Source organism: Hyperoodon ampullatus (assembly GCF_949752795.1).
Source record: "Hyperoodon ampullatus genome assembly, chromosome: 1".
NCBI lineage: Eukaryota > Metazoa > Chordata > Mammalia > Artiodactyla > Ziphiidae > Hyperoodon > Hyperoodon ampullatus.
In genome coordinates, this window is record NC_136914.1 from 218,824,122 (window position 1) to 218,968,300 (window position 144,179).

The following is a 144,179-nucleotide window of genomic DNA, read 5'->3' on the forward strand; positions in this document are numbered from 1 at the left end:
TTCCCCAACCAGGGATCAAACCCCGGGCCCATGGCAGTGAAAGCACTGAGTCTTAACCACTAGACTGCCAGGGAATTCCCTCTTTGTACTCTTAAAAAGATTGAAGACTGAAAAGAGCTTTTGTTTTTGTGGGTTTATATATCAATACTTATCATGTTAGAAGTTAAAACTGAGAAGTTTTTAAAATATTGATTGATTCATTCATTTCAAAACAATGATAAGCCCAAACAACAAAAATAAGCCCAATCCATATTAAGTAACATAATTTTTTATTTAAAACAACATAATCTCCAAAACAGAACCAAGGGGAATATGTGTATATACTATACTTATGAAATTTATTCCAGTCTATGTTCAAGTATTATTACAGCTCGGCACGATTACATGTAGTATCTCCCAGCCTTCATGCTATCGTAGTCATACATTTTATTTCTACCTATGTTATAATCTACATAATATCTTGTGATTATTTTTGCTGTAAACAGTTCATTTTACTTAAAGAAAAATTGAAAATAACAACCACAAAAAAGGCTTTTAAATGACTCACAGGTACACAACTCTGGGATCTGATGGCAAGCTTTGATTTCCAAAGCAACGTTTTCAGCTGCATGTGCGTGAGTTGTGACAGCTGTATCATGCAAGAACCTGCACAAAAACAACGTGCTAAATGGTGAAAGGCTTAGGAGAGCTTCTCTTGCTGGACCATATGCACTCTTCATGTCTTAGCTATTCTGATTTAGAGGAAGCAGAGAAGAAAGCCTTACTCTGCAGTGATTTCTTAATTTTCTTCCAATTGCTTCCTTGACCTGCCCTTCGAAATGTAGGTAAACAGGGGAAAGAGTTGCCCTGCTCTAACAGTGGGTCACAGCCACCACTTCCACAATGGCCACGGGACCCCTAGCTCCTCGGGACTTATTGCTATTATCCAAATTCTCTCCCTGCCCCGTGTCCTGCACTCCAAGCCTGGCCTAACCTACAAGGAGTTTGATGAGAGGAGAGATGAGACGGTCAAAAGAATCACAGAGGCGCCCTGCCACCACCCTCCCCAACATGTCCCTCCCCGGGACCGGGGGCTCTTCCAAACAGCCTGCCTTTCCTGGAGCCCTCTCCTCAATCATCAGAAAAATCAGTGGATCAGAGAGTCTCGGAGGGAAACACTAAGCTTTGTCTTCATCTTTTCTTCTTTCTCCTCTCTTCCCTTCCTTCCTTCTTTCCTTTAGCTCTCTCATGAACATACATTGATTACCATGGAAGATAGAATAGTGGTCCCCCGACGTGTCCATGTCCTAATACCTGGAACTGTGACTAGGTTACCTTCCATGGCAAAAGTGATTAAGGGCGAGCACAGCAAGAGTCAGAGTCAGAGAAGGAAGCGATGTGACAACAAAGCAGAGAGAGATTTGAAGATGCTGCCCTGCAGGCTTTGAAGATAGAGAAAGGGGCCGGGAGCCAAAGGATGTGAGGGACGCAGCTCTAGAAACTGGAGGAAGCGAGGAACCGGTCCTCCCCTAGAGCCTCTGGAGGGACTGCAGCCTTGTCAATACCTTTCAGTCCAAGGACACGAGTCTGAACTTCTGACTTCCCAGAACTTTAAGAGAATAAATTCGTGTTGTTTTAGACCACTAAGTTTGTGGTCATTTGTTACAGCAGCAATAGGAAATTAATTCAAGCACCCAGCGGTGTATCTGGTAAAAATCAAAGCTCAGAAGGAGGGCCTGGGCTCGAAAGGACCAGTGGTGCAGCCACGGCTACAAGGGATTGTCAAAGCCACAGGAGTGGACAGAGTGGATGACAGAGAGAGAGGGAGCTCCACACACCGCACCCTGATGCCCCGAACTGGGCTGAACCCTGGACAGCACCATGGGCTGTAGGCAGCAGATGCAAAAGAAAGACATGACTTGCAGCTAGAGAAGAGAGAGTGGGGTGTTGCTCCTTTTCAGAAGTCAAGAAGAAGTGTCATGAAAATGGTTTTCCATCTTTCATCCTGGGCCTTAATTTTTCCTTTTCTTGGCTGTTAATGGGTAGGTCTTTAACTGCAAAATATCCAAATCCATGGAGACAGAAAGTAAGTTAATGGCTGCCAGGGACTGGGGAGGGTAGCGCAGAGTGACTGCTAATGGGCACAGAGTTTCTTTTTTGGGTGATTAAAATGTACTGGAATTAGTGGGAGTAGTTGCACAGAACCCAAGAGGAACCTGATGCCTCCACGTTGTATGTGCTCCTTCTCACACGGAGGCTCTTGGCCATCCCTGCTCTTGGCTTTTCTCAGGTGTCCCTCTGTGACCCTCTCCCGCATGGAGGAGAGACAAGTGAAGGGTAGGCAGGGTGAGATGTGTCACCTGGAGAACTCTTAACATGGGGGAGGTGTTTCTTCCAGGTAAGGTGACAGATTGCCATGGGACACCAGCCAAATCCTTTGGGTTGACTTCCAACAGCAGGTGGTGGTTGCTAATCAGAAAGGAAGGCGTGCTGCAGTGACTCCAAAACTAAAGAACAGATGGCACATGGTGAACCCCTCTAAAGCCCAGGACCCACGGAAATTGTCCAATCAGACACCTCTTCCAACATGTGGAGTGGCATGTGGAGTCCCCAGAACTCTGAGGATCATTTCAGAGATGACTCTGCTTCTGGCTGGTTCTCTAATCATACTTCTATAAGGCACAAAGTACCTCAGTGTTTCCATCTGTAAAATAGGTTCTGGGTTGCCATGGAGCAATTCTGAAGATGTTTTAATTAAATTTAATTAAAACCAGGGAGATGCCGACTTCTAGGACTGGGTCATTAACAATATGGACAGTGGCATAAATTTCATAAATTTCTGGTAACGGAGGGAAACACTATTCTGGGCAAAATATTTGGAATCCCTAAAAATTTTGCTCTATACCTAATAGTTGCTCAATAATAGTATTATTGATAGACTATAAACAAGAAACTATGTTTCTCTAGTTAACTGTACCTCACTTGAGCTGTGACTTATTTCTGGTCTTATGAAAAGAGAATGATTATTTAACAAGAGCAGTTGCTGATTTGTCAAAATCATACCTTTTTCTGAAATTATTTGCCTGCCCAGGACACCCTTATAAATCCATAGTAGTGGCTTTCACAAAAGGGAGTTTATTTTGATTTCTCTATCAACTGGATCAGTAATCAGAAAAATTATTTTGAGGGGATTATTTCAAGATCATGTCAAATAACACACGGATCCTTTGGGAGGCCTTTGCATAAGCTTCCTAAAACCTAACTTGTAAACAGCAGCAACAGCTGACCACAGTGGGGACAGCGGGACCCTTCTCTTACCACCCAGCTTCCGCCCTCCTAAAATGGGTTTCCTCCTCAACATTTAATTCTCCCTGTCCTCACTGTAATCAGTCCTGGATGGAGACTTGCAAAACACATGTGTTCTAAGCATGATTAGAACCTTCCAAGAGGTGACCTTCATCATCTTCAATTTATGGGAGAATTAAAGAGTTGTTTGTTCCCTCTCTTCTGCAGTGGTAGCAACAAGAGAACATGGCAAAGATTAGAATCACTGGATGCTGGGCTTCCTGTGCATGATGGCTCACTCTCAACAGGTGAGGCAGGGGGCTCAGATGTAACGCTCCATAGGCCCTCCTCTCTGCACCCCAGCATCTCAGACAGACACCTCACCCACGCAGACTCTTCCTTTCCAAGAGTAATCTCTCCACCATACTCCAGCGTCCAACCCCTCCTTCCTCCTCTCACATTTGGCCCTTAGCCCAACCCTCTCCGCAACTCTCCTTCACATTTTATCAACACTTAGTGACTCTCTGCTATGTGTCAACAGTGAAAGAAGTGACAGTCACCCAAGGAATCTAGGAATACCCAAATTTATCTGCCAGTAGCCAGTCTTTTTTTGAGGTTCCCAAGAAATAGATACGGCGGGAAATGACCAAGTATTGGACACTTTTTGTTACTTCTTCGGGATTGTCTTCAAATAAGGTGACCACCTGTTCTGGTTTGCCTGGGACTGAGGAAGTTTCCAGGACATGGAACTTTAAAACCAGGACAACCTCAGGAAAAACTGAGGCAAGTTGCTCACTGTTATGGATTCAATGTGTCTCCCCCAAAATTCATATATCAAAGCTTTAACTCCTGGTACCTCAGAATGTGACCTTTTTTGGAAATAGGGTCATTGCAGTTGTAATTAATTAGTAATTAGATGAGGTGATCTTTGAGTAGGTTGGACCCCCCAGTCCAATATGGCTAGTGTCCTTATTAAAAGGGGATATTGAGAGACAGGAATGCATGCAGGGAGAGCACCGTGTGAAGTTGAAAGCCAAGACTGGGTGACTCAGCAGATGCCAAGAAAGCCAAAGCTAGCTAGCTAGCCACCAGAAGCTGGGAGAGAGGCCTGGAGCAGATTCTCCATCCCAGCCCTCAGAAGAAACCACCCCTGCCAACAGCTTGGTCTTTGACAAAAGTCTGGGCTCATTTTGCAAACATGGTGGATGGCTGCAGACAAAGGGAAGGGATAAGGCAGGCTTTGAGGAGTCAGGATGGTGAAGACGCAGACGGGGAGCGAGATCACTTAGAGCTTCCTTAGGCTCTGAGAGGGGCTGGGACTTTTGAGGACTGACTGGGTAGTAGGAACCCGAGGCCTGTTCCCAGGTGGCACATTGGGACTGGGGCTGTGGGTGGGGCTTAGGCAGGACTTCCCATGGGAATGAGTCAGGAGTGAGCCTCCCGGTCCCAGCAGAGATCTCCTGACAAGGAAGCTCTGGAGCCACCTGCCCTCAAGGGCACCTGGATGCATTCCTTAAATAAGGAATGTGACCCAAAGGCCAGAGGAGCCTTCGATGAATGTTCTGGACTCTGCCATACCTTCCAAGCCTGGGTACAATCCAGAGGAGGGGAAGGAGGACCCCTGTTCCATGAGCAAGGCTGAATTTCCTGCCAGTCAGGTTGGTGGGAGTGCAGAGCCAGTGAAAGCTGATTTAGGAGAATAACAGCACTGTGACATTTCTTATGTGCACAGATGTAGGGTAACATCCAAATCCACTGCGTTCATTGATTGAAACAAGATGTATCAATACTTTCAACTCTTGCACTCTTAAGGTCCAACAGGCCGATGTCCCCAGGCCCATTCTTCTCCCAGCTACCTTGCCTCAGCTGACCCCACAGGTCCTATGGAGAGAGACACTTCTTCCCATAAACCCCAAACAGAAGTTAGTTTAGGGGATTCCTGCAGTGTTACAGCTGTGCTCTAAATCACAGGGAGAGTGTAGCCTGGGGAGGCGGGGGGATGGGAGATGAAAAAAGATGGAGGAGCCCTAAAGAATCGGAGACAAGAAGAAGAAAGCTGATTTGTAAAGCTGCCTTCCAGAGCACTCCAGGGCCCTCCAGGGCCTCTCTAGTACTCCAGGAGGCCACCTCAACTCCATGGTTTGCCTTTCTGCCTACTATTTCTGGCTTCCACTCACAGGCCAGGGTGCCTATCAGGCTGGATTATAGCCCATAGCTCACTGCACTGTCACATTTGTCATCTACAAACAGAAGGGAGTGTATTTCAGCTGGGGACAGGGAGAACTCAGGATCCATGACAAGGAAAAATGGAAAGCAGTAGAGGAGAAAACTCCATTGCAAACTCTCTGAGGAGCTGGGATCATCCATCTTCCTCTTCTGGTCGTCAGTGAGCAACTCTCTGCCTACAGCTTCCAGCATCTCTCTAAAGGAGAAAGAAACACAGCACACTTATTTCCCTCTTTTAATTGCAGAATTAAAAGGCTGTGTGATAAAGCCCTACATGAACCTCCCAACCTAATATTTTACCTTTTCAACATCACGTCCTCCAGATTGGGTCGGGGGAGCTCATTTCTTTTCATAAGACCTCACCCCTAATTGTACCCTATTTACCTTCCATGACTATTTTCTAGCCACCAGCCCGTTTTTCCATGATTAGTCTTAACACAGGCAGACACTTTATGCCTCAAAATATCTACTGTTACCTTCCCAAAACCCACGAGCTTTAACCAGGGGATTTGATCTTGAGTTCAAAAGAGAAATCAAGAACAATTCTAAGATAAGAACTAAACTAATGACAGTGTTTTATTGCTTGCTACTTGTGTTCATTTCCCCAGAGACGGAGCACGGTGGAGGGGAGCCCCACGCTGGAGCACGGAGCCCAAAGCACCGGTGAGTCATGGCCAACAGCAAGATGGGTCACAGGCAATTACTGAGACACATTAAAGCTTGTGACCAAATCTTTTTTCTAATAAAACAGAATGCAGCCAAGGTATCCTTACAAGGAAATAACTTTCACTCACATTCTGATATGCCCTCCTGAGTGGAAGAGAAAAGGGGAGGCGCTGTCAAGGGCAAACAGCGCATCCCAAACCCTTCAACCACCTCGGCTCTTCCTTGGCTCAGGACACACCTTTACTGATGCCTGTTAACAATGATGGTAGTTAGATATGGGTGTAGTAAAAAAAATTTTCAAGTTTTTCTTGAAGTCTAGTTATACCCCTGGGGGTGTATTTATGTGATGCCATCTGTTTCCTGTCTTATGACAGAGTCACTGGGCTTGGACTCGCTTTGCTCCCCAGAGGCACCAGCCTCTCTGTGTCTCACTTTACACTTCTTAAAAGTGACAATATCACATGGCCTCCCTCACAGGGTGCTTGCCAAGATGAAATGAACTGTAGAAGATCCTTGATTGTCAAAGTTCAAGTGACGGGCTTTCAAAACTGGCTGCAGAGCAAAAGCTTTTCAGCTGTGTCTGAAAACCAACAGATGGTGCTAGATGTCGCTTGTGTGGATGACGGAGGGACCCAGAACAGCCTCTGGGAATCTAAAGTGTTTGGGAGTTCTTGGGAAAAGATGCACCTTTAAGTTGGTAGGGTCTGAAGTTATTGCCAAGACACACGAGGCAGCATTTCGTCTTTACGGCTGCACTGGCCTCTGCCACGAGCATGTTTTAACAGTGAACTCAATATAGGGGGCCATTTGTCCAGGTATATGCCCGGTGTCGTGAAGTAATTGTAAATAGCGTCTCCTTTCAGAGTCAGTGTCCTAATTTGCAGGATAACATATCTGGTCACCCTACCGAGTAGGACCCTTGAGAAGCCATTCATTTCAGAGTCAGTATCTGATGGCTGCTTCCAAAGTTGTACTTTGCTTCCTTGACAAATGACACACTGCATCAAGAGGGGCAAGATAGGATGATTTTTCTATTTTGACTTAGAATCCAAGTGCTAGTTTATGTAGTACAGGAGTTCTCAACCTCAGCACTGTTGACATTTGAGGCTGGATAAAAATTCTTTGCTGAGGGCGCTGTCTCGTGAGCTGTAGAGTGTTTAGGGGCATCCCTGGCCTCTTCCTGCTAGATGCCAGTAGCACCCTCTGCCCCTGTCCTGTTTGTGACAGCCCAAAATATCTCCAGACATTGTCAAGTGTCATTTGGGAGGTAAAATCATCCCTGTTGGAAAACCATGGACGTGAAACTTCTGACAATAGGATTTAGTGTGCACAACTGAGTAGCTTCAGCCTCGGACAGTCATGGTTCCTGAAAGAGCACTTGACTTCAGAGGATAAGAAACACTTTAAGGTTTGGAAGAATATACTGTTCGTCATAAGCCCCAGATTTAGAATCAGACAGATTTGGATTTGACGTGGCTCTACCACTTACTATGTAGCCTTGTACAAATTACTCAACCTTTTTTAAAAAAATTTTTATTTATTTATTTATTTGTTTGTTTATTTTTGGCTGTGTTGGGTCTTCGTTTCTATGCGAGGGCTTTCTCTAGTTGCGGCGAGCGAGGGCCACTCTTCATCGCGGTGCGCGGGCCTCTCACTGTCGCGGCCTCTCTTGTTGCAGAGCACAGGCTCCAGACGCGCAGGCTCAGTAGTTGTGGCTCACAGGCCTAGTTGCTCCGCGGCATGTGGGATCTTCCCAGACCAGGGCTCGTACGTGTCTGCTGCATTGGCAGGCAGATTCTCAACCACTGCACCACCAGGGAAGCCCTACTCGACCTTTTTGAGCCTCAGTTTTCTTATCTGTAAAATAGATTTGGGGACTTCCCTGATGGTCCAGTGGCTAAGACTCCGTGCTCCCAAGGCAGGGGGCCCAGGTTCAATCCCTGGTCAGGGAACAAGATCCCGCGTGTCACAACGAAGATCCTGCGGGACACAACTAAGACCTGGCACAGCCAAATAAATAAATAATTATTTTTTAAAAAATAGATTTAAAAAAATTTTCTATCTCCCAAGGTAGTTAGGAGGATTAAAAGAGACATGACATATAAAGTGTTTTAAGTGTTTCAGGAACACAATAAGCACCCAATAATATTGTAACCACGATGATGGTTGCTATTAGCTGTTATTGTTATTAGACATTGGGCAGACTCACATGATGGTTGAATGGGCTGCTATGTTCTGAAAGGTACTATGGGCAAGGCAAGTTTCTTAGGAACAGACCCTTTAAAAGAAAAATAATTATACATTAAATAATTGGACCTGTCATACTGTTCTACTGGAAACCTGCTTCCCAGGTGTCTGATTTGGTAAACAAGTGGCTACGTGTCTATTGTACTAAAGGATTCTTGAGAACCATGGTGTAAGAGTCTCAATATCACCTGGTCTCTATGGCACAACCCCACCTCTCCCAAAATCTAACCTAAGCCCCAACTGAGGAGGTAGTCACTGAGCCCCTGAGCCCAGGACTAAACTGTCAACCCTTTGTCACACACAGTGGCCCATGCTTCAGGTGACAGTCCTTTTGTGTCAAAGTGTACGCCCGACTGTGCTATGCCAAGAGGGCATGAGTCATTTGTGGTCCTAGGATAGTCCTTGAAACTCAGCTTATAGTAATGACCAATCCTGCACTTGGCCTCTATCCCTGGCTGTGCTCATAAATCTTTACTTAACTCTCTCTGAGCATCGACATCTTCACCTGTAAAATAAAGACAAATAATACCTACTCCTCAGGTGACTGTGAATATTAAATAAGCTCATTAGAGTGTTTGGCATGGCACCCGGACATAGTAAAGGCCTTACGCGTACTTGTTGTCTGACCGCCTCTCAGAAGTTCATGGTTATGAAATGAAGCAATGCTGGCACAGTGCCCGCCGTGGCCAATAGCTCATGGGTCCCCTTCCACCCCTTTCCTCACCCCTTGGTCCTTGTTCCTTTAACGCCCTCAGTGAGGAATTTGCTGGGCAACCCAAGGTGCCTGGACTGAGCTTCCTCGTCCTCTCCCCGCTGAGTGCAGGGGAGAAAAGGAAAAGGGGGCACAGGGTGAGATTCACCACAGCCTCAGCCTGAGCACCAAGAAGGCCACTCCGTGAGGGAGGCCTCAGAGGTAGAAGACTCTCTCTCCACTGAGTGAAAATCCCACCTCACTCCAATATAAAGCAGGACGGAGAACGTATTATCTTAATGGCAGGGCCAACTTAGCCAATAGGAATGGTAGGCTGGTGCCCAGGGCCCACGGAACTGTTTTTTTGGCTGTGTTGGGTCTTCATTTCTGTGCAAGGACTTTCTCCAGTTGCGGCAAGCGGGGGCCTCTTCATCACGGTGCGCGGGCCTCTCACTATCGCGGCCTCTCTTGTTGCGGAGCACAGGCTCCAGACGCGCAGGCTCAGTAGTTGTGGCTCACGGGCCTACTTGCTCCGCGGCATGTGGGATCCTCCCAGACCAGGGCTCGAACCTGTGTCCCCTGCATTGGCAGGCAGACTCTCAACCACTGCGCCACCAGGGAAGCCCCCATGGAACTTTTAAGGACCCATGAGCAAGTTTTAATTTCTCTTAAAATCAGAATTAAAAAAAAAATACAATCCAGCTAAAATTACATTTTTCTTATACCAACACAGTCATGAATATGATTTTATATATATATATATATATATATATATATATATATAAATATATATATAAAAATAAATATAGGTAGGTAGATAGATAGATGATAGATAGATAGATGAAAGAAGTGGCCCATGAAGGCAAAAATTCTTGAGGCCACTAACGTTGTAATGTGTCCCTGCCTCACAGCTAAGTGTTCAATTGGTCTTAGGAAGACCTTGATGTTTGGCTTGAAGGCTGGATGTTAATTTGGGAGTTATTTGTAGGGCTCCAAAATCACCTTGCTTATCTCCCCCTCAACTTATCATAATGTAAATTTTGTGCAAGTGGAGTTTAAGTGAAAAAGAAATCAAACAGGAGCCAAACTGACACAAGTGATGCAGCCAGCAGTACAACCTAAAGCAGCACCGGGGTGGCAGCCGGGGACCTGCTCCATCAGTGGTTTGCAGTAATGGTGGCAAAGGCTTTGAATCTGGGGTTTCAATGATAATCTTACCCAGAACGCAAGGGGCGGCAGGTTCCCACCCACCATCAGAGTCACGTGCTACAACCAACTCATCTCCTTACATCTCTTACTGTCACTTTCACAGTTGATTTTAATTCCTAATTTGTTTATATATGTTTAGATACAATGGAGAAGGCACCCCTGATGTGAATTATCCTCAGTGTATGTCCTCAACGATCCTCATGAGGACCAGCGCTGTCCTAGGGCAGGGATGGAAGCCAGGGAGAGGAAGACCTGAAGCTTGAGTGAGCAATGCTTCCACCTGAAACCTGTAGGGACTGGAGCGCTGGTCTGTGGTTGCAAATGGCTACTACGAACGGGAGATGGGGAGTGACTGCTAATAAGTTTCTTTTGGGAGTGATGAAGCTTTCTGGAGTTAGATAGTAGTGATGGTTGCACAATCTTGCAAATATAAAAGAAAAGAAAAGAAAAGAAAAAGGAAAACAGCTGAATAAAAAAAAAAAGTAAAAGTGGGGCAAGTCCAGTGCAGACTTTGGGAACAGCTGGATATGTGGCCTCCACAATATCCTCAGGCCCCGTCTCTTTCCATCTGCAGCTCTGCTCTGCTTTGGGTGGCTACACTCTCAGACTGACCGCTGTCTCCACTCGGGGGCTCCTGCAGCTCTAGGCTTACATCCTCCTGTCTCTGGAATTTAGACTTAGGAGAAGGGCTGGCCAGGATTATCACACCATCCTAGTAATCTTATAGCAATTACTGGGGCTGTTATGATTACTTCAGTTTTATGTAGAAATTGGCAAACTGCTTTTTATGTAGAAATTGGCAAACCGTCTCTGAGTGGAGCCCAGAGAGGAGTTCTCTGTTCTTAACATTGCAGAAATTGTTGTTTTCAGCTTGATTGTGCCCATGGCCTTGTCCCTGAATCAGACATCGTGGAGGTGGGATTTGCTGATTGGCTTAAGCCTGAGTCACATACCCACCCATCTCAGTCGCTGGGGGTGGGTTGGGGATGGGACAGAGGGAGGTGACAACCTCAAGCAAACCACAGGCAGTGAGAGTGGGGGATGGGTGGGTGGCTCCCAAAGGGTAAGTGGAGTGTTGTTACCAAAAGCAGGAATGGAGGTTAACTAGGCAAAAACAACGGAGATGGAGTAAGTAGCTGGGTGACCTTGAATTAGTCTCTATGCCTTAGTTTCCCCATCTGTAAAATGAGAATAATAGTAATACCTGCCTCCCCAGGTAGTGATAAGGATTACATGAGTTAAAGGATATATACCACTTAGATAGAACATATCAAGCACAATGCAGTGCTAACTAACATTATTTGTATCTGTAATATCATCTCTTCTTAAATTTCTATAATGAGCTCCAGTTATTTACTTCCTCACCAGAGTGGCTCTTTCTTTAGTTGTCAGCAATTTTTGAATGCTCTTTAGCAAGAGTCCGTCAGCTCTTGATTTTTGGTAGAAAATGACTAGAAAGCAGTTTGCCAATTTCTACATAAAACTGAAGTAATCATAACAGCCCCAGTAATTGCTATAAGATTACTAGGATGGTGTGATAATCCTGGCCAGCCTTTCTCCTAAGTCTAAATTCCAGGCATTCTTGGTTTTAAAGGGTTCCTACAACGAGAATCCAGAACCACACAGAAGGGAATGTTCTAGATCAGGAATCTATGTGCCTTGACAATGAGAATGCATAGTCTGACTATTCTTGCAGTTCCTTGGAGAGTCACAGTATCTCCAAGAGAAAAGCAGCCTTTTGTGATTTTCATTGCTACCAGAGCCTTTCTTTCCCCCACTGGCTGCTCAAGCCAGAGAAAAATGGCAGGACTCTGGGTCTCTACATGTCACACTGCATTAGTGCTTATTTCTAGAGACAAATGGCTCCATTAAAAACTGGGAAAGCCTTCTTATACCTGGACAGCCAGCTGAAAATATTTAAATTGAATTTCACTCTCATAGCAGAAATCCATCTTTATAATACAGTCCCCAAAACGACTTCAAATGATTTTGTGAATAGTTTCTGAGATGTGATGATAAGAAATGATTGCTTTGAGGGAGGGGGGCAATGGACGATTATTTCATTAGCTTTGTTAACCTTGGCACACCATGACATTATGAAAGGAATTAGCAGCCCGGTGGACTACTCAGGGTACAAATAAATATTTTAATATAATTTGGAAGGTGCTGCAATAAGGTCCAGCCTGGAAAATCCACTGCTTTCATTATGATGTGCTTATGGTTGAAAGTCAAATATCTGAAAATCAAAAATTAGTCCTACTCATTTTAGAGAAAAAATACAGTATATGACAACTTTCCAGACAAGGATTTATTTATTTTTTTTGCGGTACGCGGGCCTCTCACCGTTGTGGCTTCTCCCGTTGCGGAGCACAGGCTCCGGACGCGCAGGCTCAGCGGCCATGGCCCACGGGCCCAGCCACTCTGCGGCATGTGGGATCTTCCTGGACCAGGGCACGAACCCATGTCCCCTGCATCGGCAGGCGGACTCTCAACCACTGCGCCACCAGGGAAGCCCCCAAACAAGGATTTATACAGGTGCTGCTGACCTCAAGGCCCAGGCAACATGGCGGGCTTGGTTAGAGCCCTCTCAGGCAGATTCTGGGGGCTGGGGCTGAAGGTGGCTTCCAGCTACCTGGGCAACAAAGGGGGAAGCACAAGTATTTATCCTGCATCTAGACCTGCTGTATTACCTAGTGGGCCAGGGAGGATAGGGGGCAAGTAATTCCTAATCTGTAAATATCCCCCAGAGATTCATTAAGAATCCTTCACAAGGGTGTCAGAAAGAAGTATATTTTCACCATATCAGGGCTGAGCAGATTCTCAGCCAGCTGCCGACATCCCCACCCCTCCTACACAGGGCAGGTCCATGGAGACGGTCTTTAACCAGCTGCCTGCCACCAGCTCCAACCCTTATTTACTGGGAGAACTTAGGCAAGTTATCTTGTTACACTGAGCCTCAGTTTTCTTATCTGTAAAATGCTTACTCAGGATGTGCTGTGAGGATTAAATGAAATGAGGAACGTGAAACACTGAGCACAGCGTCTGCCCCGTGAGGGTTGTCCCCCACCCCTTTCCTCTTTTCTAACATAGAGGAAGGAAGGGATTCTCAATTCCTCTTTAAAAAGCAATAACAAACTATCATGGGCTACACATTCCTGTTTGTTGTGAGTTTATAAGAAGCTGAGAAGTATAATTCTTTTGAAGAGAATGACACTCAGTTTTTCTGACCTCTGATTTTCTGTGTGACCTTTGATGAGCCCCCTGGTCAGTCTGATTCCTGGTTACTTGGACCAGTTGGTCCCCATAGTGACTCCCAGCCCTGTCGTTTGCTGCCTTGATTCTCCCACATAGCTGAGGCTCTGCAGAGTGAACCTCTCAGGAACTGTTTGCAAGAACCTCTTTTTTTTCCAGAAGCATCTGGGCCATGCACACAACTATATGGGGGTCCTTTATGTTATTACACAGCCTGGCTTCCTCTGGCCAGAGGGGGTTCTTCCAGGCACCCAGCCTGAACAGGTGAATCCAAGTTCATCTCCATGAGTTGTTCCGGAATTGGGAAAGAGCTACGGGAAGCAGTGAAATCTAGCTCAAAGCTGCTGACAGCCACGTTGCCAGCAATTTGGTGGAGGACAGGCTGCAATGAGAGAGAAAAAAGCCAACACAGAGAGAGAAGCAGAGAGCAAAGGTGTAGAGAGAGTCCAGACTCTAGTTAGTACTTGACTTGTTAATTTTAATTCCTCCAGATGCCTGCTGCACCCCTCTCCTTCCTGCAGTTTAGATGTTTCCTTCCTTAGTTTCCACGAGCCAAATAATTCTCTTTTTGCCAAAGCTAGTTTGAGTTGGATTTCTGTCCCTTGCAACCAAAATTCCTGACTTGGAACACCATTTTTATTTGATGCAAACGTTCCTCATGTTTATTTGGGATGTCATGGTTGTTTGTTTGTTTGTTTGTGTGGGTTTTTTTACATTTTATTTTATTATGGTGGGGACATTTAATGTAATATCTAACTCTTAACAAATGTCTAAGTATACAATAGTGTTATTAACTACAGGTACATTTTTGTACAACAGATCTCTAGAACTCTTTCATCTTGCATAACTGAAACTTTATGCCCAATGATTGACAGCTCTACTGTTTTCCCAACTCCTGGTCCCTGGCAATCACTATTTCATTCTTTGATGCTATGAATTTGACTATTTTAGGTACCTCATATAAGTGGAATGATGCAGTATTTGTCCTTCTGTGAATTCAGTAAAGTTGCAGGATACAAAATCAACATACAAAAATCAGTTGTGTTTTTATACACTAACAACAAACTATCTGAAAAGAAAAGTAGGAAAACAATCCAATTTACAATAGCACCAAAAGTATAAAATATTCAGGAATAAATTTAACTAAGGAAGTGAAAGACATGTACACCACAAATGACAAAACATTGCTGAAAGAAATTAAAGAAGACACAAACAAATGGAAAGACATCTGTATTCATGGATTGGAAGAACTCATATTGTTTGAATGTCCATACTAGCCAAAGTGATCTACAGATACAATACAATTCCTATCAAAATCCCAATGGTACTTTTTACAGAAACAAAAAAAAATTTCTAAAATTCATATGGAATCACAAAGGACGCTGAATAGTCCAATCTGGAAAAAGAAAAACAAAGCTGGAGGCATCACACTTCCTTATTTCAAAATATATTACAAAGCTAGTAATCAAAACAATATAGTACTGACATAAAGACAGATATATATACCAGGGGAACAGAATAGAGAGGCCAGAAATAAGTGCAAAAATTTATGGTCAACTGATATTTGACAGGGGTGCCAAGAATACACAAGGGAGAAAGGATAGTCTCTTCAATAAATGATATTGGGAAAACTGGATATCTCTTTGCAAAAGAGTGAAATTGGGCCCTTATCTTACACCATACATAAAATGGAATTCAAAATGAATTAAAGAGTTAAACATAAGACCCAAAATTGTAAAACTCCTAGAAGAAAACATAGGGGAAAACTCCTTGAAATTGATCTGGACAATGATTTCTTGGATATAACACCAAAAACACAGATTAAAAAAAAAGCAAAAATAAAGTGGGACTACATCAAACTAAAAAGATTCTACACAGCAAAGGAAACAATCAATAGAGTGGAAAAGGCCACCTATGAAATGGGATAAAATAGTTGCAAACCAAATAAGGGCTTAATTTCTAAAATATATAAGGAAATCCTATAACTCAAGAAAAAAAAAGGCCCTAACAACTCTTTTTAAAATGGACAAAAGACTTGAATAGATATTTCTCCAAAGACATGCAAATGGGCAAGTATATGAAAAGATGGTCAAGATCACTATAATCATCATCAGGGAAGTGCAAATCAAAACCACAATGAGATATCATCTCACATCTATTAGGATGGCTATTGTTAAAAAAAAAAGACAGTAAATGTTGGCAAGGGTGTGGAGAAAGTGGAACACTTGTACACCTTGGTGGGATGGCACGGTTTTTAATATTTTATTAAACCTGCTAGCATGCTACCCTTGAAATTCAGCTTCTGTTGCAACATGCTATTACTTCAAGGGAAAACTGGGAGTTCCTCAGTGGTGTACAATCCTCCATCTCCAGGCCCAAAAGATATCTTTTCCATGAGGGTCTGATAAAGAAGAACATGCTACCACCAGCCCAGCAGGTAGAAGACAGAACAGTCTGGAGTCCCTCAGAATTTGTTATCTTCAGTTATGCCTATAAGTGTGGAGTTTATTACAGAGTAGATTTAACTTTCTGAGTAGGAAATACGAAGTGTTCCTCTAGCAGTTTGGACACACTCAGGCAGAGTAAAAAAGTCAACCATGACTTCAGGCTCTGGAGTTCTGCATTCTAGAAGAGTTGGTCAGTGTGACCTTGGTGGTTCAGTTCTTAGATGTAGTGTTTTGTGAAGCATCAAAGACCCTTGTTTTCAAAAGAAGACGGCTTTGATTTATTAATCCCACTCTCTTTTACTACTCTGTTTCTCTTTTGCCTTCATTCTATACCTCTATTTGTCAGGAGGAATTTAGGTCTCTTTTCTAACACCCTAAATAAAATGCTTAATTTGGTCACTTTTTTTGTAGCAATAAAAGCATTTAAGTGAATTAATCTGGTTGAGTTCAACAAATATGTATTGAAGGTCTACTCTGTGACAGGCATAGAACTAGGTAGAGGAAGGCACAGGACGACTGAGACATGAATATATGTCCCCAAGAGGCCTAGAGAAGGGAACAGGCATATTAAAAGATACCTTTTAAAATATATAAATGTCATGGTTATCTTCAGATGGGATTAATACTGACTTTTTCTCTGTACATTTTTAAAAAATCTCATTTCTTATAGTTTCTTTTATTTTGCCTTATTTTATTTATGTATTTATTTTTGGCCGCACCGCATGGCTTGTGGGATCTTAGTTCCCTGACCAGGGAGCGAATGTGTGCCCCCTGCATTGGAAGTGTGGAGTCTTAACCACTGGACTGCTAGGGAAGTCCCCTCTTTTGTATATTTTTGTATTTACCAATATTTCAGTGATCCTTTCTTTACTTTAGCAATATTTCATTCATGAACATATGCTACTTATATAATCACAAGAATACAGGAAATATTTTTTTTTAAAGAAAAGCTATTTTGGCATAAAAGCAATGATATTTAGCCTTGAATCTGGAGATTCTAGAAAGACCTGGCAGAGAAGAGGACACCAGATCTGAGTTTTAAAAGAGGAGGAAGAAACAATCAAAGAAAGACAAAGGTTTATTTCACGAAGAGGAATCGGCATAAACAAAGGCCCAGAGGCAGGAGAAGAGAGGCATCGCCCCAGGTGATGGTGAGGTCCCCAAAGCCTGCCTTGGGGTCTGCCTGTTTCACTGCTGTGTCCCCAGCAATCGAGGGTGGACAGATAGGCTCCAGCTGGGCCTGCAGCACTAGCTCTAACAGGCGCTCTGTGAACACGTGTGACGTGGAATGAGGATGGGTGGGTGGCAGCAGGAGGGGTGGGGCAGCAGTCAGGGGAGAACGCGGTTTCCCAGGAGGATAGACTTGATCCTGGGGGCTATTGGGAACCCCTGTGCAGTTTTCAGAGCATAAAGGAAATTTTTACTGCACTTGGCACACTCCATTTTACACATAGCTACTGTTCAGGGATGGATAATTTCTCCACAATTTAAAAATTGAAACTAAAAGCTGGTTCTTTGAGAAGATAAACAAAATAGACAAACCATTAGCCAGACTCATCAAGAAAAAAAGGGAGAAGACTCAAATCAATAGAATTAGAAATGAAAAAGGAGAAGTAACAACTGACACTGCAGAAATACAAAAGATCATGAGAGATTACTACAAGCAACTCTATGCCAATAAAATGGACAACCTGGAAGAAATGGACAAATTCTTAGAAATGCACAACCTGCCAAGACTGAATCAGGAAGAAATAGAAAATATGAATAGACCAATCACAAGCACTGAAATTGAAACCGTGATTAAAAATCTTCCACCAAACAAAAGCCCAGGACCAGATGGCTTCACAGGCGAATTCTATCAAACATTTAGAGAAGAGCTAACACCCATCCTTCTCAAACTCTTCCAAACAATTTCAGAGGAAGGAACACTCCCAAACTCATTCTATGAGGCCACCATCACCTTGATACCAAAACCAGGCAAGGATGTCACAAAGAAAGAAAACTACAGGCCAATATCACTGATGAACATAGATGCAAAAATCCTCAACAAAATACTAGCAAACAGAATCCAACAGCACATTAAAAGGATCATACACCATGATCAAGTGGGGTTTATTCCAGGAATGCAAGGATTCTTCAATATACGCCAATCAATCAATGTGATACACCATATTAACAAGTTGAAGGAGAAAAACCATATGATCATCTCAATAGATGCAGAGAAAGCTTTCGACAAAATTCAACACCCATTTATGATAAAAACCCTGCAGAAAGTAGGCATAGAGGGAACTTTCCTCAACATAATAAAGGCCATATATGACAAACCCACAGCCAACATTGTCCTCAATGGTGAAAAACTGAAACCATTTCCACTAAGATCAGGAACAAGACAAGGCTGCCCACTCTCACCACTCTTATTCAACCTAGTTTTGGAAGTTTTAGCCACAGCAATCAGAGAAGAAAAGGAAATAAAAGGAATCCAAATCGGAAAAGAAGAAGTAAAGCTGTCACTGTTTGCAGATGACATGATACTATACATAGAGAATCCTAAAGATGCTACCAGAAAACTACTAGAGCTAATCAATGAATCTGGTAAAGTAGCAGGATACAAAATTAATGCACAGAAATCTCTGGCATTCCTGTACACTAATGATGAAAAATCTGAAAATGAAATCAAGAAAACACTCCCATTTACCATTGCAACAAAAAGAATAAAATATCTAGGAATAAACCTACCTAAGGAGACAAAAGACCTGTATGCAGAAAATTATAAGACACTGATGAAAGAAATTAAAGATGATACAAATAGATGGAGAGATATACCATGCTCCTGGATTGGAAGAATCAACATTGTGAAAATGACTCTACTACCCAAAGCAATCTACAGATTCAATGCAATCCCTATCAAACTACCACTGGCATTTTTCACAGAACTAGAACAAAAAATTTCAAAAGTTGTTTGGAGAAACAAAAGACCCCGAATAGCCAAAGCAATCTTGAGAACAAAAAACGGAGCTGGAGGAATCAGGCTCCCTGACTTCAGACTATACTACAAAGCTACAGTAATCAAGACAGTGTGGTACTGGCACAAAAACAGAAAGATAGATCAATGGAACAGGATAGAAAGCCCAGAGATAAACCCACGCACATATGGTCAACTTATCTTTGATAAAGGAGGCAGGAATGTACAGTGGAGAAAGGACAGCCTCTTCAATAAGTGGTGCTGGGAAAACTGGACAGGGACATGTAAAAGTATGAGATTAGATCATTCCCTAACACCATACACAAAAATAAGCTCAAAATGGATTAAAGACCTAAATGTAAGGCCAGAAACTATCAAACTCTTAGAGGAAAACATAGGCAGAACACTCTATGACATAAATCACAGCAAGATCCTTTTGGACCCACCTCCTAGAGAAATGGAAATAAAAACAAAGATAAACAAATGGGACCTAATGAAACTTCAAAGCTTTTGCACAGCAAAGGAAACCATAAAGAAGACCAAAAGACAACCCTCAGAATGGGAGAAAATATTTGCAAATGAAGCAACTGACAAAGGATTAATCTCCAAAATTTATAAACAGCTCATGCAGCTCAATAGCAAAACAACAAACAACCCAATCCAAAAATGGGCAGAAGACTTAAATAGGCATTTCTCCAAAGAAGATATACAGACTGCCAACAAACACATGAAAGAATGCTCAACATCATTAATCATTAGAGAAATGCAAATCAAAACTACAATGAGATACCATCTCACACCAGTCAGAATGGCCATCATCAAGAAATCTAGAAACAATAAATGCTGGAGAGGGTGTGGAGAAAAGGGAACACTCTTGCACTGCTGGTGGGAATGTGAATTGGTACAGCCACTATGGAGAACAGTATGGAGGTTCCTTAAAAAACTAAAAATAGAACTACCATATGATCCAGCAATCCCACTACTAGGCATATACCCTGAAAAAACCATAATTCAAAAAGAGACATGTACCAAAATGTTCATTGCAGCTCTATTCACAATAGCCCGGAGCTGGAAACAACCTAAGTGTCCATCATCGGATGAATGGATAAAGAAGATGTGGCACATATATACAATGGAATATTACTCAGCCATAAAAAGAAACGAAACTGAGCTATTTGTAATGAGGTGGATAGACCTAGATTCTGTCATACAGAGTGAAGTAAGTCAGAAAGAGAAAGACAAATACCGTATGCTAACACATATATATGGAATTAAAAAAAAATGTCACGAAGAACCTAGGGGTAAAACGGGAATAAAGACACAGACCTACTTGAGAATGGACTTGAGGATATGGGGAGGGGGAAGGGTAAGCTGTGACAAAGCGAAAGAGAGGCATGGACATATATACACTACCAAACGTAAGGTAGATAGATAGTGGGAAGCAGCCGCAGAGCACAGGGAGATCAGCTCGGTGCTTTGTGACCGCCTGGAGGGGTGGGATAGGGAGGGTGGGAGGGAGGGAGATGCATGAGGGAAGGGATGTGGGAACAGATGTATATGTATGACTGATTCACTTTGTTATAAAGCAGAAACTAATTTAAAAAATAAAATAAAAAGAAGATTATGTAAAATGTTAAAAATTAAAAAAATAAAAATAAAAATTGATGTGTTATTATCACTTCCTTGAATCCCGAAAGTTCGTATTAAGGAACCTCCTACCTCCTGCTGTAGGTTAATTAGCCCTAATGCAAAGCCTGCAATACCAATATAGCCCTGACATGAATATATTACCATGTAAAGACTGTTCTTATGGGCTGAATAAAGCAGACAGCCAATGGATTCCTCAATCATAGACACCATAAATGTCTTCGAGAATGGCTGCTCTATTGGCCCTTTCTGTTCCGGCCTCAGCAGTAACTCATGTCCTCTACCTCCTGAGCCCCCAAGAGAGCACTCAGCTAGGAAAGGCAAGACTCAGAAGGAGAGCATTTTAATATCACTGCCACTTTAACAGATGCCAAGTTATGGTAGGAAAGAAAACATTTCTCATGTGTGTGTGTGTGTGTGTGTGTGTGTGTATAGTATTCGTATTTGTAATTATGCACATATACATAATCAGAAATACAAATTTTCTTTTACTGTACTGCACCTCAATAAGTAACACTGTTATTCAGTTCATCAGGATTTATAAAATGCCCCTTTATACAATTATGCAAGAATCCTAGTGGTTTTCCCCTTAAAATATATTAAGTGAAATTTAAGCCTGTATCCTACAGGGAATTAACTTTTACAACCACTACATTCTGCCACAAAGAAGATTAATGACTTTTCCTTGTCTACTTTCTGTTGAAACCCTTCATGCAAATGAGACAGATGTGAGAGACTTGGCACATAGCAAAGTCAGATATGACTTTCCTAATGAATTTGGCTGGAAACCCCTAGGCATTAACTTCACGCTCAAAACAGCATCCTTCAGAGGTAGGAGCTGAATTCTCAGTAATCGACTTGTTTGGCGACCACCTACTAGGTCTGTCTTGAGGCAGACGAGTGGGTCTGGACCAGCCTCCTAGGTGTTGAGCTCAACGACACACAAAGGACCAGGAAAGGCAAGGTGAGACTGGGAATCCTAGGCTCCCCACAGAGGCCATGTAGACAGTGAGTACAGATTCTGGGAGACAGTTCCTGCTGTACCCAATGTCCCCTTGGAAACATCAGGCCAGTGAGAGGAGCAGGATGAGCAGGAAGGAGGGATGACACCTCCCAGTCCTGGCACCTGGCTCAGCTCCAGATTTGGAATCACCTGGGGACTTCAGACAGGGCTCCTTTTCTTTGGCTTCTGACATCAGGCCTAGAGTCAGGTGTGTTATGACAAATACAGAACATCATGTTGTCAAATGGTAACCTGGCAGTCAAGCAATGTAAGACATGCCTTCATTGTATGAAAATGGCATACGATGGGCAGTGCATTTTATTCCATTAGAAAATGTTAAATTTCTGTATTTCCCCAAAAATCACAAAATAAAGGGCAGATTACATTAGGGAAATATTTGCAAATGATTACATCTGATTATTGAGTGGAAAAGAGGAGAGTAAAAATAGTTCTTATAGTATGACCTCAATTTTATAAAAAATAAAACATATATGCATTTTTTTAAAGAAGAAATATTTAGTCACTTAAAAGAAGCCAATATTACCAGGGGTCATATATTTTTTGTATTTATGCTCTTCTGAAGCTTCCATATTTTCTTCAATAAGTACTTATTTATCTTGTAATTTAGAAAAAATTTAATAATAAAAAAGAGACAGTTATACTCACTCCTGTGAATTATTTTAGGGAAATAACATAAAATTAAAACCAACTATAAGCATGAAGATATTTACTGTAGCTTTATCTTTGTGATTAAAAATGGAAATAACTTAAATATCAGGCAATAGTGGAACAGCTAAATAAGTTATTGTATATATATTCTGTGAAATATTGTGAAATCATTCAAATGATAATTATGATAACTATATAAGTATTACAATTATGATAGAAGTTTCAAAGAAAAAGATTAAGGGCTTCCTTTGTGGCGCAGTGGTTAGGAGTCCGCCTACCAGTGCAGGGGACACAGGTTTGAGCCCTGGTCCAGGAAGATCCCACATGCCGCAGAGCAACTAAGCCCGTGCGCCACAACTACTGAGCCTGCGCTCTAGAGCCTGCGTGTCACAACAATTGAGCCCATGTGCCACAACTACTGAAGCCCACATACTTAGAGCCTGTGCTCTGCAACAAAGAGAAGCCACCACAATGAGAAGCCACGCACCGCAATGAAGAGTAGCCCCTACTCGCTGCAACTACAGAAAGCCCGCGAGCAGCAATGAGGACCCAATGCAACCAAAAATAAATAAATAAATTTTAAAAAAAAGAAAAGAAAATGATTAATAAAATGTATGTGTATTATGAAATTGTGTAAAATATGTTTTCATTTGGACAAGATTGGGAGAAAAATATGTGAATATAAAAAATTACATTAGCAGATGATTGTGGATAAAGATTGTGGATACATTTTTCTCTTTTAAAAAAATTGTGATATTGTTCTTTATATTTCAAAGGAGTAAAACTAGATGCTCTTAGATAAACACTTTCAGTATATGTCAGGGGGCTACGAGTGCCCTGCTTTGTCTTATGGCTTCTAGGCCTCTTGATTTAGTCTCTCCACACTCAAGGCTTATTACAGGGAAGACTTTGAATTACAAGTCAGTCATCTACCCTGAGTAGAAGTACAAGTATGACACTTAGAGATTAGACGTATCAGTGGCGAGTTGGCATTTGTTTTTAATTGCAACAATCGGAGGATTCTATGAAAGACCAGACAATGTGAAAGCCTGTTAGAGTGTCTCACAATCTATTTCCACCAAGGTCCAAGCTCATTAAGAATGTGAAAATCAATAGAATCATTTCTTCCCAAGAAATCATGATTGCCAACCACATACAACCTCGTGGGCTTAATCTAATTTATGAAATGCTTTTCCATGAGCACAATATTAAGCCATTGTTTATTTGGACTAATAAAATTCTGATGAATAAACCAAATAAGGAAGTCCTCTAGTTTATTCTTCCCTTAAAAACAGCCAATAACTGGATAAACACACACTGACAGAACCTAAGTGGCCCCAGGAATGAGATTTGCTGGCAGGTCCATTATGGGGACCCTCCCTGGAAAGAGGGAAAGGGTGAGAACGGGTGCTGACCTGGCTTCTCGTCCTTAATACTCAGGACAGCTATCACACTGGAGAATCTTACACGCAATATTTTTAACCTCTAAATTTGTCCAAAGTCACAGAGCTAGGAGGCGGCGGGACCAGAGCAGGACTCCTGTCTGTGTGTCTGGCTGTCTGTCTAACCGCAAAGCCCTCGCTGTCTCCAGCAACTCCTAACTGCCTCTCCTTGTGTGCAGGATGTAAGAGAAACACATCCCTCACACAGCTTCCTCGGGAGAAATCCATTTCATCATGACTGCTTTTCTCAGAAACAGCCTTTAGTCTAATAAACCTCAATTACCATGTCATAAGGTGCAGCGACTGATTCATTACACTGTAATAATTATCCATATTATGTAGAGCTATAAAAAGAGATCAATAACGAGAGTAACCAGATAATAAAGCAGACTGATGATTATCCATGAGGAAGTAAGGAGTGGGCAGAAGGTGTTTAAGGAAAAACTCAAGGAAAGATAGGCAGATGCCAAGTCTAGGCTGTCAATCTAGTACCCCTCCCCTTCAGCCAATCCCCCGTTCAGCTGCCGACTGTGCCTCCCACGTTACTGGGTGCCTTTCCTTTAAAATGTACTGACTGCACAAAGTGTGCACTCCTGGTCCCCATTTCATCCCCTTTGACAATGTCACAACCACTCCTAAACCTCACATGAAAGCAGCTCTGTATCCTGGACTGAGTCCTAACCAGGTAGAGGTTCGCCTCTGTCACTGGCCAGAAATATGATCTTGGGTAAGTCCCTTCCCCTTTCTGAGGTTGAGTTTCTTTATCTAGAACATGGGGTTGGCGATAGCTACCGCTGATGAAACAAGGTTGGTTTGGAATTCAAATGCTTTCGTTTAAATAAGACAGGATTGACCAATTTAAAATACCAATGTCACAAGGAAAATACTCTAACAATGTTATAAGGAAAATACTCTAACAGATGCAGTAAATGTCTTGGCACAAAGTGATGCTAGAGTTAGCGGGAGGCTGAGTGACCAAGGGTCAAGAGAAGAGTCTCAGTAAAGACACAGCCTGAGAAGGGAGGCTCAGGGGACCCAAGCCTGGAAGAGAATGAGGCATTGTCATCCTGAAAGATACACAAGCTGCAGCCCCTCTCCTTTAAAAGCTAACCCCTGAGGCCACCGGCCCTGAGCTTCAGACAGCATTGTAAGCATGATGTGATTGCAGGGCGGTCAGCAGAGCACTGTTTGGGGCTTGCCCAGCAGCTCAAACAGCCTGTGTCTTTGGCTATGTGTGAGGACAGCCTGGTCTTTCAGAAAGAGCTGAGTTAGCCCCTTCAAGCCAACGTCATCATGGTCCATCCAGAACTTTGATTCCCCAAACCCTGTCTGATGTGTTCCCTTAAAACCCTGGTCTTAAAGCTGGTCACTGTGGTTTTGGTATCCTGGTGACTGACACAGCAAATTTAACTCCACTTTTACCCAAATCCTCATTACTTCTTCTCTTTGCAGGATGCACCTTAGAGAGGGAAGATCTTTCTTCAAATTCAAGGTGATAAAGCTTAGAGGGGTCAGTGCTATCAAAAAAAAAGGCCTAGATTTATATTCCAGCTCTGTCAGTAAATTATAAGGTACTTAGGAACCCAAGTGCTGTGTTAGGCTCTTTTAATGTATTATCTAATGTAATGCTTTTAATCATCCAAGGATAATTACCAACCCCCTCTAAAAAATAGAAGAAAAGGAGGCTTAATCAACTTAAGTAATTTGCCCAAAGTCACAATAAATGCCCTTCTATTACTGATGCTAGCCATCCATGACTCCCTAGGACCAGAAGAAGGAAATCCAGTATGAGGTTCAAAGAAAAGCCTTCGCTCACATGGAAAGTCCTTAGCTCACTGCCTGACACATGGTTAATTCCCAGCAAATGATACCTGGTATTAGTAATAGAACTGAATTAAAAGAACCTTTAAAGAATCACATACAGTACGTGGATTCCATGGACTTGTGCACATAGAAGCACGTGGTGTTAGAAGACATTTGGACAAGCGTGAAGGTCAGGAACTGAGCAGGACTACCAACAGTGTGACTGAAGTTGCTCATTATGTGCCATCTTAAGTGAGATAAGACAAAAACACAATTAAAAGCTACATAAATATTAAAATATGCAAATAAAAGGAAAAAATTTTAATTCCTCAATTTTCTCTTTGACTAATTTCATTATTCCTAGGCATGTGTACCCTGTCCTTATACACCATGTTTCAGCATCAGAATTATGTTCCTGTCCCTTTCCACAATCAGGCCACAACCAGGCCACCACTATCTTTCTTAGTTTTGGAAATAAGACCATGACTTCAGTCCTTGACCTTATGGGGTATATGTGCTCAGCCAAGCAGCTCAGCATTCATGTTGCTACCTATAGAATGGGAGAATTTTTTGGTAAATCTGATAAGGGATTTGTGTCTAAAGTAGGTAAGGAAACTTCATAACTCAATAGTGAAGAGACAAATAACCCAATTGAAAAATGAGCCAAAAATCGGAATAACATTTATCCAAAGAAGATATATAAATGGCCAATAAACACATGGAAAGATGCTCAACATCCTTAGCCATCAGGGAAATGCAAACCAAAACCACAATGAGAACCACTTCACTCTCACTAGGATAGCTACAAAAAGACAGAGAATAAAAAGTGCTGAGGAGAATGTGGAGAAAGTGCCATCCTCATACACTGCTGATGGGACTGTAAAATGGTGTAGCAGCCTCTTTGGAAAACAATCTTGTAGTTCCTTAAAAAGTTAAACATTAGAATTACCATATGAGCCAGCAGTTCCAGTCCTAGGTATATACCCAAGAGAAATGAAAACATATGTTCACATAAAAACCTGCACAGGAATGTTCATAGTAGCATTATTTGTAATAGCTGGAAGATAAAAACAACACAAATGTGCATTAACAGATGAATGGATAAATAAAAGGTGCTATATCCTTACAATGAAATATTATTCAGAAATAAAAATAACAAAGTACTGCTATATACTACTAAATGGAAATTTTTTTGTGTGTGTGGTACGCAGGCCTCTCACTGTTGTGACCTCTCCCGTTGCGGAGCACAGGCTCCGGACGCGCAGGCTCAGCGGCCATGGCTCACAGGCCCAGCCGCTCCGCAGCATGTGGGATCTTCCCAGACCGGGGCATGAACCCACGTCCCCTGCATCGGCAGGTGGACTCTCAACCACTGCACCACCAGGGATGCCCCAAATGGAAAAATTTGAAAACATTACACTAAGGAAAGAAGACAGGTACACAGAGCCCAATGTTGTATGATTCCATTTCTATGAAATGTCCAGAATAGGCAAATCTATGGAGATAGTAGCTTAGTGGTTGCCTAGGGATGAGGAGGGGGTCATGAGGTCAGGGGGAAATGATGACTGACTGTTAACGGGTATAGGATTTCTTTTCGAAGTGACGAAATAGTCTACAATTGATTGTGGTGATGGTTGCAAAGCTCTGTGAATATACTAAAACCAACCAAATTGTGAGATTAAGTAGGTGAATTATATGAATTATATCTCAATAAAAGTATGATTTTTAAAAAATCCTCTGCTTCCTAAGCAGCTGGCATTCATTGCAACTGGACTGTGGTGTGGATTGTGCCATGGAGGGCAATGTGGTGTTGTCAGTAGTTAAAAGTATCAGTTCTGGATTCAAATTCACCTGGGTTCCAACACTGCTCTGCCTTTTATTGACTGCATAACTTAAGGCAACTCTGTGAGCCTTAATTTTGTCATCCATAGGATACTTCTTATAATACAGCCTTATGACTTTGAGTAGATTCAGTGGGATGATGCAAGTGAAGGGCTTATCATAGTACCTGGCATTTTATGAGTGCTCCATAGTAAGCAGTTGACTTCATCACCTTCATCCTCAACATCTCCATCCATGGTCAAACCAATTTACCAGCGCTCTTTCTGATGTGACCTTGGAAATTTCACTTACAAAGTAAGTGATTTATTCACTAATATATTATTTCTGTCTTCATCCCTTTCCTCTGCTTTGTCTCACCCAAGCAGAGTAGCAATCAGAAATATCACCATTATATTCTTATCTCCACCAACTTTAAAAGAGGAAAAACAGTTGTCCTAGTTTAGGGAAGCAAATGGAAGACAGCAGTGGAAGGATGCTCTGAGCCCACTTTACCTGGCTTTGGAGTTGACGTCATCGGACGTGGAGTGAAATGGTAGTTTTTCAGGCATAGAAGAGGAGCTTAGGTTCTTTCCCGTGGAAAGAGCAATTGTCCAATGTGTTTATTCTGTCTTCCACACTGGCCAAGACAGACGCTTCAGAGGAAGCCATAAAAACCTATTAACATACTTAATTCACACTCTTGTACGATGGGAGACATATTACTGTTCCAGCCCCAGCTGTTCATCCATCCTTGCCCTGAATATTCAACATTCATGTCCTCTAGGCAGCTTACAGATTCAAACTAATTAATTCCTCTTACTATAAGAGGGTTCCCTGCCCCCTTCTCCATCTGTGAGCTTCTGCACTGACTCCTTACTGCCACCTCATGCCTGGTTGACCTTATGCTTGAGGCCATTTAAAACTCTTGCACCATCAGTCATTTATTGAGGACCAGGAAGAGTGCTGGGCATTGGGGAGAAAGGAATATTGAGATCTGGTTCCTTTCTGAGAGGAGTTCTAAGTCTACTAGTGTATTTATTCTGCTATAACACAGTTGCTTAAAAATGTGTTAGTCTCCCTTGCTAGACAAACATATCTGCAGATAACAATAATGTAGGGTATAAATACTGAAATAGCACAGAAGAACAGCACAGAAGAGTGGTTTCTCAGAGGTCACTACACACTTCCATTTACATCTCACTGGCCAGAATTTAGCCTTATGACTTGATCTAGTTGTAAGGGAAGCTGGGGTATGTATTAATTTAATGGAGTGATAATGTGCCTGGAAACAAATTGTGGTTACGTTCCTAAGAAAGAAGGGGGGAATAAATTCTGGGAGCCAATTAGCAATCTCTGTCACAGGAGGCACCAATGATTTTTAATAAGGGGGTGGCATATTTAGATCTGTGGTTATGGGTATCTCTGCTAGCCCCAAAGTATCATCAGTAGGGAAGGATGTGGGGCAGGGAAGGCAGGACAGCAAGGGAAGGGAAGGGAAGCAGCAACAATTGCCAGAGAATAACTAAAAGCCAAACTGTATTCATTAACTTTAACGACTAAGAGGACGTTGTCGGTAATCTTTGAGAAAGCTGTTTTATAAGAGTGATAAGGTGGACACAACGACCCATGATGACAAAATTACCATTATTTTTGTTCCTTTTGTTGATCAAGGAACTAGCAATGTACTTGGGGAGAGACAGAAGACTGCAAAAATTGTAAAGAAATCATTGTGTCGAGTGTTAAAGGATAAAAAAAAAGTGTGGAGTACAGAGGAGGGAGGCATTGAGTCTGACTTGAAGGAGAGCAGCACAGGAGAAACTGGCAAACGAAAGCTACCCCAACAAACAGACACAGGCAAAGGGCACTTGGCCTCAGGAGAAACGCTATTTTGTTGTTGCTTTTTAAGTATTTCCAAGGCCATATATGGGGTATTCTCCGTATTTGCAAATTTTTTATGTTCCGGCTATTCTTCTCATTCACTCTCTCCATTCATCCAATTAACTTCACACATGCATTTATTCTATAAACTCCATGAGGGCGGAGACTTCGTCTTCTTCATCACCACATCTTCCATGCCTACAACAGTGCCTGTCATTGGTTGTTGCCCTAAGTGAACTAATCCAAGGCAGAAAGGCTAATTGGGGCTTTTAGCTCCTGCTTTTCACCATTTCCACCAGGGCACATAGGTCTACGCAGTCCCAGTCTGAACAAACCGGACGTAACCAGAGTCAGCACCTCTCTCTTCCGGGAACCACCTACGCAGAGGTGCGGAACCGCTACAGCGGCGGCATCCTGAAGCAGCCGGAACATAGGCGTGGCGGAACCTGAAGGAAGCCGTACCTGGGGGCGGTGGAACCAAACTGCGGCGCCCACGAAGCCACCCGGACTCTGTTTGGAACGGAAGCGCAGTGGCCGCCGCTTCCTGGTTGCGGGTCGGCGCCGAGGGCCGGGCTTAGCCGCAGCGATGTTGCCCTACACGGTGAATTTTAAGGTGTCGGCGCGCACCCTCACCGGGGCCCTCAGTGCCCACAACAAGGCGGCGGTGGACTGGTGAGGGCGCGGGGCTCCGAGGCCGCCAGGCTCGGCCAGGAGTTTGTGAGGGGAAGGGGACAAAACAAGAGGTTTCACCGCCCCCCACCCCGGCTTAGTTTGGCCTCGCAAAGACTGGGTGCCGCCTTCACACTTGGAGTTTTTCATTTAAATGCTGGGTTTGTGTTGTTACTATAAAAGCTGTAAATGCCCCACGTGGGAACTTTCCCTGTGTGGATATATTTGCCCTCGTTCTACCATCTCTGTTTCTCTTTGCTCTTTTCTCCACACCTTCCTCACCCTCCCAGTCCCGTCTCTTAACCTCTCTCCAGTCTCCAGCCTTCTCTCCCCAGTGTCAATTCCCCTGACCACGTTCTCGTCCCCATTCTGTCTTCTTTCTCTTTCATCCCTGTTTCTTACCTTTATTCATTCAACAGTGTGCCGGACCCTGTGCCAGGCTCCTGTGCTCTCGCCGGCACTTCATTTCACCTTTATCGGTTTACTGTAAAAAGACACTGCAAATTAACAACTAGACAAATATAAAGCAAACGCGGTAGCTGTGGCTACTGGGAATGTTGGCAAGAGTACCGAAACCTCCTGTTCACTGTTTGTCTTTTTATCTGGTGGGAAGGACCGGGGCTAATCACAGATACCGGGGAGCATGGTCCCACGCACTTTGTGGATGCTCAGTATTAAAAGTTGAATAAAACAAGGTATATGCCCTCAAAGACAAATAGACGACAGGAGTTGCTTTATGCGTCTTCACGGCTCTACGTGCATATCTCTCAGAACCTTCTTTTTTTATCTGAAAGAAAAACTAAACAAGCTTTTTTAAAGCTAAACGAGACATTTAATTTAAATGCTATAATGTAAAATACTAGCCTTTGGGCTTAAATTATTTTATTAATGATGGTGCATGTTAGATTTCTCACTTATTTAGGCTGCCTCTTGGCAAGAGAGAAGTTGCTTTGCTTTGCTTTTTACTTAAATTTTAACACTTTTTGTTAGGGGCTGGCAAGGTTTAATTGCTTATGGATGTCATTCGCTGGTGGTAGTGATTGATTCCAATACTGCTCAAACGCTTCAAGTTTTAGAAAAACATAAAGCTGATGTTGTCAAGGTAAGTCAGATCCCACTTTGACCCTATAACATATTGTCTATTCTAAAGTTTTAAATATCGCTAGAATCTCAGTAAGTCATATGTACACATGTTGAATAGGTTTTAAGTATGATAATCTATTTGGGGTAGCCTAGTATTTCCATATATAATGTCACATCAGGATGAGCTAGTATGGCTCAGATGAGCTAGAATGAGCTAAAATGCTAGTTCTTAGGTCATTTCAAAGCTGGTGGAAAACACTAATTCTGCCATGTACTGGACCACTCATTCACTCATTAATTTTGAGCACCTAACATGTGCTAAGGATATAGAGATGAAAGCCCTCAAGCAATTCATTGTCTAGTGAGGAAGAATGAAAAGAAAACATACAAATACAGTGTGGTAAGTGAGACCTGCCTAATATGCTGTGGAAAGACAAAGGAGCTACAGGTCACCTCGTTTTAGGGATCCGAGGAGGGTCTCGGAAGTCTTTTCATTTTAGGGACTGTAAACAGTAGTTGGCCAAGTGAAAATTGGGAGAGGTGCACTGCAGGAAAAAGGGAGGATATACACAAAGGGAAGTAATATGTGTAAGGATGGCTGAAAGATGGGATACACAATGTAAGAGTGATGAAAGAAGGCAGCTGGAGAAATTCACCTGCCCCAAAAGGTTTGTAAGATTATGAAGGAATCTGGATTTTTAAGTAGGAGATTGATATGATCGTATTTTCATTTTAGAAAAACTCATTCTGGCAGCAGTGGAGGATCTGTTGGAAAAAGGCAAGACAAGGCAGTGGGATCATTTAGAGAATTGCAGTAATTTGGGCAGGAAATTCTTAGGGCCTAAAATAAAGCAGAGGCGTGAAGGAGTTCCATTTAGGAGCTAAGAGGTAAACTTGATAGCCTTTAGAGTAAACAGTCTTAAGGGAGAGTCAGAATAGAATGACTCCAGGGTTTCTGTTTGAGTAGTTGAATGGCAGTGTTGCTTTGATGAGGTGAGTGTGTGAGAAGTCGGTGAGTGTAAGTGTTTAACGTGCAACGTTCGAGACACCTGGGGCAATTGAATTATACTGATCTGAAATTTTAGGGGAGATGTTACAATTGGAGATAGGGATTTGGGGTCTTTTTCATTGTTAACAGGTTTACTGAGATATTCATACCATTTAAATTCACCCATTTAAAGCATACAATTCCCTGGCTTTCAGTATATCCACTGAGTTGTGTAGCTGTCACCACAGTCAGTTTCATAACCCCCAAAAGAAACCCTGTACCCATTAGCAGTCGCTACCCATGCCTTTTCCCCGTCCCCTTCATCCCTAGGCAGCCACGAATCTACTTTCTGTCCTGTAGATTTGTCTGTTCTAGACATTTCAAATAAATGAGACGATACAATATGTGCCTGGCTTCTCTCACCTAGAATAATGTTTCCAAGGTTCATCCATGCCATAGCATATGTCAGTACTCTATTCCTTTTTATTGCTGAGTAGTATTCCACTGTATGATAGACACCGTTTATTTATTGATGGACATTTGGGTATTTCCCACTTTTTAGGTACTATGAATAATACTGCTGTGAACGTTTGTGCACAGTCTGTTTGTGTGAACCTGTGTTTTCATTTCTCTTGGGTATATGCCTAGGATTAGAATTGCTGACTCATGGTAACTCTGTGTTTAACTTTTTGAGGAACTGCCAGACCATTTTCCAGAGGCTGCGCTATTTTACATTCCTGTAGCAGCGTACGAGGGCTCCAATTTCTCCTCATCCTGAGCAACACTTGTTATTATATGTCCTTTTGATTATAGCCATCCTAGCAGATATGAAGTGGTTCTCATTGTGGTTTTGGTTTGCATTTCCCTGATGGCTAATGATGTTTAGCATCTTTTCATGTGTTTTTTGGCCATTTGTATATCTTCTTTGAGAACTGTCTGTTCATTCCTTTACCCATTTTAAAATTGTATTTTTAAAAATTTTGGAGTTGTACGAGTTCTTTATGTATTCTAGATCCAAGTCCCTTATCAGATATATGGTTGGCAAATATTTTCCCTCATTCTGTGAGTTATCTTTCACTTTTTTGATAGTGCCCTATGAAGCACAAATGTTTTAAATTTTGATGTAGGTATAATGTTTTTCTTTTGTTGCTGTATCCAAGAACCATTGCTCTTCCCAATGTCAATAAGATTTACACCTTTGTTTTCATCTAAGAATGTATGGTTTTAGCTCTTATATTTAAATTTCAGATCCATTTTGAGTTAATTTTTGTATGTAATATGAAGTAGAGAAAAATACAGGTGATTTTTTTTTAATACTAACCTGTGTCTTGTGATCTTGCTAAACTTGTTAGATCCAGTAATTTGGGTGATTTTTTTTTTTTTTTTTTACATAGACAATCATGTTACCTTCAGATAACGACAGTTTGGGTTTTTCACTGATAGTCTGGTGTCTTTTATTTCTTTTCCTTTGTCCTATTGTGTTGACTGGGACCTCTACTACAATGAATAGAAGTGGAGGGAGGATACTCTTGTCTTATTCCTGAGCCTAGGAGGAAAGCATTCATTCAATTCTGATGTTAGGTATAGGGTTTTTTTTTTTTTGTTTTTTGGGGGTTTTTTTGAGAAAAAATATATTCTCTCTCCCCCCCATTTCTATCTTTTTGGCATTTCTGGAGTTTTCATTTCTTAGTGTAGATCTGTGTTTCAGTCTGGCATCATATTCCTTTTGCCTGAAGAATTTCCTTTAAGTTCTTGAGGCATGTATCTGATATTGTTTGATCCTTTCAGCTTTTATTTGGCTGAGAAACTATTTCACCAGTTTTTCTTTTTTTTTCTTTTTTTCTTGTAGTGCTTTAAAGATATCACTCCACTATCTCCCAGCTTGGGTAATTTTTAATGAGAAATTTTTGTCTTTGTTTCTCTGTATGCATTGTATCTTTTCTCATCTCATCTCCTTATCTGGATTTTCAGCAGTTTGATTATGCTGTGTTTAGGTGATTTTTTTTAAACATTTTTATTGGAGTATAATTGCTTTACAATGGTGTGTTAGTTTCTGCTTTATAACAAAGTAAATCAGTTATACATATACAGATATCCCCATATCTCTTCCCTCTTGCGTCTCCCTCCCTCCCACCCTTCCTATCCCACCCTTTCAGCTGGTCACAAAGCACCGAGCTGATCCTCCTGTGCTATGTGGCTGCCTCCCGCTGGCTATCTATTTTACATTTGGTAGTGTATATATGTCCATATATACACTACCACTCTCTCACTTTGTCCCAGCTTACCCTTCCCCCTCCCCATGTCCTCAAGTCCATTCTCTAGTAGGTCTGATTTTTTTTTTTTTTTTTTTGGTACGCGGACCTCTCACTGTTGTGGCCTCTCCCATTGCGGAGCACAGGCTCCGGACGCGCAGGCTCAGCGGCCATGGCTCACGGGCCCAGCCGCTCCGCGGCATGTGGGATCTTCCCGTACCGGGGCACGAACCCGTGTCCCCTGCAACGGCAGGCGGACTCTCAACCACTGCACCACCAGGGAAGCCCTGCTTTTTTTTTTTAATATGTACACTACTTGACGTTTACAAAGATGGAATTCAGGTACCACACACACACACACACACACACACACACAAAACAATAATTCTTATCCGTGGTAGTTTTATTCTGTAAAGTTGTTGCAAACACTGAGTTAGCATATACTGAAACATTGATGGCTCCTCGGGGAAATACATGGTGTGGTTCCGAGTGAGCCTTTAGTCACAATATTTTCATCAACTGATTGATACATAACCTTGTTTTTTATGTGTTTCTGTTAAAAGACATTTATTATATTGTTGATTTATTATCATTGAGCTCATGACCGATAGCAGTATAATTCATGCCTGGACAAAGGTTATTTCACGTGTCTTTTTTCTGTAAGGCACGTCACAACTTCTTGTGCTTAGGAGCACTAGACAGCACTTCGACGCTGCACTTGAGGACCATTTTAAACAGTGAAATCATTAACAGGAAGCACAAAAATGCAAAAATCATGGTACTTAATAGATCTCAGAAAAGACATTTGTTTACATTATGAGAACTGGAACAAGAGTGCCTCATTCAACCACAGCTGGGATGCAGTTGTATGTTGAGTGACTCAGATTTTTCACTACCCTGCACATGTCCATGAATGACTGCAAAAGCACTGCAGAATACTGATTTTGCAAATAAAATCACAAATACATTTTAGCGAGTAAGCAAATTCACAAATACAGAATCTGCAAATAATGAGGAGGGAGAGTATACATACATTCACACATGTGAATATATATACACATTCAAACATACATGCATATATATATGCCTACGCACACATTTTATTAAAAAAATTCTTGCCTGAGGAAAAGATGCGTTGGAGTAGAAACCTAAGGCTTATTAACACTGGAGTTCAGAAAACTTCTTGTTTCCATCTTTTTCATGAAGGCTGTTGGAATTGGTTAGCATGCTTCCCTAACCTAGCATTTTCTATGAGTGCTTACTTATAAATACACACATCTGTGTGTCTGTGTACATATGTCTACATAGGTATATATTTGAAGAGTCTGTGGTGGTAAGTTCGTTTACTGAACACATACTCGAACGTCAGCTGCAGGCACTGTGTTAAGGCTGCGGGATAGACATGTGAGTGAGGCCTTGGTGATCCTGCCTTATGGAGTGGGATTGGTGATAGGGTTGGTGATAGGTCAAAAGAAAGTAAACAGAATAATTAACAAAATGTTGTGTGGGAAATGTTCTGAAGTAGGATGCTGAGCTAGAGAGGAGGGGAGGTTGTGTCCAGGGAAGGCCTTGGCTCAGTGTAAGGACTCTGTTTTATTCCTTACTCTGCCAGTATTCGATGCTCAGTTAATTTCTTGATTTTGTGCCGGGATTCTTGTGTTTTTAATTTTTTTAAAAAAAACTATTCTTAATGATATTACTAAAACTATGATGCACAAATTTGTTTTTTAGAGAAAAAACTGTTAATGTTATTTTCCAGTTTTATGAGAGGGATAGCCAGAGTTTTTGTTTGCTTTTGTTTTTTTCCTTTGCAAGGTTTTTGTAGCTGTAAGTTGTCTCCTTTTAATTAGAAGAATAGAATGCAGGAAAAGATTCTGCTTAGCAATTTAGGATTTTACATGTTATGTCAGAATTAGGTTTTATGGTTATTACTATGATCAAATGATATACCAATGATCATACCATTTTAAGATATGGTATTCCGGAGTTTTTTACGTGAATTCCCCATAGTATTAAGGTTGTGCATCATTTTTCATATTTTAAAGGCAGGAACATTGTGATGTTTTCAAAAATATTTTAATTACAACTTTTAAAAAATATCATAAATAATAAAAATGTCTGACTTTCAAGATGGACGCTAGTTTCCTTTTTTAAAAATTTTTATTGGAGTATAGTTGATTTACAATGTTGTGTTAGTTTCTGCTGTACAGCAAAGTGAATCAGTTATACATACACACATACCCACTTTTTTTTTTTAGATTCTTTTCCCATATAGCCCATTACAGAGTATTAAGTAGAGTACCCTGTGCTGTACAGCAGGTTCTTATCAGTTATCTATTTTGTATCTAGTAGTGTGTAAATGTCAATCCCACTCTCCCAATTTATCCCTCCCCCTGCCCTTATCCCTTGGTAATCATAAGTTTGTTTACTATATTCGTGACTCTACTTCTGTTTTGTAAATAAGTTCGTTTGTACCCTTTTTTTTAAGATTCTGCATATAAGCAATATCATATGATATTTGTCTTTCTGTACCTGACTTACTTCTCTCAGTATGACAATGTCTGGGTCCATTCGTGTTGCTATAAATGGCATTATTTTGTTCTTTTTTATGGATGAGTAATATTCCATTGTATGTATGTACCACATTTTTATCCATTCCTCCACTGAGGGACATTTAGTTTGCTTTCATGTCCTGCCTATTGTAAATAGCGCTGCAATGAGCATGGGGGTGCATGTCTCTTTTTGAATTATGGTTTTCTCCGGGTATATGCCTAGGAGTGGGATTGCTGGGTCACATGGTAGTTCTATTTTTAGTTTTTTAAGGAACCTCCATACTGTTCTCCATAGTGGCTGTACCACTTTATATTCCCACCAACAGCGTAGGAGGGTTCCCTAGTTTCCTATTTTTATAATATAAGTGTAGAATGTAGTTTGGGTTCCAGTTGGTGTTTTATAAACATTAGGTATAGTTTCATCCAGTGCAAGTACTTACTTGATTTGATTTCTTCTTGATACTAGGTTAAATGGGCCAGGGAAAATTATCACCATAACATCGGCTCACCATACTCCTTGCGCTTAGCTTCTGCTGATGTCAATGGAAAGATCATCGTTTGGGATGTAGCAGCAGGAGTAGCTCAGTGTGAGATCCAAGAGCATGCCAAGCCTATTCAGGGTGAGGAAAGTCTGTACTCCGCCAAGCGTCTGTATTAATACACTTACTCTTAGCGTGGTTGGTTTTTCCCATTCGTTTAATTTCATCACTTCTCAGTTAACTCTTGATTGTGTTTAGCCTGTTCCGCTGATCCGAATCTAGCTTTCTTTTCCTTATCAATATGCTTCGGGGCTTATTTCCTCAAATCTCAGTTGATTTGTGCTTTGGTAAAATGCATTAATTTCAATCTTGCCCTCAGTTGAGCATGATGAGAAAAATTAAGCTGCTGTAAACAGTCTTGTAAATGTAAGCTATAATATACGTAAGCTTGACCGAACTGCTCTTTTGAATTAGCCCTCAGTGCTTACTTTCTCTTAATAGAGATAAATTTTTTTTCTCGTTTTCATATAGATCATTTGTTTGCTTGCTTATGTTACTGACCTATAATCAATACAGTATTCCTGGGCTCTTCAGGCTTTGACTGAGTGGCTCTCTTGACTGAGTGAATCTTTTAAATGACTATTTAAAAAATACTTACCAAGTACTTACTGTACTATTGAACTAGATCCTTATCCTCTTTATTGTTATGAAAAAACATGAAATTCTGTAAAGTCCCATTAAGTAATTCCACAAAAACATTAGGAGAGTCTGACATTGATCCTGGCTGGGACAGTCTTTGACATAAAGTTTTAAATAATGAATAGTGTAAATTGCTTTGTATTTTCTTTGAAGTAATATTTCAGATTACTTGGAAATTTTGACCTCTAGATTCTAATGTCCAGACAGCTCATTTTTATATAAAATTAGCTTTTCCTATCAATCCTGACACATATATATGCAACATTGAAGGGGGGTAGTTAAGATTTTAAGGATTATGTAAACACACACACACATACACACACACACAACTAGATATCAAGGACACATTAGACAAGTAATTTGAAGTGGGTGATTTCTGAATTTTGCCTTTATTTTTCTGGTCTTTACAGATGTTCAGTGGTTATGGAATCAAGATGCTTCCCGAGATTTATTGCTTGCTATCCATCCGCCAAACTATATTGTGCTCTGGAATGCAGATACTGGCACCAAACTCTGGAAGAAGAGCTATGCAGATAACATGCTTTCTTTTTCCTTTGACCCTTTTGATCCCTCACATTTAACTTGTGAGTACTAGTTTCTTGTGGAAAATGAGTTGAGGTGTTTGTAACATATATGGTTAATGCTACACACACACACACACACACCCTTCATACATCTATAATGTTAAAATGAGAAACACATCTAGTTCATATATTTTCAGCTCCTATTACAGATACTATGATGGTTAGAAATTTAAATCAGCAAGCCAGACCTTCACTGTGTGGAGTTTGTGAACAGAATTAGATTAGTCAGAGAAAGAGTTGCTGTGTTACTCTAATTCAGACTTAATTAAATTTTTTTCTAGGAACATCGAAAGAACCTGAGTCAAGGGTTTCATTTAGTCTGTGGCCAGATTCATTTCTTCCTTTTTAAAAAATTGTTTTAATTCATGCCGTGTATTTTGAGTGCCATAAACAGATGCATGTCAGGAAAAGACCAAGCCCAAGGGATTTTTTTCTCGTGGAGGCTGTTTTTCCCAATGTGCTTTTGATACTTTACTGAGCTACTGATCTAAAAATCAGATTCTAGACAGATACTTTTATGACTAAATTATGTAGAAAATATTTTTTATTCAGTTATCCAACAGATGTTTCTTGAGCTATTGTTATATGCCAGGAGTGTTCTGGGAACCTGGAATATATCAGTGAACCAAGGCAAGAATTCCTTCCTTCAGAAAGTTTTCATTCTAGTGAGGGAGGGTCAGATTGTAAACTATGAACATAATGAATTAATAAATTACAATATATTAAGAGGTTATAAGTGGTATAAAAAAGTAAAACAAGGTAAAGGGGGTGGGAGAATGGGAGTGGGCAAGTTGTTGTATTAGATGAAGTGGTCAAAGTAGGCTTCATTTTTTTTTTTTTTTTTATTTTGCGGTACGCGGGCCTCTCACTGTCGTGGCCTCTCCCGTTGCGGAGCACAGGCTCCGGACACGCAGGCTCAGCAGCCATGGCTCACGGGCCCAGCTGCTCCGCGGCATATGGGATCCTCCCAGACCGGGGCACGAACCCGTATCCCCTGCATCGGCAGGCGGACTCCCAACCACCGCGCCACCAGGGAGGCCCTAGGCTTCATTTTGATATTTGATCAACGACTTGAAAGAGGCAAGGGGATTAACTGTGGTAAAGAATGTTTTCCCTGGATTTGAATGACTCAGAATTCTAACATGTGTCCACCAACATTTATTGAGGGGCGTGTGTATGCGTGAGTGGATGGAGGGAGAGTAGGACAGACAAGTAGAAATTAAAATGGGAAACAGCTGTATAAATAATTGCAATACAATGTGTTTAGGCTTCGTATATATAAATGTGTGTATATGAACGTATGTGTACACTCACTCATTCACTCACTAGTTTGCTGTGAATGCAGTGCTGTGGGAGCACAGAGGAGGGCTGGCCTAGCTGGCAGAGTCAGGGAGTGAGGGCATCACAAAAGAAGGGGAATGACTGGGACCTTGAAGGGTGACTTCTGTAATCTGAAAGGAGACAAGGCTTCAGGCTAATTTACTGCATCTCTTTAATTTGGTTGATGAAAGCACTATATATTTCAAAGCATCAGTTGACCTAACATCTTTAATTTGCTCATTGAATGTGCTGGGGTTGTCATGATTCTTGAATGCTGCTTTGTTCCCTGTGTTTAAAGCAGCCTTGCTGATTGCCAGGATAGATAAGACTTTTATAATCAGATATGTATTAGTATTAGCCTGTTTTGAGGGGGATTATTTTTTCAGTCATAAAAAGGCATAATTTGTATTGTTAAATGTGATGCTGCCTCCTTGAATATTTCTGTTTCCTGTACACTTAGTAAACAGCTGTTGGTACTTTCCTCTTTTTTTTTTTTTTTTTGCGGTACAGCAGCCATGGCTCACGGGCCCAGCCGCTCCGCGGCACGTGGGATCCTCCCGGACCGGGGCACGAACCCGCGTCCCCTCCATCGTCAGGCGGACTCCCAACCACTGTGCCACCAGGGAAGCCCCGGCACTTTACTTTTACTCTAGATGTAAAGAGAAAAAGAACACTCTTTACACATCCCGAGGTTCAATTTGATACGCAAGAAGAAAAAGGAAATATGTTTAGACTGAGTAGCTCATGATAATGATGAAAAATTAGTATCATCAAGTCAAATATTTGAACTTACCAAGTGTGGTATGCAGAGCCTCTTACATGTGGGATTTTTTATTTCTTCTGTGAATTTTATATTCTGAAAGTCTTTGGATTTTGAAGTTATGGGATATAACGAGGAAAGGTTTTTAATGAAAGTCCATGCACTGAATATATTTGGAAGAACAAACATTTGTTCTTTCTGCCAGTAACCTTCTGGTATCTTTTAAATATAAAACATTAATTTGGAATGCTGAGCTTGGAGGCCTCTGATGAATTGTAATGGACCACCAGTTTCACTTTAACTTGGACAACATTCCCGTTATGTTATGACTGCATAACACTGCCAGTTCTATATTATTAAAATTATCATTACCTTGCTCTCAAAATTGTATTGGAATAAAACTCTATGCTATGCTAGATTAAACTTTAATCAGAGTTTTGCTTCTCTCAATACAGTACTCACCAGTGAGGGCATTGTATTCATCTCAGACTTCTCTCCATCCAAGCCACCCTCAGGCCCTGGGAAAAAAGTGTACATATCCAGCCCACACTCCAGCCCAGCTCACAGCAAGCTGGCTGCAGCCACAGGGGCCAAGAAGGCTCTTAATAAAGTGAAAATCTTAATCACTCAAGAGAAACCTAGGTAAGTTACAAGTGTAAAACTAACAGCAACATTCATTCATTTATTCAACGTTTATCTAGTTATCATCTATTAATGAAAACATCATTTTTGGAGATGTACTAAGATTAATTTTCTTCTTCATGTTACCCTTTCTTGTTTGTAATTTTGAATTTATAAGAGGAAAAATGTTTTTTGTTTCTTCCCCTAAGAAGAGATTTAGCATTAACGTGGCTCCTTTGTTTCCAGTAATGTGGTAAACAACCCCCATTGATTTTGACACATGAAAAGTTTTGACTTCTGAAAATAAGAGAGAAAGATTCTAAGATTATGGCCACTGAACACATTAAAAATTGGGGGACAAAAGCTGGATTTTCATTTTAAATACATTTTCCTGACTTAAATGCTGTGTAATCTCATTAGCCAATAAAATATAGGTGTTTTTCTCATGCATGTAAAGATGTTTCCCATACTGGTTAAGGGCCAAGATTCTAAGGGAAGCTGTAGCTCTGTGACTCTAAGTATAATTTAATCTTGTTCAAATTTCACTCTCCCAATCTCTAAGATAGTGTTTGAAAGGATTTCTTAGGGTTGTAAGGATTAATAGGTGCAATAGCTTAAGTACTGAAGGTAGTGTCTGATACTCAATAAGCATTCTTTTGGTAAAGGCTAGCTATTATTGTTTATTTCAGAAATTTCAACTGAGTACAATTTTATTTTAAAGAACTAATTTTATGCATTAAAAATAGATTTCTATCTTTTTCCTAGTGCTATGGTAGTTCTTATACTTTTATTGCTTTGGTAGTTTTTTTGGCATTCATTTTTTAAAAGCTTTTATTTTTAATATGCTAAGATTATTCTATCTAGACTTTGTGGGTAATTACCTAAAAAATGTAAAATACGGGCTTCCCTGGTGGCGCAGTGGTTGAGAGTCCGCCTGCCGATGCAGGGGACACGGGTTCGTGCCCCGGTCTGGGAAGATCCCACATGCCGCAGAGCGGCTAGGCCCGTGAGCCATGGCTGCTGAGCCTGCGTGTCCGGAGCCTGTGCTCCACAATGGGAGAGGCCACAGCAGTGAGAGGCCCGCGTACCACAAAAAAAAAAAAAAAAAAAAATGTAAAATACAAATTGCTCTACAAATACATTCTGAATTTATATGTAAATATCATTTTTATATAGTAAACCATAGGCTGATTAAATTCACTAATTTATCTGTCACCCTGTGCTGAAATAATTTAAGATTGCTCCTTAAATATCTTGAGAACTTTTTATTTACTTTGCATTGATTCTGTATCATAAATAATTATTTTTTGCCTGCATAGTTTTATAAGTTATGATTTATATACGTTATATTTTCTGTCATGTGAATCATATGTTCATCTTGAGTACTGGGGAAATGCATTATTTATCCCTTCAAATAGAACTACTCTGGGTGCTTTCACATACGTTATTACATATAATCTTGCTACAATCCTGGGCAGTAGTACTGTGCCCACATTATAAATGAGGAAGCCGAGTCTCACACTGTTTTAAATATGTTACTTAAGCTCACCCAGCTAGGAAATGCAGAGCCAGGATTTTAATGCAATCCACCTCCCTGTCTCTAGTCCTCTAATCTAACTTTATTTTAAGTTTCAAAACCTTTTAATAAAACTGTTATGTAAGAAAAAAGGTACATAATTGTATGCCCATTCCTACTGAAATATATTAAATATAAATTTATTATAAAATAAAGTTGTGATTAAATATGTACCACAAACACAACTTACTAAAATGAGTTTTGAGACTCTTTAACAGTCTTTATAATTCTCATATCATTTCATCTCTTTTACTTACACAGAAGAAAATGCTGTGGTAAGTGAATAAAATACCAAGCTTTGTTTCACGAAAGCTTTTAAGACAGCTGAAAAGTGAATGAAGGCGGAGTAGAGGAAGTGCCTTCCTTGCCCAAGCCGTGCGGATAGTGCAGTGACTCCTCATCCAGTTGCCTAGCCCTAACTGCCCTACGTGCTTTATGTTTTAGTCCTGATGCTTCATTTCAGCAGTCTGTCTAGTACTTCTAATTACAAAATAAAAATAAAACTACTGTCTTATGAATGCCATATAGTATTGTCACTGACCATCTCATACTGCAGACTTAGTACTTTACTTTACATTTTCACATATTCAGAAACATGTCTCTATCCGACCTGTACAGTATCATTGTCGTCATTTGGATTTTGGCACAAAGGAGAGATCTAATTTTTAGATACTAGCCCGTGTCGGTCATTTCAGGAAACAGCTGTACATTCTCATTGACAATTATTATGTGGAAAGTACAAAATTCAATCCTTTTTTAGCTTTTTCTGATATGAATAAAGTCCGACTCATTTTTTTAAAATTGAATTATGGTTAATTTACAATGCTGTGTTAGCTTCTGGTGTAAAGCAAAGTGATTCAGTTATACGTATTATATTACATGTTCTTTTTCAGATTCTTTTCCAGTAGAGTTTATTACAGGATATTGAATCTAGTTCCCTGTGCTACACAGTAGGACCTTGTTGTTTATCTGTTTTATATATAGTAGTTTGTGTCTGCTAATCCCCAATGCTTAATTTATCCCTCCCCTACCTCCTTCCCCCTTTGGTAACCATAAGTTTGTTTTTTTGCTTCTCTGAGTCTGTTTCTGTTTCACGAATAAGTTCATTTGTGAGTTTGACTCATTTCTTGGTGCCTGAAGTAGATGTTTACTTTTTTCAGTGCTGAATTCATAACTCTCAATGATTGCCTTCAGTTGGCATACCTGCCTTCGAAAAGGAATCACATGTTGCTACTCTATCCTCGAGAGATTTTAATCCTTGACCTTGAGGTGAATCAGACAGTGGGTGTGATTGCAATAGAACGAACAGGAGTTCCATTTCTGCAGGTATCTACAACTTACAAATTATATTACCAAAAGTTGATTATGAATTATATAGAGAAAAACCATAATTTTGCAAAAGTCCTTAGTCTCACTTTCTCTTTTTCTATTTATTTAAAGATTAACAATGTTATTTTACTTTCCTCATTTTTCTGCACTTTAGATTGGTTTGATTTAACCCTAGAAATTCTTCTGACTGATCTGGAGATATGTACTGAACTGTATAAGTTACATGGATAAAGACAGATTTTTTAGGATTATTGATGGATTTTTTAAAATGTTCATTTAGTTTTAAAACTAGGGGATTATATGTGTATTTTTGTGTTTTGGGGTTTTTTCGCCCATATTCTCTAAATATGAGTTTATGAATCTCACCGTATATACTTTTAAAATCTACTGTTTTTAAAAACAAATACATCATCTATTTAAAGGTAATACCCTGCTTTCAGCGTGATGGTTTATTTTGCCTACATGAAAATGGTTGTATAACCTTACGTGTTCGAAGATCTTACAATAGTATTTTCACCACTTCAAATGAGGAACCAGGTGAGTTTATATCTCACAATAATGTTAATTATATATTTTTTCAGAATTATTTTATAAAGCTTCATGTGGCAAATACTTACCAAAGCACGGAGTTAATAATAATCCTTGCCTTAAGAAAGTAGAATATGGTTATAACATGAGGCGTAAAAAAACCCAAGCCCAAGATAATCTCTGAGTGTTATAACAGTGCACCTCTTGTATGCTGCAAAGATAGTAATATTTTGTAATCCCTTCTTGATTATATCCATGAGCTAAGTGGATGTTATCTTTTGTGATTATTTCTTTAGCACAAGTCCAACCTTGTATATACCTTTATTATTACACCCCTTTGCTTTAGGATTTCCATGGTAAAGTAACAGGTTAATAAGTCTCCAGGGCATTCAGTTGTCAGTTTCAATCTTATCCTGGAGAACAAAACTAATGTTTTTATGGAATGATGTACTATGTAAAGGTGAAAGTGACTTTCACATCTTTTATAAAGTATAATTATTTTCAGGCTTATTGTAGACCACAGTAAATTATGTTGGGCTACAAGTGCACTGTTCATTATTTAATCATATATTACTGTTGATCCTTTTTCAAAGAATTTTCTTTATTTTAAAAATATTAAATAGACTATTTTGATAGTAATTGTTATTTTGGAAATTAAACTTGGTGTAGACGGTCATTAAGTAAATTATCTTTATATCCTGAAGAAATTAGTAATTGTAAACAGGGAAGCCATTTTTTTTTTTTTTTTTTTTTTTTTTTTTTTGTGGTACGCGGGCCTCTCACTGTTGTGGCCTCTCCCGTTGCGGAGCACAGGCTCCGGACGCGCAGGCTCAGCAGCCATGGCTCACGGGCCCAGCCGCTCCGCGGCATGTGGGATCCTCCCGGACGGGGGCACGAACCCGTGTCCCCTGCATCGGCAGGCGGACTCTCAACCACTGCGCCACCAGGGAAGCCCAGGGAAGCCATTTTTGACAAACTTTGCATTAGTGAAGGGATGATATCCTTTTTGGTTGAGGTATTATTTAAATTAAAACAAGTACCAGTGACATTGATATGGTTGCTGTCTAATATTTAAAAGAAAACTATACTGTGTTAAGATCCAGATCCTGTCCAGGAGCTTACCTATGATTTACGAAGCCAGTGTGACGCAATCAGGGTGACAAAAACTGTCCGTCCCTTCAGTATGGTGTGTTGTCCTGTCAATGAGAATGCAGCTGCCCTCATAGTGAGTGACGGCAGGGTTATGATATGGGAACTGAAGTCTGCCGTGTGTAATCGAAGTTCACGGAACAGGTAAGTGAACCAATAGGACCTCTTTTTTGTTTTGCTTTGTTTCCCCCTTTCTTTAGATTACCAGAATCATATAAAAATAGCAGAACCTGTTTTCTGAAAAAAATATTTTTAAATTGATAATTAAGACTTTAGATTATTAGGAGATTATGTAAACCTGCTAGAGATATTTCACCTATGGGTTAGATTAATGAATACTGTAAAAATTGATAGAATACTATGATCTAAAATTAGTATTTTGAGTTACTAACATGTGATGCAGGTTTTAAATATGTAAGAACCAGGTTTTAAATATGTAAGAACCATCTAATTATTATGTCTTTGCAGTAGTTCTGGCGTGTCACCTTTATATTCACCCGTGTCTTTCTGTGGAATTCCTGTAGGAGTGCTACAGAATAAGCTCCCAGACCTCTCCTTAGATAACATGATTGGTAAACTGCTTTTTTTTTTCTCTCACTTCCATGTTAGGTATACTTTTTGAAGGGCAAAATCAATAGTCAGTGGCTGCAGTTATTATAAAGTCAAAGTTAATACTTCAGAAAACTAAAATGTAGACTTATTCTTTCCTAAATAAATCAGAGGGGTATAAAATATTTAAGCATAACAGTACCTGAAGTAGTATATACTGTTATTGTAGTGCTGGAATTAGAAAATGTTCATTCGTGAGGGACTCTGATCTACATGAAAGAGACGGCATGAGGCATCTGGATGCTGCATATGTAGCCCTTGCTGGGCAATACCATATCTCCTCCTCCATGCTCACTGCTCCCTCAGCTCAGAATTGAACACACTCTTCCTCTCTCTCCGTTTCTGCTACTCCTTATTCAAAATTCAGCTCAGGTGTTGCTTTCTTTAATTTCCCAAGCCTGATTTATGTGGTCCCTAATAGTCATCAGCTGATTGTAGTTGTGATTTTACTTGTTTGTTTCCCTACAGTAAATTATAAGCTTCACAAGGGTGGGACAGTGCTTGATTCAGCTTTGCATCCCCAGCACTCAGTCCAGGGCCTTGCACATTCTAGAAGTGTGATAAATATTTATTGAAGGAATAAAGTAACTGAGCAGTATTAGAAAAAATCATCTTAACTTCTTGACTTACATTTTCTTATTTTCACGTTGGGAATTCTTACTTCAACAAATATTTATTTGCAGATAATATATTGCTTCAAAGTTATTTAATTATTATAGGACCACTATATATTCAAGGAAGAATGAGGATTGGTGGTTTCAAATATATACAACTAGAAATTGTAAATATGCCAAGCAGTGCTGACGTCTAATTCTTTTAAAATTGTGGCTAGTGGTTTATAAAGGATTTTCTTTATCATTATTTGTTCTCCCACAGTGTGATTGAAAATGGATATTATTTACTAGGTTCTTTTGTTTAAATGCTGTAAAGATCCATGATATACTAGAAAGAGCATTAACTTATTAATCTTCTTAATCAGAGATGACATTGAGTGCTTAATACTATGTTAAATACTGTGCCAAATTCTCTTAAGTATTAGCTCAACAACCCTACAAAGTAGGTACTATTATTATTTCCATTTTATGTATGTGGGAACTGAGACCCAGGGGGATTAAAAAACTTGCCCCAGACTGCACGGCCAGTAAGTGGAAGTGTGAACCTCGTCATCCCAGTCTGGAGTCTGCTCCTTGGCCGTGGCATCTAGTCCCGGCTGCTTCTCCGTAATCTAAGCAAGACCTGACCTCTCCAGACCTGGTATTCTCACAATTCCTGCCAGCTGTGGAATCCTTGTGCTCAGTGACACTAACTTTTATACTTAAAATTCTTTTCACCTTCTAGACATAAATCCATATGAGGAAGTTGAGACACATAATTGTTTTGCAAAATTTATTTTATTAGTTACACACAATTTTCCAAGTTAATTGACCTTGTCTGCACTTAATATAAAATATTTAAGTGAAAAGAATTATAAACACACACGCACAGAACTCATCAGTAATACAAAGCCTGTAGGAATTTGTAATTTTATGCTGTTTAGGTATCTAAGTGGTATAACTTACATTTTTTAGGAGACAAAATGATACAGATTGTATAGCAGTTCTTGACAGTGTTGTTGATTTAAAAGTATTAAATCTTTGTTACTTGAAAACATTTTAATTAAAACTTTTAATTAAACTTTTAATTTGAAATTCACTATGTACTTAGTGGTAATTGAAAGCAATTCAGTTAAATACAGAGGCCTGATTTATATTCATTGGGTAAAGGCTGCTGCTTAGTAAGGCCTAATCTGCCCTACTTTGTGAATCACCTCACATGGAAGATGCTTGAAGAGAAATATGACAGTTTCCTGAAGTGAACTCCAAGCTGCCAAGGGTTGGTAAACATGGTACCTACCTGTGGAACTTGCCATTCCTTTAGACCCCATCTTTGTTACTAAAGATTGATACCAATTGTATGGCTTATCCTAAGGGATCATTTATTTGGATTCAATTGATGGCCTTTTTTTCTGTGTATCTTACCGATTTTACAATAACATTATTACTAAAACAACTTTACAGCTTTAAAAGGTTTAGTTAGAATCCCGTCACCCACTCCTAGTAATTATTTCATTCTTCCCTTTCACAATGTGTGTGTGTGTGTGTGTGTGTGTGTGTGTACACATATATATATACTCACACATATTCCTGATATGTACTTTTGACAGCTTTATCCCAGTATTCAGTAGTGCTTTAAAGGAAGAAAATTTTTATACCCTTATTAGTGAATGGTTTTGATTTTGTTGCACACTTTGTATTCACATTTTGTGAATGGTTTTGATTTGAATCATCTTTTTAGTTTGAAATTTGATAACCTAAGTACGAACGCTGTATCTAAAAATAATGCCATTTAAGACTTAACTCACTAGTGACAGTTTATATATTATATATTAGTAATTATAAGTATGTATTTAAATTTTATTTTACTTATTTATGTAAGAATATGTAATTATAAAGCTTAAATGTTGTAATTACATTGACACATTAAGATTTCTTATTAGAAATCTAAATGAGTTCTTGGAACCTGCTATTTGTGATACCAATTTTTTTTTATTCATCTTTAGTGGAGTATAATTGCTTTACAATGGTGTGTTAGTTTCTGCTTTATAACTAAGTGAATCAGTTATACATATACATATGTTCCCATATCTCTTCCCTCTTGGGTCTCCCTCCCTCCCACACTCCCTATCCCACCCTTCTAGGTGGTCACAAAGCACCGAGCTGATCTCCCTGTGCTATGCGGCTGCTTCCCACTAGCTATCTATTTTACGTTTGGTAGTGTATATATGTCCATGCCACTCTCTCGCTTTGTCAAAGCCTACCCTTCCCCCTCCCCGTGTCCTCAAGTCCATTCTCTAGTAGGTCTGTGTCTTTATTCCTGTCTTACCCCTAGGTTCTTCATGACATTTTTTTTTCTTAAATTCTATATATATGTGTTAGCATACGGTACTTGTCTTTCTCTTTCTGACTTACTTCACTCTGTATGACAGATTCTAGGTCCATTTTATGTGCACTTTAAAGAGCATCAGCTTGAAAAGTAACCCTTTAGAAAGGCAGTAAGAGAGGAATGCTCTGTAATATGTCATGCTACAGAAACTGTTCTCTAACCCTAGTCCTCTTGATTTGCCTTGGATGCCCTAATACCAGGAACTTTGGCTAAAATGGTGTTTCTTAGGAGACAAAGGTCCCTGAATTCTGGATAGCAATACTCTGGAGTAATCTATCCTTTGAGATATTAGATGATGCAGTTTAAGTCCCATAGCCAAGTAAGACTCGGTGTATAGCTACAGGCACTAGAGTGCTACATTACACCTTCTAGACCTGAAGAGTATACTTCCACTGTAAAGTTCCTTTAGACTTTTAAGAACAGCGTATGTTATAATTAACATATTTGTATTTTTTATTACAAATCAGGGCAAAGTGCAATTGCTGGGGAAGAACATCCCAAAGGCTCCATTCTGCAGGAAGTGCAGCTCAAATTCCTGCTAACAGGTCTACTTTCAGGACTGCCCTCACCACAGTTTGCTATCCGTATGTGCCCACCATTGACCACAAAAAATATCAAGATGTATCAGCCATTGCTAGCTGTTGGTGAGTATTGGACCTGTTCTTTTTTTAATTCTTAATGTCTATTTTACATTTTTAAGATATTTAAGTTTCCTGGTTACTAGAAAATCCTTTATTCTCCTTTAAAATGCTTTAAGAGGAGGAAGAGGCTAAATGAAATTGTATAAATACTCATCTTGGAATACTTTTTTTTTCTGTTCTATTAATCTTTTTTAATCACAATGATAACTCATTCACCTGACACCAGATGACAGAGACCCTGACACCATGGGTACGTCTCTAAAATGTCAGGAGGAAGGTCCCTGTGTAATGCTGAAACCAGACTCCTTGTCTTTTCTTGGACCATCTCAAGCTCTTCCTGTGCATGTCATTTTGTTGTGAGTTTTTGTTAACTAATAATATAGTCACACTTAATAGTTTAATAATAGCAAGGTTCTTCATGTGCTAAGAATTGTATGTTAAACCTGGTTTTATTGTGTTTAAAGTGGCTATTGTCTTTATAAACTAAAGATTTGCCTTTTGGATTGAAATTGCATATTTTTATGTTGTAGATAAAAAAATTGGTCTGGGTTTCAACTTGCTGTCACAGTAATTTCATGGTAATGGGATTAACCTGATTTCTTTTACAGAAAGGACCAAATTTCTATTTGCTACTAAATATATAAGGTTAAAATTCATTTCTCAAAAATTTTGAACAATAATATATTTGTTTGAAATTGTCAGCATTTTTCTTAAGATGCTATTGGTTTGACTTCTGGCTTTTTCCCAGAAGGTCTATAAACATGTGATTTGTGATTCTTTTTTTTCCTAAAATGAAAACCTGACCTTATGGCCAGTGTGTCTCAACTTAATGGCTGACTTGTGAGCCCTAATGGCTTGTTTGAGTATTACTGTTTGGCACTACTCTTATTTTCCCATTTTTTCCATTATTATCTTTTGAAAGTGATTTGAATTTTAAGGTTCAGTGGTCTGTGTTTACAGGTGTGCAGATTTATATAAATGCAGATAGATGTTTAATTTTTATTTTAGAAACTATTGATTCATATTAAACTTCTCATTGAGGTTTCAGTTGGGGTTTGTCAGTGTACATAATGTGTACATCTCTGTACAATGTCAATATACCTTCTCTTTCAATTAGGATTTTATTAATTTCTTGGAGAAAATTACTTCTTGGGATAGCTAGATAACAAGAGCTGAGTCAGGCTCTGAGATTTCCATTGTAGAATAAGCTGTATTGTGCTGGTATATAGTGAATAGCAAGTCATTTATTGAATTTAGTATAATGACAAAGTAAAAGCAAAAAATATAAGTGCCTAAAGTCTTGCAGAGTCATTAGGAAAGAGAAGCAGAGTTCAACCAGCATTACTTCTTCTTGGGCCCCTTAAGTATTAAATCATAGTTTCAACATCATCAAAATGTGCAGAATGTAGAAATCATATGATTATTATGAACATCTGATAATTGAAAAGTTTTAGTAATTCTTTAGATATTTTCTCAGTACTAGAAGATACTGTAGAATAGGTGATAAATGTAACCAAGTGTAATACTGTATTTCTCTAGAATAGTTTTTTTTTTTTTAAAAGATGTTGGGGGTAGGAGTTTATTAATTAATTTATTTTTGCTGTGTTGGGTGTTCATTTCTGTGCGAGGGCTTTCTCTAGTTGTGGCAAGCGGGGGCCACTCTTCATCGCGGTGTGTGGGCCTCTCACTATCGCGGCCTCTCCTGTTGCGGAGCACAGGCTCCAGACGCGCAGGCTCAGTAGTTGTGGCTCATGGGACTAGTTACTCCGTGGCATGTGGGATCCTCCCAGACCAGAGCTCAAACCCGTGTCCCCTGCATTAGCAGGCAGACTCTCAACCACTGCGCCACCAGGGAAGCCCATCTAGAGTAGTTTTGCAAGAAATTTCTGAAGCTTTAATTCAGCAAGTTAGCTAAAATTGGAAATTGCCTAACATTTTTACACTTATTATATTATTATTTCTACATTCTATTGCTTTGTATGAATCCGTTAATTCTTTTAAGTCATGTGCAGTGAGAAAGTGATTGTGCAACCACTTACATTGTTCACTTTTCTTGCTTGACTTATAAAAGCATGTTAAGGGCTGAAACATTACTTTCTCAAGAAAGTATTACTTTCTCAAGTGGCCATGTCCCTTCTAATTAAAATTTAAACATACTACCTGAGACCATGAAAAGCTTTAGGCATAATAATAACTACAAATCATAATTACAATGATAAGAGAAATAGTAATAATCATGTACTTACTTTGTGCCGAGTGTTGTACTAAGTGTTTTACGTATGTTTCTCAGTTAATCTCCAACAAATAGATTTTCCATTATTCCCATGTTAAAGGGATACTAACACAAATTTAGTGTGGACAAGTAATTTGCAAGAGTATAGGGCAGAGCCAGGGCTTACACTCAGGCTTCTTTAACTGTAAAATCCACAGAGAGCCACTGTACTTTGCTTTACTTTATGATGTATTTAATGTTAAAGACAGAGCAAAACCAAAATCTTTGTAAAGAAAACTAGAAAAATCTGGTTAATGAGTTCTGCTAGGTTTCCTTTTTGAGGATCAGTTATAATAAACATTCAAAAAGCTTAAGAAGGTGCATCTTCAGATTTTGTGTGTATTGAATTAGGTTGTGAAGTCTTTGAAAATCTGTCCTTGGATTTAGGTAAGATTACAGAGCACATGAGATTAAGCCCATTTTTTTAAAATAAATTTATTTATTTGTTTATTTATTTTTGGCTTCATTGGGTCTTCGATGTTGGATCTTCATGGCTGCGCACAAGCTTTCTCTAGTTGCGGCGAGCGGGGGCTACTCTTCGTTGTGGTGCGCAGGCTTCTCATTGCAGTGGCTTCTCTTGTTGCAGAGCTCGGGCTCTAGGCGCGCAGGCTTCAGTAGTTGTGGCACGCGGGCTCAGTAGTTGTGGCTCGCAGGCTCTAGAGCGCAGGCTCAGTAGTTGGGGCGCACGGGCTTAGCTGCTCCGTGGCATGTGGGATCTTCCTGGACCAGGGCTTGAACCCACGTGCCCTGCATTGGCAGGCGGATTCTCAACCACTGCGCCACCAGGGAAGTCCCTAAGCCCGTTTTTGATGAGAGGGAAGACAAAGAAATTTACTCTTTCTTCACACCTAGCTTGGGTTCCTTTTATAAAATATAGATGTTGTAAAATATTTGAAATCTTGAGAAAAGACTTTTGTTAGATTTGGAACTTCCACTAGATTAATTCTCCTCTATTATGTCATTTTAATAGGTACAAGTAACGGTTCTGTCCTGGTGTACCATCTCACCAGTGGGCTGCTGCACAAGGAGTTAAGCATCCACTCGTGTGAAGTCAGGTGAGTCTGTCATTGGGATATTGAGATCATAAACATGTAATGCCAGAAAAAAGTTCTTGTGGACTTTTCTACACTGAATACTCTGCAGTGGTGATTATTTGACTGAAAACTTTGAGTAATGCATATTCATGTCCAACTAATGGCTTTGTTCATCAAGGCCGAGTACTAATTGTTTACTTTGTAGAGAACATTATGCAGTGGAGAATTTTTTTCTCACTTTATTTCTGCATCTTATTTATTTCTCCTAAGGCCAAGGCTATTTTCTCCCTGGATATCACTCTGTTCCCTTGTTCTGGTTTATATAGTTTGTTTTCCTTTTCTGTAAAGATCCCTCAGTAGGACTGCTCGTGAAAAATTTGAATAAGGTCATTTTAATTGTTAATTAATCTCATTTATTCTTTCATTTTGAGATGTGATCTGTTTTATGAGTTCTCTGTATGCAGAGGTATCTGAGGGAAGGCTAACAGGACAGAAAGATGACTCTTGCTTTCTATAGTTTTCATGTGTATGTTAAAATTCTTAGTGAACCCTTAGTGTGCACATTCTTTGGAATAAATGCGTTTTCTAAATGGGGAAGGGTCAACCCTTGAAGTATCACAACTTCTGATTGTGATGGAAGTTTCTGAAGAGTTTATGTTGCCTTATTCTTTCAAGTGCATGATTTTTTGGTACAGCCTGAGTGACTGTTTATCGCCACCTTATGCTATGCCCCTACAGTATCTCCCTAAATACATCTACATGGCAGAGTAATGTCTTCAAAAGTGTTAGGCTTTTGGGGTGCAGAGACACAGGTAACTGCTTGGATCCTTCCAAGCTGTTGTTCATCTTTTCTCTCTCCTTCCAGTAGTCCCTGCTGCCACTGATACCTTCTCTCTTCCTTTCTTTCCTGTCTGCGTTTCTTCTCTTGACATTTCCCTTCACCCCTGGCTTTCGTGTGCAGTGTTCCCTTTTATGGCAAAAACCAATCAATCAAAACTCACCATTTCATCAGTATTTGTTCTAAGGATTATGTTAAGTGTTAATACTTCACAGGCATTGTTTCATTGAATCCTCACTACAACTCTATGCAGTAGGCACTATTATTATTCCCAATTTACAGAAAAAGAAACTGAGTATTGTGGAGTCATGAAAAGGTACATGGAATTCAATCCAGGCGTTTCAGGCTTCAGAACTGAGCTCTTAGGATACATGTGCTAAATCTCCAGCCAAAAAATTCACATAGATTAGTTGGAAACATTTTGGCAATAGGATAAAATTGTTGACTAAGCTGGGATTAATGCCAGGAATTTGGTACATGCTTCTGGAAAATCAAGCACATTGTCATTTTTTTCAGAACACTGAAATCTTATTGATTTATTTGTTTGTTTGTTTATTTATATTGAGGTACAGTTGAGATATAACATATTAGTTTCAGATGTACAATGTAATAATTCAATACTTGTATATATTGTGAAATGATCACCACAGTATGTAATGTTTAATAAAGACAAAATAGCTAGTTAATCAGTGAGCTATTTGCTGTAAGTAAGATTGTTATCCTGGATTATTCAGGCCCTAGATGTCACTAAGTACAAGACTTACACATGTTATGATAATATTTGTTATTGACACCAAAATTACTTATAATGTGTTACTTGGGGTACCAAATAACTCTAAGGGGTATGCTACTCAATCAGGCTAGTGTTGTGAACAATCACACAAATATGCTCCATTTTTTCAATTATAAATTTTCCCTCTTAATTGCCATTTTGAAGATAATTCACATTTTACATCCAGAGATGGTGCCCAAGAGGATGCTAAAATACTGCTGTCTTTGTGTTTCAATTAATGCAATTATAGTATTACAATTAAAAGCCATTATGAAAATTTCACAGATGTGTTATAAAAATTGCTGAACTTATTAGCAATAAACCCAATATATTCTAGATACTCATATGCAAATTAAAGGCCAACTTTAGAAAGTTATTTTTCTACTTAGTACTAAAAGTGTTTTCAAAAACCACTTCATCTTAAGTACTTCAGTCTTTAGCATACATATGGCCTGGTACTGCCTAACTACAGATAGTTGCATCTATGTGTTTTTTGAAAGCTATGGTGTTTTAACCAGTTATGCTTTACAAATATGAAATGTATATTGAGCCTCTTCTGTATACCTGTAAACAGAGAAAACCTGGGAGGCTTATAATCCAGTGGAAGATACCTAGAAGTAAATAATGTAGAGTGGTACATATAGGTTTTCTTAGATTATTAGAGTTCTTATATTATTAGTTGGTGTCTTTGTCCAATAAGCTAAAATTACAATAATGTAGCCCAATACTATTTTCAGTGTCAGAAATTGTTAAAACAGTAGTTTATATGGATAGCAAAACACTGATTGACTCAGTATTGCTTTGAGTACATTGAGTCATTTGTGGAAAGTAAAATGATCTCTATTTTGTCTGTCTGTAAATTTGCAAAGTTAGTTTCATATAACGGTGGAACTTCAAGACCTTTCAGAAAGTGTTTGCTCCCTCCAGCCACCCAGTGTTGAGAAGCAGCTAAGGTAGCATCCCCAATGCAGGTGAACAGGCCCAACTTGGGAATCTATAGGAGTCAGAACACTGAATACCTGTTGGTAGATTCTAAGGTTACGATTGTTCAGTAGCAAGGAATGCTACAGAACAAACTTAGACTGAGTCAGAAAATGAGCTGCTGTTCTTAAGAGTTTTTATAGAGCTCAATGTGTGGTTAAACCTAGACAGTGGTTTTCTAATCCTGGGAGCAGTGTTGTGCTCAGCTGTGTTTGACAAGAGTTTTTATTCTTTTCTTTTGAGAAATAATCCCCTCCTATCTAATACACTTTGAAGTCCAACTTGATTTTTATTTTCTTTAGTTGATCAGTAGGAGTCAGATGTACAGGCTGCTGCTGGAATCTGCTCAAAGGCAGCACACTCGTGGTGCTTGATTATAAATAAGCAGCCACCCATGTTCTGCTATATCCTGAACACTGGGACATCCTGTAAACTGGGGGGAAAGCACTTCTCTGAATATGTACGGCACTTAGAAACATAAGGAGGCACGGTAGGCTTTTTTTGGACATCATTCTTTTAATCTAACGGAATTTGCTGAGTGCCTGTCATGTGCTTAGAGAGACAGGGCATGGTACCTCCCTTCTAAGAGAGTACAGTCTACTGCAGTGCTTCTCCATCAGTCGCACTGTTGTTTCCACTGAAAGCTGTTGAGGCTTTCAGGCAAAACCCTATTTGCCCTTTGAGTCTCAGCTTTAATGTTTCCCCAGGAAGCCCAGCCTGGCCCCTGAGACCAGATTCCATGTGACTCTTACAAGCTCCTGTTGAACTGAGCACTGTTCTCTTCTGAGATAGATAATACTGGATGCACTTGTATAACGTCTCTTTTCTGCTAGATTGTAGGCTCCTGAAGGACAACAGTCACCTCCATCTCCTTCACAGCTGTATTCCCTAGCCTAGCAAAGCCGCTAGCATGTACTGGGTACTTAATAGCACAGGCACCGGCATATATGGGGTACCTAACAGATGTATTTTTAAAAATAATAAATGAAAAGTGGGAGGACTGAAATTTTTACTGTCCAGAGGTAGTGGCATTACTATACTGGAGTGTAAGTAGTTCACATTGCCAGCAGCAAGACTTGGAAAGTATATCTTAAGGTTTCTGTGGGTAAACAGATCTGATTGAAGCTACCAGACTTATTTAGAGAACAGAAGTTCAAAACGATTCTTGTCTCCTTTTGTTCACTCTCGGTAGAAAAATTAATGAGTGCTATGTGTTCGGGGAAAGAAAGAGAAACAAGACAAATGGACTTTTCCAGTGAATAATTAACCAACTTATATTGTAGTCGCTATAGGTGCAGTTTGAGTATAGTAAATGAGGAGGCCTAATGAAGAAAATAGGGCTTGAGTTAGATCTTGAAATAAGAGTAATCATTGATGGTGATTATGAATACATACAGTGCTTACTCTGTGCCAGGCCTTCTCTGTGCACTCAGTGTTATTACTCCTGCACAGCAGATGAGGAAGCTGAGAGGTAGAGGAGCACAGAGCTAGGAAGTGCTGGAGCCGAGACTTGATCCTAGATAGTATTTGAAGAGGGAAGGAGAGGGGTCGTTCCAGGCATGGAAGTTCTCACGAGTTCTCCGTTTTTAGCAGCCGAATCCGAGTGTTTCAACACAACTTTACATTTGAAGAGTTATAAATTGATAACTACAGTAATTCCCTGCTGTTGCAAATATTATTTTCAGTTCTCTTGGGATTATCTTTGCTCCTCTGAGAAAAGACAAGTAGGTGGGTACACAGGGGTCAGTGAGGAAAAGCTACTCTAGTTCAAATAGCAAGGTTTTTAACGTCTGAACCTTTTTAACACAAGGTTCAGATGATTGAGAGGTAAGTTTGATGCCGAATGGCTTTGGAAGTCACACAGGAGAGTTTGGATTTGGTGCAGGAGCCATTGTATTGATAACCTTTCTCTTGGGCAGGTGAGAGACATGTTCAGAGCAGTATTAATGCTAAATCTAGCAATAGCGTTCAAATTGGAGTAGAAGTGGAAAAACTAGATCAGAGGTCAGTAAACATTTTCTGTAAAGGACAGTTGGCAAATATTTTAAGCGTTGTAGGCCATAAAATTTCTGTCACAATTACTCAGCCCTGCCATTGTATCGTGAAAGCAGCCATAGGCATTATGTCATTGTTAAAAATGGTTGTCCTGTAAATGCTGATGAGCAATTGCATATAGAACAGAGGTTTAGACTTGCCTCCCAGCCAGCTCTGTTACCTTGTAAACAATGCAGGGTAATAGTAGTGTTTCTCACTTCTTTTTGTGACTCTGATGAATCCGCTTGTCCTGGGTCCCCCCATTTTCCATTGATAGTGAAGCCAGTTATGTTACTGGGAAAAAAACATAGACTCACCTACTATCAGTCCCAAATAAAGGGAACTCCCAGGGCATTAGGTTGATAGGTTACTGTCTTGTCATACGTGTCTGATTTTTCTTTTATGCTTTTCTCTAATTGACATACTGTTTGGAATGTTCATCCACTTCCAAATCTAATAGCTCAGTTTGTATTGTTTGCTTCAGGAATTTCTGCTTTCTAACCAACTAGGAATTTTGATAAAATTTGATAAAGTTCCTATGTGTACTCAACTTTAAGCAGTCTGCTCAGAATATTTCTGTACCACTTGTTTTTAAACAGTGGAATTCTTGGCAAGTACTGTGATGTGACCCTCTCCTTTGCCAGATTTTTTTTTTTTAATTTTTTATTTTTTTTATTTTTTTTATTTATGGCTGTGTTGGCTCTTCGTTTCTGTGCGAGGGCTTTCTCTAGTTGCGGCAAGTGGGGGCCACTCCTCATCGCGGTGCGCGGGCCTCTCACTATTGCGGCCTCTCCTGTTGCGGAGCACAGGCTCCAGACGCGCAGTCTCAGTAATTGTGGCTCACGGGGCCAGTTGCTCCGCGGCATGTGGGATCTTCCCAGACCAGGGCTCGAACCCGTGTCCCCTGCATTGGCAGGCGGACTCTCAACCACTGCACCACCAGGGAAGCCCTGCCAGATTTTAATAGCTATTTTAGTGCTATGAATTCTGATAACTAACCTGTCTTTTTATTGGATTTGGAGATAAAGTTTTATTAGAAGTAATTTTATATATGTTGGAAATGTATGATAATATAGCCTTAAATAAATGTCATTAATATAATTCCTTAATTAACTTGTATAATAAAATTTAGGTCATAGAAAAAACTTATTTTTCAAATAAATTTTTCAAACAAAAAAAGAATATTAGATTAATCTTTGTTTAATTTCTCATTATAGGGGTATTGAATGGACGAGTTTAACTGGTTTTCTTTCTTTTTCTACCTCAACACCAAACAACATGGGATTAGTGAGGAACGAACTTCAGCTGGTTGATCTTCCAACAGGTCTGTGTATTTAGACTATGAAGATATTTTAAATGGTACCATCATATTGATCAAAGATGTTTCTATTTATAAAACATGTTCCAAAGTACTTTCTTTCACCTTGGCGTTTTTTCTCATTTATATATTCACTTTTATATATTCTATGTTTATGTATTCATTTTTTGGTTGTTCCATAATAATTGCCTTAGAAAAGACTCATCATTGTTTGTATGCAAATTGTGTTAACACAAGTGCATGGTAAATGGAGGACCATTAGCCTGAACGGACAGATTCATAAATATGGTATCAGCTGTACTTTCAGGTACATTGTTGTAGATAACCAGAAGTACAGTTTTAAAATCAATCTTTGTAGTTACACTTTATTAGAATCTCTTTAAAAATTTTTGGCCTTTGCAGGAAACCCTTAAAAATCTTATAAATAAGGATTCTTTTTAATGCTTAAATTTAAAACTTTTGATAATCTCTGGCTGGCTAAATAGGAAAACTTAATTTCGGAGTTTAAAGACTTTACAATAGGAAATATTCCAGTAAAGTAACTTGTTCACAATTGTTAAAAACCTATAGCCCAGTGAGTTTCAAAATAAGAACTTGAAAATAGAGTAAGGTGAAGGTTTTATATTATTTTATATATAGCACATGGAATTATTTCAAAGTTTTTTTTTTACAAAATTGTGGGGAGTTTTTTTTTAAATGGCTTAGCAATATGAATATACGTAGATAGTTTTAACCAGTAAGTTACCTGTGTGTATAATAAATCATATATATGGTTGCTTCCTTGTATTCTCAATATGTATTTCTAATTTATAGCTGTTCTTACTTATCAGAGTATGTTACTAAAGCTCAAAGAATTAGCCCCACTTTAGTCCAGTGTTGCTTTAGTCTAATTGGAAATGACCTGCCTGGTGACCCCTATCCCTACATTCCTGAGTTGCCAATAAACTGGCACTGGTCACTGTAGTTACATGGGAGCCCAGGGATGAAATGCTGTTCTGTAGTATCATTCACTAAAAAAATGCCTGTTCATTTTTTTCCCATCAGCTCAGGTCTAGGACTGTTAGATAACTTAAAATCTGTCTTTCACAGATTTATTTTTGAGGAACAAATTTCTGAGTAATAGTTAGTGACGTTTTAGGTGGGACATTTAAATTCATAGATTATAGACTTTTATAGCCTTGTCTTCTAAGGAGGGCAGCCGACTAGCAGAGCCAAGAAAGGATGTAGGGTGTTTGGCGAATAATAATAGTGAGATTCTGTTTGATGGCATTGAAGAGCAGGGAGGCATATAGGCATCCACTTGTCTTTGAATTGAGTATGTTCTCTCTTTTGTTTAATGTAATAGAAATCTAGGAAAAGATATTAAAATGTATTTGTTCAGGGACTTCCCTAGTGGCACAGTGGTTAAGAATCCACCTGCTAATGCAGGGGAAACGGGTTCGATCCCTGGTCCGGGAAGATCTCACATGCTGTGGAGCAACTAAGCCCTCGAGCCACAACTACTGAGCCTGCGAGCCACAACTACTGAGACCACGCGCCGCAACTACTGAAGCCTGCACGCTCTAGGGCCTGTGTGCCACAACTACTGAGCCCGTGCGCCTAGAGCCCATGCTCTGCAACAAGAGAGGCCACCACAATGAGAGCCCACACACCACAATGAAGAGTAGCCCCCGCTCGTCACAACTAAAGAAAGCCCACGCGCAGTAACGAAGACCCAATGCAGCCAAAAAAATGTATATTTGTTCAAACATAAAGTAGAACTTGCATTTTTTAAGTTATAGAAAACCATTTAGCTTCTTTGGCTATTAACTAATTCTTAATATTCCCCAGTTTCAGTTTATAGAGACCTTTTGATAGGAACATGTCAAAATATTGTAGTTGAGTATTTTGCACATGGGACAAGAAATCTTAAATACCTGTTCAAAGAGTGTTTTCTCCACTAATTAGTATTTGTAAACATGAAAATATTTATATTACTTTGAGTAGTTTTTACAGTAAGCAGTTGCTTTACCGTAGATGCATTAAAACTTTAGAAATTGGTATTTCTAAATTTCTAAGATTAAATTATTTGAAAGAAACCACAGAAGGACTTCAAGAAATTCTATAGAAAAAGAAAATATCTTTTTATAAAGTAGATATTTGGATGTAAGTAATATACTGTTGGTCTTTAACTTGTAATAGTTTTGAATACTTGAGAATACTTTTGAATTTAGATTATTAGAAACAGCTTAGAAGCAAATGGAAGAGTGAACAGGAATAGAGGGTAGCACTGATCAAATTACATTGGTACAGCTTTTAGTTTCTTACATGTTTTATGTGCTTTTTTACCTTTTCTTTAATATTTGCAATTAAAGGTAGGAGCATTGCTTTTCGCGGTGAACGAGGTAATGATGAATCGCCCATCGAAATGATTAAAGTATCTCATTTGAAGTAAGTGTCATCCTAAAAATAAATTCTCTGGTCTTATCACAAGGTAATCTCAAGGATTTTTTTTATCTTTAAGAAAGTGAGAGTATGCATGCATGCATATAGAATTTCTTAGTGATAGCAAACTGTGATGTGCAGCCATATCAAAGAAAATATTTTAATCGCAAAATTAAGTTGCTATTGCTTTTAATTCTCCACTTCTAAAAAGACAAGGTAACTTTTCTGAACCTTAACATTTCATTAGATTGGTAAAACCAGTAACCCCATTGTGTTCCACTATAGCTATGTTGATATAAATGCCTGTCACTCACTAAGAAATGTTGTTATCTGGTGAAATTCTTATTTCAACTTCCACCTCAGTGTGGGTTTACTGAGTAAAAGAATTCATTTTCCTTATTTGTAATTTAGATCTAATTCCAGTAAGTTTCTGAGTTTTTTGTTCCAAGGGAAAATAAATGTAAAGCAGGATTATTGACAACAGAAACTGAATGAAAACTAATCAAAAGAACAAAGAAAGAAAGAGTAAGCACTCTGAAATTGTTTTTAAAATTGCTTTAGCTTTTCGAGGATCTTTGCATTTCCATATAAACTTTAGACTCAACTTATCAGTTTTACCATAAAGCTTCCTAGAATTTTGATTTTAATTGCATTGCATCCATGGATCAACATGGGGAGGAGTTGACGTCTACCGAGTTTTGTGATTCATGAACGTGGTGTATCTCTCCACTTATTTAGTTCTTCTTTAATTTCTTTCAATAATATTGTGTAGTTTCCAGCTTATAGATCTTACACATCATTTGTGAATTATTTTTTGCTTTTTCTTTGATGCTATTATAAATGGTGTTTTTTCTTTTTTTATTTTCAATTATTATTTATATACTGAAATAGTTAATTTTTTACTGAGGTAATATTTATTTATAACATTATATGAGCTTCATGTGTACAACACTGTATTTATACTTCCGTGTACCCTACAGCGTGCTCACCACCAAAAATTTATTTTCCATCTGTCACCATACATTTGATCTCCTTTACCCATTTTGCCCTCTTTCCTACCTCTTTCCCTCTGGTAACCACTACTCTGTTCTCTGTATCTACATGTTTATTTTTATTTGGTTTGGTTTGTTTATTTTGTTTTTTTAATTGTTTATTTTTTTATATTCCACATATGAGTAAAATCACATGGTATTTGTCTTCCTCTGACTTATTTCACTTAGCATAATACCCTTCTGGTCCATTCACATTGTTGCAAATAGCAGGATATTCTTTTTATGGATGAATAATATTCCATTGTTATATATATACACACCACATCTTCTTTATCCATTCCTCTATTGATGGGCACTTAAGTTGATTCTGTATCTTGGCTGTTGTAATTAATGTGACGATGAACATGGGAGATGCAGGTGTCTTTTCAGATTAGTGTTTTTGTATTCTTTGGATAAATACCCAGAAGTGGGATAAGTGGATCATATGGTAGTTCTATTCTTAATTTTTTTAGGAATCTTCATACTGTCTTCCATAGTGGCTGCAGCAATTTACAATTCCACCAACTGAGGGTTCCCTCTTCTCCACGTCCTCACCAATACTTATTTCTTATCTTTTGGATAATAGCCATTCTGACAGGTGTGAAGTGATATCTCATTATGGTTTTGATTTGCATTTCCAAGTAATTAGTGATGTTGAACATCTTTTCATGTGCAATCTGTATGTCTTTGGGAAAAAGTCTGTTCACCTCCTCTGCCCAGTTTTTAATCAGGTTGTTTGTCTTTTTGTTGGGGAGTTGTATGAGTTCTTTATATATTTTTGGATATTAACCCCTTACTGGATATATCATTTGCAAATATCTTCTCCTATCCGGTAGGTTGTCTTTTTTGTTTTATTTATTGTTTCCTTTGCTGTGCGGAAGCTTTTTATTTTGATGTAATCCCATTTGTTTATTTTTGCTTTTCTTTCCCTTGCCTGAGGAGACATATCTAGAAAGATATTGCTGTAGATACATGTAGATGCCCTTTATTAGGTTGAGGAAGTTTTTTGTTCCTAGTTTGCTGAAACTTTGTATCATTGAGTAGGTGTTGAATTTTGTCATATGCTTTTCCTGCATTTATGGATGTCATCATTTGGTGTGTTTCTGTTTTGTTCTTTAAGTTGGCTTAATATAGTGAATTATATTGCCTGATTTCTCAGATGTTAAACTTGACATTCCTGGGATAAACTCCACTTGGTCATGATGTATTAGTGGATTTGATTTGCTAATATTTTGATATACTGTTGGGTTTGGTTTACTGATATTTTATTGGGGATTTTTGCATCTGAGTTCATGAAGGATTTTGGTCTAGTTTTTGTGTAATATCCTTGACTGGTTTTGGAATCAGGGTAATGACCTTGTAAAATGCGTTGTGAAATATTTCCTCCTCTTCTTTTTTCTAGGTGAGTTTGTGTAGAATTGATATTATTTCTTCCTTAAATAGGGCGAATTCACTGAGGAACCCATCTGGGCCTAGAATTTTTTTTGCAGTCAAGTTTTTAAATATAAATTCATCTTCTTTCATAGATGCCAAACTCTTCAGGTTACATATATATATTTCCTTCAGTATGCTTTGGTAGTTGGTGTCTTTCAAGTAACCTGTCCATTCATTTCATTGAAGTTGTTGAATTTATTGATACAAGCTTGTTCATAATAATTCCCTTATTCTTTTAATGGCTGTGTGATCTGAGTAATGTCTCTTTTATTTCTGATAGTAAATTATGTCAATTTTATTAATTTTTTCAAAGAAACTTCTATGGTTTCTTTGATTTTTCTCTGTGGTTTTCTGTTTTCTGTTTCATTGACTGCCATGCTTATCATATCCTTTTGATTCATTGACTTCTTTATCATTGTGAAATATCCTGTTTGTCTTTGGTAATATTCTTTGTTCAGAAGTTTGTCTGATTTGTCTGATTAGTATAGCCACTCTAGCTTTCTTTTGACTAGTGTTTGTATGGTATATCTTTTTCCTTCCTCCTATTTGTAACTTATCTCTTTCTTTAAAGTTGATTTCTTACAGAGAGCATATAATAGGGACTTGTTTTACTGTTTGATCTGATAATCTTTGCTTCTAATTGCATTGTTTAAATTATTCATATTTAATGTAATTACCAGTATGGCATATGTTTTCATCTACCATCTTGGTAGTTATTTTCTCTTTTTTTCATTTTGAGTGAATTAATATAGTTCATAATTATAGTAGGTTTAATTTCTCATATGCAAAATATCAGTTAGTATAACCCACATAAGAACAAAAGTTCTTTGGAGGAGAGCCTCAATAATTTTTTTAAATGTAAGGGAGTCCTAGGACTAAGAAGTTTGAGAATTGCTCAAACTGTTTGGACTCCAGTCTCTTCTATTTCCAGTCAGTTTTGACTCTATACAAGCCTACTAAATTAATACATCTTAAACAACTGATCACATTATCACCACTGCTTCAAAACTCAGTGATCTGCTATTCTCTGCAGGATGAATCTCTACACGTGCTAGCATTGCATTTTAGGGTGTCTTAGGGATTTTATAATGTGAATCCAAAATTCACATTTTAGCCTCTTTCTCATGAGGATTGCTCTCACATACTCTGCATTTCACACAGCATGTTCCCCCAGACACCCTGTGTCCTTTCCTGTCTTTTGCCATTTATCACACTTGTAACTCTGCCTAGAATGCCATTTTCCTATTGTCAAAATTAATCTCAACTTTCATAGTGAATCTTTATAGCATTTACCAGATTCTCTTTTATATTAGTTATTTACATACATGCCTTGTTTTTATATTAGATATAATAAAAAATGTAACATATTGCATTTGTATAATCCATCACGGTTTATAAAAGTCTTTCATGTGTGCTGGTCGTTTTTTTTTTTTTTATCCTTACAGTATTTAGTGAGGTATGTAAGACAGGTGTTGCCATGTTAAAGCTAAGCAGAATAAAACTCAAAAGGTCACATGGTTTGTCTGAGGTCACATAATTATCAAGTGGGAGTCCTCTGATAACACTGCGCTACAGGGATCTTCCTCCTCTGTCACATTTCCTCACTGTCGGCATGATAGAAACCTTACTTACTTTTTCATTTAATTTTTACCGTAACCTGTGTAGCAATCAATCCATTGATGTAAGTAGTGGTATTTTCATGTGTTGAGAAAATTGAGCCTCAGGAGGGTTATTGTAATATGTGGCCCCAGGATGTGAACTCATGCCTTTCCTCATCATTCTAAGCTGGGCTCCTTGCCTCCTTATGGCTCTGTGGCTCTCACAGGTCATTTTAGAGCTTTACCTTCTTAGGACTGTTAATCATGAGGGCTAAAGGTTACTTTAAATTCTCTTTGTTTAGAATGTGTCATCTGAGTTTTCTGATTTACTGAACTTTTTATTTGCACTGCTTGTGAAAATTTTACAAAAAAGAGGTTTATTTAGTAATTTTGTTTATTTTAGGCAGTATTTGGCAGTTGTATTCAAAGATAAACCCCTGGAGTTATGGGATGTTAGGACCTGTACCATTCTTAGAAAAATGTCCAAAAACTTCCCTGTGATAACTGCTTTGGTAAGTTACAATTTAAGAAGTAAACAGTTTATTTAGGTATGTATGTATGTGGTGGGTATTTTTCTTTAGCTTGAATTGAAATCATTACTCCTGTGTATTTCCTTGTTAAAAATGTGTATTCAGAGAAGATGATCTAAACAAATGGAGACAACTCTTATTTTCTTGGATGGGTTAAGCTAATCTTATATTAAATTCCAATTAAAATTTAATTTAGATATTTTGAGGAACATGATAAACATATTCTAAAATATTTATGGAAAAATAAAGGTCATAGTCAACCTTGAAAAAAGAGGAGTAATGTAGGCAGTATGGGTGGGGGTCGGACCCATCCTACCCCATACAGTACGTATTATTAAACCATAGAAATAAAAGCAATGTTATATTGGCCCAAGAAGGAGAAATGGATCAGTATAATAAAGAGCTCATTAACAGACCCATGAATGTTTGGGAACTGAATGTACAGTAAAGTAGCTCACAAACCCAAGAGGAGGAACAGACTGTTTAGTAGACAGTATTGGGGAAACTGTCTTACTTTATGGAGAAAAATACTGGATCTCTGCATAATGCCATATTCAGAGGTGGGCTCCACAGGATTGATGACCTAAATGTAAAAAAAAGTAAAGCTATAAAATTAATACAAATACAGAAGAATATTTTTCTATTCTGGGGGCAAAAGAGGATATCTGAAGCTCAAACCAAAAGGCAAAAAAATTGAATGAATTTGATTATATCAAGATTGGTGCTTTCTATTCAATGAATCAGACCATTGTCAAGGTTAAATGTAGAAGACAAGTTGAAAAAAGAAATTTTCCAGTGTCTAAGATGGACAACGGGCTAACTAATCCCTCTAAGGGATTAGTATTGTGGGAACTCCTGCAGTGAAGCGACAGGAGCCCCAGTGGAAGGACGAACAAGCATGTGAGCAGCTAATGAATGGCAGGGAAACCTAAAAGGCCAACAAGCATGTGAAGAAATGTTCAAACTCATCGGTTTTGAGATGTGCAAAGTAAAATAACCATGATATACCTTTTAGACACAAAAAGTGTAAAGCCAGGTAGCATCCCATGTGGGTGTAATATGGGCTATAGGAATTCCTTGGCACTGCTGATAGTTATCTAGACCAGTGAAGCCATTCTGCAGAGCAAACTGGCAGCACTTAGGCAAACACAGACATCCTCTGTGTTCCAGCTGATCAGCTTCTGGTCATACAGGAACTTTTGTGAGGATATTGACTGCATTGTAATTTGCCGTGAGGAGAGTATAGAGACAATCTGGGTGTCTTTTGCTGAGAAACTAAACTAAACTAAAAACTAGGCTAAAGGGGCTTCCCTGGTGGCGCAGTGGTTGGGGGTCCACTTGCCGATGCAGGGGACGCGGGTTCGTGCCCCGGTCCGGGAGGATCCCACATGCCGCGGAGTGGCTGGGCCCGTGGGCCGTGGCCGCTGAGCCTGCGCGTCCGGAGCCTGTGCTCCGCAACGGGAGAGGCCACAACAGTGAGAGGCCCACGAACTGCAAAAAAAAAAAAAAAAAAAAACTAGGCTAAAAATTGGCAGATGTACCTATGGAGTGTTATATAACATGCAGAAACAACAGAAGTGGGACTTGAATACATTGCACTGAGTAAAAGGAGTTAGAAACAGGAGGAGATATATAACACACTACTGTTAATGCAGATCACAAATATGTGCATGTAAAATAACTACATGTTAAGAATTTATACATATGAGAGGATTTTAGATTAAATGCATTAGAATAAGCAGGAGTAAATAAATAAAAGGAGAGGTTTGGGGTGGACCTACAGATGATAATGGGCCATGATTGGAGGAGTGTGATCATCTTACCTTGTGTACCTAAGGGGGAGGTGGGGAGGTAAGGAGTGGGAGATACCATCCTTAAATGTATTATTTTCATTCTGTAAAAAATGAAAGCATCAAAAGTTTAAAACCTGTTGGAGTTGGCCATTAAGCTCTTTTCCCTTAAGCTGTAATTGAAGATTAGAGGTAGAAGGAAATAGAGGTAGATCATTAAAATATTCTACCATAGCTGTAATGAAGATGCATTCATTCAACCTTTCTGAAAAAAGTAAAACCTAAGAACAAATTGTGAATTCATGTGTAGTAATAATAAGTGACGCTGGGCAATGGCGGGTATGCCCAGCTCTTCTGGAAGGGTTCTTTGACAGAGAAACTGATCACTTGTGGGCATGTCTGTCTTTGCTTCGCAGGAGTGGTCACCTTCTCACAACTTGAAGAGCTTAAGAAAGAAACAGCTGGCTACCCGAGAGGCCATGGCCCGCCAGACCGTGGTCTCAGATACAGAGCTGAGTGTTGTTGAGTCATCTGTGATCAGGTACCCTGTTTCCGCCCCTGTCATTTGTCATAGCCAAGTCATGGTTGGAAAATTGACAAGTGTCATCCCAAGGCACCTCTAGTCTGCTTTTGAACATACATTGGTGTTTCAGTACATGCTCCTATTACTATAGAGTTAGTTTTAGTACTGCACTGCTTGGTGCAGTTTGCAGCAGTAACCGGTGCAGTGACATCTACACATCAGCACCTGTTGGTGAATATGATCTTTCTCAGTGCCCTTCTGCTCCATAAACTTCAGCTTCTGAAATTCAAATGAATGTAGCATGAATATCCAGATGGATCATATTGTCATTTATGTTCACCAAAGGAAATGTATTAGGGATTCTAACTTACGTACCACCCCGCCCCCATCCCACTAAATTTACAAATAAAAAACTTCAGAGAGAATGATGAGTCGAGGTAAGGCCTCTGTTCTGCAGCAGAAACAGCGAAAAGGCTTTTTTTCTTGTGTGAGGTCTAGATCACCACGTTTTTCTGTGCAGGGTAAACGTTCACTCGTGGCATTCGGAGTAATTTGTGTTTTCCTGTTATTACTAGGCAAAGATTAGTTTCAGCCTTTGTTTTTTTTTAAAATGGTTTTGACCCCCTGTTAATGCATCTGTATTTGGGGTGAGTTAATTAATTATGTCACTCTAGGGAAAAGAAATATCTTTATCTTATTTTCCTCTATCCCAAAGCTTGTTGCAGGAGGCTGAGAGTAAATCTGAACTCAGTCAGAACATCTCTGCCCGGGAGCATTTTGTGTTTACCGATAATGATGGCCAAGTTTATCATCTCACTGTTGAAGGAAACTCAGTGAAAGATAGCGCTCGGATTCCACCAGACGTGAGTCCAACCTGTGATTAAATCTTCATCAAGATTTCTTATCAAAGTCCTTATTGGTTCTATATCCAGTGAAGCCATAGTTGAGTTTGAAAACTATCTCAGAAAAGTGTAATGTAAATAAACTTTACTAAGGAGCTATTATCACTGATTAAACTTGTTCCGTACTGCTAGAGAATAGCATTATAACTGTTTCGATTAAATACTTAACCGTGTGTTACTCATTTTTATCAGTATAATAATCCATGAGGAATTATTTACATTGTATCTATGACAAGACTGAGGGAGAGTGAGTAACTTTCCCCAGGTTGCCCAGCCTAGTGACGTGGCAGAGCAGCGTTTTAAACCCACGTCTGTCTGTCTGACTCTAGTTCCTCTTCTTTCCATTTCAAGCATTACCCTGAAGGATTTGACTAAAACCTAGTATTATTTTTGGGTAATAGTAATCAGGTTGTAGGTATAAAAATATTTATTAATATTTACTAACATATATATCCTCCTGTGGGCTTGTGGAGTTCTCTAACCAAGGTTTTGTAGTTAATAATTTGTGTCAACGTGTATCTCACATGTTGTTTTTAATGGATGGATGAAGAAAATGTTTTTGTTAACGAATAATACTATAACCGTTAAGTGGAGGATGAGATGGTTTTTTAAATATATATATATTGATTTAAAATTGCCATCTAAAAATGGAATGTTGTAGGCGAATGCCAACCCCCATATTTTACAGATGGTTCAGAGTCTCATGAGGTTGCAGTGAGGATGTTGGCTGGGGCAGGGGATCCCCTTCCCACATGGCTCGCTCGCATGGCTATTAATGCTGGCCGTGATGAGAGGCCTTGGTTCTTCCTCACATGAACCTCTCCATAGGGCTGCCTGAGTGTCCTCAGACATGGCAGCTCGCTTCCTCCAGAGCGAGTGATCAAAGAGAGAGCAAAAGAAAGCTGCAGTGTCTTTTAGGACCTCGTTTTCAGAAGTCCCATTTTCACAGTATGCTGTTGGGTCACAGTTCATTGTGAGAGGTGACTACCAAAGGACGGGAATACCAAAGGCAGAATCAGGTAGGGGGGTGGGCCTCTTAGGGGCTGGCTACCACATCTTCCTTATTAACAACTTTAGAAGAATTGAGGGCATCCAAAAAACCTTCATTAATAAAGATTGAAACTAGCATGTGAAAGTGCTTTTCAAACTGTAATTACATTTGTACTGTTATATAGAACAAGTCATATCTGAGACTTAGTAATGTCTATTTTAAACTCTCTAATATTGCCAGAAGTTTTCACTAGTGTGAAAAATTGATATTTGGTAGTTATAAGTAGGAGCAGTAACTTTAAGTGTGTAGCAAGAAAAGCTACGGTTAAAGGGTGTGGACGTAAGAGTTGCAGTGTAATGAGCTGTCCTCTGGAAAATCAGTTTGCTTTCTTAGTAATATTCAGACCTCCTCCTCTAGACTCCAGAGAAGGACCCATCTGAACTCCGATAGCGGCACTTGAAAATAGCTCAGTCTCTTTGTTTTCTAATCACGTCACATTTGAGATTAGAATAGAAATAATCCAATAATTTTTGAGATTCTAGTTCCCCCTCACCCTAAAAAAAAGTTTAAAAATTTTGAACATTAGACACATGAATTTTTCTTTTTGTAACTGCTTCTTTCAGGATTGTTGCACCACACAGCTTTTAAGATTCTACACTGTTTTATGGAGATCTGAAGTCAGGCTATAGCAATTCTCTATTCTGCCTGCCAGATCATTTTATTCCACAGCTAGAAGCAGCTTCCTCAAGGAATGACCATCCTAATAAGGATCCAGCCTTATTAGTGAAATTAGTGCATATTTTAGAGCAGATTATTTTTAGGGAAAGGGAATTAAGCATCTACTGTATAAAACATGAGAAATTGGTTTTGGTTCATTATTTTTATTTGCAGTAATCAAAATATTTTTCAATGACTAATATGTAGAATTTAGGCAGAGGTTTTACTTGTTTATTTTAATCCAATATTTATCTTACCCTCCTCCCAAATGTAAAGTGTTAAACATTTGTTTTGATTTGAAACTTCCCCTGAGTTTTGGCCCCAGAACTATACAGTATATAAAATTGGAAAAGAAGAAGAAAGCTTGACGTATTTTAAATTATGTTCTCATGGAGAGTTTATAGTTGACTGACTGCCTTTATTCAGAAAACCAGAATAGCAGGAGAGAATGAATATCTTTGCTTTGCTGCCAGCCTTACTTCTGATCTTTTGAACATCATATTTTACATGTAGGCAACATATCAATGTCAACTAATAATACTCTATCATAGAGTTTTAAATCTTACACTGGTTCTCTTGGGATTATTTGGAGTCACAAAGCGAGTTTGTGCCACATCCTCTGAAAGCACCTTAGACTTTCCATATGGCTTATATCCCATCAACAAGCTCTTAGGTAGAAAGGTCTGGGTTGTTTAATTGTGCAGTTGTATTAATACATCACTTGTAATTCTAAGCTGGTAACACTGATTTCTGGGCAAATTTAAACTTTAATATTCTAATTTTTAGAAGTTAGAAAATAAGATTATAAAATGTAAAAAGAATTTAAGACTGAAAAAGTAAATTTAAAGGCAAATTCTTAAACATTCTGTTAATATGGTCAGGAGAATAGAAATAAGATCTTTATACTATACAGAATTCTATTTAACATAGCTTTCTAAGTTTTTTATTAATTGAATTCATTAAAATACTCACTTAATCCAATTTTTTCTTTTGTTTCTTGACTAACACTATGATTTATGCAGTATTTGGTGTGTGTGCAAGTCTATTAATAGCCAATTTGGCAAACCCTTGGAACTTTCCTACTTCTTACTATCGATGCCATGAGAACTGAACACGTGAATTTTTACATTGTTCTATAAATTAAACAAGATTTCTTTTAATATAAGTAGAGAATAAGTAGAAAAGTAATTGAGCAATAATATTGTTTAATAGCTAACATGTATTGACTGTTTACTCTGTGGCAGGCATTGTCATAAAGCCTTTACCTGTAGAAATTTATTAGCACTAATAGGAACTCCTCAGGTTCTGTGAGCTTACCTTACTTTATTGATGATAAGTTCTAGACACAGAAAGATTAGTAAACATGCCCCAAATCACACAGCAAATCAAATGATAAAGCTTGGATTCAAGCCCAGGCAGCTGACCCCAGAGCCCAGGCTCCTCGGCTCTCCATCACATGACCTCTGTGCATGTGTTAGATCTTGAAGCTCCTTTCTCCCCACTTGGATTTATTACAGTAGTGTTTCATTCTTATATTTGTGTTTCCCTGTGTAACTTCTCTGCAGAGCCTTCTGTGAATTCAAATTGTGCAGATGCCTTTAATACACAGTATCTCTTCACCTTCCTTATTCCAGAAGGTATCAGTGAAGCTCTGGATCCCCTTTTTCTTTCTTTTTTTTTAATTGAAATATAGTTGGCATACAATATTATGTTAGTTTCAGGTGTACTACATAGTGATGGATCCTCTCTTTCAATAGAGAAATTGCTGAACAATTAGCTGTGAAACAGCTTTAAGTTTCCCCCAGAATAGATTTATTTATCCTTTTGCAGTGAGAGATAACTTGGAGACAGGAGCTCTCTTGAAAGGGTGTCCTTTCCTTCTCTTTTTTCTTCTTTTAATTTTCTTTTCTCTGAAGTAGTTCTTCCTCAAAAGACATCCCTTTTCTATAAATCTAGTTCAGATAACAATGTCTATCTAATTGAAATCTCCTGGTTCTTCTTAGTTGAAATCGAAATGCTAGGTAGCTCTCGTAGTGTCTGAACTCTGTTAGTGTTTGATGATGTTCTTACTAAAGCAAAACCATTTTTAATTAGGTTTTATTAAAATATCTTTATTATTTTATCACAGTTATTAAATAAAAATATTTCTCTCTTATGACTGCTTGTAAGTGGTGAAATTGATGTGCATTTGTTGCTGTTGTTTTCTAGGGAAGTATGGGTAGTATTACCTGCATCGCTTGGAAAGGTGATACATTAGTTCTTGGAGATGTGGATGGAAATTTAAATTTTTGGGATTTGAAAGGCAGAGTATCCAGGTATGAGTCAAAAATGCAATCGTGTTATTTGGTTTAAAAAAAAAATCTCTTGGTATGATTCCATTGGAGGCTTGTGACTTGGTAATAATAAGCAGGGTCACCAAATATGGTCATGTGGAGCTTGGACCCTTGGGTCTCTTGTCACTGAACTTGGGAGGAAGGGCCTTGAGCCAAACTCTGGAACATTCATAGAAGACGCTTATCTGCAGGTGGCTCATGCAGAAGTCCTGGGACACTATTCCAGCCATTGTTAAAGAGCAGACACTTTCTGTTATACGTGGCCCCTGTCCCAGAAAGCAGAGATTCTCCTGTCACATCACTAGACCTTGTCAAAAACAGAAATAGAAAGAGACATTGGACATATCTCTTGATGATGAGATATTACTCTACTTCATATTGGTGTTTTGGTTTTTGTTTGTTTGTCCTCAGAGGAATACCTACACACCGAAGTTGGGTGAGGAAGATTCGTTTTGCCCCTGGTAAAGGAAACCAAAAATTAATAGCAATGTACAATGATGGAGCTGAAGTATGGGATACTAAAGAGGTAGGCCCAACTCCACGTGGGTACACTGCAAATGAAGCTGCTGGCCACAGGAACTATGTATTTTTTTCTTCTTTCTGATTTAGAAATGAAAACTATGTAATGGGTTTGTCAAGCTTATTAAAAGTTTTCTTCCTTTAAAATTTTTCTTTCACAGTATTTCTGTTTTAAAGGTGATAGCTCAATAGATTTTTAATGTTATCACTATCTTTGGGACCTTTAAAATGCAGTCTGCATGTGGAAGGTAGACTGCCAAAGACTGTTCAGTTTTGAACGTAAACTGGACCTTTGCCACAGGCGCTGTCTTTCCTTGACTGTTTAATCCGGAATGATAAACATCTTCCTTTTCTTTGTGAAAGTGACAATCAAATTCACTCTTGAAGGTTCAGATGGTGAGCAGTTTAAGAAGTGGAAGAAATGTAACCTTTCGGATACTGGACGTGGACTGGTGTACATCAGATAAAGTGATTCTGGCTTCAGATGATGGGTGTATCAGGATCCTGGAGATGTCCATGAAGTCCACGTGTTTTAGGATGGATGAACAGGAGTTAACCGGTATGGAGTTCTAGGGAAAGGATGCTTGGAAACCTGTCTTTATTTTGCACCAGCTGCTCTCTTCGGGGGAGAGAGATGCTTCTGTTTCATCTCAGTCTTGCTTTCTGGGAATCTGAGTTTAAGAAAATACTATATATTAACTTAAAGCTTGAGTGTTTTTATTGCTGAGATGCTAGACTCTTTGTAACTGCAGACGTCAGTCATTCCCTGACTCTGGTTTACCAAGCGCCCCTTCCTTGACCCTTTTCTGAGCGCTCTGTCAAAAGATCAAAGATGTTTACATTTATAAAAATGGCTTCCGCAGACTTTAGGAGAACTCATCAGAGGACATAAATCTAGTGATAAGGTGCCGCTGGCTTTTTAGTAGTGAGCCTTATATCTTTCTCAACCATGCATCATGGAGAAATCACTTTGGAAAGTGTCCTAAGTATCATGAATTTTGATGCCCATTTTATGATTTGTTAAAGGGCCAGTCAAAACAAAATTAGATGATTGCACTACCTTACCCTTTTTTGTATGGTTTTGTATGGTTTATGCTTCGAGATTTTTTTTTCCAGAATGAAAAATATTTTAGCAAAAATAGCTGTGACTGTAAAAGGAGGATGAGAAGTTTGTGAACGCACCCATCAATCTACTTGAAAATCAGACTTCCTTCATTAAGTTTTCTCCAAGCATATATTTGGTGTACACTCTAAGCTATCTGATCTGTAAAAAAAATTTCATTAGAGAATCGTTTAGTCATTTATTGAGTTTCATCTTAGAAACTGTCAGCTCTGGGAACTGTCTGTACCTTTGTAGAGTCAGTCTTCGGCACATTCAGAGGCAACAGTGTTTTGAAAACCTGCCCCTTCATGTTATGTTTGTGCTTGAGGCACTACCAAGCTGCTGTTTATGTTGGCTGGGCTACCTTACGTTAGGTGTGCTTTTGTGTTTGTCACTGCCCCACCCTGCCACTGTGTTTGGAAACCACCACTTCTTATTCCGTAACCGTGTCTGCCATCTGCTGAGGCAGAAATTGAGCATTGCGTTCCCGTATGTGCCCTTGAGACGCCTGCCGGCTCTGCAGACGTAACAGGACTTCCTCCTGGGGAAGGACAAGCATAGATACTTTTTAAACATAAAGTTATTAAGGAAGTGGAGGGAATTTCAAGGATGATTTTTCTTTTAGTTACTAATTCTAGGTAAAGAAGTGTGCAAATATAATCTAAATGTTTGAGAAGCTTTTCTTTGACCTTTTAACTTAAAATTTGTATCTAAAAATCTCCATAGCCAGGGGACTTATTTTTAAACTGACTACAGAATTAGAGCCCATCATTAGCACATACCCGAACGGCTGACCTGCAGCCAGGTTTTAGATTACATTTTTCTTTTAAAGTGTTCCTAATACTAAAAAAAAAAAAAAAAAAATTATTCCTATCCAATCTCTGTTGGTGTGACCTCAGCCAGAAAGCAAACAATTTTTAAATAATAATGGGGAAAGGTCAATAAAATTGTGCATATTTCCACATATTGAACTTTAAACTCAGAATAGCACTCAATAAATGTTAAAGAATAAAAACTGGTGAGAGTGTAAATATGGAGTTAGGAAAAAGATGTCTGTGTTTGCTGCCAGATATGTGCTGATTTGAGCTTGGAAAAATATCAATCTGTTTGATATAATATATTCCTATTCTGAGGAATTAGAAATGTATTTTGGACTTACTGATGTCAGATAAAAATAGAATTATATGAGGTCATATGCAGTGATATAATATTTAATGTATTTTCTTCAATTCTCCTTGATGACAAATAGAAAAATCATAATATATTGACTCAAATACGTTTTCTTAGAATAGCTTAGATCGTCTTCTTCTTCCACCTGGCCTTTATTTACATTTGTCTGATACCTCCCCCCGCCCCCACAAAGGGGGAGGTATCAGACAAATGTAGAAAATTGGAATCCCTGTTTTTGAGTTGGAGAATCTTTCTTGCCCACACTGCCTATTATCAGGGGCATAAAATGGCATAAAACAATCTTAAAATTCTTTTTAGCAGCATCTAAAAGGAATTCAAGAGTATGAGACTTTAATAACATTTAGTATGATGCTGTTTCCAAGCACTTTAAATAGTATCACTATGGTGTCAGAGACTCTTCAGTCTCGCTTTCTCCCCAACTCTTAGCCCCTGTGTCGCAAGTAGTGATTACATTGAATTACTCTCTGAGTTGCCACCAGACTTACACACCATTCTCTGCTGACTTCTCTGTAAACTGTCTATAGCTGAAGCTTTATAGTAGTATAAAATTTTACTTATTAAAAGCAAAAACTGTTTTTTGTCTAGAACCTGTGTGGTGCCCATATCTCCTTGTTCCAAGGGCCGCCCTCGCCTTGAAAGCTTTCTTATTACATCAGCCTTGGAATGGACGGTATTCTTTAGACATTTCTCATGTGTAAGTTTTTTTGCATTTTTGTTTTCCTTTCCTAATTGATTTAAGATTGAAGGACACCCATGAAAATCAGCGGTGGCCTGTCTCCAGGGCTTATAGGGTTTGGAACCTTAAAACCGAGCTGAGGCAGTAATGGCAGACACTCTAAAAGAATCACTGATCTGCCTCTTGTCTTCACCCTTCTGGGGACTTCGGGGAAGCGTGAGCCTGTGGACAGCTGTGAGTACACATGCTGCTTTCAGGTGGCTTTGTGGTAGTCTTACTGTCTGAACATGGGGCATGGCATACTGAGTGTGAAGAGGGCCAGTTGAAGCCAAGAGGAATTTGGGGACAAGATTAATTCTTTTTAGAAGCAGCATGAAGGGGCCTACTTCAGAGGTATTTTATGTTTTAGAGTCTGCCTCATTGCAAAAATATATTCACATTATTAGTGGTTATTAGTTAAACTACCACAGGTGTTACAGGACTTATGCCATGTGGAATGCACAGATAGGCATGGGTTAGGGGAATTAAAAAGATAATAATATGATGGGGTGTCTTTTCTCCAAGAAGTATCTGCTTAAATAAATGAATGGTCATTTTGCAGAGCAGAACAAGCAGATTCCTTTAGTCACTGCTAAGTTCCTTATTAACATGACTCTAAATCTGATAGTTTTTAGAGCTCACTGATAAATTTTCTGGTTTCTTGAAAGCCAAGGAGACTTTCTGTACTCATTTCTTGGTTTTGACTAAATAACATAAAAGCAGACATTAAAGATGATTGGTAGGTTCCTGAGTAGACTGTTGCTATTTTGGTCTACAACCAGGTTTTTAACCAAGGACTACAAAGAAGTTATTTCTATATTAATACAACTTTTTTTGTGGTGAAGAAATAAATTGTTGTAAGTGAAGAGAAAATGAACTCATTTAAAATCTTTTCTTGGTACAGTGATTATCCAGAAAATGAAGAAATAAAGAATCTCCTTCAAGAGCAGTTGAACTCATTGTCTAAGTAAGCACTCTAACTATGTTTTATTAGAAGATAAGAATATGAAAAAGAAAAACATAATGATTTAGGCTTTTTAAAATTAAAATAAGCTTTGTTTTAGAAAATATTTAGTGGCCCACGGAGAGACCATTCTGTTCACAGAGGTGTGTTTCCCTTTAGAATCTTTGTCTTGTGGAAGTAAGGTTCAGATTGCTGTGCAGTGGACGTCTTGTAGCTCAGCCTGCCTCCAGCACAAGTCCCCTGCGAAGCCTCATGTTAGAGGGTGTACACAGGGCGATTCTTGTGTGTCCGCTTCCCTCTCCTAAAGTGAGCTCTCTGTGTCAGGAGCTGTGTGTGCACTATTCTGGCTAAGAAATTAATATGCTCCCTAGAGCCAAGAGCATTTAAAAATATGTACTGGGAATCATATTGGAAAGGAAGTAGAAAAATATGGGTCCACAAGGAGTTCTTGGTAAAACATAACATGTTTTTGCAATCTAGACTCTGCCACATGTATTTTAATACTTAATAAATTAACGTAATAGAATATTTTATTGATGTCAAATTCGAAATAATTATTGTTTTCTCTCTTCCAAGGTTAGCCTTTATGTTTAAATGGAAAAGAATAGATTTAAAGACTATCTTCCCTTCTTCCTGATTTATAAATATTCTATATTTGGCTATTTTAGAAATAGCAATTTATAAAAACACTAGCCTTTCTTCCTTAAATATTTTAACTTTTGAATACGTTCAAGAATAAATTCTGAATGCGTCTCTAAAGTATGTACTGTTCCTGATGATTATCAGCAAAATCATTTTATCAACAATGACATTCTTGTTCCTATAGTTAGACAGCTGTTCATACTTTTAAAAACATGAGTTGAACTGCTTCAAGAAGCAAGAAGGTAAATCACAATTAGAGCCTTAAGCTGTGGTGGTTGATGGGTACTGCTTCTCCAAACCTAGATACACTCTAAGCCCTGTAAGCTTTTGCAGTTTCAGGGTCACAGCAAAGTGACTTCTTTTGTAAGTTCTAAGCATACCCTTTGGGTAGGATTTTTCATTTTAATAGTATACTGATTTATCTCCTTTATTGTTGGATTCAAAAGTGTTGTCTTGCCTTTGTCTGGATTCCTGTCCGCAGTGACATAAAGAATCTCTTGCTCGATCCGGAATTTACTCTCTTGCAGAGATGCCTGCTTGTTTCAAGGTAACTCTGTTTGAAATGTTTTGTGTAAGACAGGGAATTTCAGGTTAACTCATTTCTTTTATTAAGGTTGTTAGTTAAGACCAAACTCTTGGATTTTAGAAAATATATCAGTTCATCCTTTATAGTTGGCTTACAATTAATTTTGAAAGTAGTACTACAAATAGGAAAAAAAAAAACCCTACATTTTAAACATGAGGTCTAGGCCTTCTCTATTGAAAAGACTCCCTCCTACAGACAGCTTTTTAAAATATCAGCTACAAAGTGCATAAATATACCTATATATATTGGTATACCAATATTGGTATTAAATATACCAGTAAATTATATTTAGAAGTAATAACCTATACATTCTTACTGTACAGTAGAGTTGTCCCTTATAAAAAAAAGACATTTCCGAGGCTTCCCTGGTGGCGCAGTGGTTGAGAGTCCGCCTGCCGATGCAGGGGACACGGGTTCGTGCCCTGGTCCGGGAAGAATCCACATGCCGCGGAGCGGCTGGGCCCGTGAGCCATGGCCGCTGAGCCTGCGCATCCGGAGCCTGTGCTCTGCAACGGGAGAGGCCACAACAGTGAGAGGCCCACATACCGCAAAAAAAAAAAGAAGAAGACATTTCCCTCCACTCCCTAGAGAATGAATAGCATATTATTTCCACACCTTATCTAGTCAGTTATTCCAGAGGAACTTCTTCCTTAGTTGGTCCAGATTGAAAGGTATGCTAATGGCAAACCAGGTAAATAATGGCCCAGGCTTCAGAACCATGGTGTTCCTCTTAACACAGAACAAAGGGGGATTTGGGTCTGAAGGGGCCTCATGCAGTCAGAGCCCTGTGCTGTTCGAGACCCAGTAACAGGGCTGGAGGACTTGCAGCTTCACCTCTTCTACCCAGCCCAGCACGTGGTCTTTCACATGCCAGCACCATGCTCCCAGCACTTGAAGCTACTGTGGGAAGCCCCCATCCAGGCCCCACTCTGCTGTGTGAGTTCAGTGGAAACTTTGGTTTCACCCTTGCCAGGCTTTACGGCGATGAATCGGAGCTGCACTTCTGGACTGTCGCTGCCCACTACCTGCACAGCTTGTCCCAGGAAAAGTCAGCAAGCACACCAGCTTCTAAAGAAACTGCTCCTCAGGACAAAGTGAACAACCCACTAGACATATGTTATGATGTGCTCTGTGAAAATGCCTATTTTCAGGTATTATGTTTCATATATTGAAGACCTTTAAAGCTCTGTCTTTGTAAGTATCTTAACCTTGGGAAACTTTCGCACTAAGTAAAGGTCCACATAATAGAAATGAGTCCCTTGGCACATTCACATAAAAAAGGATTGACTCAGTACTTGAAAAGCTCATAAATGCTTACAGAGTTTTTAAATAGACATTAAAATTTTATTATTAACAGTCTTCTAATTTTTTTTGGTCTTAAAATTTTTAACTTGGTTCATTTTAATTTTCTATAAATAACAAATAATTTACTTGGTTTGAATTTGCTGTTCTGTATATATAAAGGTAGTTTCATAATTTTTTTAACCTCCAGTAGAGTACTAAATTACACTAGGGATTTTTCTTCCAGCTCTACGGAAGTGCCAGTTTCTGTAAGCAGGCAAACTTGCACACAGATTATAATACATTTCAACATTTTTTCTTCTTAGATTCTTATTAAATGTTAGATTTCTATGAAGCTGATTAATAACCTCAGAAGTCAAAGTAATGTTGACTAAAATGACTTTAAGTATAATTTAAATAATTCAGAAGTTTTAAAATCCAGCCTCAATTTTCTCTCTCTTTTTTTTTTCTACTCTAGAAATTTCAGCTGGAAAGGGTTAATCTCCAGGAAGTGAAACGGTCAACTTATGATCATACCAGGAAATGTACAGACCAGCTACTTCTCTTGGGTCAAGTATGTCAGTTTTTATAACTCTTTTCATGTTTCGCTGAGTTCCTAGTTGATTAGTAATTTACAGCATTACTTATACCACACACACACACACGCACACACTATAGTGTTTCCCTAAAAGTATAAGTATAAATTTATGCTTTCTTTCGAAATAAGACCAACAAACATTCTGAGAAAGCAAAGATATATATGGTTAACCAGCTTGTAATTTTGGCTTCCATAATGTCACATGAGGCCTAACTAGTTTTGTTTTGTTTTGGTTTTGTGTCTTTGAATTGATTGGCGCAAAGCTTACATAAGCACCTGTATAAACCAGAATGTGGTTTTACATTTGTCCTAAAGAAGCAGTGTTGTACTTTTGTTCAACTTGTATATACGTAAACAAAGTGTTCACGAACATTTTTGAGAAAAGTCCTCTTTAAGCTGAAAACTTCAGTGTTCCAAATTATGAATTTTAAAAGGTTATGTTGGAGGAAAATGGCCTCGTAATTAGAAGAACTGTTTCTCTTACTAGACAGACAGAGCTGTGCAGTTGCTATTGGAAACAAGTGCAGATAACCAGCATTATTACTGTGATTCACTGAAAGCCTGCTTGGTCACAACTGTCACCTCATCAGGCCCCTCCCAGAGCACCATTAAGCTCGTGGCAACTAATATGATTGCCAATGGGAAGTTGGCAGGTAAGGCATGTTTTGGGGTATATTCGTCAATACTCTGGAAAATCAGACCCACTCCTGGAAAGTAATTGGTTATTAGGGATATTTCTTTTTTATATACACTGGAGAAAAGTAGAAAGATCATTGCTAGCAGTTTATAAGATGACCATATAATTTAATCATCTAGACCAGAGTGCTTTTTAAAGAGTAAATGGGGCACTATTAATAATTGCCAAGACAATAGGCATAAATTGGGTAAACCTGGGCACCCTAAATGCTGAAAACCAGTGAGTGAGGTAGGCTTTACTTGTTTGTTTTCTGGACTGTGTTTGTACTTCCAACCCTGTTCATTTGAGTGGTAACATGGTAAAGCCCTATTTTAATATTTTATTTTAAAATTTAAGTCAGTAATGTCTCCAATAGGTAGGTATAAAATGTCCAAGACCAGATGAAGTCAAATGGTGATTTTACCCTTTAGTGACTCGTCAGAGAGACAGCTCCAGTGTCACTTGTGGGGCTGCTGTTTTGTCTTCCAGAGGGTGTTCAGTTGCTCTGCCTGATAGACAAAGCTGCAGATGCCTGCCGCTACCTGCAGACCTACGGCGAGTGGAACCGGGCAGCGTGGCTTGCCAAAGTAGGTGATTCTAGTAGGTGCCTTGAACATTTGGGATAGAAAGTTCAGTCTTGAACTTTTGACTCAAGATTTAGAAGCATTTTTGTGGCTGCAAAGCGGCTTTGCAAATATTTTCTTGCAACTTTCATCCTCTTATTCTTTGAGTATAAATTACATTTCTTATTGCAAATTGGAGGTTGCATTCGTAGCAATTAAGTGAAAGCAGCTGCCTCCTCTCCCTACTGGGGTGTGAGCCCAGACTACAGCCCAGAGGTGTTGCCAGGCCTGTCGGTCCCGAAGGTGTGGGTCCCCGTCACTGCTGGTCATGATGCTGCAGCATCAGGGGGTGTGTAATAAAGCAGAGCTGAGCTTTGTTTCATAGGTACAGATCCCGTTTCGATTAAATTATTTTTTCCTTCTATAGTGCAGGATATCTTTATTTTTAACATGGGCATCTTTCCCAGGTCCGTTTAAATTCAGAAGAGTGCGCTGATGTTTTAAAGCGGTGGGTTGACCACCTTTGCTCCCCTCAAGTGAACCAGAAGTCAAAGGCCCTCCTGGTCCTCCTCTCCCTGGGCTGCTTTTCCAGCGTGGCTGAGACGCTTCACAGGTACACCCAGTGTCCGCGGCTGGTCAGGAACACCTGGGATTAACCACCTTACGCTGTCGTGAGGCTCTGCCGGGTGGATGGTAGTCCTTGGTGTCGGGAGTGAAGGGAGAAGCATACATTTTAGGTTTATTTAAAAAGAAACCTGAAGGGATGGAACAGTCTGTGTTTATTAATTCTTCATTTGGTCTAAGAACTGTGTTATTTTCCTACCAATATGCTAGGCACACCTAACAGGTACCTGTTTAAAAAGAATATTAAAAAAGTCTTCAGAGAATTGGGGACAATTCATATTTGAGTAGAGCAACTGAGATGAGGGCTAGAAGGCAGTAGGAAGGGTGAAGAAAGTGTGGCGAGTTGGAGGTGTCCCTCTGAGAACCTTGAAGGGTAATTAATACTCATCACTTGTTATAGGACATTTTATTTATTTAAAAACTAAGGGAGGTAGGTTGAGGCAGATACTTCAAAAGCTTACCTGTTAAATCTGGGCAATGGGTACGTGGATCCTTGTCCTATCTCTGTAGATTTCTGTGGAATTCAACGATTTCACAATTTTTTTTAAGTATTAATAAAAAAGAGCCAGGGGTTGGGGCGTGAGAATTCTCCCTTCCTTTCCTCTAAGCCGGGGCTGAGAACGGTGCTGGTGTGACTTACGCAGCACTCGGGCTTCCAGGGAGAGTGTGTACAAGTCTTTACATAGAAACACGCCCTGGGACGGCTCTCCTCTCAGATACCATAAATTACAGCACCTAACTCGTGTTCTGTTGAGCAGCATGAGGTACTTCGACAGAGCGGCCTTGTTTGTGGAAGCTTGTCTCAAGTACGGTGTGATTGAAGTCAGTGAGGACACAGATATCCTTTGCCGGGACATGTGTGCTGAGGGGGAGGCAGATGCCGTGAGCGGGTTTTAGAATCTCTCTCGGTTGTGCTGCCGGGGAAGAACTATTCTATCGAGAAAGATCTGTATTCTGACCCTCCAGAGCCAGGAAAGAGGGAGAAACGAGAGGGACGGAATCAGAAGGAAGGCTGTTGCACCACCGGCATCAGCTGTGAGATAGACGGAGGGTCAGGAAGGGCTGTAAAGGGGAGGGAGCCTGAATTTTGTAATGTTTTGTTTGAACTTAAAAAGAAGATAGAGGAAGACTAGGAAAGGTAGAGGAGGCTGCTACTGGAATAAATGCATACTGGAATAGAATAAAAAGACTTGCTGTTATCCATAGGGACAGTCTAACATGGAACAAGACACAGCAGCACTTCAGAAAGACGTGTCATGCAGGCAGGTCACTGTGGTCCATGTATGACCGGGAGCATTTCAGTTCTTCTACACGTCACTTGAGTCACATGTGTTTCTTTGAAAAGAATGAGCTTGAGAATCCAACTCCCAGGTCCTTGTTTTTGCAGAGGCCTTGTTGTTATATCATTGCACTTTTTCTTGAATTGTTACATTGTGGCCTCATTTCTACATGTCATGGTTTTGATTTCCTGTATATTTTTTATAGAAAATTAAACTGAACTCAGTGTCAGATATCTAGGCACTGGGGAAGTTGGCTCTAGTTTGAAGGAGCCATGTTGGATATCAGAACACAGTGGAACAGGGCTGTCTAAAATCCCAGCACCCAGCCATCTGGAGCTCTTGCCTTGGGGCAGGCTTTGTAAATAGAGCCTCTCAGTGAAGCTCATCTGCCCCTTAAACCACCAGCCTCTCCGACTTTCAAACGGCATGAGCGTATGCACGTGAGTTTCACTTCTCTCATCCTTCTTTCTCCAGTCGTTAAGTGCATTTAGACCTTGGAGAACCTGGGAGGATGTTAGTTGGGTCTTGTAGAAGGACAAGCTCTGGGCTCAGCTGGTGCAAGTGCAGGGACATTACACACTGAAACATCGCCTCCCCCCGCCGGGAGTTGCCCTCCCCCAGGGAAGAGGTACCTGTGCTTCTCCCGTGCTGCCCTCCCGTGGACACTCCAGCAGAGCTGGTCATTGTTTCCGGCCTGTGGGAGGCTGGTGGAGCCCTTTTTGCCCTTCTTTTCCTTAACTGTGGTTTACAGAAACTCATCTCTGCTATATATGCGGATTATGCCCGCAGTTTGAAGAACCTCGGTTTTAAACAGGGAGCGTTTTTTTTTGCTTCAAAAGCTGGAGCAGCTGGCAAAGATTTATTGAATGAGCTGGAGTTCCCCAAGCAAGAACTGACTGAAGAGTGACAGGTCAGCATGTACCAGGGCACGCGGCCTCGCGAGCAGTCGGCCGGGGCGTTGATCTGGCTGAGGACGGTCACAGCCCAGGCTCATGAGGATGCTGTCCCTGCCGGGGTCCTTGTGGGCTGTTTCACTACATGTGCACAGCAGTATGTGAACGTTTATGCTGTCAGGAGCAGGTTCTAGGACCTGTATTTATCTCAGAGGAAGATGGGAACGCTTCAGATTTTGAAAGTATAACATTTTATACTTTTGGAGACAGTTTTAAGAGTCCCTGGAAACACTTTTAATTTTTTTTAAACTTAAGATCCAAGCAACTGAATTGCTTTTCTCATTGACTAGGTTTAAATCTATAGTAAAAGGAGTTTGTGAGACCTATTCTGAAATCTGTGCTTTGCCTGTGTTTATATACAGTCATTCCAGGTACAAACAGAGCAGAAACATTTAAACAGTAAAGGTGACTTACCATAGCATTCCTTGTTTTCTTACCTTGAAAACAGAACTGTTGATTTCCTGATTTAGGCAGTTGCTAAATTTTGTAATTTCAGGTTCATAGGCTCATAGAGAAATTGTAAGCTTTATGTTTTGTTCCAGTATGTGGAGTCTTGTATATTTTGGATTTTAACTCTGGTGATGCGTTACAAGTAACCTCCTCTCTGAAGGCGCTGTTCTTTAATATTCTTTGTTTTCTTCTAATGACTGTACTATATAAGATGTGACTGTTATAAATTATTGCTAAAAATTTTAATGTGTATAATTTACAGAAATGATAAATAAAAAACGACTTCATCCCAGCCAGGCCTTTGTGTACTCTGAGCTGCTGCGCACCAAGCCGCTTTGCGGAACCCGGAGAACCTGGGCTGCGGGGACTCGGGCCCCAGCATAGAGCTGCCTCTGAGTTCCTGGGTGGGCAGGGCTCGGCTTGTGGCTCTCAGAGGTGAGGAAATGGCCTTCCTGTCTTCTCCTCCTGGACGTCCACGGTGGCACGTATCGTAACACCCACGAGGAGGTGTTTTTAGATAAAATCGTAGTCTCGGGGCTTCCCTGGTGGCGCGGTGGTTGGGAGTCCGCCTGCTGATGCAGGGGACACGGGTTCGTGCCCCGGTCCGGGAAGATCCCACATGCCATGGAGCGGCTGGGCCCGTGAGCCATGGCCGCTGAGCCTGCGCGTCCGGATCCTGTGCTCCGCAACGGGAGAGGCCACAACAGTGAGAGGCCCGCGTACCACAAAAAAAAAAAAAAAAAAATCATAGTCTCTACCCTTAGATATCAACCAGTCTGCCCCATCAGACAAGGAACTGAGATGCATGGAGAGGAAGAGCCTGTCCCGGAATGCTTGTTCCCAGGCCATTGCTTTGGCTAAATGTCCTAGAAGAAACCCAGGACCCATTCATTGGTCCTGTGATTGGCTAACCTTCTTGCCCTTTCTTTGCCTAGGTAGGTTACATAGAATTTTTGAAGGCCATGGGCAAACCCAGCTCTCTTTATATTGTTTATTAGTTAAATGATTGTCAGGATAGACTTTATTAATTCAACCGTCAACTAGCTAAAGGAGAAAAGAATGCTGGCCTTAGTAAGCAGAGAGAAAAAACAAGAAATTCCAGCATAGGGCATCTTGAAAATTAAATGTGCTTTGGATTGGAGGCCAGCAAATAGACAGTGAGCTGTTGCCTGATTGTGGGAACGGAGGAGAGGACCAGGCGCAGCTCGGCAGCAGCTGCTGAGCAGAGAGGCCCGAGAGCCTGGAACATGTCACAGACCGGCTGGTTAGGATGGAAGCCCGTCTGTGTCAAGATGCAATTGAAAGTCCCGTTCTGAACGGAACCCGGACTTCCCTTTCCCCGTGACCTTGTGGGCCCAAAGCTGAAACTGTGCTCCACACCCTTCTGGTGAGCATTCGAATTCAAGGGCAGGTGAATCACATTCACAGTCAGTCTTTCTGAACCTCAGCTTGCCTTTCCACGGAAGGTCTTTGAGCACATTGTGTTATCAATGCATTAGCAAAGGAGGCTTCCCAGGGTGATGCAAGCAGCGGGAATTGGGAAGGAGAGTGACCGTGACTTCAGGTCAGCAGGTGTCTCCCTGTGCAAGTCCCCACAGGTGTGCTTGTCAGGCCCTTGGCCCTTCCCTTGGCAATGAAGGGAGCCTGGGTGGAGGGGAGAAACCTGGTCTGGTGGGCAGGGGCTTCTGCGCAAGGGAGGCCCCGTGTGAGACCACTCCTCTGGCCGCTCTCGCAGAGCCAGTTCCGGTCGCTCACTGTTACCTTTTTCCGGTTCGGTTAGTAATTGTTCTGCGGTTGGTGGCATGCTCTCGGCCTGCCCGCGCTCCTGCTTTAGGTATTTCCATCGCTTTGAAGGTGGGAGCAGAACTTTTTGTTCTTCTAAAATAGATAGCAGAGCAGCATCAGTACAAGCTTCATGCCCCTCCCAGATGCAACTAATCAGAAATTCTCTACAGAATAGACCTCACCTCGATATGAAAACAGTTCCTCTCTCGACTATTTGTTGCCTGGAGATTTCATCTTGCATGAAGACAGTATTAGGTTTCAGTGAATCCTCAGCTCGTGATCACCCATAGTATTTCTCTCCTCGGCAGCACTTCATGATTGAAGTAAAGTGTTCAGGTGCTAACTTGTAGTCATGCTAGAATAAAAGAATTCTGCAAGGCAGAAATGACAGACAAGTGAGAATATTCTCTGAGCCAGTAGGGCTCTAATTTAGAAGAACAAAAGCTTCTGCTCCCATCTTGTAACTGACTTGACTGACTCAGAACAACTTATGAATGAAAGAAGTCTCTCAATTAAAATGTAAAGGGATTTCTAATTGGTTATACTTGAAGGTGCTGGTGTTTTAAAAGAAGAAAAGCGAAGACGCTGGGCTTTAGGAATGCAGTTCTCCTGAGAACTGCTGGAATCCAATTGGATGGGCAGATTGCCCCACTTGCCTTTCTTGTCCTTAAAGGCTCCGTGCATGTGTTTGCTCCATCAGCCATGCCGGGCCCACGCAGAATACTGCCATGAAGACCCCACTTCTCTCCCACTCAGATTTTCAGTGACTGTGGCTCTCAGATGAGTCCCTGCAGGCATTTTGCCTCAGCATTTGGCTGTCAAACCTAAAAAGGCCAACTAAACACCACCGACCCTCCTTATTTTTTTCAGTGACATTGAGAAACATGACTTAGTCAAGGTGAAAGTAACTGTCCTAAGTACAAGAGAAGGAAAGACATTCTAGGTTCCGTAGGTGATTTGGGTTGATATTTAGCTTTTCCATCTTCCATATTTATTTTTAGCAAAGCCAAGTGCAGTTAGGCAAGAAGGCGATTAAAAACCCTGTGATGTATGGCTTCAGAAAGATTGAACACATTAGTTAAGACTTTAAGATTAGATAAAAAGACATTCCTCAGCCACCGCCTTAAAAATGTTGCTTGGGTCAGTTTTCTCTCGCGTTGACTGTCTTCTTGAAACTGAAGTCGGTGGGCTGGTGTGGGGCAGCGGTGCGGGCTGGCGGGGAGCGGAGGCAGGTGGGTAGGCTGCACGGGAAGGGGCCCCTGTTCCGTGACTTCCTCCAGATGAAGGGCTGCAGAGTGCGGCCTGCAGACCTGCCTGTTCTGTAAACAAAGTTTTACTGGAACAACCATGACCATTTGTTCAGTGTCTGAGGCTGCTTTCAATTCAAGAGATTTGAGTATTTGCAACAGATACTCTATGTCCTAAAAAACCTAAAATATTTACTGTCTGGCCCTTTACAGGAAAAAGTTTACCCACTCCTACTCTAGGTCCATAATGCCAACTTGAGATGAAATTTCAGATGTCCAGTTGTCTTTCTGGGTACAGATCAGTGATCCTTCTCTGACTAGGTACACTAGAACTTAGCTCTTTTCAGAAAGATGTTGTTATAAGCGTCATCGCATCCGGCTCCTTTATGGGCCCCAATTCCCATGGCAGTAGGTCTAGGAAACTACGTACAACATGCATCACCCGGGCTGACCTTAGTCTTATTTCTGACAGTTCTGAGATAAATAGATGGTATATATACGTCATCAATCGATGATAGATAACATCAGCAGATGATAGAAAATTTATATCCAAGAGCTGTTTCATTATCAGCAATTTTAAGCAAATTTCAGTCTTACTCCAGACACCTCCTAACATGTTCTGCTGTAATAAGACCTCATTCCAATATTTTGACATTCTACCATCTAGAGCTTTCATGCTTCAGGCAGGGTGGAAGATGAAAAATTGTTACACCCTAAGCCCGTGGTAGGCGTTGCTGTTGCCGACGTGAGTTCACAGAGTACAGATGTTTCTGGACAGAAACCCTGGGTGGGGGAAGTCTCAGCATCTGATGACTCGGGCTTCCTGTAATCCCATATGGATGAGCCAGGAAGTGAAACGGTTATCAAAAAGGGAGGATGGATAAGCCTGCAGCCTAATCAAATGGAAAAGCTCAACTGAGGAGGAAACTGGCAAACCGTAAGTTGGCACAGATAACATTGTGGGAGGGAGTGAGGGAAGGTGGAAGGCCTGAGAAACGAGATTTCTTTTTTTTTTTTTGCAAAACGAGATTTCTTAAAGGCTGATTTTGGGGGAAATGATTTGGATCATTTTCTTTTTTTCTTGTTTTTTTTTTTTTTGCGGTACGCGGGCCTCTCACTGTTGTGGCCTCTCCCGTTGCGGAGCACAGGCTCCAGATGCGCAGGCTCAGCGGCCATGGCTCACGGGCCCAGCCACTCCGTGGCATGTGGGATCATCCCGGACCGGGGCACGGACCCGTGTCCCCTGCATCAGCAGGCGGACTCCCAACCACTGTGCCACCAGGGAAGCCCCAGATTGTTTTCTTAAGAACCATCTGTCCAACAACAAAATTTAGTTCTGTGGATTAAGTTCACTTCCCAGTGGTCTCGAGTGCGCATCGGGAATGTAATTGAACAATAGGCCCTTGCATGTCTTAAGTTGCTAATATCTGTCAAGAGTAGGACAAGAAAAATAGACCGTGTCCCATGAAGCAGCTGGAAAGCTGTCCTAGAGGCTAGTGTTTTAGCAAGAGTCTAGCATTAGTTAATTCAAGGGATCTTAAGAATCTGATTTAAGTCTGTGCTCTTGACAGTGCCGTTGCACATTGCAGAGGGTCTGCTGGAGCCACACTGGCTAACAGAGTAACTGTCCGCCAAGCCTTGGGTTTTGCGTTTTGCTTTTCCCAACCTGCTCAGCAGTGGTTCCGAACACCAGTGCCCAAGGTGTGGAACGAAGAGGAAAGCGTGGCCTCGGGATGGCACGTCCCTGCCATCTAGCTGCCTGACCTTGGGCAAGCTGTCACCTGAGCCTCCTTTGTCAGAGGGGGATAATATTGCCTGCCTCCCAGGGTGGTTGAGAGAAAGATGACAGATGACAGATGGGAGGGCTCATCAGTCTAGAGGATGCCCGAGTCCTTAGAAGTTATTCAGGAACATGTGTGTTCTGTCTGCGTCGCTGCTCATGGGAAGATGGATGAGATTGTCAGCTTTCGTTCAGGACGGGGAGTCTTGCTTGTGAGACACAGACCAGCAGGATTAGAACAAGGCCGGGAGGAAGGGAGAGAAAAGGAAGACGGAAAGTGGCTCTCGGCATCCATAACGTCCGTCGCCCACTCTGGCATCGTGGAAAAACTTGTTCTGAGCAGAAAGAACTTGATCTGGAGCCAGGGCGGACCACCTTCTCTCCGTGAGGCATCTGCAGAAACCTGCTCCGTCCACGTCCAGCAGTTCCTCCCTGACCGTCCCCCCCATACGCAGCAAGTCTCCTCCTGCCTGGGACTCACATCACCTTCCTCCACCCCAGCCCTCTGCTGCCTCCCCACCCCCTCCCTGCCCTGTCCTTACCCGTGGGAACCACCAAGCTCCGAGCGTGGATTGAGCCACCACCTCCTGTGGGAGGCACTTCCCTACAACTGGGTGAGGCTGGGATGGAGTAGAGAAGTGAAGAGCAACCCTGGGCGCGAGGGGACATGCACCCCCGACAGCGGAAGGACTGAACAGAATCCACCGGGAGCAGCCGTGAAAGGACACAGGGCGAACCGTGGAAGACAGACCGGGAAAGGCGCACAGCAGGCGCAGTGGGGTTCAGAAAGGACAGGGAGCAGGTGACTCACGGGGGCCTCGTGGGGAGGAGGTGTCAGCGTGGCCCTGAAGGATGGGCAGGAATGAGCCCAGCCGGTCCAGGCGGGGGAAACGCGCAGAGAAAGGTGTGGTCGTGGAAACTGACCTAGAACCAACACCAGCAAATGGTTCCATTTTTCAGCAGTGTTGGATACGTCCCCTGGGGCTGGGTGGGAGGAGAGTGTGGACCAGCTGCTCCGTCGCCCATGGAGGGCCCAGCTGGGGCCCGGCCCTGCGCACTCTGCTCACCAGAGAACCGGCCAGCGGCTCCCATCAGCTGCTCCAGGGAGCGGGGGAGCTGCGTTCTCAGAGCCGCATCGCGGATGGTGGGGGAGAAGGAAAAGGCAGGAGCTTCTGACCTGCTGGGCAGTGAGGCTGTGGGTCTGTCGGGCCACTGGGGTGGGCCCAGCCCACTGCGCCTGAAAGGGCGGTCCAGGTCTGGAGGTGGGAACAGCAGCTTAGCCGTCTCCCCGCTTCCACTGTTAGTCCTGCTGTCCATTCACAGAGCAGCCAGAGTGATGCTTTAGATACAAGATTCTCATCACAGGCCGCCCTGGCCACCTCTCTCCAGCGGCTCCCATCACACTGGAGTAGAAGCCAACCCCTTACCACGCCTGTCTATAAGGAAGGCCCTGCGTGATCTGGCCCTGCCCACTTGCCTCTGTCCACGTCTCTGACCTTGAACATGCCAGTCCGTCCGCTTCAACACCTTTGCACCTGCCGTGCCCTTTGCCCGGAGCTCTCTTCCCAGGCTGTTCATGGGCCTCACTTTTCCCTCCCTGAGACCTCTGCTCAAAGGTCACCTCACCATCAAAAGGGCCACCCTGATCCACTCTTACAGGCAGGGCCTCTGGAGGGCTCTGGCAGCCTTCTGAGACCAGCCTGGCACCAGGCCTGTCCTCACCCCTAAGGCACCGCCTTAGGCCTTGCCACCTGACTGCGCCCTCGGGCAGCCCCTACATTCTCCACAGCGTTGTAGTAAGGTTACCGACAAGTGTTGGGTAATCATGTTCCACGAGTTTCCATTTTTCCCTGGCACGTGCAACAGGACAAGCCTCCTCATGCATCTTTTTCTCATCATATCTCATTTCCTTTAGCAAGTGCACGTGATGTCGTATTTAAATGCAATTCTCTGAAACCTTACTAACTGGAGTGTCAGTCTAACAACATCCTCTGCTGTAGTTGATGAATACAGAAAGAAGCACTTTTGAGAGGAAAATGATGTTCATTGTTTTTTCTTTTCTGAAATCTGTAGATACTAAGAGGCAACCTGAGCCAATAGGAAAAGCCAGTATCCGCTCTCTACTGTAGAGGGTGGAGGAAGCTGGGGGGCAGGGTAGACGGGGTGACCCCTGAGTGCTGTCGCCTGCCACCTTGGTGTGCTGGCTCTGGCCCCGGTCCCTCTCAGCAGCCCTTTGAGCCCCTGGAGCTGCTCCTCCCTGGGACAGCGATTCACTCGGCCCCCGCCGCCCCCGGCTCTGACTCCCTCTTGTCTCTGCGTTTGCTAGTTGTTTGATCCCTGACCAGCTAATCTAGCATCCCCATGCCTCAGTTTCCTCATCTGTACAATGGGCTCAATGACAGTGCTTCCCTCGTTGAGCTGAAAGGTCTTTGGGACAGAGCTTGGCACGAGGAACATCGTCGAATATTGGCTCTCATTTCTGGCCTGGCGCTGTCTGCGAGGAGACAGTTGTCGGCAGGCGTCTGGGGGCCTCTCTGCCCCAGAGGGAAGCTGCACGCGTGGCTGGGGGTTCCAAGAAGACTCACCTCCACCCCTCTGCGTTCTCCCTGCAAAGAGCCAAGTGGGGATCAGAACATCCTTAACGTTCTGATTAATGAGCCTCCAGGTGTCCCTGGGAAAGCCTCCTCGTCCCCTCCGTTAATGGAAGCCAGGGAAGGCAGGACGAGGACCGCGCGCCTGGTCTCTTGTTTTTTAGTGAGCAGTAGTAACTCGGCCAGTGTGCCCTGGGAATGACAGGTTCTCACCAGCCTCATGAGTCAGCAGGAAGGAGCTGGGAGAGGAACCAAGATGCTCGTTCCACTGCCCCCAACGAGGGGCAGGGAGTGAGGGTTCCCCCATAACACGCACTTGTCTGTGATGAGAGCCACGGTCCCAGCCTTCAGATCTGGTGCCGCCCTTAGCGCCTTCTCGCCTTCCCCGCAGCCCTGCAGCCCCTCCCCCGCTTCACTGGGGCAGTTATTGCTGGGCCACGTCCACAGCAAGAGAGATGTCTCATCACCCGGTCAGGCTTGCAGTGCCCCTCAGCCCTGACCCCTGCAACAGCTTCCTACCAGGACGTGCTGGAGCGGCCTTGGAGTCCGAGAAGCAGGCGAGGGAGGAGGGAGGGGGACTTCAAAGGGCCCTCCTTCGCTGGGTCTGGCCTGGAGCTGCACATTTGGCCCCTGGGGAAGGGGGGAAGGGGTGCTGTGCCCCATCCTTGAGCACAGACCCGTGAAAAGCCCAGCTCTGGGTCCCGAATTGAACTCGGTAAACCGCGGGAGAGATGAGTCCTTTGCTGAGATCTCCCCAGAGCCTCTACCTGGTGTCCTTACCGTAGGGACTCCATAACTATTTGTGGAAAGAAAAGGTTCTAATACAGAGATGATGGTTTAAGGTTATTTCTTCCAAAAGAAAATGCCAAGGAAGCTTGCTCGTCCCACGGGTTATTCCTCAGGAAAGAGAGCGGCCGAGGTGGGGAGCTCCAAAAAATAAAGTCTATTAAAAAGGGCGGGGGATCAAATAATTTGGGAAAACAAGACATTCTAAAGTCACCTTGTGGAGATTCACAATGCACATGGACACTTTAAAGGCTCTGAAAAGTCCTGTAGTAAAGAATCCTGTGTAACTGTGTTTCAACCAACCATAGCTAAACACGCTTGAAGAGGAGCGCCCGCCTTCCCTCTTCGCTCTCCCTCGCCCCTCCCTCCCTCCCTTATCCCCCTGCTGTCTGTGAGCCTCCCATGGAGGGCTGGAGTCAGCACAGTCACCTGACAGGCACAGGGACCTGCTGGGTGTAGGATGTCACTCTAAGAGGACAAAGCCATGACTCCACACTCTTAACAGGATTTCTGGGACACTCGGCACCAAGGGACCATGGGTGACCCAGGGGTCTGAGCCTTGCAGTAAGCTAGCCCCTGAACCACGGAGATGGCTCCTTCCCAGAACAAGCCTCAGGGCTCTCCCTGAACAGATCTGCTCTGCTCTGATCTGACCTCAGTGGAAGCAAAAGGATTTAACGTCTTTTCCCAGAGAGAAACTAACTCTTTTATATACATGAAGCTGGGATTTAGATCATCAAACAATTTCCTCCAGGTCTAGAAGTTTCATGGGGAGGAAAAAAACAAAAACACTTAAACCGAAAAACAAACCGAAGAAAAATGACCCCGAGAACACAACACCTTTATTGCGATTTCTTAGCCCTTTCGAGTTTCTGAATAATTCATGCCGCCACAGCTTTCTTTCCATTTTGTTTCTCAGGTCCCCAGGGTGGGAAGCCAGACTTGCCACAGTCCCTTCCAAGCCGCATCCTGCCTCTGCTCCCACACCTCCCGTGACAGGGCACTCACTACTTTCCAGGCTGTCCCTTGTATTACTCTTAGGTCCCACCACCAGAATGGGCTTTAGGTGACAGCAAGATGACTGCAGAGGCCCCTCACATGGCAGCAGCAGTGCAGTGTAGTGGGCGAGAACCTGGACTCTGAACCAAACCGCCTGGTCAGAATCCCAGCTCCATCGCTCACGAGCTGTATGCGACAGGCATCAAGCTATGCCTCTCTGAGCCTCAGTTTAGTCACCTGCCAAATGGGATTCACACATTATACTTAATGATTCAGGGTTGTTGAGGGGATAAAATAAGTGACGTAAAACTCATACAACACCGTTTGGCACCTGGGATGAATCTTTGACGTGACTTTTTTCTAAATTGTGATGACTTGGGGCACCTACCTGCCCTGTCTCTTCCTGGGATTCTCTGCCCAGCACGTACAGGTCTGTGAATCCAGCCTGGGCACCAGGCACCTGGACTCCTGACTCAGACTCACACCCAGGCAGCCAGCTCCCCAAGGCGTAGCCAGGGCACCAGGAGCACCGGGCCAGGAAAGAGCTGGACAACGGATGCTGCCCTGCCCACAGTCAGTTCTTATGCCCAAAGCCCAGGTCCCCAATCCAAACAACCCCCTTCTGATTCACGGCCTCTCAGGTGCCTTGTTCTCATTTGCTGCCCACATTTAGGCTCTTCTAGCTCTGAACCCCAGTGAGAGGGTTGTGATCTCATTGCCTTCTCCTCTCCTGGGACCCCATGTAAATTTGTAGCTGCCAATGGTGGGGAGCCTCTCCCCTTATCTGCTTCCAATCCTCACGGCCTGGTGAAGGAACAGTATCCTGGCAATGCTCTCCAGGACCCCTGGACCCACTTTGTCCAACCACAAAGAGAGTCCATCCCCAAGGTGAATTATGGAGTCTCCAACCACTTCTAGAAACAGGACTAGCTCACAACTTCAAGGACACAGTGGCAGATTAAAAGAGCAAAAAGACAAAGGAAAACATTCAAGTTCCATCGCTACTGGACCCTGCCCACTCAAGTTTTGGGGCCAAACTCGATTCCCCCAAGATTCCAGCCATTCATGCCTCAGCCTGCCGGGCTAGGAATATGCATGGGGTTGCTTTATGAGGGGTGAGAGGCTCTGGCTTTTCACAGACTAACAGTGATGTCTGGTGAGTTTCAGGGCTGCAGCCCAGCCCCTGAGCTCCCAGACCTTCAGGCCATGACCAAACCCAAATCCACCCAGAAAGAGCCCCACGGACACACACGTCAGCCTCTGCCAAGGGTGAGGGTGCTGGAACACCTGCTGGAGGCTGCTGGGAATTGCTGGCCTCCCTGTAGGGGCTTGAATGTTGTCCCCCCCGAAATTCATGTCCACCTGGAACCTCCGAATGTGACCTTATTTGAAAATAGGGTCTTTGCAGATATAATTAGTCAAGACCTTGAGATGAAGTCATCAAACAATGACGGTGTCTTTCTAGGAAGAGGAAAGGACACAGAGGGAAGAGGGCCGAGTGAAGACAGAGGCGGGGATCGGAGTGACGTAGCTGCCAGCCATGGGCGCTGAGGCTCTCTGGAAGCACAGAAGCTGGGGAGCGGAAGGGAGGATTCTTCCCCGGAACCTGAAGAAAAAGCATGGCCTTACCAACACTGATTTCAGACATCTGGCTTCCAGAACCTCAAGAGAACAAATTTCTGTTGTTTCAAGCCACCAGGTTTGTGGTCCTTTGTTACGACAGTCCTGGCAAACTAAGACACCTGCGCTGAGCAAAAAGGAGGACACGGAATTCCTCAGGGACCTCAAGTCGTAGGGCTGACGTCCCCCTTCTTCACCCAGAGCCGTAAGAATTCTGACTCCGTTCCCCCATTCTCTTCCGGCTGAGCTGGAGGAGGCCTTCAGCCTGCATTTGTTTTACTGAATCTGCTTTGTCAGGGAAGAACCCACTCTTCCAAAAAGAAAGGAATGGTTTGCAGTTGCACTTCTGGACCTAGAAATTTCATTGTCAACCAGACTGACATAACCAGGCTCCCTGCTTTCTGTTTCCAACTGCCTCTTGTCAGCAGCCCTCATGACGCTTTGCTGGCATTTCTTTCCACTGCCCTCTGCTGATCAGGGAGAACCATGGACAACAGCAATTCCAGAACCCACAGCCCAGGGAAGTCCCACTTGGGAGTCAAAGCCATCCGGACCCATGATTCTGGCTTGGGGAAGATTCCAGAGTCGGGGATTCTCTGTGGTTTTAACTTTCCAGGCTTCTGGAACCAAGAATACCTTTAGTCAGTTTATCCCAATATGTGTTCCTCAGAACTGTAATGTCCTGCAAAATATTAGAAAATATTTTTTAAACATCATAGTCAAAAAAGTTTGGGAACTGCCAAAATAAATATAGTTAAACAAATTTCTGTACTGCAGACCTTCTCAGGGCTGTTCATATGTCAGATACAAGTTGTGTCCCTCCAAGCAAAGGACATGGTATTCAAGGTTCCCAAACCTGTTTGATCACAGGTTCTCCCTGTATTCTGCTTGCTTTCAGCTGATTGTGGTTTGTTGAGCTACAACAATGAAGATGTCCCTCCCTTCCTTCTCTGCTACCGGAGGTTTCTCTTTCAAAAAGAGAAAGTGGTTTTAAAAAACCACTTTGGGGCTTCCCTGGTGGCGCAGTGGTTGAGAGTCTGCCTGCCGATGCAGGGGACATGGGTTCGTGCCCCGGTCTGGGCAGATCCCACATGCCGCGGAGCGGCTAGGCCCGTGAGCCATGGCCGCTGAGCCTGCGCATCCGGAGCCTGTGCTCCGCAATGGGAGAGGCCACAGCAGTGAGAGGCCTGCGTACCACAAAAAAAAAAAAACAAAACACTTTGCCCCTCCAGTTTTCCCCATAAATCAGTGTAACTGTCACTGATCCCCCTAGGCTCAAGTTCACTTTTAAATGGCGTGAAAGGCCCTCCATCACCCAGGCCCAGGCCACCCTTCTCGCTCTGCATCTGCTCTTTGCACCCCACAATGCAATCAACCCGAAACACTTGTGGTTTCTGATCACGCGACATCGTTACAGCTTTGCCCTTGCTGTCGGGACGCCTTTCCTGTCTCATCTGCCTGGAGAGCATCTACACGTCCTCAAGGCTGAGCATTCTCTCCCCTCTGAGGCCTCCCATTCCCACACAACCCAGAGCAGGGGCCCCATCTCTGAGGCCCACACATCCTATCACTCTACATAGTAAAGTACCCTTCATTGGCCAGCCTCCCACACTGGGCTGGCCCTGGGAAAGCAGGACCAGCCTCCCTCCCACCCCACCCCACCCCTACCCCGCCAGCATCTCTGGCTTTTCTACAGTGCCAGGCACCTCCAAGTTTCTATGAACGTGCGTCTTCATGGTGAATCAGGGCCCAGGACCTTCACAGGCCATGTCTTTACTAGAAGGTGAGGTTACTGCGATGACAACGCCATCAGGTCCATATACCACTGGTTCGTGTGCTCTTTGCTTCTTGTCTCACTGTCTAGTGTTTGATATTAGCACAATTGCATTGTTCTTTTCCCATGTGCTTGTATTGTGTTATGTTTAGCCTTCTGTGTCTTTATATAGAAAGACTATCCCTTCTAAGTACCATATAGTTGGGTTTTGTTTTTTATTCACTCTGCCTTTCATTTGGAGTCTTAGACCATTTACATATAATGGTGTTACTGAATGTGCTTCTGTTTAAATCTGCTATCTTTATTATTTGCTTTCAAATTTTCCGATCTATTTTATGTCTTTCCCCCTCTTGCCTGGTCTTCTTTTAGATTAGGATTTTTAAATATTCCATTTCCCCACTATTATCTTGTTGCCTATATATTCTTTTCTATTTATTTCATAATTATCTAGGGGATTACAACATTCATCTTTGATTTATTACTAAAGTCTAACATAAATGGGGACTTTTACCAGTTTCGACATAGTGAAAAGGACCTTAGAACTTTCTCATTTCATTTATCCCTTTTCTGTCTTATGTGCTATTGTTATTATGTATTTTAATTCCACGTGTATCTCAACTGCCCTCCAGACACAATAATTATTATTTTATGCAGTCAATCCCCAATTAGACTTGCCCACATTATTATCCATTTCCATTGCTCCTCTGTCTTTCCTGCATCACCAAGCTGCTATCTGGGGCCAGTTTCCGTCTGCCTGAAGAACACTGTTCAGTATTTTCCTTAGTACATGTCTACTGGTAATGACTTCTCTCAGCTTTTGCTCATCTTAACTCTATTTTGTTTTCATTTCTTTTATGAAATTTTAAACATATAAAAGTAGAGAAAATAATGTAATTAACCCCTATGTACCCATGACCGGCTTAAACGGTCATCTCTGATCGCCATGTTTTAAGGTTATTTTCAGTGGATAGTCTAGGTTGGCAATTATTTAAGCACTTTGAAGATATTCCATTGTCTCCCAGCCTCTGCTATTTCTATGGAGAAGCCAGTTTTCAGACTTATTGACACACCTTTGAATATGCCTGATACTTTTGATTATCAGATATTCTATATTAAAAAATTTAGATATAATTTGAAGCTCTGGATGAGGCTGTCTTCCTCAAGAGAGGACTTAGTTAGGTTTTTGCAGGCAGCTAAGCTAGGTGCACTAGCAATCTCAGGTTACCTTAATCCAGTTGGGAAATGACATGATTCAAACTGGGTTTTGACCCTTGTGAGGGCTGGTCTATCTGGTTTACTCTTATTTTTAGAGTATACCAAGGCTTTCAGGGTCCCTCAATTCTCTTTGTCTACTGAAAGCTTCACTTTGGTTCTCAGCCTCTCTGTCACCATGTATAAACCCAGGGAAAAACATTTTGGCCACTTCTTGAAGAAAAAGGTAAGGGCTTCCCTGGTGGTGCAGTGGTTGAGAGTCCGCCTGCTGATGCAGGGGACACGCGTTCGTGCCCCGGTCCGGGAAGATCCCACATGCCGCGGAGCGGCTGGGCCTGTGAGCCATGGCCGCTGAGCCTGCGTGTCCGGAGCCTGTGCTCCGCAACGGGAGAGGCCACAGCAGTGAGAGGCCCGCATACTGCAAAAAAAAAAAAAGAAAGAAAAAGGTAAGACTCAGCAGCCCTGGTTTCTCACCTGCATGGTCTAAGGGCTGCACTGTGCACTGTAAATGCCACAGAAGGCACTCTCCCCCCAGTTCAGCCAGAGAAAGCAAGTCACTGTCAAATCTTCCATTGCTTTTGATAACGCTTACCTTGCACCAGTGAGCAAAGGAACAAACACAGTGTACAACAGGGAACTTGGAAATGACCAATAACATCCAGGTCAACAACTTTTTTTCTCTAGATGTGTTTGTGGTTATGACATTTTAAAAATGAAAACGTACAGTGTTGCTGTATTTTTGACTAGTTGGTTAGTATTGTTTGGCTGCTTCCTGGGACAGAATGAAATGTACCCGTATTTCTGGTGCTGCACAAAGAGCTGCGAGCAACTCGATTTGTGCTGCTTGATTTTGGTAGATTAGGTTAGGTGGACCCGAACTTTTTCTTTTACAGATGACTGGGATCCACAGGCTCCAGAACAAATCAGAAAGTCAGTCACAAGTGCCAGTAAGACCGTTGGGGTGCAGTGCTGAAGCCCACCCTGCGCAAGGGGGTCCCATGGCTACAGGCTCAGGAAAGAAAGCAGTAGCCACTCACTACTCAGCACCAGCTGCCTGTTGGCACAGAAACAGTGCCATTGGGGCACCAAGTGTCAGATCTTTTGATCTTTCAAAAGGAACTGCAAGTCGAAATAACTACGTGAAATATCCAGATATTTAAATGTTGGCTCAAATTTTTTAAAAGCCAGTTCATGCCAAAGAAAATACATCTCTGGGCCAGAATCAGCTCTTGTGCCAATAGTTTGTGACTTCCATGATCATAAAAATAAGAAAGCATCAGCGTCACACTTCATTTATTAGCTTCACTATGTTAATAGGCAGAGAAAGCTAAAAGATACCCAACACTTTGCAGCACCATGGTCTCCCTGAGCTACCGAGGGCCCCTCCTGGATGCACTTGGGCTCTGAGAGTAGAGTCCCAGACAGTTCTGTCTCACTCCAGGTCACCTGATTGTGTAAACTTTTTAAATGAATTCATATAACCACACAGCCTTGTTCAGTTGGAGTCTCAAGAGTTGGGGTCTGAGCATCGAGGTTTGCATAGCGCCCCAAGTGATTTTTTTTTTTTTTTTTTGCGGTACGCGGGCGTCTCACTGCTGTGGCCTCTCCCGCTGCGGAGCACAGGCTCCGGATGCGCAGGCTCAGTGGCCGTGGCTCACGGGCCCAGCAGCTCCGCGGCATGTGGGATCTTCCCAGACCGGGGCACGAACCCGCGTCCCCTGCATCGGCAGGCAGACTCTCAACCACTGCGCCACCAGGGAAGCCCCAAGTGATTTTAATGTGCGGTCAGGACTGAGTTTCCTTGTTTATCCCTCTGCTATTCTCTCATCAGAGTGACGGCAGCTAAGAGCTGATGTGCCCTCGACGGCTACTCCTTTCATCAAAGACCCCGACGGCTTAGAAGGAACCGTCTTCTCAGCATAGGGGTGCGTCCACCTCTTCACAGATGTCTTGGCCCACTCTCTGGACCCTTCAGAGACAGGGGAAAGCCCCAGGGTGGGTCTTCCCTCTGTCGCTTGCTAGAGCGCTTTGCTATGTGATCTGAATTTCCCTACTTTTAACACAATCATCATGCTGATACTGATGCAAAATTCTGCGAGCCGCTCATAGGTTGTGCAGTGCAGTGCGCACGCATATGTTGCTGTTCTGGGCTTTCTCGTGTCCCCAGACGTCCCTTTGTGTTCTAGTTCCTCACCTGCCCCCTGCACCCCCAGCGGACACCCCCATGCTGCTTCAAGCAGACCCTCGCACTGGGAGCTATTTTCCTCCCTCGCTCCTGCCTTGCTGTCACCAGAACCTCGGTGGAAGGCTCTGTCACCCTCAGATGCTGAGTCCCAGGGCCATGTCTGGTCTAGGGCACACAGTGGACACTTGGCTCTGCTGCTGATTGGCAGCCTGTGGGAAGAAGCCTTTGGTCCTTGTTACTGATGCTGACCCCTCAAGTGTCTGTTCAGAGAGGTGAGTGGGCAGTGAGCGCTTCAGCCCCCATCTCTCTGCTCCCCTTCCAGCCAGGCTCTGCCTTTCCCAGTGCGGTTCCCCACACACTGCTGTCTCCCTGCCCCTACCCTCCCAGTCTCAGCCCGTGCAGAGCCCACACTATTCTCCCCGCTCTTGCCTGGAGCTCCCAGATCCATATTTTATGCTCCCCTGCCCTTGGGGGATCATTATCTCTGTAACTGTGTAATGATTTTCTCACAGTAAGCCCTACAACACTGCCACTGTTTTCTTAAAGTTACCACATCTTTAATAAGAAAATCGCTCCCAGTGGTTTGACGTGTTCGGGGTACACTTGGGGGCGGGGAGACAACCTGATGGGTATTAGAATGAAAGAAGCATTGGATGCACCTGAAACAGCCAAGTACTAGAAGAGTGGTATTCACACACAAACAGCGGGCAGGAAGAATGCCCAGGTAAATTGTTCTTTTAAAAATGTTTCATATGTTGATAGATGCCTGATGGCCAGGCTTATTTAAGGGTTTGCTGGGCCCCTAAATTCATTTGCATTTTCCACCCTCACACTTTCATTTCCTCCACAAGGAAAGGAAAACTTCCCTACCTTTTCCTTGAGTTCTCAGCTTAAATGTCACCTCTCCATCCCCACCTTCCCTGATTCCTGTGTTAGATGAGGTGGCCCTGCTCTGTGAGGCTGGTACTTTCCCCATCACAACGCTTGCCAGGCTTTCTTGTAATTACATTTAAACATCATCCTTTAACTCTAAGTTCTATGAGGTCTATGAGGTCATTGTCAGAACCCCAATTCTAGGACATAGTAGGTGTGCAATAAATATTTTTTTAAAAGAATGAATGATGTCACTGCAATCTGGATTTTGAATAAAAATAAAATATAATCTCATTTCATTTGAGTCCTTGGAACAAGCTTTTAAATCTATTCATTATAGTTTCAACATAGAGCGACTGCTTCTGAGAAGAGGATTTTTTCCTCTTTTAAATCTAGAGCAGAAATGGATTTAAACAATTGTTATAGAAATAACACTATTCATGCAATAAGTAGTAATTGAACACCTACTATGTGCCTCATGCTATTCTCATTGTTGAAGATGCAGTGGTCTCTTGTGAAGATACTACTCTTGTAGGGTTGCGGGATGTGGCAACGATAAACATGTAGATACAGATGAGATAAGCTCAGGTATTGATAAACACTGCAAAGAAGTTAAAACAGGCAAGTGGACTAGAGAATGACTGAAGCGGGACAGGTGGAGAAAAGAGGCTCCTGTAGCTGATGTTGTCAAGGAATGCCTTTTCCTTGACCTGCTATTTAAACTGAGATTTGAATGATAAGAAAATTCCACCTTTAGGAAGACCTGGGAGAAGAGTGCTCCAGTTACGGCAAGGAGCAAGTGCAAAGGCCCTGGGGTGGGAGCAAGCTTTGTGTGTTTGAGGGACAAAGACGGAGCTAATGAGGCTGGAGCTTGAGTGAGGAGCCCGGTATGAGATGAGGTCAGAAAAAGGACAAAATCTTGTAGGCCACACAAGAGCATGGATTTTTATTCCAAGGAATGCTGTGCCTTTCACAGACACACAGGCTCCAGATTTCTCTTGGCAGACAGAATGATGACCTAGAGAAATTGTGGGCTTGAGAATGAAACAGACCTTGGTTTGAATCTCCTCTCCACCTTCTACCAAGCATGACCTTCAGCAGGTCTTTCCTTTCTCTGAGCTCAGATTCCAGCTGTAAAATAGGATTAATGCTTTCAATGTGATCGATTCGTGCCTTTGTCCATTCATCCCAGAAATACTTACTGTGCTTCTATTGTGTGTCAGGCCCTGGAGGTGGATCCTGTTTTGCAGATGGAAATACTGAGGTTCTGAAGAATAGTTAAGTGACTTGCCTGGGCTGAGCAGATATCAAGGGGCTGGGGCAGGACTGGAATGTGGTCTTCACGGTCTAAATCCTGAGCTTATTCTACCTACTTGATTCCTCCCAGGGTCCTTCCTACCCCCAGATGCTCTCCTTCTTCCCAAACCTATGACCCTAGGAGAATACTTGACAGTGACACATCTTAAAAAATACATTTTGATTGTAGGGGTGGGAGCTAATCTCAGCAGTTGACACCACTGTTTGACTTGAATCAATGATTTACCTTTAGTAGTGGTATTGGGACACTTCAAACATCATCCAGTAGGTAAGAATTTTCGTTGTTGTTCAGGAAGCTTTTCTCTAGGAATCAAATACTACTTTCACCCAAACAGGAGGGAACTTGTCTTATTCATAGCTACTATTGCTCTTGAAAGTTTTATTATTAGTATATATGTTTTAAAACTTGAAATAAATGAAGCGGATTCTTCAATATGTGTAGTGGGGATTTGGGGAGTGGTGTGGGGTGGTGGCTTCTAGGGGAAATGTTCACGCCTCCCTCCCATCCCTAGGTCACCAGGCACCAGCTCTTTCCCATTTCCTCCTTGCCTTCTGGCTGACCCTCCCTGTCTTTTAGGAGGCTAACCTAGTCCCTGGCCAGGAAATATTGGGTTTTGCAAGGTTGCACCAGACCCCCCATTTTTTTCTTTTAGAGTGAGGTGCTGATCCCAAAGGGATTTTTATTCACTCTATTTTTTAATTTTTATTTTAAATTTTTATTGGAGTATAGTTGATTTACAACTGATTCACTTTGCTGTACACCTGAAACTAACACAGCATTGTAAATCAACTATGAACCAGACCCTTTTGTCTCCTTACTGTCTCTTCCTGGAGCACCTCATTCATACCGACAGCGACCATTACCACCACTGAGTAGGGGACTCACCACCTTCTTCCTATCAGACGTTGTCTTTCAGCTGAATATCTGATGATGTACTTGCTATTTTCTCTTGGATCTCTTGAAGGAAACTCAAACACAACGTGTCCAGACAGATGTTCACTCCCCAGACCTGTTGTTTTCCTAGTGTTTTCTATCTCAGTGAGTATTACCTCCATCTATTCCATTACACAAGCCAGGAAATGGGGAATTAACTCTTCATCTCCACCCCAGATCTAGTTCAGCCCCATTTTATCTCCTAAATAGTTCTGGTAATTCTACCACTACCACACTAGTCCAGGCTGCTCTAAGAACCCCCTTCCCCTGCTACCCACTCACCACAAGGCAGCCAGACTGGTCCTTTCAAATGGCGAAGCTGGTCATGTGACCCCAATGGCTTAAAATTCTCCAGTGTTTTTTTTATTTAGAATAAAGATGGAATTCCTTGACTTTACCTACAGGGCCTTGTTGAGTCTGGCCCTTTCTATCCTCTGTACTCTTATCTTAAACTAGAGTTGTCCATGCTCTCTGCCCTGCAGCCAAGCGGGGCTTCTTTCTGCCCATTATGCCATAGCCTCTTCGCACACTCTTCCCTCAATCTGGAACCCTCTTTCATTCCTTCTTTGCTTGGCTGAGTCTCATTCACCCTGTAGTTCCCAATTTCTTATCACTGCTCAGGCACGGATTTCCTGTCTGGGTTGAATTCCTTCCTAACAGATTCTGTGTTGCTGTACTGCCACTTTGCAGCCCTTTTTATACTTACAATTTCATTTTTATTTCTTTATTTTTAATTTTTATTGGGGTATAGTTGGTATATACTTACAATTTTAAAGTTTTATTCATGTGATTATTAATCTCTCTCCTCCACGAGCCGGTGAATTTCATGAGCACTGGGACCCTGCCTAATTTTGTCCCTACCCCAGGTACAGTAATTGACATTGTAGATTCAATAGAGGTTTCCTTACCATGAACTGTCAGTGGATACTAATACCCCCTACAAGTTTTGACGGTATAGTAGTGTCAATCCCAGATAGCTGGGTTGGAGTAATTGACCTGAATTGCCATTACTACCATCACTTCTACCACCATCACCATCACCACCACCACACCATCACACCACCACACCACCACCATCATCACTGTCATTATCATCATGGTACTCTTAGCCCTAGTGTCAAAGTTAGACAGTTATTATTCTCCTACTATGGGACATAACCAGTTGTTCACTGGTTTCCTGGGAACATCTAGAGTTCTGATGAAGGTGCCTCAGATATTTATATTATGTTGTTTGGTAGTTACCTTCTTAAATAATAAAAAGAGTGCTTTTCCTTCAGGCCTTAGAGAGCTTAGGTCTTCAGATTGGAAAACACACAAATTCTCCCAAAGGTAAGAATTGGGATCTCGGTGGCTGCGATCTCACAGGAAGAGTGTTGGGCACGGCTGTGGCTCCATCTCCAGGCTGCGCGTGGAGTGGGAGGGCTCTCTTTACGCAAGCGCTTCCTCGTGGAGGGGTTGGAGCTGCGGCAGACGCAGGCCTGGGCAGCCCCTTCTCTGCTGCTTCCTTCTCTTCCAGAGGGCTCCCTGGTACTCCTGCTATCTGACGCTACCCAGCCGTGTGGCTGACGGGGTCTTGGTGCTCCGGCCAGGTGTCAGGCGTGAGCCTCTGAGGTGGGAGAGCTGAGTTCAGGACACTGGACCACCAGAGACGTCCTGACTCCATGTAATATCATACGGCGAAAGTTCTCCCAGAGATCTCTGTCTCAATGCTAAGACCCAGCTACATTCAACAACCAGCAAGCTACAGCGCTGGATACCCTATGCCAAACAACTAGCAAGGCAGGAACACAACCCCACCTATTAGCAAAGAGGCAGCCTAAAATCATAATAAGGTCACAGACACCCCAAAACACACCACCGGACACACTCCTGCCCCCCAGAAAGGCAAGATCCAGCCTCATCCACCAGAACACAGGCACCAGTCCCCTCCACCAGGAAGCCTACACAACCCACTGAACCAACCTTAGCCACTGGGGGCAGACACCAAAAACAACGGGAACTACGAACCTGCAGCCTGTGAAAAGGAGACCCCAAACACAGTAAGTTAAGCAAAATGAGAAGACAGAGAACAGATGACAGAGACAGATGATGGATAAAGAAGATGTGGCACGTGTATACAATGGAATATTACTCAGCCATAAAAAGAAATGAAATTTGAGTTATTTGTAGTGAGGTGGATGGACCTAGAGTCTGTCATACAGAGTGAAGTAAGTCAGAAAGAGAAAAACAAATACCGTATGCTAACACATATATATGGAATCTAAAAACAAAAAACAAAAAACGGTTCTGAAGAACCCAGGGGCAGGACAGGAATAAAGACGCAGACGTAGAGAAAGGATCTGAGGACACGGGGAAGGGGAAGGGGAAGCTGGGACGAAGTGAGAGAGTGGCATGAACTTATATATACTACCAAATGTAAAATAGATAGCTAGTGGGAAGCAGCCACATAGCACAGGGAGATCAGCTCGGTGCTTTGTGACCACCTAGAGGGGTGGGATAGGGAGGGTGGGAGGGAGGGAGATGCAAGAGGGAGGAGATATGGGAACATATGTATATGTTTAGCTGATTCACTTCATTATAAAGCAGAAACTAACACACCATTGTAAAGCAATTATACTCCAATAAAGATGTTAAAAAAACAGAAAAGAATTGGCCTCTGATTTATTCATGTAACAAATATTTATTGAGTGCCTAATGTGTGTAAGGTACTCTGTTAGGGGCTTAGAATACCAGGCCCTCAGGGAAATTACTGTAGAGGAAAATAAGCAATAAACAAATAAATTAAAAAAAATATATTAGGAATATAAACACTCTCCTGAAAACAAAGTGATATAGTAGAGCCTGAGGGGGCTATTTTAGATTGCATAGTGTGGTAGCTTATTTTGCAATGTAACAATCAGCCTTAAAATCTCAGTGGCTTATTTCAACAACAAGGATTTATTTTTAGGTTGCTCCTTTGTTTATGGGCTCTTCATTCACCTGGGACCGGTGATTATCTAGGCACATTCTTTTCAGCAGAGGAAGCGGGTGAGTGGAAACATGTAATAGGTCTTAGGGCCTCAGCTAAGACCTGGCCCACTGTCACTTACACCCGCATTTTAGGGCCAAAGCAAATCATGTGGCCGATATCAATGGAGAAAAGTTGCTCTGCCTACAGTGAGTAGTGCTGAAAATACACCCGGCAGGAGTATGGACGTATAATCCTCTTACTGGGAACAGAGTTGGGAACCATAATCCAGTCTACCCTAGAGAGCTCAGGAACCCTCAGCGGAGGTGCCATGCCAGCTGAGACGTACACAAGAGAAGGAGCCAGCCCTGTGATTGTCCTGAGAAGGAGTTCCAGGCAGAGGACCCGGTGGGGAGGAGGTCCCAGGGCAGGAACAGGCTTGGGGAATTGGATGAAACAGGAAAGAATCAAGTGTGGCCGAAGAGGTGGCAGGAGGGAGATTCGGAGAGTTGGCAGGTGTCTGATCACAGGTGGTCTTGCAGGTCACAGTGAGGGTTTGGGTTTCGCAATGAGGAGAATGGGTGTGACCAGGCTACTTGTGTTTTCAAAAGAAAACTCTGGCCATATTTGGTGCCTGATATCTGGCAGGTAGGCAAGTAAGGCAGGTCAGCTTTGCAAACCTTTACGAAGGATGACCTGAAACCCCAGAGGCTTTTTCTCAAGGGATTGAAAAGCTACCCTAGGAAACTGCAGGATAATGTAGCCCAAGCTCTGGTCCTTCCCGCTGGAGCTAGGCATGGACCCTCTGTCTCTTGGGGGGTGTACCTCCCCAGGGAGCCAGTTGACTTGTCCGGGAGAAAGAGAGTTCATGGTGGGCCGCAGATATGTACACCACTCTGACACAACCTCCTAATTCAGAGCAGAAGCCTCAATAAGGAATCACTTTAGAAGAAAGGCTGTGCTTTAATTTATTGTTTTTTTTCCCTAAAGTTTAAACATTCTCTGCACTTGAGTGGCTGTTGCTTATGCATCTGACTTATTTAGGCAATTTGCTATTGTGTGTGTGGTCCAATCCAGCCTGTTTCAGTAAAGTGTACGTTAGACGCTTGGAAATTTTCCAACGAGCATTTTGTGCGTGTGTGTGTGGTGCAGTGGAGGCAGTGGGGGAGAAAAGATGGCAAGAAAATTTTTGACTAGCAACCCAAGCATGATGTTCACAGATGAATAGTATACCTTTAATTTGAAGAATGAATTCTTTTTTTTTTTTAATTTTGGCTATTGTCAGTCATATTGCAAGCACACTGGTGTGGTTTAAATTAGTGTTGTGGAAGCAATATACTGCAGAGGAGTGCGTGACTCAATTATTAAGAGCAATCCATGAGGACCAAGCACGAAACCATCTCAGCAAATAGAGAAGCTTTATATGGAGCTTTTCGCCAGCTGTGTCCCTGGTCATCGAGCACAACATGTAACAGTTTGCCCAGAGACTATTTGGGGAAAAAACAGTCATTTCATGAAGGGTACAGATTAGGTTTGAAATTTTGTTTGGATCATTTGCCAAGAAATTGGCATCCAAAAATTAAATATGAAAAATGTTAAGGGAATTGGAAACTAAGGCAGGGAACTCGGCTCAGTAAATTTTAACTTTTACTAACCTGTTAGAAAAGAATATTGCTGAGTAATTCTGTCATGTTTACAATTTACCATTTGTTCCTAATCTATCATTTCTGTAAGGCTCTGATGGGGAAGTAGAAATCTCAGGAGCTTTAAGAGTGGAAGGGCTAAGGTGAAACCTTGGCTTCATGATGTACGGACAGTGTGAGCTTGGGCAAGTTATCTCACTTTGCGCCCACATTTACTCATTTGTAAAGTGGGAGGGGCCGTGCAGACGTTACAGGCTTAGGAGAAGAATAAATGAGCTCATGTTTGCAGAAAGCCTTTTTAAACTTGCAAGTACGCAGAGATATGCATTACAACTTTTACTGATGGTCATGACCAGTTGAGGGTCACTATCGAGTACTGCGGATATGAAGAATTTGGAAATAAGAAAATAAGAATCTCAACATTTTTGAAAACTCCTAGGGCTATTTAATTGAACAATCAAAAGAAAAAGCCAGGGCAAGTGTTTCAGCTGCGACTCTGGGGAGTGGACTTGCAAGATGGTGGGAAGCAGATTGTGACCAAAGGCAAAGAAAAATAAAATGAGAACAAATCTGCAACAGGTTTCAATCTGATGTTTTCTGAACCTCATAAGCCAATAGAGGACTTGGAGCCCCTCATCGTTTTCTCATTTCCACATATGATGGCTCCATCAGCTTGGGATGATAAAGAGCTCCCTCTGTAGAGAGAGAGGCATCTGATGATTCAGAGCAGCTACAGGTGAGGGGGGTGGGAGGGGCTTGGGGACCAAGGGCAGGTGTGAAGTCTTTAGGATAGACACCTCCCATCCCAAACAAACAGGGGCCCAGCAAGGCTCCTACCATGACATAATCACTCAGGATCTGTTTATTGCACTGATGAACAAATGGACTAATGGAGGCAAAAGCAGGAGATGGGGGCTTAAAATCAGATTCTGCTCATTCTTGAAGTCCCACCTGAAGTTCCACCTTGTCTGTGTGGTCTTTTCACCAGGTAGATATCCTTTTCACCCTGGTTCTTACAGTTTCTACCATTGGGGAGAATGCTTTGGGCCTTTCTTTGCTTGTCTCATTCAGTCTGTTTTTAAAATAGGAGGTTCTTTTCCGGGATGTTTGCCATTACTAGGGGCTGTCCTTTGCACTGAAGACCCAAAGAAGAAAGGGTGTCCTCTACTATCATTGAGTCTACTGCCTGGAAGGGATGATTGATATAGAAGCCAATAACCAACATTTCTCCAAAGAAAATATACAAATGGTCAACAAGTACATGGAAAGATGCTCCACATCTTTAGTCACTAAGGAATTGCAGGTCAAAACCACCATGAGAGGGCTTCCCTGGTGGCACAGTGGTTAAGAATCTGCCTGCCAATGCAGGGGACATGGGTTCGAGCCTTGGTCCGGGAAGATCCCACATGCCGTGGAGCAACTAAGCCCGTGCACCACAACTACTGAGCCTGCGCTGTAGAGCCCGTGAGCCACAACTACTGAGCCCGTGGGCTACAATTACTGAGCCTGCACTCTAGAGCCCGTGCTCCGCCACAAGGGAAGCCACCAAAATGAGAAGCCCACGCTCCGCAAGGAAGAGTAGCCCCTGCTCTCCACAACTAGAGAAAGCCTGTGCACAGCAACGAAGACCCAGCACAGCCAAAAATAAATAAATAAATTTAAAAAACATTAAAAAATATATATCTTAAAAAAAAACCCAAAACCCACCATGAGGTACCACTTCATACGCACCAGGATGGCTATAATTCAACAAACATAAAATAACAAGTGTTGATGAGGATATGGAGAAATTGGAACCCTTATGTAATGCCAGTGGGAATGTAAAATAGTGCAACCACTATGGCAATCAGTTTGGAGGTTCCTCAAAAAGTTAAACATAGAATTAGCAGATGACCTAGCAATTCCACTTCTAAGTATGTACAATAAAGAATTGAAAACAGGTGTTCAAATGAAAACTTACACATGAATGTTCACAGCAGCACTATTTACAATAGCCAAAAAATGGAAACATCCCAAATGCCTATCAACTGATGAATGGATTTAAAAAAAATGTGATATGTATCCATACAATGGAATATAAGTCAGTCATTAAAAGGAATGGAGTACTGATACTAAGTACAACACGGATAAACCTCAAAAACATTAGGTTAGGTGAAGACTTAAGACACGAAAGCTACCTATTTAATAATTCCATTTACATGAAATATCAAGACTGGGTAAATCCACAGAGACAGAATGATTAGTGGTTACCGGGGGCTGAGGGGAGGAAAGAACGGGGAGTGACTGCTTCATGGGCACAGGGTTTCCTTTGGGAGTGAGGAAAATGTCTAGAATTAGTGCTGATGAACGCACAATATTGTGAATGTACTCAGTGCCCCCGAATTCTATACTTTAAATGGTTAATTTTATGTGATGTGAATTTTACCCCAATAAAAATAAATTAGTTAAACAGAACTCCAGTAACTATTCATGGCTTAATGAGGGCTGTAAGAGATGTGTGGTCCTTGCACTGTGGGAACATGTGTGGAGAAAGACTGCCTCTGTCTGGGGGTGTTGAATGGGAAAGATTTTTGTGGAAGGAGGTGGCCTCATCCGGGCAGCATCTTGCAGAGGAAGGGAGTATGCTCCAGGTAGAGGGAGCGATGCAGGTAATATACGGAAGTCTGAACAAGTGTGGTTTGTTTTGGGGACATGAATCTTCTTGCAGGGTTCGTGAGTAGGACGGGCTTGAAATAGTGTAATAGAAAGAAAAAGCAAACAAACACTTATTGAGCACTTACTATGTGCCAGGCAGCAAAGCTAAGGGCTTTGCATCCATTAGGTCATTGAATCCTCCCAACAACTCTGATATTTTTTTCAGTCTTATCTGTGATGAAACTGAGTGTGAGAGGAAGTAATTTGCCCAATGTTGTACAGAAGCTTCACCTGTACAACTACTCAAAGAGAACACACACAGAGTCAGGAGTTTGTCAGAAGAGTGCTCCATCCCTCCTAGTTAATGCCGCATTATTAGATGTTCAAAGGTGGATTCAGGGACGGCAGGAGAAGCTTTGTTCTTGGAACCAAACATAAACGCACATTGTAACAGCCAGCATTCTCTAGTGAAACAAGACCAATAGGATACATATATATATATATGAAGAAATTTAGTATAAAGCTCATGAAATTATGGAGGCTGAGAAATCCCATGATCTGCCATCTGCAGCTGGAGACCCAGGAAGTACGGAGGTGTATTTAAGTCTGAGTCCCGAGGCCTGAGAACCAGGAGCACCCAGGGCAGGGGAAGACCCACGCTGCAGCTCGGGCAACCAGGCAGGAAGGACGAAATTCTGTCTCGCTCCTCCTTTCTGTTCTATTAAGCCCCTCAGCAGATTGCATGATGCCCACCCACATAGGGAAGGCAAGTTGCTTTCCTGAGTCCACTGATTCAAGGGCTAATTTTATCGAGAAACACCCTGTGACACATCCAGAAATAATGTTTAGCCAAATATCTGGTTACCCCGTGATCCAGTCAAGTTGACACATAAAATTAACCATCACATGCGTGTTATTGATCTCTTGTGTGTTGGGTTCTGGAAGAGAGTTGTGAGATAGTGTTGCTTTTTATCACAGTTTTAAAAATAGTTAAAATATATTTAAGCAGATCTAGACCAGACTTTTGTGGGTCGCCTGGGTTCAACAGAACACAGTTTGAAAACCACTGCTTGCATTATCAGAAGCCATTTGGCCCTGTTCGGTCATATCATGTGTGCCTCTCGTGCCTTTGAGTGGATTACTATCTTCCTGTGGCCCACTTTTTTACATGTTACATGTAACATGTGGTCAAAAAAGTGTCCAGTCATTGGCAGGATTGATAGAACTGCTGTGACTGAGACTTGATGAATGATCATTTGTCCAGTAGATTATATATTTCTGTAATGTCTCTGTATGAGCAATTTAATTTTTGACCTTTGTAACTGCTGGAAAATTCTTTAGAGTTCTCCTACATCCCTTATCTTTTAAAAAATAAACATCTTATTTTAGAATAATTTTAGATTTACAGAAACATTGCAAAGATAGTAGAGTGTGTGTGTGTATGTGTGTGTGTGTGTGTACACTCCACACCCAGTCTCCTCTACAATTCACATCTTACATTGGTGTGGTACATTTGTCACAATGAACGAATCAACACAGATACAACGTTATTAAACAAGTCTTGTATTTTATTCAAGTATTCTTTGTTTTTATCGAATGTCCTGTTTCCGTTCCAGAATCCCATCTGGGCTACCACATTACAACTAGTTGTCATGTCCCCTTAGGCTCCCCTTGGCTGTGACAGTTTCTCAGATGTTCCTTGTTTTTGATGAGCTTGACAGTTTTGAGGGGTACTGGTCAGGTGTTTTGTAGAATGTCCCTCAACTGGGGTTTTTCTGATGTTTCTCTCATGGTAAGACTGGGGTCATGGGCTTTGGGAGGTAAAGTGTCATCTTTATCACATCTTATCGCCATACGTACTGTTAACATGACATCACTGTGGATGCTAAACTTGACCACCTGGCTGAGGTCATCTTTGCCAGGTTTCTCTGCTGTAAAGTTACTCTTTCCCCCTTTCCACCTTGTACTCTCAGGAAGGAAGTCACTATGTGCATCTGCTCTGAAGCAGTGAAAAGTTACGCTCCACCTCCTAGAGCTTTATACCATCTTCTACTTGCTCTCCTTTCTGTTCTCAGTGAAGGAGTAGAAAGTGGGAATTATCTACATGGGGATGACAGTATTTCCCTCCAGGCTTACATTAAGCCAAGGGTTCTTAAAAGTGGTCCTACTGACATCTGAGGGAAGATAATTCTTTGTTGTACCATTTGCTCCATAGGGTGTTTACCAGTCTCCCTGACCTCTTTGCACTAGATACTAGCAACAAACCACTTCCAACCACCAAAAATGTTTCCACACATTTCCCAATGTCTCCTGGGGGGCAAGATTCCCTCCATTCCTCGTCCTGGTTGAGAACTACTGACTTATAGCAAACCAATACTCTGATAGCACTAAGAAAGATCATTCTATTAATAAAAAAAAGAAAAATATATAGTAATATAAAATATTATTCCTTCTCCAGCCACAGAACTATTAGACCCCAGTAAGAATGCCCCCAATCGTAGGTTTAACTTAGAGAACTCGGGAAATATATGCATTTGCTCAGTGCCAAAGTGCTGCCTAGACCCAGGGGCAGAATGTAGAACACAGAGTGAATGGCTGTGCTCTACACATGCAATTCCCGTAGAATGCAGCATGAATGGTGCCCACTGGAGTTGTGCAAGTGAGTGGCCCTGAATTTACAGATCCTGAAGAGATTCCTAGCATATGTCCCCCTTTGTGTTTGTCAGGATGGACAAGTTTACGCTGTGGTAACAAACATCCTGAAAAATCTCAGTGGCTTAAAACATCAAAGATTTATTTTTCATTCATGTCGCGTGTCCTATGAGGGTCAGAGATGACCCTGCTCATTGGAGTCTACTCAGGAACCCAGGATACTGGGGGCTATATCTTGACATATACTCTCTCAATCTTCATGACAGCGAGAAGTGAGCACTGCCGTGTGTCACACAGGCAATCATATGTTTCTGTAAGTGATGTTCATCATTTCTGCATAATTTTCATTGGCCAGACCAAGCCACAAGGCCATGCCCAACTTCAAGAAGGCAGGAAAGGACAATTTTACTTTGTACCTGGAGGAGACAAGTGACAATATTTGTGGACAGTCCTAATGACCACCACAGCCTTGAAATACAAAACATGGTGCTATTATGGCTTAACTGTTTATTGAAGAATCAATATATAAATGATTCATCGGTACCTTTCTACCTTGATGACAGAGCCTCAAAAATATTTGTTGAATAAAATGAATATCTCAAAACATCCAGATTTTTTTTCAGGAAGAGAAAGTTGCACAGGGAGTCATTTGTATAGTAGATGTTCCAACCAAGTCTAAACCAAGATATAGGGTTTGGATGTGTCTGAACTGTGCCTTGCCCATGTCTCTTCCCAGGACTTACTATCTATCATAATTTAATGTCTATCTATGTTACAGAGGGCTGTGGGATCAGAGTTTTCTGTGAAGATTTTTGTATGTGTGTCTCTGGGAGATCGTAGTGATCTGTCCCCTATTTCCCAGCCTGCCTCCATGGACCCAGAGGTCTAAGCCCTGGGGAGAGAGAAAGCTGTAAAGGAAGAACTGAAGGAGCTGATTTGACTTTGAAAGATTCTGGATATAAGTTGTGTAGTGTGGGTGCCCTTATGATGATGGAGTGTCATGGAGTAGGGAAGAGGAGATGCCTCCTCACCTCCATGGACATACAGTGGGGACCCATCAGAGTGGGCATGGCATCACCCTTGCAGTGAAGAAGGAAGAGTGATGTGCCTTCCTCAGGTGGCTTAGTGGGCAGTGGGCACCAATAAGGAGGCTGGGGTGGGGAAACAAGTGAGTTGCTCCTCTGGTCTCCCAGGAGTAAGACCAAGGCAGAGGGCTGATCTCTTGCAGATAAGCAGCTGAAGTTTTAGAACCAGAAGGGCCTGGGTGTTAACTTAATATAATCCCCTTCATATCCAAAGGCTTGTGAAGCCTGGGGAAAATTCCAGTTATGTGAGGATTTAAGAAAGATTTTAAAGATCTGTGAAATTGCAGCCTCAGAAAAGATTATGGACCTTTGATTTAGATGTTGGTTCTCCTTGAGCAGAATAGCTTTTGTCTGTGGTAAATCCCAGTGTTAACAGTAATATCAACAGTTACATTAAAAAATGAATATTGAGTAGTTTGGTTTGATTACTGTTTTCTGAAAGTATTGCCATGTGTGTGTGTGTGTGTGTGTGTGTGTGTGTGTGTGTATGTAGAAACACAGAACTACCAATGAGATATATCTGTATTGCAGTATATATGTATGAAATTACTTATTATGGACATGTCTTAGCTTATATATGTTTGTTAATGTGTACCTTCTACTTAGAATTCTTTAAGGTCATAAGTGCCCTGCTGTTTGGAAAAGTGGTTTGGGTCAAGCAGCACCCTTGGCTATTGTCAAGCAATGAAGTGGGATAACTTATTCCCTGGAAATGGTAAAACATTCCCTTCTCACCTATGAGGTTTCAAGACTAATGTATTGTTCATGATGATTTGATGTTCATTCATGTGGTAAAGTTTATTTTTGTTAATTGCCTATGAGTCAACAACTATACTACGCTTTTCCAGGAGAAAGCAGCCCACTCTTTAGTGTACACACTTTCAAGTTTCTTTAAGAAGGAAGAGCCTAGAGAAGCATCTTTGAAGTCATCAACCTCCAGAAGAGAGACTGATGTATGTCCCTAGAACCATCATCGTTGACGTGCATAACAAGGCAAAACTAAAAATTGAGATCTAACCAACCTAGAGATGATGGGCTGGGGGAGGAAGGTGAGAACAGAGGCAGATGAAGGCATGCCATGACACTTCCTTGTTCAGTAGAAAATGTAAATATTAATAAATTTAAGAAATGGATGGGAGAAAATACGGTGGTGAATCTTAATAAATTAGGAGCAACTATCAGAAAACAAAAATGGATTGTATAACTTTCAAACAGTCAAAGAGTTTGATCTATCTAATGGAAGGCAGGAAAGGAGAAGAAAAAAAAAAGAAAGTACAGTATTAGTGATAAAAATAAATTAGATGGCAGGAATAAATCCTTAATGTAGCAGTAATGACTGTAAATGGGAACTCACCAATCAAAAGACAGAAGTACTCAGATTGTATACAGAACATAAAATCTGGCAATATTTTGTCAACAAAAGAGTAGCGAAAGAAAAGAATTTGGTTAGACTAATAACAAAAAGATGAAAAAGATATATATCCTAGACAACTGTGAACCAAAAGAAAGTTGGAAGAGTAATATTCATATCTGATAAAATAGAATTAAAGGCAAAAACTACTAAAGGCAAAGAAGGATGTGACATACTTATAAATGTAACAATAGGTTAAGAATGTATCGTCATAATGAACATAAATTCACCTGACAACATCAACTTGAAATATATCAAATGACAACTGATAGAACTATGGAAAGGAATAGATAAGTCAACAACTGTGGATAGTAATTTTATTTTTATTTTATTTTATTTTTTTATATATAAATTTATTTATTCATTTATTTTTGGCTGCGCTGGGTCTTTGTTGCTGTGTGCGGGCTCTCTCTAGTTGTGGCAAGTGGGGGCCACTCCTTGCTGCCATGCACGGGCCTCTCACCATGGTGGCCTCTCCCGTTGCATAGCAAGGGCCCCAGGCACGTGGGCTTCAGTAGTAGTGGCACACGGGTTCAGTAGTTGTGGCTTGTGGGCTCTACAGCGCAGGCTCAGTAGTTGTGGTGCACGGGCTTTGTTGCTCTGCGGCATGTGGGAACCTCCCGGACCAGAGCTTGAACCCATGTCCCCTGCACTGGCAGGCAGACTCCCAACACTGTGCCACCAGGGAAGTCCTGGATAATAATTTTAAAACAGCACTCCAGAATTGATGGGTTAAGCAAACCAAATATAAGCAAAGATATAAAAGATCTGAACAATACATTAAGGTGAGAAACTAATAGATATGTGTAGAATTCTGTATCCAACAAATAGTAAAGGCACATTTTTTCTTGAGACTGGATCATTTATAAAAAAATGACAATTTACCACCAAGGAAGTTTCTGATTCCAAAGAAGCCTATTCAATGCAGAATATGTTGTTTAATCAAAATGCAGTAAAATGAGAAATAAATGTCAAAAGAAAGCTAAAAATAGCTCATATCTTGAATCTAGCTCAGCAGTCATAAGGGAAGTAACAAATACTTAGAACTAAATAGAAATGTAAAAACTGCTTATCAAAATTTGTTAGATAGCTAAAGTAGTACTTAGAGGAAAATATAGCTTTAGATATATTTATTTGAAAACAAGAAAGACTGAAAACAAATTATCTAAGAGTTCAAGAGAAGTTGGAAAAAGAACAAAAACAAAGAAATGAGAGAGAGAGCTATAAGAAATTTAAAGGATACTAAAAATAATAGAGAAGATTAAATGAAACCAAAATATGGCACTTTGAAAATACCACAATAGAGGTATTTGGCTGGACTGCTCAGGATAAGGAGAGAATAAGCAAATACCAAAATTACAGAATGAAAAACAATGAAATAAAGTAGAGAAAGCTGAGAGAAAATATGAAAAAATATTATGAACAACTATCTATCAATAGATTTGAAAACTACATGAAAAATACACATTTATGGACAAATATAAAATACTAAAATAGTGAGAGAAACGAAAACTGTCAAATAGACCAATAATCAATAATGAAATTAAAATTATATCAGGCTCTTTTCTCTCACAAAAGCTCCAGATCCAGTGGTTTTCTTAGTAAGTTCTACCAAAATTAAAAAAAAAAAAAAAGACTACTCTGAGAAACAAGAAAAGAGTAAAAGCAATAGAAATAATTTTATGAGACTAGCATATTATTGATTCCAAATTCTGTCAGGGTCAATACACAAGGTCATTTGTCTTTTAAATATACATGTAAAAATGCAAAATGAAATATTAGCTACAAAATAAAAGGGTAAAAGTAGCAGATGACCATGGAGAGTTTAGCCCAGAAAAGCAAAGATGGTTCAACCTCAGGAAATGCACTGCTACATTAATCCAAGGGAGAAAAACCACTTGATCATCTCAGATATAAAAAGGCAGCTTAATAAAGTTCAACATCAATTTGTAATAAAAATCTCTTGCAAATTATGTCTAGAAGGGAACTTCCTTAATGTGGTAAAGATTTATGCCTCTGACCTACAGCAGACAACATACTTCAGAGAAACTGTGGACCCATCCCCTCTAAGATTAGAAACATATGCTGCTGCTGTTTAACACAGTGCCAAAGGTCCTGGCTAACTCTATATGATAAAACCAAACCAAAACAAAACAATGTCAAGTCTAATAATCGGGAGGGAGTGTATTAAATTGTCATTTGCTGATGATATGATCTAAATAGAAATCTATAAGAATCAACAGAAAAAGATTAGAATAGAGAGTTGAGGAAATTTGCAGGACACAGATAAACTATTCCCATTTCAATTGGCAAAATTTGTGATCAATTTATTGGCTAATGCAAGGGTTGGCAGGATATGGGATACGAGGAACCCTCCTGTCCTACTGGTGGTAATGGGAACTGGCCAGCTACCCAGGAGAGCGACTGGGCAGGGCTTACTTAAATGATGTGTGTGTGTGTGTGGATGCAGGACTCAGAATCCCACTTGTGGGTGATCTCAGAAAAAATCTTTGCATGAATCCAGAGGAAGACATAGATGCAAATGTTTTGATACTTGATACTTGGATGTTTGTGTCATCCTATGTGTCAGTTAGAGGGGAAATAGTTGAGTACAGCATCGTGAGTGGATAATGAAACACCATGCAGCAGTTACAGGGCACAAAATCGAAATACTCATGGCAAGAGGGATCGAGCTTGAAAACACAGCGCTCAACTGAAAAAGGAAAAAAATGTGGTTCATAGCCCAATGCCACTTATGTAAATTAAAAACTGCGAATACACAAAATAAACAATTCTACATTTTACAGAGATACCTACAAATTTGTGGATACATATAAAATGCATTCGAACGGTTGCCTGTGAGGGGCAATGGGAGTGGGAACTTTTGTAAAAAGGAAGTCGATAAGTGAATAAAAGAAGAGAGCAGTCTTGCCTGGATCAATGAAGAAAATAGGCCATGAATGAGACATAAGAGAAATTCAACCATCTGTCTCTGAAATCCAGAACGCCAAGCAGAATAACTCTGCGTGTACACATTTCTGCCCACGTGTATTTTCTTTGTTTCCTTGTTTGCCACGAAACATGGACAACTTAATATGAGAAGTTTTTAAACTAAGTCACCACTGAAAGAAAGAACTAGATTTCCAGCTCCTGAAGTTTGGAGGAATCAAGTGGTCTCCATCCTTAATATAGAGAGGCTGAGCCTAGTGTTCATCACTTGTTCCTATAGCACCTGGTTGTACTTGGTCTCCCGTTGTAGCCTAGGGAAGAATTCCAGGGAGACCTTCTGTTTTCAAAATCAGGGCTTTAGAGCAGGCACCTCTTCCTGCCCCCCTGCTTTGCCTACATAGACTTTCTAATTGATTGATGCTTTCCCTTCCATCAAGCTGCATCAGTATATTAGCAGCTTTATCGTCTGATATCTGACCCCCTGGCAATCCCACCAGGCGAATGTAGGTTGTTACAGGCAACCAGGCCCTCAGACAATGTCCAGGTTTCCCAGATAACAACGTCTCAAGATTTATTTTTTTTATTAAGAGTCTGTTAGGTTCCCTAAATTTTATTTGTAACACGGTACAAAGCAGATTAATTGAATGTCAGGGACTTTCCCTTCTGAGGTGACCTTTATCCTCTCCTAAAGTAAAAAATAAACAATTATGGGGCCCCTGATAGACCAGCTCAACTAACTCCTGCCTTCAGCTTAGGTTACAACTCTCCTGGTGTATTGGTCCTATTTTCAGAAAACTCTTGGACGTAATATTTTCCCACCTCCATTTGGCCCGCTCATGAGGGAATTTGCCTTTATAGTAATCCCACATCCTCCACGAGGCTGGTTTCAGCTTCAGTTATTATTTTGTTCTATGAAGACAGAGCATCTGGAAAATATGCTTTGTTCAATAAACGTTCATGAATATAAGCCTATTAATAGTTCCCCAAACAGTCTTTACTTCTCTCCCTAATGAATTTTTGTTATAGTAATATTTCTAATGGTGATAATACCATGGAAGGTTGTAATTCTAGGTATTTAGCAGATTTCCTACTATTAACCAATTTCATTATTATGGGCCTATGTGGAATTTGTCACAATATACAGTTTATCTGAGGAACCCAGTGTTCCTCCTACAGATTTGGTGCTGACTTAGTCTCCGTCATTCAAGTAAGATTAGTAGATGTTGTTTCTCAACAAACTACCAGTCTCTTGAGTAGTAGAAACATGTCATTAATGTAGAATACTCCATTTATTAAAAGTATTAAATTTTGCTATTTTTCAGTATGACAAGTTCAGGGGTCACAGAGGTCAGGGCCTTTAGTAAGCACACTTGTGCTGCATGGACTCTGGGTAGAATAATTGGGAATCTTGACAGTTTCCAGTTCCCTTGATCATGAGCACATCTCTGTATCTAATTAAACTTATAGATACATATCTGTATTTCGAAGGCAACTTTACCTCTAATTAGTTGGATGGCCTTGAATACATTAATTCACCTCCCTAAGCCTCAGTTTCCTCACCTGTGAGATGAGAATTCCTTCATTCATTTAGCAAGTACTTCTTAAATACCCACTATCTGTGAAACACAAGGTTATGTTTCTCGTGGAGCTCACATTCTGGTTGAAATTTAAAGCACAGACAAAAAACAAACAAAAAATAAAATAGTGACATAGTGCAATTATAATAATACAGTTAATCGTTGAACAAGGCGGGGATTAGGGGCACCGACCTGCAGCATAGTCGAAAATCCTCGTCCAACTTTTGATTCCCCCAAACTTAGCTACTAATAGCCTATTGTTGACTGAAAGCCTTACTGATAATATAAACAGTTGATTAAAACATATTTTGTATGCTATGTGTATTATATACTCTATCCTTTCAATAATGTAAGCTAGAGAAAAGAAAATGTTATTAAGAAAAACAGAAGGAAGAGAAAATACATTTATATACTATACGGTATTTATTGATACTGTAAGTTTATGTTGTCTCTTTACAGGATGAATCATCTGTCAGTACTTACATCAATACTGCTTTATAATATACAACACACTGTAGATGCTATACATATCACTAACACTAGACATCAAAAATGAAAAGGTAATGTGACAGAGAAATTCATATTTACACATAAAGCGATTCATGCATTGATAAGAAGCAGCAATATGATTGCTGTATTGCACGGTAGCCTAGTGTAATCGATACAATTGCTTCAAGGTAGTCTAGCCTGTACACTAATGAATGAATCATTATACAATTTTTAAGGCATACAGTATTATAGTCATATTCATAATATAGTATTGGAAGCATTTTCACATTAAAAAACCCATTTACCTGTGATCATAGACTGATAAGCACTTTCTCTGATTATTTTTATTATTTTTTAACACCTCATTGAAGTATAATTGCTTTACAATGGCGTGTTAGTTTCTGCTTTATAACAAAGTGAATCAGCTATACATATACATATATCCCCATATCTCCTCCCTCTTGCGACTCCCTCCCACCCTCCCTATCCCATCCCTCGAGGTGGTCACAAAGCACCAAGCTGATCTCCCTGTGCTATGCGGCTGCTTCCCGCTAGCTATCTCTTTTACATGTAGTAGTATATATAAGTCCATGCCACTCTCTCACTTTGAACCAACGTACCCTTGCCCCCCCATGTTCTCAAGTCCATTCTCTATGTCTGCGTCTTTATTCCTGTCCGGCCCATAGGTTCTTCAAAACCTTTTTTTTTTTTTTTAGATTCCATATATATGTGTTAGCATACGGTATTTGTCTTTCTCTTTCTGACTTACTTCACTCTGTATGACAGACTCTACGTCCATCCACCTCACTACAAATAACTCAATTTCATTCCTTTTTACGGCTGAGTAATATTCCATTGTATATATGTGCCACATCTTCTTTATCTATTCATCTGTCGATGGACACTTAGGTTGCTTCCATGTCCTGGCTATTGTAAATAGAGCTGCAATGATCATTGTGGTACATGACTCTTTTTGAATTATGGTTTTCTCAGGGTATATGCTCAGTAGTGGGATTGCTGGGTCATATGGTAGTTCTATTTTTAGTTTTTTAAGGAACCTCCATACTGTTCTCCATAGTGGCTGTATCAATTTACATTCCCACCAACAGTGCAAGAGGGTTCCCTTTTCTCCACACCTCCTCTCCAGCATTTATTGTTTGTAGATTTTTTGACGATGGCCATTCTGACCGGTGTGAGGTGATACCTCATTGTGGTTTTTTTTTTTTTTTTTTTTTGTGGTACGCGGGCCTCTCACTGTTGTGGCCTCTCCCGTTGCGGAGCACAGGCTCCGGATGCGCAGGCTCAGCAGCCATGGCTCACGGGCCCAGCCGCTCCGCGGCATATGGGATCCTCCCAGACCGGGGCACGAACCCGTATCCCCTGCATCGGCAGGCGGACTCTCAACCACTGCGCCACCAGGGAGGCCCCTCATTGTGGTTTTGATTTGCATTTCTCTAATGATTAGTGATGTTGAGCATCCTTTCATGTGTTTGTTGGCCATCTGTATATCTTCTTTGGAGAAATGTCTATTTAGATCTTCTGCCCATTTTGGATTGGGTTGTTTGTTTTTTTTGATATTGAGCTGCATGAACTGCTTGTATATTTTGGAGATTAATCCTTTGTCAGTTGCTTTGTTTGCAAATATTTTCTCCCATTCTGAGGGTTGTCTTTTCATCTTGTTTATGGTTTCCTTTGCTGTGCAAAAGCTTTTAAGTTTCATTAAGTCCCACTTGTTTATTCTTGTTTTTCTTTCCATTTCTCTAGGAGGTGGGTCAAAAAGGATCTTTCTTTGATTTATGTCATAGAGTGTTCTGCCTATGTTTTCCTCTAAGAGTTTTATAGTGTCTGGCCTTACATTTAGGTCTTTAATCCATTTTGAGTTTATTTTTGAGTATGGTGTTAGGAAGTGTTCTAATTTCATTCTTTTACATGTAGCTGTCCAGTTTTCCCAGCACCACTTATTGAAGAGGCTGTCTTTTCTCCATTGTATATTCTTGCCTCCTTTATCAAAGATAAGGTGACCATATGTGCATACGTTTATCTCTGAGCTTTCTATCCTGTTCCATTGATCTATATTTCTGTTTTTGTGCCAGTACCATACTGTCTTGATTACTGTAGCTTTGTAGTATACTCTGAAGTCTCGGAGACTGATTCCTCCAGCTTCGTTTTTCTTTCTCAAGATTGCTTTGGCTATTCGGGGTCTTTTGTGTTTCCATACAAATTGGGCAATTTTTTTTCTAGTTCTGTGAAAAATGCCATTGGTAGTTTGGTAGGGATTGCATTGAAACTGTAGATCACTTTGGGTAGTATAGTCATTTTCACAGTGTTGATTCTTCCAATCCACGAACATGGTATATCTCTCCATCTGTTGGTATCATCTTTAATTTCTTTCCTCAGTGTCTTATAGTTTTATGCATACAGGTCTTTTTTCTCCTTAGGTAGGTTTATTCCTAGGTATTTTATTCTTTTTGTTGCAGTGGTAAGTGGGAGTGTTTCCTTAATTTCTCTTCCAGGTTTTTCAACATTAGTGTATAGGAATGCAAGAGATTTCTGTGCATTAATTTTGTATCCTGCTACTCCGCCAAATTCATTGATTAACTTAGTAGTTTTCTGGTAGTATCTTTAGGATTCTCTATGTATAGTATCATGTCATCTGCAAACAGTGACAGCTTTACTTCTTCTTTTCCGATTTGAATTCCTTTTATTTCTTTTTCTTTGATTGCTGAGGCTAAAACTTCCAAAACTATGGTGAATAATAGTGGTGAGAATGAACAACCTTGTCTTGTTCCTGATCTTAGAGGAAATGCTTTCAGTTTTTCACCATTGAGAACGATGTTGGCTGTGGGTTTGTCATATATGGCCTGTATTATGTTGAGGTAAATTCCCTCTATGCCTACTTTCTGGAGGGTTTTTATTATAAATGGGTGTTGAATTTTGTCAAAAGATTTTCTGCATCTATTGAGATGATCATATGGTTTTTCTCCTTCAATGTATTAATATGGTTTATTGCATTGGTTGATTTGCATATATTGAAGAATACTTGCATTCCTGGGATAAACCCCACTTGATCATGGTGTATGATCCTTTTAATGTGCTGTTGGATTCTGTTTGCTAGTATTTTGTTGAGGATTTTTGCATCTATAGTCATCAGTGATACTGGCATGTAGTTTTCTTTCTTTGTGACATCTTTGTCTGGTTTTGGTAGCAGGGTGATGGTGACCTCATAGAATGAGTTTGGGAGTGTTCCTCCCTCTGCTATATTTTGGAAGAGTTTGAGAAGGACAGGTGTTAGCTCTTCTCTAAATGTGTGATAAAATTTGCCTGTGAAGCCATCTGGTCCTGGGCTTTTGTTTGTGGGAAGATTTTTAATCACAGTCTCAATTTCAGTGCTTGTGATTGGTCTGTTTATATTTCCTATTTCTTCCTAGTTCAGTCTCAGAAGGTGGTGCTTTTCTAAGAATTTGTCCATTTCTTCCAGATTGTCCATTTTATTGGCATATAGTTTTTTTGTAGTAATCTCTCATGATCCTTTGTATTTCTACAGTGTCAGTTGTTACTTCTCCTTTTTCATTTCTAATTCTATTGATGTGAGTCTTCTCTCTTTTTTTCTTGATGAGTCTGATTAATGGTTTATCAATTTTGTTTATCTTCTCAAAGTACCAGCTTTTACTTTAATTGATCTTTGCTATCCTTTCCTTCATTTCTTTTTCATTTATTTCTGATCTGATCTTTATGATTTCTTTCCTTCTGCTAACCTTGGGGTTTTTTTGTTCTTGTTTCTCTAATTGATTTAGGTGTAAGGTTAGGATTTTTTTTTGAGATGTTTCTTGTTTCTGGAGGTAGGATTGTATTGCTATAAACTTCCCTCTTAGAACTGCTTTTGCTGCATCCCATAGGTTTTGGGTTGTCGTTGTTTCATTGTCATTTGTTTCTAGGTATTTTTTGATTTCCTCAGTGATCTCTTGAGTATTTAGTAGCGTACTGTTTAGCCTCCATGTGTTTTTTTTTTTTTTTTTTTTTACAGATTTTTTCCTGTAATTGATATCTACTCTCATAGCATTGTGGTCGGAAAAGATAACTTGATACGATTTCAATTTTCTTAAATTTATCAAGGCTTGATTTGTGACCCAAGGTATGATCTATCCTGGAGAATGTTTCATGAGCACTTGAGAAGAAAGTGTATTCTGTTGCTTTTGGATGGAATGTCCCATAAATATCAATTAAGTCCATCTTGTTTAATGTATCATTAAAAGCTTGTGTTTCCTTATTTGTTTTCATTTTGGATGATCTGTCGATTGGTGAAAGCAGGGTGTTAAAGTCCCCTACTATGATTGTGTTACTGTTGATTTCCTCTTTTATGGCTGTTAGCATTTGCCTTATGTATTGAGGTGCTCCTATGTTGGGTGCATAAATATTTACAATTGTTATATGTTCTTCTTGGATTGATCCCTTGACCAATATGTAGTGTCCTTCTTTGCCTCTTGTAACAGTCTTTATTTTAAAGTCTATTTTGTCTGATATGAGAATTGCTACTCCAGCTTTCTTTTGATTTCCATTTGCATGGAATATCTTTTTCCATCCCCTCACTTTCAGTCTGTATGTGTCCCTAGGTCTGAAGTGGGTCTCTTGTAGACAGCATATATATGGGTCTTGTTTTTGTATCTATTCAGAGTCTTTTTTTTTGGTATGCGGGCCTCTCACTGCTGTGGCCTCTCCCGTTGCGGAGCACAGGCTCTGGACGCGCAGGCTCAGCGGCCATGGCTCACGGGCCCAGCCGCTTCGCGGCATGTGGGATCCTCCCAGACCAGGGCACGAACCCGTGTCCCCTGCATCGGCAGGCGGACTCTCTACCACTGCACCACCAGGGAAGCCCGAGTCTTTTTTTTTAAAATTTATTTATTTTTGGCTATGTAGGGCTTTGTTTGTGTGTGAGGGCTTTTTCCAGCTACAGCAAGCAGGGGCCACTGTTCATCACGGTGTGTGGGCCTCTCACTATTGCGGCCTCTCTTGTTGCAGAGCACAGGCTCCAGACATGCAGGCTGAGTAGTTGTGGCTCATGGGCCTATTTGCTCTGCGGCATGTGGGATCTTCCCAGACCAGGGCTCGAACCCATGTCCCCTACATTGGCAGGCAGATACTCAATCACTGTGCCACCAGGGAAGCCCCAGTCGTTGTCCTTTAGTGGGAGCATTTAATCCATTTACATTTAAGGTAATTATCAATTTGTATGTTCCTATTACCATTTTCTTAATTGTTTTGGATTTGTTATTGTAGGTCTTTTCCTTCTCTTGTGTTTCCTGACTAGAGAAGTTCCTTTAGCATTTGTTGTAAAGCTGGTTTGGTGGTGCTGAATTCTCTTAGCTTTTGCTTGTCTGTAAAAGTTTTAATTTCTCCATCGAATCTGAATGAGATCCTTGCTGGGTCGAGTAATCTTGGTTGTAGGTTTTCCCCTTTCATCACTTTAAATATGTCCTGCCACTCCCTTCTGGCTTGCAGAGTTTCTGCAGAAAGATCAGCTGTTAACCTTATGGGGATTCCCTTGTATGTTATGTGTTGTTTTTCCCTTGCTGCTTTTAATATTTTTTCTTTGATTTAATTTTTGATAGTTTGATTAATATGTGTCTTGGCTTGTTTCTCCTTGGATTTATCCTGTATGGACTCTCTGTGCTTCCTGGACTAGATTTACTTTTTCCTTTCCCATGTTAGGGAAGTTTTCAACAATAATCCTTCAAATATTTTCTCAGTCCCTTTCTTCTTCTCTTCTTCTTCTGGGACCCCTATAATTTGAATGTTGGTGCGTTTAATGTTGTCCCAGAGGTCTCTAAGACTGTACTCAATTCTTTTCATTCTTTTTTCTTTATTCTGCTCTGCAGTAGTTATTTCCACTATTTTATCTTCCACGTCACTTATCCGTTCTTCTGCCTCAGTTATTCCGCTATTGATTCCTTCTAGAGCATTTTTAATTTCATTTATTGTGTTGTTCATCATTGTTTGTTTGCTCTTTAGTTCTTCTAGGTCCTTGTTAAATGTTTCTTGTATTTTGTCCGTTCTATTTCCACGATTTTGGATCATCTTTACTATCATTACTCTGAATTCTTTTTCAGGTAGACTGCCTATTTCCTCTTCATTTGTTTCATCTGGTGGGTTTTTACCTTGCTCCTTCATCTGCTGTGTGTTCCTCTGTCTTCTCATTTTGCTTAACTTACTGTATTTGGGGTCTTCTTTTCGCAGGCTGCAGGCTCGCAGTTCCCATTGTTTTTGGTGTCTGCCCCCAGTGGCTAAGGTTGGTTCAGTGGGTTGTGTAGGCTTCCTGGTGGAGGGGACTGGTGCCTGTGTTCTGGTGGATGAGGCTGGATCTTGCCTTTCTGCGGGGCAGGAGTGCGTCCGGTGGTGTGTTTTGGGGTGTCCTTATTCTGACCTTATTGTGATTTTAGGCAGCCTCTCTCCTAATGGGTGGGGTTATGTTCCTGTATTGCTAGTTGTTCGGCTTAGGGTGTCCAGCACTGTAGCCTTCTGGTTGTTGAGTGGAGCTGGGTCTTAGCGTTGAGATGGAGATCTCTGAGAGAGCTTTCGCCATTTGATATTATGTGGAGCTGGGAGGTCTCTGGTGGACCAATATCCTGAACTCAGCTCTCCCACCTCAGAGGCACAGGCCTGACATGTGGCCAGAGTACCAAGACCCTGTCAGCCACACGGCTCAGAATAAAAGGGAGAAAAAAAGAAAGAAAGAAAAAATAAATAAATAAAAGCATTATTAAAATAAAAAAATTTTTTTAATTATTAAAAATAAAAAATTTTTTAAGTAGTTAAAAAAGAAAGAAAAAAGAGAGCAACCAAACCAAAGAACAAATCCACCAATGATAACAAGCAGTAAAAACTATACTAAAAAGTAACAAAAACAAAGAAACAAACAAAATAAATGGACAAAGAGAACCCTAGGACAAATGGTAAAACAAAGCTATACAGAAAAATTCACACAAAGAAACATACACATTCACCAAAAGAGAAAAAGGAAATATATATATATATATTTAAAAAAAGGAATAGAGCAACCAAATCAATAAACAAATCTACCAATGGTAAACTCTAAATACTAAACTAAGATAAACATAAAACCAGAAACAAATTAGATGCAGAAAGCAAACCGCAAGTCTACAGTTGCTCCCAAAGTCCACCACCTCAATTATGGGATGTTTTGTTGTCGCTTCAGGTATTCCACAGGTGCAGGGTACATCAAGTTGATTGTGGAGATTTAATCCGCTGCTCCTGAGGCTGTTGGGAGAGATTTCCCTTTCTGTTGTTTGCTCGCACAGCTCCTGGGGTTCAGCTTTGGATTTGGACCCGCCTCTGTGTGTAGGTCGCCGGAGGGCGTCTGTTCTTCGCTCAGACAGGATGGGGTTAAAGGAGAAGCTGATTCGGGGGTTCTGGCTCACTCAGGCTGGGGGGAGGGAGGGGTACGGAATGCGGGGCGAGCCTGCGGCGGCAGAGGCCAGCGTGACGTTGCACCAGCCCGAGGCACGCCGTGCATTCTCCCGGGGAAGTTGTCCCTGGATCAGAGGACCCTGGCAGTGGCGGGCTGCACAGGCTCCCGGGGGTGTGTGGATAGTGACCTGTGCTTGCACACAGGCTCCTTGGTGGCTGCAGCAGCAGCCTTAGCGTCCCATGCCCGTCTCTGGGGTCCACGCTGATAGCCGCAGCTCGCGCCCGTCTCTGGAGCTCGTTTAGGCGGTGCTCTGAATCCTCTCTCCTCGTGTACCCCGAAACAATGGTCTCGTGCCTCTTAGGCAGGTCCAGACTTTTTCCCGGACTCCCTCCTGGCCGGCTGTGGTGCACTAGCCCCCTTCAGGCTGTGTTCACGCAGCCAACCCCAGTCCTCTCCGTGGGATCCGACCTCTGAAGCCCGAGCCTCAGCTCCCAGCCCCCACCTGCCCCGGCGGGTGAGCAGACAAGCCTCTCGGGCTGGTGAGTGCCGGTCGGCACCGATCCTCTGTGCGGGAATCTCTCCGCTTTGCCCTCCGCGCCCCTGTGGCTGCGCTCTCCTCCGCGGCTCCGGAGCTTCCCCCCTCACTGCCCACCCCGCTGTCTCCACCAGTGAAGGGGCTTCCTAGTGTGTGGAAACTTTTCCTCCTTCACGGCTCCCTCCCACTGGTGCAGGTCCCGTCCCTATTCTTTTGTCTCTGTTTTTTTCTTGTGACCCACCCAGGTACGTGGGGAGTTTCTTGCCTTTTGGGAGGTCTGAGGTCTTCTGCCAGCGTTCAGTAGGTGTTCTGTAGGAGTTGTTCCACGTGTAGATGTATTTCTGGTGTATCTGTGGGGAGGAAGGTGATCTCCGCGTCTCACTCTTCCACCACCTTGATGGTCCCTCTGCGCTTTCTCCAATCATGAGAGAGGCATACTGTATGATGGTGTAGGTCTTTGAAGGCAAAGTTATAAAATAGTAAGAAAACTAACACATTAATTTTACATTAGATACCACTCATGCCTATCTAAGGATAGACTAATCTTTCTATATATATTTTATGCATTCGTGACATAACTAATTTTTCTCAATTTTTTTGATATTTCTAGGCAACGAGGTTTGTCTGCAAGTTTTTTTCAAGTTGTCACAAATCTCCAAAACATTTTCCAATACATTTATTGAAAAAAGTTCACATATGAGTAGATTCGCCCAGTTTCAACCCATGTTGTTCAAGGGTCAACTGTACTTACCTTAAAGAGCAGTTGTATGACTTAACAAGTCACAAGGATTAAGTGAGGAAAGACCTGTGTAGCTCCTGGTGTGTAACATGTGTCATTCAGTGGTAGTTAGCTGAGCTGAAGAACTGTAGTTAAAGGCTGTTGCGTTTTCTGTCCTGTTTGAGAGGCCAGTGGGTGTGGTGGTAAAGGGTCAGTAAATACTCCTGAAGTGGTGCTGGGGTGTCCAGGGAAACGTTTTCATAGAAAAAATGTGGGGGGCGAAGCACTAGTGCCCTTGGCTTCCTAAGGCAGAGAGTGTGGGAATGCATATGGAGGTGGGTACAAACACCAGTGTGTGTGGCAGATCTCCCGCCTGGCACCTCCCCTCCCACTCCACACACTTCACTCTACCCGGAGAAGACATTGGAATTAGTTCCCAGCAAGCATCAGAACAGACCTTGGCTCTGGTTTGAGGTCACTCATGATTAAGTTGCCGCACACATGCGTACAGGCGGCTGGGTGGGTGGGAGGGAGGAAGAGCAGGCGGCCTCCCCAGGCCAGTGTTCTTCCTCTCTTGTCTTCCCCTATACACTCATTGAGGATCTTGTAATTCTCTTTATCATGGCCCAGCCTCTGTTTCCTTGGGCCAAATAAGGGATGTCTTGGGGCCTCTCCCACTGAGGCACATTCTAGATGCAAGGTGGTTCTTGTCTTCTTCATCTCCGTAGGACTCAAGCTTGGGGAGGGAAGAAGCTATTCTGATGGTTGTTATTGAACTGACCCTGGCCATTCACAGTGGCCTGGACCCTCTTTCTGGAGCCCTGAATGTTCCCCGGCATTGTACAGAAGACTGGCTCAGGCTCCCCAGCTTCATAAAACCACTTAATATATAGTCACTTGATAGACTGAGAATATCTCTGACGCTATACTTTGTGGTCCTTTTGGAAGGGACTGTGAAATATGATTGAAAGGCACATTGGTGGAAGGAAAAGAGAAGTGGTGTGGCTGAACAAGTCAGCAGAAATCGAGTTTGGATTTGTGAGCTACACAGTGGAGTGAAAGCCAAGTCATTGGAAATAAATCAGAATGAGCCAACACATTTTTATATTATCCTTATTTAAATATTTGTTACATCCATTATAGCACTGAGGCCTATTGACCTTTCCTTGGGGACGCTGATTCCCGGGTTGTTGGCTTTTGTTTCCCTAAAGCAAGTAATCAGTTGAACTCCCTGGCGTTGCCCTTGACCATGAAGCCTGCAGCGTAGAGATGTGGGGAAACTGATGCCTTCTCCGGCTGCCCATCTGTGCCTGAACTGGCTAAGTCTGTGAGTCTTGGAGGCCCAGCAAGCCAACACAAACACGCTGATTCTCCCAAACTGGTCAAAAGGAGTTTGGTCGGGTTACAGAGAATCCAATTCTTGCTCCTGGAAAACACAGCCAGGTCGAACAGTTCAGATATGTCACAACAGACTAGAAGTGAGTGTCCCTTTTTAAAAGACAAAACAAAACACTGACTTTCTTGTAGGAACTTGACATGATATAATTTTGAAAATATTCTGCACAAAGCTTTTCATGTTGGGTATCCTGACCGGTACCTGGTAAGGTAAATTCATTAACCGGATTGTATTTCAAGCCCAAAGAGGAATGTCCTAAGTGAACATGATTTAACAGCCCAGGACCACTTGGATTTCTTGAAGCAGCTGTGTCAGACATTCAAGTCAAGCTGGGGCATGAGTGACCTCTATCATCTAAAGGAGCGTTCACTCCTTGTAAGTTTATCCTCCCATTTTTAAAAAATAGTGTTTGCTGACATACAGCCTTCATTAAGCTGCCAGAGACTTAAGATAATAGCAGGAAGTTCTGCACAGATAAACCCAGTATGGTAGTCAGGGAAGAATGGGACTTAGTCAATTAAAATCATTAATGGATATTTGAAATGCCTTTATAATGGGGCGCCAATGCAGTCCACACATTCAAATAAAGGAGAAAACATCTTATCTCGTCCCACGGTTCTTCTTGGGGCCAAAAGATTCTCCCTTGAACTTACTCTGTTTACAGATGGCAAGGAACGAGGTTTATTTGAACCGGTTTTGTTTTGAGTTTGTGTGGGTTTTTCCTCTTAACTGCAGAATGTATTCTTTGAGTTCCTGCATCTCTGAGCCTGGTTTTTCTTTTTTGTAGCAGTGCCAGAGTTTATCACCACTCACTTCTGGATAGTGTTAATGCAGCAGTCACTTCCTGTCTGCAAAACAATCGTAACATTCACCAGAGTTCTGGGTGTTAAGGCCACATGGGGGATTGTTACCTGAAATGGCTAAAAAAAAAAAAGGAAAGAAAAAGTTTTTAAGAAGTTAGTGCAAGATGCTGACACTGTTTATAGAGAAATATTGTTCTAGGTTCAACACGTGCCAGTCAAACACATGGGAAGAATAAAACAGACCTGGGAACAGACCGGAGGGGGACCCAGGGGACCCCGCCCCTTGGTTAGTGTTTACCTAAGAGTGCATTATGAAGCCATCGTTCTCCGCCTCTTTGCAGCGAGAGTTAGTCTGTAAGTAGTGGGAATTCCAAGGAAGGGAGTCTGTTAATGTAGAGCGGGGGTCCTCATACTTCAGCAAACATCAGAATCACTGGCAGAATTGATGAAAACGTGCATTGGGGGACCCCATCCCCAGAGTCTCCGAATCACTCAGGCATGGGGTGGGCGGTCCTGAGAATGTGCATTTCTAACAAGCTCCCAGGTGATGCTGATGCTCCTGGTCCAGGGAGCACATTTAGAGACCCGCTGACATCAGTGAGGTCAAAAGGGGCTGAAATTGCATGCTGGACTTAATGCTTCAATTCTCTTGTCCTGTTTAAAGAAAATAACATGTCGTGAAAGAGAGTTTTGTTGTTGCTTTAAAGGTGAATGCAGGCATTCCTGGCTTCATGGAACAGATGTATTTTCATGAATCAACGTGCAAACAAATGTACAGATGAACAAAGTACAGATGAATCCTATTTGCTTGCTGATCTTGTCTATCAAGTCAGGGACAGATTCCTGTAAAGTGGAATTCCCTGGGAGCACTAAGTAGGAGCACTTAGTTAAGGAAGAGGTTCCATGTCATGCTCATGGCATCCTGGGTGTAGGACCCTGGGGTTGGTACTGTGCCTTTTTCTTAACTCTGCGAGCTCTCTGCCCAGCCTCTGGGCACCTTATTATTCAACCTCAACCTTCAGCACTCCCCTCATCAATAGAAATTTCTCCTGTTCCTGTGGGTTGACTGATTACATATGACACACTCTTAGAATCTAGCTCCCCTCTTGTCACCTGAGCGTTTTAATATCTGACATTAGTAGACATTTCATGTCTGACTTCATTTGTAGAAATTGGCGCCTAAATCTTTCACCATACCCCGAGAACACCTTCAGTTGAAGTCTCCAGGTTATGGAAAATAAACCACACACACAAAATGAAATCAAATGAAATCAAGGTGAAACGTGTTGGCTTTTCCATTTTGTAGTATTTTAATGTAGGAACAAGTAATAAAATCATGTAGTGGTGAACGCAACAGAGAATTTCACTGCTTGATTGTCTTTCTCAATGGAAATTCAGGCGTTACTGGGGACCAGTGGAAAGAGGAGTAAGCTGTGCTTCCCAAACTGGGGGTGGCACTCAGGAATTATTTCTTTGGAAAAGTTCTAAAGGAATTTGCAGAATGTAAATGATTCATTATCTTCATGATCCAAAGCATGTCAGCCAGTGTCAGGAATACATATCATATTCTGAGATCGTAGTTCAGTATTGGATTGAGCTACAGATAAAATCGCACGTGTCACTGCCTGAGGCTTAGAAATTGGAAAGGAAGAGGAGAGGTAGATGTAGCTGGGGCTAACTCTTCCTGTGCAAGGGGGGGAAAAAAAAGAAAAAACAGGCTTTTCCATCACTTCAGAGTTACCTCTTTGGCCTCTAAGACTTATCAGTCTTTGGAAGCCATTGACACTTCTAAAGAAGTCGGGGGATGGTCTTTTCCTCCTCCCGTTACTGTTGCCTTTTTCATCTCCTTTTCATCCCGGCCTCTTCTCTGCTCTGTCCCTTTTATAGCAGGGCTGCCATGGAACTGGCCTTCTGGCTTCTTTTCCCTTCCCTGCAGGGAACCACATGTGACAATCCTTGCTCATTGCCCCCATCCACCTGCTCTGAACAGTCTCACCCATAACACCTTGGGCTCCTCATGCTTCCTCATAAATGTGCTCAAAAGGATAATTGTGGTTTCTCAGTTACAAGCTCGATATGAGGTGACAGTTTAGTGGTCAGTCCAGCTGCACTGGGAGTTAAAATTATCTATGCTTGTCTGCACTCTGCTTACTGAACTGTACGGTTCTACCTTTTTCTGGCTGATTTAGCCTTCCCTCCCCTGTGGAGTGTACAGCCTGAATCCTTTTGCCTGCTCAGAAATTGGCTCCTGGGGCTTCCCTGGTGGCGCAGTGGTTGAGAGTCCGCCTGCCGATGCAGGGGACACGGGTTCGTGCCCCGGTCTGGGAGGATCCCACGTGCCGCGGAGCGGCTGGGCCCGTGAGCCATGGCCGCTGAGCCTGTGCTCCGGAGCCTGTGCTCCGCAAGGGGAGAGGCCACAACAGTGAGAGGCCCGCCTACCGCAAAAAAAAAAAAAAAAAAAAGAAATTGGCTCCTGGGGTCTTTAGGAGTTTGTCAGACCACGGGGAGAAGGAAGAGGTCTGGCATGTGCAGACTTCTCTCTTTGATGAGCTGCAAGAAACCACAGTTTTTAAAGTAGCAAAATAGGGCTCCCCTGGTGGTGCAGTGGTTGAGAGTTCGCCCGATGATGCAGGGGACATGGGTTCGTGCCCCAGCCTGGGAAGATCCCACGTGCCGCTCCATGGCCGCTGAGCCTGCGCGTCCAGAGTCTGTGCTCAGCAATGGGAGGGGCCGCAACAGTGAGAGGCCCGCGTACCCCCCCCCCAAAAAAGTGGCAAAATAACTAGTTGTTCCCCTCTTAGGAGGGAAAGGATTTCTAAATTATATTCTTTTCTCTATGCTGGTTCCTTCCCTATTTTGCCTCTGAACTTTGCTCGAGGTCAATTTTCCATCTTTGAAGGAGGCTTGTTGTGTAGTCATCATCTAGTTAAGAAGAAGTAGAAATATCTTGAAGGGGTCCCTGGATCCCTGGGTTATTAGGAACTTTATGGTTTCAAACACTGCCCTTTGGATTCCAAGAGAGGTCGTGCTTAGGATCAAAGTGCACTTTTCTGCCAAAGACTCACCCAGGAGGAATATTTTCAGAAGTTAGACAAGTCCAACCTCTAAGTGCCTTCATTGTGTGCCATCCAAATGGTTTTCCCTTATCTTCCTCATTCATCTGTTTTGGCTGCATTTTCCTTCTGGAAATCCAGTGTGCATTTTCATCAGGAAAAGAAAAGGGGCATAAGAAGCAGCCCATCGATTAAGCCTGCATCGACATTAGCTCCCTGGGTAGGGGAATCCTTTGTGATTTTACAGAGTGTATTTTCTCTATGGATTTATCAGAGCTTTGTGTGCAATATTCTGGAGTCTATAGATGAAATACTTCCAAATGTTTCTCAAGGCAGCAGTCCTCCAGTATTTTCTCACTTTCTCAAGTAAAGAAATCAAATCGCCTCATATAATGTTCATTCCTTTAGTCATAAAACATACTGTAAGCTCAAAAGTGTGCTGGAGACAGAAATGAGTCAGACAGCTTCTACTCCCCAAGGAATGTGCTTTCTAGTGTTGCGGATGGAAGGAGGTACAGGGTACAGTGGGAGTACTAGAAAAAAAGGGCCGGATCGAATTCCAAGTGGAAAAGTGGAGTGGAAAATTTCCTAGAGGAGATGATCCAGGAGCTGTGTTATGAACGATGAGGAACTGTTGACCTGGAGACAAGGAGAGGAGTGGCATCCTGGGGGGGACGGGGGTGGCGGGGAGGGGCAGGATGAGCAAATGCCTGGAATCATGAGCCCAGCTGGTGTGAGCAGGACTGCCCAGGATGCCATACGCATGAATCTTTCTTGCTATTTAAGTTTGGGCAGCTTAAGTCATGAGCAATTTTGTGTGCACTTAAGGGCAGATCTTCCTCCCAGTAGAGATTTGTATCCTCTTTCTCGTAATGAAACCCAGAGTGTCTTTTGGGCCCATCTGTAAACTAGAGAAAACACAAAGTCAGGATGCACTTCACCCCCCTCCTCCACACACCCTGGAACTCCAAAATATAAATTGCACTCTGTCGGATTCTCTGTGCTTCCAACACTGCCGGTGTGTGGGGTGAGAACCGTGTGGAACTGAAAGCAGTGGCTGCAATTATGATGAAAGCTGATGACTGCCTAGTAGCCTTGATCTCAGCGTGCCTTGACAGAGCCCAAGTCTGTCTGTCTCTACACAGTTAGAACCTGGCCCCAATTCTAGCAGATTTAATAGCTCCTCATTTATTTTTCCAGTCTTCATCAACATGCTTCTAAGTAATTGTCTTCACATCCCATTACCATTTTCTAGAATCTTCCCTGCAGAGGAAAGCCAACACACCAAGCTGCCGCTCTGGTTAAACGTTGGCAGATGCCTTGTGAAGTTTTATAAAACATACATTAAGCAATTCAACTGAAAGCCTGTCATAACAAGCCATTTGATTTTCATGAACTATCTGCACTGAAGGGGTTTTGTCATATTTACACTATGTCTTTCACTAACTAGTTTCCTTTTAAGCTAAAAAAGAAACGAAAAAAAAGAAGAAGAGGAAAAAAAAAGAAAAATAGAAAAAGAAAAAAAAAGATGAGTTACTTTTCAGGGTAAGGACAGAAATTCCCTTGCTTGCAAAGTTTTCCTGAAACCACATGATCTACACCATATATAAGGGACACGTGAAAGACCCAAACCCTTCCCTGCCCCTCAGGAGTACCCTCTCTTTTTGTACAAGGTGGTAGTAAGTCAATAAGTAAGTAAATTTTTTTAAAAAGAGTAACCACTTTTATGGAGGTTGAAGATTGGCCAAAACATGGAACCCAACAAGAGATGAAACGGTCATTGCTGCCACATGTTGGTCTCCTGTCAGTATGGGTTTGATATGACACTGTAATTTACTGCCCATTAAAAAAAGAAGTCATTTGAAAATGAAAATCACAAGTGTTAAGCTATTTCTTTGACAAGATAGGTCCTCCCTGGAAGCCATATTATCCCATGGATCATCCAATTGTTAGTGTCAGCAGAACCAATAGTACAACCCCGGTGACCCGACACTTCTGGGGTTGAACATAGTCCAGGGATGGATTTGTTATTTACGTAGAAAGACAGTGGTTCTGATGTGGACATTGGGTCGTGATTCTTGTCATGTTTCCTATCAAGGTGTGTCTCTTAGCAAGAGCTGACTCTGTTAGCAGGAGGCCATCGGTCTCTTTCTAGTTTATTCAAGGGACCGCATTCCAGGCAAACTTCCAGTTGAATAGGGGTCTGTGTTATACAAGATTTCAGCACCCAGGGAAGCGTTTGTGTATGTAGATGCGTATTTCTGTGCATATATATTCACAAGCCTTGTCCAGCCTTAGTTCCCCTGAAAGCAGAGCCCGAGACAAAGGCTTGCATGCAGATGGTTTGTTTAAAATGTGATCCTAGGCTGTGGGAGTGAAGGATGGAGGGAGTGAAAAAGGCAAGGAGGCAAGTCAGCCGAGAGATGTGTTACTGACTTGACCATTGTGTGGGCAACTGGTGCTGCCTCCCAAGGGGGCTTCCGAGGCACTTAGGAAATGCACCTCAGACACGTCTGTACAGGCGATGCGGAGAGACACACTGGCACACCAGCTCTCGCCTGGCACTGGCTAGGGTGGCCCCGAGGGCTCTAACTCATCTGCACTCCTGGATGTACTTGCACGTCCTGGATCAGACCCCAGGACCTCGGAGAAGCTCCAAGGCAGAACGTGGAAAGTGTGAGGTGTGGGGCGTGGTTAGGCAGATTTTAAGTGTTTAGTTCTAACAGTTTTGATAAATGCGTAAACCTGTATAAGTAACCCACATATACAGGTTTATGCATTTGCAACACATAGATCTGGTAACTAACGACGCTGAGGGCACTTTCATGTGCTTATTGGCCATTTGAATATTTTCTTTGGTGATGTCTGTTCAAATCTTTTGCTCATTTTTTATTGGGTTGTTTGTCTTTTTATTACTGAGTTCTATGAATTCTTTACATATTCCAGAATCAAGTCCTTTATCAGATCTATGGGTTGCAAATGTTCTTTCCCAGTTTGTGGCTTGCCTTTTTATTTTCTTAACGGCGTCTATTGACAAGTAGAAATGTAAACTTTTGACTTTGTTCAATAATTGTTTTTTTCTTTGATGTTTAGTGCTTTCCGGGCCTTCTCTAAATCATCTTTGCCTATTCCAAGGTCGTAAAGAGGTAGCCCTAAGATTTGTTGTAGAAGCTTTGTAGTTTTACAAGGCATATGCGAGATTGTTCTGGGTAGTCTATGCCAACTTGTATTTCTTACCAAGAAAAGTTGGTAGTCAGTACTTTTTATTACCTCTGAACATTGATGGAGGTGGGCTGATGAATTATGGAGACCTTTAAAAATCCCAGCTAAGTTCCCTATGTTTACATCAACATCTGCCCCTGTGATGGTATGTGAGTCGGGTCAGAGTTGGAGGAATGGTTTCTGTATGTTCCTTGAATTTATTTTCAAGGGTGATGCTGTTTGCCTTACCCCAGCCCACATGTGCTTGTCACCATACACAGGGTCACTCTGCTGTTGAAACCTAACTTATGTTAAATGCCTGTATTGACACTTCTTTTCTTAAATGAATGGGCTTTTTATTTAACTAGTGGCTGCTGAATTTGTGGGAGCTGCCAGGTCATTAAAATGATGTTTGTTTGAATTTGGCAGAATGAAAAATTGGACTTATATTTACATTTTTTTTTGTTCCCAAGGCTGTTCTCAACATTCACCCCTAACAATACTCTTTTGATTTTATGAAGAAGCCTTTACAAAAAAGAATGAAGTGCAGTAGAGGTTCACGGCATGTTCTAGGCTTCATTGGTGTGCAGGGCTTCTCTCTTCTGAAGAAGTGAAGAGGCCCTGGATTATACAAACAAATTAGGAACAGAAGTGTCTTTTCTGAAATTGCATATTAATTGTACAGAAAGTTATTGAATCCCAGCTGGTCAATAGTACATGTATTTCAGGGAACAACTTAATTTGGGTCTTAGGGGAAAGAGGGCTGGAATCAGAAGGTTTGAATTATATTCTGGGCCCTGCTACTTGTTGTCAATGTAATCTTCAACAAGTCTTCTATTCTCTGTGAGTCTGGGTCTTCTCATCTGTATCATGGGAACAATAATAGCTAGTGCATTAGAACAGGCTAAGTTTTGCTGAAGTCACCAATACAACTCCAAATCTTTGTGTTTTAGTCATAAAACCATGCTTCTTTTCTGAGTAAAATTTATGTATTTAATTCTTGAGCATCTCCTGCTGGTCTTCAGTGTCTCTTCCATCTGGTGACTCAGAGATTTGAGATCTCTTCATATTTTCTTTGCCATCTCACCAAGGGGCTCCCGAAGTCACCACGACAGGGAAAAGGGGAGATGGAGGAAGCACACCGCCTGGTAACTGCCTTGCCTTGGAAGTGATGCTCATCATCTCTGCTCAGTCTATGTGAGTCACACGGCCCCCTTCCCCCCACCCCAGGAAGGCTGGGAAATGCAGGGGAGGATGTGCACTGTTTGGTGACTACTTCCTGTCTTTGTCACATGTATGTTCTGTGATGCTCAAATGAACTTACAGATTAAAGCACTTCCTAAATTATTAACAATTTATAACAGGATTATATTACTTTATATTCCATTCAGGACGTGCTGATTTCGGTATGTTTGCTGGCATTTGTACACACTTCCCTTTTTTAAATTTTATTTTAACACCTTTATTGGAGTATAATTGCTTTACAATAGTGTGTTAGTTTCTGCTTTATAACAAAGTGAATCAGCTGTACATACACATATATCCCCATATCTCCTCCCTCTTGCGTCTCCCTCCCACCCTCCCTATCCCACCCCAGTTGCCTCACTTTAAAATAAAAACAGCAGCCATGACTTTTCTTAAAGGCTGGTTGGCAAATAGGTCTTCCACTCTACATTTTTGCACCTAAACACACGGTCACCCATCACTTGATTAGAGTAACAGAGTGAAAACACATCGGAACGAGTGGAAGCTTGGAATTTTGAAAGAAATACAGGAGGCCTGTAGAAATTTGAACTAGCTGTTACCAACCCCGCCAGTTCTGCTTTAACGGCCATTAAGACGCCTCTATAATGAGCAGCTGGCACTTCATGCAAATTGCACGCAGAAGCCTTCCTTGAGTAGCTTCAACAGGACTTCTATCAATATTGTTTGCGTTATTGATTTGTTTAGTGAAACCACTACTCAGAGTACAAAGGCCGGCTTCAATGCAGCTCAAGCCAAATTATTATCATTCTGGAATGAGTGGAATCTGAAACAATGAGGTTTTATTTTACTTTGCCCTGGAGGTTTCTATGTAGTATTGAGAGAGGAAGAAATATTTGTTTTATTTAAAAGACACACAACTTTCATTGTGTTCAAAGTGGAGTTAGAAAACAAGTCAATAAAACAGACTCCTGGTACAATGGGACTTGTTCTGTTATTAATTTCACTGTTCAAGGCATTTAACTCAAAAGAGCTGGGGTTTTCCCACCCCCTCACTATTTCGCTCATTTAATTTTGAACTCAGGGCTTATAAACATAACTGCAAAGTCACCGTGTTTGTTATTAATTTCTTGTTTGATTTTCTAAAGCTCTGAGCCACGGATTCTGTGTGTGGTGTGTATACTCAGTCTTTTTTCAAGTGGGGTGACCCATATATCAGTAGTCACGCACACGGCCATAACCTAGAGAAGCTTCCATAGACCCGATTATAACTCTTGCTCTTGTTTTCTTTCTGCACCACATCTGTGTAAAACACTGCACATGGAACACACGTTCTTGGGCTTGCAACAAAGAGGGGCTATAGGTTATCTTCCTGCCTTGGCATCCATTCCCTCTCTTAGGTGACATCCTTTCTTCATTATGTGCAATCTTGGTGGGATTTTTTTTTTTTTTTTTTTTGCTACATAGTAGGTTCTCATTTGTTATCTGTTTTATACACAGTAGTGTATATATGTCAATCCCAATCTCCCAATTCATCCCACCTCCCCTTCCCCCATTGGTCACCATTAGTTTGTTCTCTGCATCTGTGACTCTATTTCTGTTTTGCAAATAAATTCATCTGTACCATTTTTCTAGATTCCACATATAGAGATATTATACGATATTTGTTTTTCTCTTTCTGACTTACTTCACTCTGTATGACAATCTCTAGGTCCATCCACGTCTCTGCAAATGGCACTCTTTCATTCCTTTTCATGGCTGAGTAATATTCCATTGGATATACGTATCACATCTTCTTTATCCATTCCTCTATCAATGGATGTTTAGGTTACTTCCATGTCCTGGCTGTTGTGAATAGTGCTGCAATGAACATCAGGGTGCATGCACCCTTTTGAATTCTGGTTTTCTCTGGATATATGCCTAGGAGTGGGATTGCTGGGTCATATGGTAGCTCTACTTTTAATTTTTTAAGGAACCTCCACACTGTTCTCCATAGTGGCTGGAACAATTTACATTCTTGGTGGGACTTTCAGTTGAATGCCCTGCCCTCTCTTGGCCATGTTAGAAGAACATGACCAAGATAAGCCAATCAAAATTCTCTCTCTTGGGAATCTGCATATTGACTACAAGGATGGAAACTGTTAGAATTGATTGTTCTTGGCAGTTGCTTCCTAAAGATGTTGTCATTATTTCCTTCTACCTGAACTCCTGAAGGTTCCCCGAATCTTCATTCTCTGATACTTGGTATTTCATCCTTTTCTTCAGTTCTGTGTGCTCCCCATACCTCCCCAGTATTTCTTTTTTTCTATGCTTAGATTAATTTGGGTTGTTTTCTATTGCCTGCAAAAACGAGTTCTGTTTCAGCATATTTATTTGCATTTGCCATGGGATCACAGAATTTCAGTAGGGTGGAACCTTAAAGATAAACTCAAAATGCATTGAAGTGGGATGTGAAAGGTTGGGCAAGCTCCTTCGTTACATTATACTTTCACCTATCCAAAGTGGTCAAAAGGACATTATCTGAAGACTGAAAATATTTTTATCCCCTGGCTTATCCCCTGGTTATAAAATTAAAGTAAAAAGAATCCTCTTCATTATAGACTTATAGACTCAGTCACTCACTTAGCATTGCTACTTGTGAGTCCCACAGATACTTCAGTCACAAATTGTCTAAACCCAGATGCAATTTCCTCCAAACCTGTTCCCCAGTGAGACAAACAGAGGAGAGATCCGGATAAGAAACAAGTTCTCATTTTCATTCTGTTGCAACTTCTCACATGGTGTCCTTACCAGAAAGATGACATCTAATAGAATAATTTAATACTGTATTTTTCCAGAAGCTTCTAAAAGCTTTTATCTATCTATCCATCTATCTATCTATCTATCTATCTGACATTATTCTTCATTATAGGTACATTACTAAATTTGGAATATAGAGAAGGAAAAAAATTGCACTCTATCCTAGCATGCAAAGACAGCTCCTGTTAACAATTTGATGTGGTTCCTTTCCTGTGGATTTTAATGCAGTATGGCTATAAGTACATACGCATTTTTTTTAATTCATTGGAGTATAGTTGATTTTCAATGTTGTGTTAGTTTCAGGTGTACAGCAAAGTGAATCAGTTATACATATACGTATATCCACTCTTTTTTTTTTTTTAGATTCTTTTTCCATAGAGGCCATTACAGAGTATTAAGTAGAGTTCCTTGTACTATACAGCAAATTCTTATTAGTTATCTATTTTGTATATAGTAGTGTGTATATGTCAGTCCCAGTCTCCCAATTTATCCCTCCCCCTAGAATATATACATTTTTCATCTTGCTTTTCACTTAATGCTGTATCATAAGCAGTCTCTGTATGGCAATACAGCTTTCCTAACCATCTTCCAAAGGGTTATGTATTATTCTATTAAGTGACTATTCTGTATTTACTCAGCCATTTCCCTTCTGGACATTTAGACAGGTTGAGTAGATATGGAATACCCAGGTTTTATACCTACATTTATCCTGATAGAAGAACAATTCAGACGGCTCTAAAACTTGCCATGGTGGAGGTTTTACAACACATTTGCGATTCATTTGATTCTTTTGCTACTAGAGACAGGATTGCTCAGTTATAATTGCTTATCACAGCATAAAAAA

At 41.3% G+C, this 144,179-nt stretch overlaps 1 protein-coding gene across 2 annotated transcripts; it reads left to right on the plus strand.

Annotated features, from left to right (window-relative positions):
- Positions 1-29,798: 29,798 nt before the first annotated feature.
- WDR11 (WD repeat domain 11) lies at positions 29,799-86,671 on the plus strand (the record flags this gene model as incomplete). Of its 2 annotated transcripts, none has more annotated exons than XM_079707629.1 (29): positions 29,799-29,899; positions 30,887-30,998; positions 37,238-37,391; positions 38,360-38,533; positions 41,069-41,255; positions 43,971-44,136; positions 44,562-44,676; positions 45,765-45,960; positions 46,285-46,388; positions 49,875-50,051; positions 53,291-53,375; positions 59,197-59,307; positions 61,656-61,727; positions 66,188-66,296; positions 68,521-68,645; positions 69,343-69,490; positions 73,446-73,552; positions 73,982-74,096; positions 74,477-74,648; positions 76,968-77,076; positions 78,002-78,064; positions 79,185-79,250; positions 80,263-80,440; positions 81,049-81,144; positions 81,656-81,821; positions 82,334-82,431; positions 82,875-83,020; positions 83,790-83,871; positions 85,063-86,671. In XM_079707629.1, the coding sequence occupies 29 exons, from the start codon at positions 29,814-29,816 to the stop codon at positions 85,216-85,218; spliced, it is 3,675 nt and encodes a 1,224-aa protein (XP_079563755.1). In that variant the 3' UTR covers positions 85,219-86,671. The 2 variants fall into 2 exon arrangements, with proteins under 2 accessions (XP_079563755.1, XP_079563754.1); XM_079707628.1 differs by having other exon boundaries at positions 29,814-29,899; positions 46,288-46,388.
- Positions 86,672-144,179: the final 57,508 nt, after the last annotated feature.